General features: G+C 30.4%; 12 protein-coding genes, 1 long non-coding RNA gene and 1 pseudogene across 13 annotated transcripts; 5 read left to right on the top strand and 9 right to left on the bottom strand.

Annotated features, from left to right (window-relative positions):
* Window positions 1–2,347: 2,347 nt before the first annotated feature.
* Window positions 2,348–5,913, bottom strand: LOC114168611 (putative disease resistance protein At3g14460). Its single transcript, XM_028053496.1, has one exon. The coding sequence runs from the start codon at window positions 5,886–5,888 to the stop codon at window positions 2,439–2,441; it is 3,450 nt and encodes a 1,149-aa protein (XP_027909297.1). The 5' UTR covers window positions 5,889–5,913; the 3' UTR covers window positions 2,348–2,438.
* A 3,344-nt stretch (window positions 5,914–9,257) lies between these two features.
* LOC114170060 lies at window positions 9,258–12,396 on the bottom strand (annotated as a pseudogene).
* Window positions 12,397–18,549: 6,153 nt separating this feature from the next.
* On the bottom strand, window positions 18,550–20,395 carry LOC114168693 ((-)-isopiperitenol/(-)-carveol dehydrogenase, mitochondrial-like). Its single transcript, XM_028053601.1, has 2 exons — window positions 19,472–20,395; window positions 18,550–19,244 (listed from the first exon to the last, which is right to left on the bottom strand). Exon 1 carries the CDS (start codon window positions 20,285–20,287, stop codon window positions 19,481–19,483), a length of 807 nt encoding a protein of 268 aa, XP_027909402.1. The 5' UTR covers window positions 20,288–20,395; the 3' UTR covers window positions 18,550–19,244; window positions 19,472–19,480.
* A 3,539-nt stretch (window positions 20,396–23,934) lies between these two features.
* On the bottom strand, window positions 23,935–24,409 carry LOC114168343 (ethylene-responsive transcription factor RAP2-13-like). Its single transcript, XM_028053124.1, has one exon. The coding sequence runs from the start codon at window positions 24,380–24,382 to the stop codon at window positions 23,969–23,971; it is 414 nt and encodes a 137-aa protein (XP_027908925.1). The 5' UTR covers window positions 24,383–24,409; the 3' UTR covers window positions 23,935–23,968.
* A 7,165-nt stretch (window positions 24,410–31,574) lies between these two features.
* Window positions 31,575–32,596, bottom strand: LOC114170655 (protein ASYMMETRIC LEAVES 2). Its single transcript, XM_028056177.1, has one exon. The coding sequence runs from the start codon at window positions 32,487–32,489 to the stop codon at window positions 31,833–31,835; it is 657 nt and encodes a 218-aa protein (XP_027911978.1). The 5' UTR covers window positions 32,490–32,596; the 3' UTR covers window positions 31,575–31,832.
* A 4,637-nt stretch (window positions 32,597–37,233) lies between these two features.
* On the top strand, window positions 37,234–39,029 carry LOC114170553. The gene is made up of 4 exons (XM_028056058.1): window positions 37,234–37,409; window positions 37,491–37,575; window positions 37,687–37,792; window positions 38,265–39,029. The coding sequence occupies exons 1-4, from the start codon at window positions 37,241–37,243 to the stop codon at window positions 39,012–39,014; spliced, it is 1,110 nt and encodes a 369-aa protein (XP_027911859.1). The 5' UTR covers window positions 37,234–37,240; the 3' UTR covers window positions 39,015–39,029.
* A 1,021-nt stretch (window positions 39,030–40,050) lies between these two features.
* LOC114170549 (probable choline kinase 2) lies at window positions 40,051–43,832 on the bottom strand. Its single transcript, XM_028056053.1, has 9 exons — window positions 43,757–43,832; window positions 42,643–43,191; window positions 42,328–42,449; window positions 41,948–42,143; window positions 41,711–41,828; window positions 41,579–41,626; window positions 40,934–41,034; window positions 40,582–40,699; window positions 40,051–40,382 (listed from the first exon to the last, which is right to left on the bottom strand). Exons 2-9 carry the CDS (start codon window positions 43,126–43,128, stop codon window positions 40,273–40,275), a joined length of 1,299 nt encoding a protein of 432 aa, XP_027911854.1. The 5' UTR covers window positions 43,129–43,191; window positions 43,757–43,832; the 3' UTR covers window positions 40,051–40,272.
* Window positions 43,833–46,163: 2,331 nt separating this feature from the next.
* Window positions 46,164–47,326, bottom strand: LOC114169026 (probable carboxylesterase 15). Its single transcript, XM_028054037.1, has one exon. The coding sequence runs from the start codon at window positions 47,285–47,287 to the stop codon at window positions 46,289–46,291; it is 999 nt and encodes a 332-aa protein (XP_027909838.1). The 5' UTR covers window positions 47,288–47,326; the 3' UTR covers window positions 46,164–46,288.
* Window positions 47,327–76,862: 29,536 nt separating this feature from the next.
* On the top strand, window positions 76,863–79,594 carry LOC114168345 (WAT1-related protein At5g07050-like). The gene is made up of 7 exons (XM_028053126.1): window positions 76,863–77,153; window positions 77,607–77,669; window positions 77,789–77,905; window positions 78,099–78,345; window positions 78,453–78,614; window positions 78,807–78,958; window positions 79,120–79,594. The coding sequence occupies exons 1-7, from the start codon at window positions 76,945–76,947 to the stop codon at window positions 79,400–79,402; spliced, it is 1,233 nt and encodes a 410-aa protein (XP_027908927.1). The 5' UTR covers window positions 76,863–76,944; the 3' UTR covers window positions 79,403–79,594.
* A 984-nt stretch (window positions 79,595–80,578) lies between these two features.
* Window positions 80,579–82,646, top strand: LOC114168347. The gene is made up of 3 exons (XR_003600663.1): window positions 80,579–80,992; window positions 81,100–81,171; window positions 82,490–82,646. It is a non-coding gene; the product is annotated as an uncharacterized LOC114168347 (long non-coding RNA).
* A 2,200-nt stretch (window positions 82,647–84,846) lies between these two features.
* On the top strand, window positions 84,847–87,055 carry LOC114168346 (WAT1-related protein At5g07050-like). Its single transcript, XM_028053127.1, has 7 exons — window positions 84,847–85,055; window positions 85,495–85,557; window positions 85,673–85,789; window positions 85,863–86,097; window positions 86,206–86,367; window positions 86,445–86,596; window positions 86,794–87,055. The coding sequence occupies exons 1-7, from the start codon at window positions 84,847–84,849 to the stop codon at window positions 87,053–87,055; spliced, it is 1,200 nt and encodes a 399-aa protein (XP_027908928.1).
* A 313-nt stretch (window positions 87,056–87,368) lies between these two features.
* LOC114169012 (65-kDa microtubule-associated protein 5) lies at window positions 87,369–94,635 on the bottom strand. Its single transcript, XM_028054021.1, has 11 exons — window positions 94,370–94,635; window positions 93,584–93,787; window positions 92,835–93,080; window positions 92,522–92,737; window positions 90,973–91,128; window positions 90,726–90,885; window positions 90,368–90,519; window positions 88,815–88,902; window positions 88,247–88,320; window positions 88,089–88,163; window positions 87,369–87,885 (listed from the first exon to the last, which is right to left on the bottom strand). Exons 1-11 carry the CDS (start codon window positions 94,436–94,438, stop codon window positions 87,622–87,624), a joined length of 1,704 nt encoding a protein of 567 aa, XP_027909822.1. The 5' UTR covers window positions 94,439–94,635; the 3' UTR covers window positions 87,369–87,621.
* A 6,824-nt stretch (window positions 94,636–101,459) lies between these two features.
* LOC114169761 (cysteine proteinase inhibitor 6) lies at window positions 101,460–105,927 on the top strand. The gene is made up of 4 exons (XM_028055054.1): window positions 101,460–101,845; window positions 103,204–103,423; window positions 103,893–104,038; window positions 105,516–105,927. Exons 1-4 carry the CDS (start codon window positions 101,600–101,602, stop codon window positions 105,651–105,653), a joined length of 750 nt encoding a protein of 249 aa, XP_027910855.1. The 5' UTR covers window positions 101,460–101,599; the 3' UTR covers window positions 105,654–105,927.
* Window positions 105,928–107,383: 1,456 nt separating this feature from the next.
* On the bottom strand, window positions 107,384–112,240 carry LOC114169736 (dr1-associated corepressor-like). The gene is made up of 6 exons (XM_028055007.1): window positions 111,937–112,240; window positions 110,512–110,584; window positions 110,323–110,416; window positions 109,013–109,141; window positions 108,859–108,916; window positions 107,384–108,166 (listed from the first exon to the last, which is right to left on the bottom strand). Exons 1-6 carry the CDS (start codon window positions 111,967–111,969, stop codon window positions 107,687–107,689), a joined length of 867 nt encoding a protein of 288 aa, XP_027910808.1. The 5' UTR covers window positions 111,970–112,240; the 3' UTR covers window positions 107,384–107,686.
* Window positions 112,241–121,039: the final 8,799 nt, after the last annotated feature.

Raw genomic sequence — 121,039 nt, forward strand, 5'->3', positions numbered from 1 at the left:
TTAAGATTTCTTACAAATTTATCAACATGTCGCAATACCAAGAGCAGAAAGCAAAATGAATATGCATTCTCCAGTCTCTTTGTATAAATGTATGCAACTTTTTTTAATATCAATCAAACTTCCAAATCCATCAAAGATATATAAGGATCGCTTGCAAATGAAAAATGATAGACTATTTTGGATATACCTTGTGTATAGGTGTCAATTTTATCTATGGTCGGTCTCAATTCACTCTCTGAATAAATTTTTTTATTGGTCTACTAAATTAGTGTATAAGTTCAAGCTCCTAAAGTTACCTCAAAAAATTGATTTGGGTCACCACCAAAGTGGGTTTGACTTTATATTTTTATTTTTGTTTTATTATTGTGTAATGTTTTGTTTCAAAATGGATGATCGATAACACTTTTGTAATTTTGTATAAGAGTGATAAAACTGGTCAATCTGATTCGTTTTAGTTTGAAAAATGGGTCTTAGCTAGTGTTACAATAAAACTAACTAAAATTTGTGACATGTCTTACAAAACATATTTAATCACATAAATATTTTTTAAACTTTTAATTAATTAATTAATGTTTTTAATTAAATAAATTAAAATAATTATTATATCTACATATTAAATTATACTATTATAATTAAAAATTAAAACTTAATTAGAGTATGTCATCGATGAGTGGATGACCGGACACATTATCATATCATATGTCCCACGACAAGTATCTATTAACAATAAGCTTTTTTTTTTTAATGATCTTAAAAATATCATTAAATGCAAATATGAAGTAATGAATTTTAAACTTGAAGTGGTGTTCAAGTAAGAAAACAGTCAAACTTACAAAAATTTGGTGTTAGAGGTCATCCATACATTATTTTTAGTCGTCTTGTGGATCTTTTGAAAAATACCTCAACATGTTGGAGTGATATTCACCTTTCCTTTCTAAAATAGGAATAAACAAGTTAGTGACATTTGGAAATGGAATGAAAAGTAAAAGTAAATGATATCACATATTACTCTTTTAAAATGGTCTAATGCAAAGATTATCCATCATGTGTGTGGAATGTGTTGAACATATATAATCCTATTATTTGATCAATCTAACTATATATTCAACATGGTTACTTAAGATTTTGAAAGATCTCTTGAAGACTTGTAAGGATATGTGGAGAACACTTGAAGACTTGCCATGATTCATAAAGGAATAACTATTGTATTGTATGTGTTTAGTTGTTAGGATCATTTTGTACATTCTCTTTACCTTGATTTGATCAAGGGTTTCATTGTGAAAGATTCCTCATGTGACAAAGATATATTTAAACATTTTTCTACATTGATGTAATTGTCAATTACACTTTTTTATGTTAAACCATCAATGAAACCAAATGTTGGTTAATGTTCTTTATATAGAGTTATAATTTGTTATATTTTTTTCTTTTGTATTATGAAAACAAATTTAATTAAATTAAAAAATTATAGATGCAAATGGATAATTACAAATGATATAACATTTGAATTAAAAGAACTGGAATCCTTTTTATTGTTTGTGCTGTGGTGAATATTTTGGTAAACTCTTTCTATTTTTGTTTTTGTTGGAGTATTCTAGTGGTGTTTTGTTATTATTATTTTGCTAATTATGGTACTGTTCGGTTTGTAATAGTAGGTTGTTGTGTATAAGTTTTGATAATGAAACTAATTATTCTAAGATTGAATATTTGTTGAAGGTATAAATCCTATTCTGCTATATCGATCCTGCTAAATTGTCTTGACTATCATTCGTGATTCACAAATTAATTGCATTCTAATTTTCTAATTGAAATTGTTTAAAAAGAAACTTAAAGAAAAATAATCTTTTGTGAAAAAATTTGAAAACAAACACCCCATCCCAACTTGTTTAGCTATGTCATCTATTCTTTTCTAACAAAAACAACATAACAAAAAAAAAGTGAATTTGTAAGAGGAATCAAAATTTCATGGGAGAAAGAATGAATAAAATTGATAAATGTAAGGAAAAATTAGAATTTATAAAAAGGACAAGATGAAAACATGAAAACACAAGGAGAAATGAAAAAAAAAAGGTAGAAAAGATTATGGGTCTCAGGGTGTTATTAAGAAGAAACAAGCAACTAGATTATGTAGATCAATATGTTGATCGGTGAGCTTCTTCAAGAAAACGGAGAAAAAAGTTCAGCAAGTGGTGGAAGAAGAAAATTGATTCCAAAATGAAGAGTTAAGTGTATGAGGGTTAATAAAGACAAAAATAATAATGGAAGCAGGGGAGAGTAGTTGATACACATCATAAAGAAAAACAATTGGAGTAGTGAAGCAAATGCATGAGTATTCAAAACAAGCAACAACACTATAACATATCCATTCTCTGGAATCTCGGAATGTGAGCAATCTTTTCCCAGTCTGCACCTCCTTTCCTGCAACGAAAAACAACAATTTAAAACAAGATCTGATATTGATTTAGGAAGACCTCGTCTGGTAAGGGTAGAAGCTTGGGACAGTTCACAAGAGTTAGTATTTTAAGAGATGAGAGTTGATTGAGAAGCCTGAAGTCCAGTTTTTCTAGATTTGGAAAATTGTAGATGGTTAGATCAGTAAGAGAGAGTGGAAGCCAATCTTTACGAGGAAAACATTCGTCATCCAGACTATCAACACGTAATATTTTCAAAGAAGGATTGTCTCCCAAAGCTCCTTTCAATGAATCAACAAGTGTAGAGCATTTACTGAGTGTCATCTTTTTTAGATTTGATGGCAAACCTCCCTCAGTGAAAGGCTCAAGTCTTGGACAATCTTGTATTAATAAACTCTTGAGCATATCCCAGTTTTCAGAAATTGATTCAATTTTGGGGCAACAACAGATTGTCAGACCCTCCAAATGATTATGTATGTGATTTTGTGAAATCTTCTGTAAATTATTTAAACGCAGGAGAGTAAGCGTCCTTAGTGTAGGGAAGAAATGTAGAGGAAAGGTCCACAGAGAGACAAAGTCACTAACATTTGGACAAGGATGATGATCGAAGTCATTAATCTGTAAGTGTTGAATAGAATTGTGAGGTACGATATCCGTAACCATTTCCATGAATGATGCTTCTATGTTGTACCCAGCCAATTTGAGGCTTTTCACTGTAGCCCAATCAAACAACACCTTTTCACTGTATTCTAGTTTTAAATCTACAGCCCTAGGAGCGAAAGCCTCAAGTTCTTTGCAGTCTTCAATGTGTAGATTTTCTAAAGGAACAAGTAGCTCTGGCAACTGCCCTTTGAGCTTGGGACAATGATGTATATAAAGATGTTGTAGACGTGGAAAAGCATCTGTCACAGCTTTACATTCCCATTTTTCCCATTCTCCCATATCAGAGAAATGCAATGTCTCCAGGGATTTAAACGAAGAAGAATTGCTCCCATGAAAATCAGCATCAATACTCACTATCCCATAAAGACTTTTAATTTTCAAGTCCTTAAGAAATGGCAAAAGTCCAAGGGGAGGTAAACGTTTGCAAGAATAACATAACTCCAACACTAAGGACACCAGATTTGGTAATGAATTATTAAGTAACCAATTTGGAAATTGTTCACCCACATGGCTCCTTATTGACAACTTCTTCAAGTGTTTTGAAGGTTGTAGATTCTCAATTACAGAGGAGCTGTCACTTGAATCAGCAAAGGAGTTGTTACTCCAATTCCAATCTAACACTAGCTCCACAAGGTGTGGTTTGTTCTCCAGACATGCTTGTGATGCATGAGAGGGATTCTCAATATTTTGCAGCCCACTAATTGTTAAACTTCCATGAATATTGATTTGTCCAAGTTGCTGAATACTGAGTTCCTCATGTATGTCAACACAAAACAAGTTCATCAGTACTTGGAGATTCTTCAAATTTCCCAAAATATGCACATTTTTCACTTTAGTGTTTAATAGTTCTAGGAAACACAATTTGTTGAGTTGAAGCAAACATGAGGGAAGCTCCTTTAATCTTTCACAATTGTTTAGCTTCAGTATTTGCAACTTGTAGAGTAGACCCACAGAATCGGGTAGGTTTTCTATTCTAGTGTAAGAGAGATCTAATGAACGAAGATGCTTAAGATTTCCTATAGATTTAGGCACCTCGTTAAGGTTAAGAAAGTCATACAATGATAAGACGCGTATGTACTTAAATTTGGAAAAGAAGTCATCTATCGACATCTTGCAATACCAAGAGGACACAAAAGTGGGAGGATACTTTCTCCAACTTGTTTGTACAAATGTATGCAACTTTTGAGTATCAATCAAATTTTCAAACCCATCAAAATTTTGAAGAAGATCAGTTGTAAATGAAATGTGACGAGTTCTTTTGGGTAGTTCTTGTGGTTCATCGACTTCTAACCTGATGCAAATGTCTCCACAAACATATTTTGCCAAATCAATAAGAAGGTCATGCATGATAAAACAATTTTTTTCTTCCTTGTTTGATTGTTGAAAGAAAGACCACGATAATAGATCATTGAAATATTGTTCACCAACTTCTTTAGAACTCTTTGTCTGTGGAAGGCTTTCCAAAAAATTTTCAGCCATCCATAGTTGAATTAAACCCTCCTTGTCAAACACACAACCCTTGGGAAATAAGGCACAGGAAGCAAAACATTTCTTTAGATGAGAAGGAAGGTGAAGATAACTCAGTTTTAAAGCAGGGAGTATATTACTTTCATTTTCTGAAAAGTCCCATATCTCACTTTTCATAATGTTTTCCCATTCGCAAAGGGATGATTTATTGCGTAATAGACTTCCCATTGTTTTCAAGGCTACAGGAAGCCCTTCACATTTTTCAACTATCTTCTTACCGATCTCCATAAAATCTGGATCTGGTTGAACACTTTGGAATGCATGTTTTTCGAACAATTCCCAGCAATCATCTTCTTTTATTACTTGCAGGAGGTGCTTTTCTGATCGCATGGTAACAGCAACCTTCTCACTTCGTGTAGTGACAAGAAGCCTACTTCCTGTGGCCCCAAAACCAAGAGCTTTCTGCACTTGTTCCCATTTGGATTGGTTTTCGTTCCAATTGTCATCCAAAACAAGAAGAAATTTCTTCCCCGTCAAGTTTTCTTTCAATTTTCTGTGAACCATCTCCAGATTTGTACTATCATCAGTTAATGTTGCAACACCTCCAAGAATCGCTCTTGATACATTAAAAACATCAAATTCCTGTGGAACACTGACCCAAGCTTTAATATCAAAATTTTCTTCAATCCTTGGGTCATTGAATACATGTTGGGCAAGTGAAGTCTTTCCCAACCCACCCATGCCCACAATAGACAGTATAGATAGGCTCTTGTTAGTGTCAGATGTGAACCAGTTAAAGATAAATTCTCTGTCATCATCTCTGCCATAGATAACAGTTTCATTTGGCAAAGATGTATATGTTAATTTACTACCCGATCCTGATCCAACACCAACACCACTACCCTTTTTCAAACCTAGTAAATCGCTTTGGGTTGCGAGATGTTCTAGGTTCTCAATGACTTGTTCCATCCTTGAATCAATTTTATTTTCAAAGAAACCGACAAAAGATCTGACGGAATTCCATACCTTCTTAGCAGCACTCTGAGACTCAGCTTCCACTTGGCTTTTGGGGAGTTCACACTCTATTTCATCCAAGAGGTCCTCTGCATCAAGCACAGCATCTTTGGCCCTGAGAAGCCAATCTCTCACACGTGGATTTGTGAACTGCTTTTGTTCTGCATCAAAAGCCACAACATCAATGGCTAGAAGCTTCATCTTCAAGTCGCTGAGTTGCTTCTTATTGTGTTTTCTTCCACGGAATATGTCCACAAAACGGGAAGCCAAAGTATCAATAGTCCTCTCGACGAAAGCAGAAACAAGAGCACCGGTAACCATTTCTGTTGCCATGAAATGAAATTGAGTATTTTGAAGTGAAGCTTGATGCTAAGAAATGAGATATAAAAGATATAATACAGAAAATATTAATGTCTCTCTCACTATAAAAGTTTTAACGTCATTCTAATCTCTTCGGTTTTTTTTTTTTTCTTATTTTAATTAAACTTGATGTGACTTTTAATTGTGTGACTTTTTTCATCAGGTAAATATAAACTACTTAACTACATTCTATAATTAAGCAAATGTTAACTTCATTTATTGCTAATTTCTAAAAAAAGTACTTTTCCAAAGCGTGCCGAATTTTGACAATTGTTTCCAAAAATAAATAATAAATAACTTTTTTGTAGTTAAAATTAGTTTACGTATAAATTAATTTGTAAATTTTTTCATATAACTTCTGTGAGTTCTTATTCTTAACTTATAATAAAACTAAACTTTGTTTATAGTGAGACAGCAACATAGTTAATAAGTGATTTGTAATATGCAACACCATCATCTTCCTAAAGCCACAAGTTTCTAAAAACTATTACTTAAAAATATGGCAAGAACATTTTTTTCGACTACTTAAGGGAAGATTGTTTTCAATTGTTTAAACATTTTCTTCTTTTTCAACTCCGGAAATAACCATTAAATGTTATTGAACGAGATATCCTTCATTTCAATACGATTTTAAATTATAAGATGGTAAAATCCCATAATTTTCCAAGATTTCATAATATAAAATCAATAAGATTCTTGTAAAAAATTATATAATCTTTTTTTTTTTTACACCACCTCTTCTTTTCCGTTTAATTATTAAATAAATGAATTCAACTTAAATTAAACTTAAATTCAATTACAAATTAATGTAATTAAACTTCTTTCATCAAAAATTTAGGATACAAATAAAACATTTATTTTCAAGATCATTTCAAGAGTTTCAACTTGATGATATTTTGTCAATAATAGATGGATTATGGATAATAGTGAAAGAGGAATAGAAAATGAAAATATAAATTTAAATGATGCTCCCAAATTAATGGGAAAATGAACATTTGATTAAATGGAAGAGATGTTCTTACTATTATAGTATTGTATAAAAAGTAAAATCTATGATTTTTTTAGAATCTTACAATTTACAATCATATAATCTCTTACATCCTAAACGTAATCTATGATTCTTTGATTATAGTGCAATAGAAATATCAAGTAGGATTAAATATGTTTTTAGTCCTTCAACTTTTAATTGAAAAATAGAATTAGTCTCTCTCGAGAACCTTAAATTAATTTAGTCCCTTATCTTTAACCATGTGTAAACTTAGTCCTTTAAACCAAATCTTATTTATTTTATTTGACGTTTCAAACGTATTTCTCAATTAATATCAAAACGAACATGTGTCAAACTGTATAAACAAACTAAACTATTATAATAAAATGTGTTTGAAATGTTAAATAATTGTTTTTTTTATATATTTATAAATAAAATTTAATCAATTTTAATTGAAGCCAAATTATTTTTAGCAAATAACAAGATAATTATAGAAAAAAAAATGTTTTAAATAAAGAAAAACATAACATGTATTCGTTTCAGACTAATAAGTTAAATTGTTTGAATATTGCTACTCACAATTGACAGTTAACCCAGACAAATTCAAGTAAAACACCTTCAACAATCTCTGAGAACGGAACCACCTTCAACAATGTACAAAAAAATATATTGAATAATGATATTTTAAAACATCTTTTTTTATCCACTTTTAACTCATCACTTTTATTACTATTAGATTATTTATTTTAATTTTTTATAATGATGTGATGTGATAATCTAAAAATGATAAGAAGAATTGATTAAAAATAGATAAAAAAAATGGATTAAAGTATCATTATCCAAATATATGAGACAGAAATGGAATACAAACAATGAATTAGCTCTCCCATTCTCTTCGATAACAAAACCTAACATTTTTGTCACATATGTCGTCGAGGAATAACTAATGTAAAATGAAACGTGACTTTTATTTAACCGTAAATATCAATTTTATATTACAAAAGTTGATGTTTCTTTGACACAAGAAAACAAACACGATATCCAAGAACAACAAAATTAAACAAAAAAAATATCAATTAAAAATATTTAATTTTTTTAACATTTTCAATATAAAATAAAGTTAATAAAGAATCGATTGAAAATAATTAATTTATTAAATATTTGAAACTTAATCAAATTTTTTTAATTAAACTAAAATAAATTATATTTTTCATAGTATTCTAACAAGCGATATATTGATGACATAAATTTAAATATGAAAACGAAGATTTTATGAAAAACATACCTACTTTAAACTTTATAAATATATTTAATTCTTTTAGTAATAATATTAACTAAACCCATGAAATTAAATTATTTTTTTAACTAATCCTATTACATTATACTCTCAATTTAAAAGTATCAATACTCAACAAAAATGATTTACCGACTCCATAAAGTGATTTTCCTTGCATTTTATATTCCCCGATCGAGTAATTAAAATATAAAAATGATCACCAGATTTTTAAGATGTATCAGGGTTAATAAAGAAAAATTAAACCATGGAATGGGTGAATTGTCATAAGGAAAAAATTAATTGACATGAAAAACAACCATTTCATAACTCAGTCTCGCTGAAGTATATATCATTAAAAATTGTATTTTTTACCATTTTTTGTGTGGTTCATTGATAAATATTTTTCCCTCTAAATATTTGTTTGCATCGAGGTTATAGTTTCTCATCTTTTCACTATATTGTTTGATGTACGTTACTGGGGAACAATCATCGCTATACATGAATGATATTTTTGATTATCTTAAATGTGAGTTTTATAATTTTTATTTATATCAGATGTTTGACTAATTTTATATTTATTAAATTATGTACAGGAAAAGATTTTGACTACGGTTATTTTGATGATTTTATTTCAGTTTAAGAAAAATAAATAAAGGTAACATTTTTGTTTCAGTCGAATTGAGACATTAAATTAAGTCTTTCTGTCTTTATTGACTCCAAAATCGAGGCATAATAGTCTTTTAAAATATTCAAAAGGAGCGATCAGTCTCAGAAAATCTCCCCAAAACAACAAATCTCCAAAAGTCTGAAAATAAATAAGACATTTTGCCTGAAGTTTGGAAGAGTAAGCAATGATTCAAGGTATACTGTTTGATTAATTTCAAATATTTAGACTGTTGTAGAGAAATACACCTAAGAAAAATTCTTTCAACTGAATTTTCAAGTCATAATATTATACCATTATGTTGTGAAATTCAAGGCGTAAGAGATGGTTTTTTAAACATCAAGATAAGTTATTGAAAAGTTTGCAGAAAGTTCATCATGTTTTGAAATGACGAAAATGGCGAAGTTCATCATGTTGGAGGAGTGAAACATATTCATAAATAAGGTCTTCAAAACAATTTCATTACACAAAAAGATGCTAATGTTTCTATGAACATAACAACATAATATTTTATGGCCCTAAATTTAACCATCCACAATTTGACCATCTACAACTTCTTTCATTGGATCCAAAGCAGAAAAATCAATGGCAGGAAATAAGATTTTGGCCTGCTCAATTGCAGCATCAAACCCATCTCCAAAGGAACGAGCAATAGCATCTTTAGCTTCCTCCACGGTGGCACACAACTCGGCTTTTTCTTGAGCAAACTCGTTTTCTTTTTTCTCCCAAGAAAATTGATCTTCTCGTCTTTTTTCTCGGCATTTCTCATAGTCTTCGTTCACTCGGAGAAGCTTGGCGTAGTCTTCGTCTCTCTCTTTTTCTGTGTCCTCTAGTCTTTTCTTCAGTTGGGCGATTGTGTCCTTGGACTCCTTTAAATCTTTTTGACTTTGTTCAAGTGCTTTGCCCTGTTCATCATGTTGTTCTCTGGCAGTCTTAAAAAAAGTCTCTAGGTTCTCAAAGACATTACCATTACCAACCTTTGAAGGAAAGGTTGAATTTTCAACTGTAGTTTTCTTTGTCGGACCATGAAAGATCGACCCTTGGTTGGCGGTGGTTTCAGATGTTGTCTTTGCTGCAGTGTTACGCTCAGGATTACGGCGACATTTCTTCACATTACGACTTTCTGTTTGTTCCGAATCAGCGAGGTTAATTGCGAAATCCTGAGTTCCAACTTTCTCTTTCTCCTTTTTCTCTAGGTTCTTCAATCTGCGCACTATTCCTTGACGTGTTAAAGCAATAGTGTTTTCTGCAAAAACATGATCAAGAAGTTGTTAACATTTCTTGGTTACCTATCATAAACGAGAATGGAGAACATTTTTATTAGGAAATATCGACGATTGTGTCATGTTTGGTTAGCAGAATAAGTTAGTTCGACTTCATCCAAGTCTTTTTTTGGCGATCCTGTTGGGTATGAGGGGAGTTTGTCCAGGAGAAATCCCTCTAACATACTGGGGTAGTTCTCCGAGGAGGGAATCTTCAAAAACTTACCCTTAAAATATTTAAAATGAAGAGTGATATAGAGACAATATGTACTGAGTCAATATTTACAACTTGTATAGTAAACTTACTGAGTCAAGTAGTTTTTCTATGTCAGTAGAAGCAGTAGAAGAAAGATCTATTGAACGGAGATGCTTAAAATTTCCTACACACTTCTTTAATGTTACCAAACTAATACAAAGATAAGACACACATGTACTTAAAAGGAGAGACAAAAAGGAACACATGTTGTATGCAACGTTTGAGTATGAATCAAGTTCCCATCAAAAGATCCAACACTTTGACTTACAAATGAAAAATGACGGGTTCTGTTGGGTGTACCTTTTGGTTCATCAACTCCTAACCTGATGCAGATGTCCTCACAAACGAATTTTGCCAAATCATGCACCATGTCGTGCATGATAAAATACTTTTCCCCTTCATTGGTGGATTTTTGAAAGAAGGACCAAGATAACAAATCATTGAAATACTGTTCACCAACTTCTTTAGGATGCTTTTTCTGTAGAGGGCTTTCTAGAAAATTTTCAGCCATCCATAGTAGAATTAAAAACTCCTTGTCAAACTTAAAATCTTTGGGAAATAAAGCACAAAAGGCAAAACATTTCTTCAGATGAGAAGGAAGATGATGATAGCTTACTCTTAAAGCAGGTAGTATACGACTTTCATTTTCTGAAAAATACTCACTTTTCATAATGCTTTCCCATTCGCAAAGGGATGATTTATTATGTAACAGACTTCCCATTGTTTTCAAGGCCACAGGAAGTCCATTGCATTTTTCGACTATCTTCTTACCAATCTCCATAAAATCTGGATCTGGTTGAACACTTTCGAATGCATGTTTTGCGAACAATTTCCAACAATCATCTTTTTTAATACCTTCAGGTGGTGCCTTTCTGATCGCATGGTAACAGCAACCTTCTCACTTCGTGTAGTAACAAAAATCCTACTTCCTTGGCCTCCGAAAACTAGGGGCTTCTTCACATCTTCCCAATTAGATTGTCTTTCGAGCCAAACATCATCCAAAATGAGAAGAAATTTCTTCCCCATCAATTTTTCTTTCAATCTTCTGTGAATCATCTCCAGATCTCTACTATCATCGGTTAATGTTGTAACACCCTCAAGAATTGCTCTTGATACATTGAAAACATCAAATTCGCATGGGACACGGACCCAAGCTTTAATATCAAATTTACATTGAATCCTTGGGTCATTGAATACATGTTGGGCAAGTGAAGTCTTTCCGACCCCACCCCTGCCCACAATAGACAGTATAGATAGGCTCTTGTTAGTGTCAGATGTGAACCAGTTAAAGATAAATTCTCTGTCATCATCTCTGCCATAGATAACACTTTCATTTGGCAAATATGTATATGCTAATTTACTACCCGATCCTGATCCAACTCCAACACCACTACCCTTTTTCAAACCTAGTAAATCGCCTTGGGTTACGAGACGTTCCAGGTCCTCAATGAGTTGTTCCATCCTGGATTCAATTTCTATTTCAGAGAAATTGACAAAAGAAGATTTGAGGGAATTCCACACCTTGTTAGTAGCACTCTGAGACTCCTCTTCCACTTGGCTTTTTCGGAGTTGATAATCTATTTCACCCAAGAGATTCTCTGCATCAAACACAACATCTTTGGCCCTGAGAAGCCAATCTCTGACACGTGAATCTCTGAACTGCTTTTGTTCTGCATCATAAGCCACAACATCAATGGCTAGGAGCTTCGTCCTCAAGTCGTTGAGTCGCTTCTTATTGTGTTTTCTTGCGCGGAATATGTGCACAAAACGTGAAGCCAAAGTGTCGATAGTCCTCTCAACGAAAATAGAAACAAGAGCACCGGTAAACATTTCTGCTTTCATGGTAAGAATAGGAAAGTGAGTATTTTGAAGTGAAGCTTATGCCTTTGATTGGGTGCAGGACAATGGAAATAAAAGTTATAAACTAATTTTCGAATGATTTCTTTCCTTGATGGTTCGTCGTCAACTTGAGTCTTCCCACAGCTCTGTCATTCGCAAGCTGTATTCAACTAGCATGAACGAATGAGTGGTTATGATATAGTCAAGGTACAAACTTTCTTATATTTTTCCAGACTTGTCCATTATTTATTACGTACAACAATAGTAAAATGAATCACATCATCCTCCGCGTCTTCGCGGGTGAATTGGGTAGAAAGAACGAAAGGATATATGAAAAGACACATAATTGATGATTACAGAGAATATTGAGATGATGATAATAATAAAAAAGAATCCTAAGAAATGACACAGAAAAAAAAAATATATAATAGAGAAAATAGTTGCAAATTAATGAAAAATAACAAGCCAGTGATGTAATGATAAGGGATATCAGATTGAAAAAAAAAAAAACAAAAGATAGAGAAATAAAAAGTGATATATGTGGTGATAAGGGATGTAATGAGAAAAAGTAAAGAAAATAAAAATAAAGTAAAAATGGGATGAAAAAGTTTAACATGAAGTTGGTGTAGTACTCCAAGTTATACTATTTTTTTTTATAATAAAATCTTCGTGATAATAATGTCTAACGTATTAATCTCTCTGTTTTCTTTTTGTTTATTTTTATTAAAGTTGGATGCATTGTTTGACTTTTTTCATTAGGCAAATATAAACTACTTAAATACATTCTATAATTAAGAAAATGTTAACTTCATTTATTGCTAATTTCTAGAAAAACTAAAGCTTTTCGAATTTTGACAATTGTTGCTTGAGTGGTTGTTATAACTGCAGCTATGGAATTTGTTTAGACACAACTATCAAACACTCTAGAAGAAAATAATGAAAATAAACAATAAATAATTCTTTTCTAGTTAATTTGTAAATTTGTATATAACTTCCATGAATCAACAGAGGAGTTGCCCATTATATTTCTTCCTAACTTTAACTCTACAAGGTGTGGTTTCTTATTCAAATTTGTTTCTAATGATTCTCAATATTCTCTTCCCACCAATTGTTAAACTTCTACGAAGGTTGATTTTTCCCAATCGTTGAATAGTTAGTTTCCTCACGTCAACACAAGACGAACTCATCAATACATTTGGAGATTCTTCGGTTTTCCCAAAATACGTACATTTTCACATCATTATTCAATGGATAATGATATTTCAACAAAAGTTTTTAACAAGTATTTGACAAAGGTGACGTGGCGGCGATTTTTTTTTTAATTTTAATTACGAAATGGTTAGTTCACACGTGTAGCGAAACGAGAAACCAAAATGAAATTAAATGTCAGTTAGAGAGAGAAAGTGAAGAGAGAAAAGGGGGAAAGTGAGCCCGCCGGAGTTTGTAGTTCAGTGAAAGTGAGATTCCAGCAACCATTTCGCCGGGGAGGGGGGGTGGAGGATAGTTATCAGTGAAAGCGAGAAAGATAGAGAGCAAGAGGGATAAAGCGAGAACGAGAATGAGAGAGTGATCGGAGTTAAGCATTGCAGATTAGTGGTGGATAATTGCAGTCATTTACGCCGTTTGGGTGGGTTACCGGAGGCAGGTCGTAGAAGAAGTCATCGACGACAAGGAATTCGTCATCCCGAGCATACACAACTGTATAAACAGCTGACGCCAATGTGGGTAGTAAGGACGTTGTATGTGGGGAGTTGAAGCAAAGTTTTTTGAACAAAACTGCAGGACAAACCAATAAACCTAATTAAAATGTGGTAATTGTAAGCAATATATGTTTGACTGAATCGAATATTATTGATGTATTTACTAAATTTAAAATCATTGTATTGGGTTTTTTTTGCAGCTTTCTTAGTAAAGTTTGCCCAAACTCCCTAAACATATATGCATAACTCCCCACATCTGCGTGACATGTTTTACACATGATTGTGGAGTTTAAAAAGCACAAAATTCAGTGAAAGCAGTGTTAATTGGAGGTATGGACTTCGTCAATAATTTGCATAATTGTTTATGCTCCAATAAGGAGATTTAAATAAAGTTGTGTACAATATGCAAGCAGTACTGATTAAGTTGAACTCCACTCCCCAAGTAGTTGCACTTAACTCCCCACTTACCATTACAGGTTTGAATTTGGCCTCTAGTAAGTCTACACTCCCACCAAATTACTTGAATTGGGATTGGATAATGGAAAGGAATATTTGTTGGGCTAAATCAAACACAAATGATGTGTTTACACATTATATTAATTGTGTTCACTTTTTCTGCAGTTTTGTTAAAAAAGTTTGCCTTTACTCCCCACATATGTATGCATAAGTCCTCATATCTGCGTCAAATATTTTTTACCGGTTTGTGTAGTTGAAAAAGCACAAAATTTAGCGAATGCAATGTTAATTGGTGTACAGGACTTCGTGATTGACTTCGTCATTGAGTTACATCATGGCCATTACTCGAATAAGGCGATTTAAGAAGAGTTTTTATTCAACGTGGAAGCAGTATTGAAAAAGTCCGACTGTACTCCCCACATAGGGGCGAGTAACTCCCCTTTTTTGTAACAGGTTTTTACTTGGGGTCCTCTGAGGCTACACTTCCACTAAATTAATTGAATTGGAATTGGGTTATGCAAACGAATATGTTTCTTAACGAATGAAATACGAATAACGTATTTACCAAATTTTAAATAAGTTTATTGGTTTGTCTTGCAGCTTTGTTCAAAAAACTTCGGTGCAACTCCCCACAAACAGCGTCCTTACTACCCACATCTGCGTGAGCTGTTTATAAAATTGTGTGCACATATTAAATCCACATACTTCACTTAATTCAAATTTAATTGGTCCATTAGACTTCGTGATTGAGTTACTTGATGGTTAATGCTCGAAAAAGGCGACTTAAGAATAGTGTTAGTTCAATGTTGAAGCAGTATTGCAAAAGTTCATGTGTACTCCCCACATAGTTGCGAGTTACTCCCCGCTTTTCTATCACGTTTATAGTTGGGGTTCTGTGAGGGTACACTCCCACTAAATTAATTGAATTAGAATTGGGTTATGCATACGAATATTTTTCTTAAGTCATGAAATAAGAATAACGTATTTACACATTTTAATTAGGTTTATTGGTTTGTCCTGCAGTTTTGTTCAAAAAACTTTGCTTCAACTCCCCACATACAGCGTCCTTACTCCCCACATCGGCGTCAACTGTTTATACAGTTGTGTGCACATATTAAATCCACATACTTCCGTTAATTCAATTTTAATTGGTCCATTAGACCTCGTGATTGAGTTACTTGATGGTCAATGGTCGAAAAAGGCGACTTAAGAATAGTGTTTATTCAATGTTGAAGCAGTATTGCAAAAGTTCATGTGTACTCCCCACATAGTTGCGAGTTACTCCCCGCTTTTCTATCAGGTTTATACTTGGGGGCCTGTGAGGCTACTACTCCCACTTAATTATTTGATTTGGAATTGGGTTATGCATACAAATATTTTTCTTAAGTAATGAAATAAGAATAACGTATTTACCACATTTTAATTAGGTTTATTGGTTTGTCCTGCAGTTTTGTTAAAAAAACTTTGCTTCAACTCCCCACATACAGAGTCCTTACTACCCACATCGGCGTCAGCTGTTTATACAGTTGTGTACGCTCGGGATGATGAAATCCTTGTCGTCGACGACTTCTTCTACGACCTGCCTCCGGTAACCCACCCAAACGGCGTCAATGACTGCAATTATCCACCACTAATCTGCAATGCTTAACTCCGATCACTCTCTCATTCTCGTTCTCGCTTTATCCCTCTTGCTCTCTATCTTTCTCGCTTTCACTGATAACTATCCTCCACCCCCCCCCCCCCCCCCCGGCGAAATGGTTGCCGGAATCTCACTTTCACTAAACCACAAACTCCGGCGGGCTCACTTTCCCCCTTTTCTCTCTTCACTTTCTCACTTCGCAACCCCCTGCCTCACTTTCCCCCTTTTCTCTCTTCACTTTCTCTCTCTAACTTACATTTAATTTTCATTTTGGTTTCTCTTTCCGCTGCACGTGTAAACTAACCATTTCGTAATTAAAATTTAAAAAAAATCGCTGCCATGTCACCTTTGTCAAATACTTGTCAAAAACTTTTGTTGAAATATCATTATCCATTATTCAATAGTTCAATAGTTCCTTGGACCCCAAAACCAAGAGCTTTTTGTACTTGTTCCCACTTAGATTGGTTTTCGTTCCAATTATCATCCAAAACAAGAAGAAATTTCTTCCCCGACAATTTTTCTTTCAATCTCCTCTGAACCATCTCTAGATCTCTACTATCATCAATTGATCTAGTAACATGCTCAAGAATTGCTCTTGATACATTGAGAACATCAAATTCCTGCGAAACAAATACCCAAGCTTTAATATCAAATTTATCTTCAAGGCTTGGATCATTGAATACATGTTGGACAAGTGATGTCTTACCCAATCCACCCATACCCACTATAGAAAGTACAGATAGGTAGTTGCGAGTGTCAGATGTAAGCCAATCAAAGACAAATTGTTTGTCTTCATCTCTGCCATACATAATACTTTCGTTTGGCAAAGATGTATGTGTCAATTTACTACTCCATCCTGATCCAACCCCAACATCACAGGCCTTCTTCAAACCTAGAAAATTGCTTTGGGATGCAAGATCTTCTAGGTCCTCGATGACTTGTTCCATAATGGGTTCAATTTCATTTTCAAAGAAACTGAGGAAAGAAGAATTGAGGGAATTCCAAACCTTCTTAGTAGCATTCTGAGACTCAGATTCCTTTTGGCTTTTAGAGAGTTCATAATCTATTTCATCCAAGAGATCCTCTACATCAAACACAACATTTTTGGCCCTGAGAAGCCAATCACTCACGCGTGGATCTGTGAACTGCTTTTGTTCTGCATCAAAAGCCACAACATCAATGGCTAGGAGCTTCCTCTTCAAGTCACCCAATTGCTTCTTGTGTTTTCTTGCATGAAATATGTCGGCTAAACGAGAAGCTAAAATGTCAACAGTCCTCTCGAGGAAAATAGAAACAAGAGCACCGGTTACCATTTCTACTGCCATAGTAAGAATAAGAAAGGAAGTGGATGAACGGGACTGAGTAATTTGAAATGAAGTTTATGCCTTTGACTCGGTGCAGTGCAATGGAAATAATAGTTATGAGCTAATTTTTGAAAGATGGCCCTGAGTTAACGTTGGTGAACAGATTTTTCCTCGATGGCCGGCCAACAACCATAAGTGTTGAGTCTTCCCACGGCTCTCTCATTCACAAGCTGTACTCAACCACCATGAACGAATGAGTGGTTATGATACAAACTTCATATATTATTAATTTCTAAACAATACTTTTCCTAAGCGTGATTTTAACAATTGTTTCTTCAATGGTCCTTCATTTTTTTTTTTGGAATAGTTCAAGTGTAACTTAAAAAGTCTCACATTGTATAGAAAAGACAAAGTTAAGCATTATATAAGAATAAAGACCCATAACAATATTGTCTTAAGATTTTGGGATTAAAAGTGATGTCTAAGGTCTTATATATATATAACACTAATGTCTTATAACCATATAGAAGTACAATCTTGAATATATGTGAAATATATATATAAATCCAACAATTCTTGAATAACTGCAACTATATAAAGCAGATTTCAATGGAATTATTTGGATGGCCTTTTGTTTGTGTCCAAACCAGATTTAATGTGAAAATACACTTGAAAAGCAGTTGGAGTACTGCCTATACAAAAAGTTCAATGTAAAAAGACACTTATGGAATCATAAAAGGACACTTGATTCTCGAACCAGAAATGTTGGTTTATATTTCAATGTTCAATTCCAATGACTTGTTTGAGATGTGTGGTGATGATTTATAGTGATCAAAATATTTGTATGGCCTTTGGATTGTGTCCAAACCAGAAATTATGTAATAATACACTTGAAAAGCAGTTCCAGTACTGCCTGTACAAAAAGTTCAGTGTAAAATGACACTTATGGAATTACAGAAGGACACTTCATTCTCGAACCAGAAAAGAAGTTGGTTTTTAATTCAATCTTCAATTCCAATTAGTTCCAATTAAGTTCAGAAATGTTAGAAGTTCATTGTTCCTAGTAATGAGTATGGTAAAATTGGAATATCCTATTTTGCACTAACATCTTGTTCATAAACAACACACATTTGCAAGCCAATAACTTCAAAAAATGCACAATATGCCTTTCTGCACTAAGATGTTTTCTGTTCAAAAAATGTTGATGAACAACACAAATATTGAATCCAAGAAATGCAATTCCTGCACCAAATACATAATTCTGGTTTTTTGTTCATTGCAAAAAACATCAAATGTCATTGACAAACAACAACCACAAAGCTTAGAATGTGTTTTTCAATGTCATCGGACTTCAATGTGGAGAGTGTCTTATCCACCAAAAAATGTTATATCCATTAAACTTACAACCTGCAAAAAGAAATATATTTTGCAGAAGAAGAACACCAAAATTAGGGCTTCCAATTGTCCACGAAACTATGACAACGATCCACCTCTGTTATTCTTTCCCAAAAGAGCATTGTCGCTTTTCCCTAAACCGCACTCTCGCCTTTAGTTTAAACCGCAACGTTCAGTCTTTTTTTCTTACTTTTCCTCACATGCGCGTGTATCACAACCTCAACATTCACTCGAGCTTCTCTCACGCGTCAATGCTCCTCTTTCATTTAAAAATATTAAAATAATGGATGTCACGTAGGCAGGTAAGATTGGGGTCAAATAATTGAGGCATTGTATCATTATCCGTTGATATATTTATAATCTTTTCCTTGATCAAGGATTTGCATAAAATGTTTGTATTTGGTCTTTTGTTGTTACTGAAAACTGAAGTTACAAGTGCTTCGGGCCGTTGTGTTGTGTATCTTTCCAATTTGCTTTTGTTCATGTATAGAATACATAGACACTATCACCATAGTTGTAACAGTAGTGCTTTAGAAGGCTTGAAAAATATCTGTGAATGAATTAAAAAAAATGTCATAGTTGGAACATAGTGACGCCAGCTTCTTCTAATTAAAATCTTGAAAAAATTGAAAAAGATTCAAATATAAAAACACAAACACAAACAAGTCTATCCATATATAAAAAATCCACCATTAACAGAAAGTTAAAAATCCATATATAATCTTTTCATTTTCTTATTCCGATGGAATACATGCAAAATGAATAGATGATGCATACGTGGAATAATCAGTGGCCGTGAGAAAAGCCGCCGTCAACCCTAAGATCAAGGCCGGTGACAAAGGCGGAGGAGTCATCAGAGGCCAGAAAAAGCACCGCCTGCGCCACCTGTTTGGGCGTCAGCACCACTCCCTGCAGTCTCGCGTATTTCCGGTAAGCTTCTCGCGTCTCCTCCTCGCTCATCCCTCGCAGTTTACAGGTCAACGGCGTTGCCAACCCATTGGGTGAGACGCAGTTCACCCTTATCCCGTGCTCCGCAAGCTGCATGCTCGCCGAACGCATCAACCCCAACACTGCATGCTTCGACATGATGTAGTCAGTCCCCTTTAGAGCACCGTGGCTGCCACACACGCTCCCCGTGCACACTATGCTTCCCCTCACGCGCCCCTCCACCATCGCACGCGCCGCGTGCTTCACGCACGCCGCCATTCCGCGCACGTTCACCGTGAACAGCCTGTCGAGTTCGGACATGTGGAGCTCCGCCACCGTCTGTTTGGAGGGACTAATGATCCCGGCGTTGCTGAACATTATGTCCAGTTGACCGTACGCTTTGACCGTTGACTGTACCAGTCCTTGGACTTCAACTTCCTCCGCCACATCGCAGTGGAAGTAGCTGCACCTGTCCCCGCCAATGGACGCCGCCACTTCTTTGCCCAGCTCGTCTTGGATGTCAGCGATGACCACCATTCGGGCCCCTTCCTCCGCGAATAGCCTCGCCGTGGCTTCGCCGATGCCGCTGGCGCCTCCGGTGACTATTGCTATTTTGTTCTTTAACCTGAGAGCGGTGGTAATGGTGGTGGATGCAGATTCCGCCATTATATGATTGTGTAGTGGTGGTGCTCGCAAATTATTGAGTCACGCTCGCAAAATATCATTGTCCTATTTATAATGGACTTTGCTTTTCTGATTAAAATATGTCACTCGTGGAACATTTCTAGTATTATATTCGGTTTCAATAATAAATACAAATGGACAAAAATAGTGCTAAATGTTAATAATTGTGCTGTAGAGTAAAGTCACCACTTTACCCTCACTTTTTTTCTAATTTAAGAGATATTTCCTTTTTATTTGACGTTCAATTTATCTCTTTCTTTCCTATTGATTCATACCAGAGTAATATACCCACTAATGTTACCGAGGAGGATTAAGTTATTATTTACAGGATTAAGTAATTAATATTTTTAAAGCAACTTGCTTCTTCTTTAATTAACTTAACCACTTTATAGTTAATTAATATTATGTTAAGCGTGAGTTCCTTCTCATTTATACATCATTTAAGTAAACTAAAAAGGATAAATTAACATTGGAAGGTGGGTGGAAACGGAAAGTGACCACTCATAATAATGTTATTTATTTTATAGAAAATAATTTTTTATTATTAAATTTTGATAATTTTTTCTTATAATCTTAGGTAGTATATTTTAAGTAATTTTTTCTTTTTTTATTTTCTTATTTTTAATAATTTAAAATCATTGATGACATTTTATATAGAAAATTGTCAAAATTTAATAATCAAAATATTATTATCTTTATTTTTTGAGAAAGGAAATCGTGATGAAAGTCACTTCCTATACATAATATCCACATTAATAAAACATGTGTTAAGTGCTTTTAGGAATAGAATGTATTGGTGGGCATGTAATTTTTCGTAAGATACCTTGGGGTTGTGTTCCGAATTGGAAAATTCTGAATACATGTTTCAGAAGTGCAATGAGAGAAAGGTGAGGGTCGAGGTGCAAAGTATAAGAAAGAACGAGAGGTGCAAGATGATTTTATTAAAAATTTCACACGGATAAAATAAAATGGAGATATTTGAAAATTATTGGGGTGTAGGGAGAAAACAATGGGAGTGCATGAAGAAAGTTTTTTAGATCACAAAGAGTGTGTAATTTTTGCACAAGAGAGCAAAGAGAGAAAATTTCAACAAAATTACGAGTTTTATTTCGTCGCCAATGGATTGGGATGAAGACTTTAACACCAGGTTTGTAATAAATGGTTCTTTATTTTTATAGTTGTGATCGTCAATTTGTGATTAAAAAAAATAATCTTTTATTATTATTCTATTTTAAGTTATTTTTTAAATTTGAGAACATTATTAGTATTTTAGATGTATTGGTCGGTAATATACACTAATTTATATATATATATATATATATATATATATATATATATATATATATTTTTTTTTTTTTAAAGAAAAGGTGAGGTAGAGTGAAACCAAAATCGGGTGAATTGATTTCAAGTTAAAGATTTAATTTTTAATATCTTTTAGCCATTCAAAAATTAGTTTTAAAAAATCTTGAAATTTATTTTAAGCTTTGATTGCAAATATCATATTATTAAAATATTTTCATTTTTTTACTTATCTATTTTCCATTTATTAAAACATGTTTTGAAGCATGTTTTGCGAACAAGTCCCAGCAATAATCTTATTTTAATACCTGTAAGAGATACTTTTCTGATCGCATGATAACAGCAACCTTCTCACTCCGTGTAGTGACAAGAAGCCTACTTCCATTGAGCCCCAAAACCAAGAGCTTTCTATATATATGGATGGAGAAGAAGACATACAAAGGTATGTTAAATTTTTGAAAGGACCCATTTGGGTCTGACTTTTAAAGGTGGAGGACATCTTTGCCAGCAATTGGAGAGTTGTGAGATCATTGTCTTCTTTTTCATGAGCGAGGTAGTCATAGCGTTTCAGAAGCCATGAAGCAGTGCATGCATTGAAAAAGCCATAACCATGTTACCAACTTCATTCTATGTTAAAGCATTTTTAATTTAAATAAGTGTATATGAGGAAGCATTTATCCTGCAGATTTATAGGTATTAAATCATAGTTATAAAAATAAATGGGTTTTTAATTTTTTATTTAAATTGATGATTATTTACTTTTTGTTTTATGTTGCCGCAAAGTCACATAATTAAAGGTTGTAAAGTAGGAAATAAGGAACGCGGAGGATTATAGCTTTATCCCTTTCCTCACGAAATCAATTCTTACTATCTTTGAGTTGCAACTTCAGATCTCGTTCACATTCTTTTTCTACCATAATCAAAATCTTTATACAAACAATTACATCTAAAGTGAACAACAACAATCTCAAAAGTCAAAATTGAAGATCACAAAGACACACAAGTTATGCGCATCTTCTTCATTTCTCCACAGATTCTTAACTATCATTACTATTCGCTTCACACTATATTTGCTTTGTAAGCATTAGCACAACAATTTTCCCTGCATGCGACTAATATATTCAAAGAAAAAAAGTCCAATTCAAGAAAAAAAAGTAGTTCATTTATAACAGAGGTTAGAATTCTCTACCACGATTTAAAAATTTCGAAAGTATACTAAAATACACTTTTAAATTTAAATTAGTTTAATCATCGATTGTAAATTAGTGTATGAACATGAAGAGAAGTAGAAGCTCCCCTGGTCACGCAAGGAATAAAAAAACACCAGCAGACCAAGAAAACCATGGCCACTGTGACTCACCTATCTGCACTAAAGCAACTGCAACAGTTAAAAGTTTGATTGCAGTGGCTGCCCAAGACGCACAAAAAAACCAAACCTAAATACAAAAGTACGGAAAGCCTAAACCATAGACATGTCAAAGTGAGCCAATCCGGCTCACCCGGGTTGGCTCACCACGAGCCGGGTTCAAAATGAGTGAACCCAACCCGGCTCACTTTCTAGTGAGCCAGAAATTTTGTAACCCAGCTCAACCCACCACGGGTTGGTGGGTTAAGTGGGTTGGCTCACCAACCTACCTAAAAAAATTATTTATTATTATTTTTAGTATTCAAATATTTAAATAAATTTTTAAGTAACCCATGAGATGACAATCATAGTAAAATCAAGAACCAATGTTTTGATCATGCTCACCACTAATATATGAAAAATTATTTTCAAGAAAGTATCCATTAGTCTAAGAAAGCACCTCTAATATTACAAATTTTTTGTCATGCTATTCAACAAAATATAAATAAAAAAACTATACATTTTCTTCGTGCTAATTCATAAAAAAATGTTTATAAGATGGTTACTTGAGTAATTTACTATAAAGATTATAGTTAAAGATTAAAGTATCAACATATATATAACTTGACAATCAAATTAATTAAACATTCAAACTATTCAAATATAATTAAGCAACATTCTAGCATTTAAAAATATGAAATTATGAACAAATATAATAGGAGTAGTAAATAATTATTAAAAAAAATTAAAAAAATTAAAAGAAAATTTTAAAAAAAATTGTAAAAAAATGTTGGTGGGTTAAGTGGGCCAACCCACCTTCAACCCAGCTTGAACCCGTTTAACCCGTGGGTTAAGTGAGCCGGGTTGAATTCAACCCACTTTTGAAAAAGTTGAATTTTTCTCAACCCAACCCGGCTCGAACCCGTGGTGAGCCGGGTTGGCTCACGGGTTGAAACCCATTTTGACATCTCTACTAAACCAATATTCAACAGAGAGAACAGTGATAACTAATTAATCGTTCATGATGACTCAGATAAAGCTGCCCAATCAATCTCCACTGAGGGGTACTTCTCCAGGTCCAACCCAAGATTGTCCATTGCTTCATAAGAATCCAAGAAATCCAAGAAAGTGATATCGGATTCAGGTGAAGAGGAGCCTGCAGAAGAAGAAGAGGAGGAGGAGGAATATTCATCCGACAAGGGCGAGGATGTTGTCTGAATCCCCACCTTAACATCCTCAAACTCCGATGTTGTTGCTGCGTTGTCGTATGCCAAAGCTGCTTCTTCAGCGGTTTCGAATGTACCAAGCCAAAGACGAGTGCGATTCTTGGGGAGTCTGATCTCAGCCACCCACTTGCCCCAGTGCCTCTGCCTCACCCCACGGTAAAGCTTTGTGGGCCTGGAAACAACACGACCGCCACCCACCTGCTTCATGGGAACGGGCTTTGGGCTGAGGAACTAGGCTCGTACAACCTGGATTTGGGATTGAATCTGGAATGTTAATACTCACATGCATGCACAGAAAAGAAACAAAATATAATACTCACATGCATGCACAGAAAAGAGTCTAAAACGGATTTCACACTACGTTTCAATGAAAAATCAAAAAACACACCCAAAACGGATTCCAGGTTCCGTTTCAGCACTCTGGGAGACGACTTCCACAATCCGTTTCAGCTAAAATCGAAAAATAAAAACGAAACGGAATGTGAGTTCCGTTTCAGCTTCCTAGGAAACGGATTCCACAATCCGTTTCGTTAAAAAAAAAACGGAATTTGTATTCCATTTTACGCATGTTCGAAACGGATTTGGAAAATCGTTTCTGTGAAATATTCAAACGAAGACCGTTTCTGATGAAACGGATCTTCTAATTTATTGCTAAAATCAATTAAATCAATTAAAATACAATAGAATTACTTAACTGTGCAAATGGAGAGATGGGGCCTGTGGACTTGCGCAAAAAGAGAAAAAGAGGCTGCGCTGGGAACAAGAACGGTGTGTGGAGGAGAAAAGGAGGCTGCGGAGGTGGGGAGAAGAACGGCGTGTGGAGGCTGTGTGGGAGAAGAGGGAGAAGAAGGATGAAGGTTGTGTGGGAGAAGACCAGTGGGAGAAGAGGGAGGCTCCTTACGCGCACCTAGGTCAACATTGGTCAAGATTCTTGTGTTGGGGGTGCATGGAATCTGATTCTTTGCTTTATTGGGGTGTGTTTTGGGGTGCAGAGGGTGAGGGTGTATGGTTTTGGGGTGCAGAGGTGTGGTAAAAAGGAGAGACTCAGTTACTTTTAATTTTTACTATGGGTAAACATGGAAATAAATTTCCTTTTGGGGGTACAGGAGAGATTGTTGGAGGTGTAGGGAGAAGCCCCCTATGGTTTTGGGGTGCAGAGGTGTGGTAAAAAGAGAGACTCAGTTACTCTTAATTTTTATCATGGGTAAACATGGAAATAAATTTCCTTTTGGGGGTACAGGAGAGATTGTTGGAAGTGTAGGGAGAAGCCCCCCGTGCAGTGACAAGAAGCCTACTTCCTTGGGCCCCAAAACCAAGAGCTTTCTGCACTTGTTCCCATTTGAATTGGTTTTCGTTCCGATTGTCATCCAAAACAAGAAGAAATTTCATTCCCGTTAATTTTTCTTTCAATCTTCTTTGAACCATTTCTAGATCTCCATTATCATCGTTTAGCGTAATAACATCCTCAAGAATTGCTCATGACACATTGAAAACATCATAATTCTGTGAAACACTTATCCAAGCTTTAATATCAAAATTACCCTCAATCCTTGGATCGTTGAATACATATTGGGTAAGTGAGGTCTTTCCCAATCCACCCATGCCCACAATAGAAAGTATAGATAGATTGTTGTGAGGGGTTAAACATGTTTTTGGTTCCACAAGTTTCAGTAAAATTTGAAATTAGTTCATTTTTAAAAATTGTTATTAATTTAGTTCTTCATCTCTAGAAATGCGTGGATTTAATCCTTTTAACTAAATTTTGTTAAATTTATTTCACGTTTCAAGTGCATTTCATGATAGTATTTAAATTGTTTACATTATTTAACGCATTTTCGCTTCAATATTAACTCAAATACTATCATAAAATGCATTTACAATGTCAAATAAATTTAATAAAATTTTGTTTAAAAGACTAAATTGATGCATTTTTAAAGTTTAAGGACTAAATTAGGTTAAAATTTTAAAAAGAGACTCATTCCAATTTTTACTAAAAATGAAGGGACCAAAAACATATTTAAACTTTGTTAGTGTTAGATGTGAGCAAGTTAATCACAAAATCTTTGTCATCGTCTCTGCCATATATAACACTTTTATTTGGCAAAGATGTATATGTTAATTTACTCCCGAATCTTGATCCAACTCCAACACCACTATCCTTTTTCAAACCAAGAAAATCGATTTTTGGTTGCAAGATCTTCTAGGTCCTCAACGATCCACTTGGCTTTTGGAGAGTTCATAATCTATTTCAATGGCAAGGAGCTTAATCTTCGAGTCACTCAGCTGCTTCTTGTATTTTCTTGCATGAAGCATGTGCACAAGACAGTAAGGAATGTAATGAGAAAAAGTAAAGAAAATAGTAATAAAGTAAAAGTTTAACGCCATATTAATCTCTCTGTTATTTTTATTATTTTTATTAAACTTGGAGATTTTAAACTTGCATCCTCTAATTAACCAAGTATTAACTTCATTTATTACTAATTTCTAAAAAGTACTTAGCATGCCGAATTTTGACAATTGTTTCTTCTATGGTTGATGATCAAATAACTGTAGTTGCGGAATTTGTTTAGACATATTTATCTGCAGGCAATATCGAAGAAATAAAAATTAATAATTTTTTTCGTAAAATTTATTAATTTTTTTTTATAACTTCCATGAAGAATGATTTTTTCCTATTGCTGAATTTGGAGAGCAAGTCATCTATTGACATGTCGTAATACCAAATGCACAAAGAGAAAGGAATATGCATTCTTCAATCAATTTGTACAAAAATATCTAACTTTTGAGTATCCGTCAAACACTTAAAACCCATCAAAAGAGAGTCTTTTTTTTCTTCCACCTCCAAAATTTCTTCTACACCTCCAAAAAATGTTTAAATCCCAAAAATACCCTTTGACCATTTAATTAAAACCACACATATTACATCTCCAAAATTACTTCCGGACGTTGACTTCCAGTGAAGAATATTTCTGAAAGTCAAAAATATAACCGGAAGTCAACTTCTGAAAGTCAAAACATATAACGGAAAATCAACTTCCGGAAGTCAAAATATATCACTTACAAATGAAAAATGGGCTATTGCTGCGTGCACTCCACTTTTTTCTTCCCACACTCCATAAAAGCAGTACTTCCGAAATTACCCCTCATAAAAATTTATGATAAAAATCTCTATACCTTCTTATTTTTAATATTTTCAAGATTTCAGAGGTATTTTTAAATCTAAAAATATATTTCAAAACATCATGAAAATACAAAAAATATATTCTGAATTAAATATTTAAAAAAAAATTCAGATTCAATTTAACTCAAATCGAAATAGACTCAAACTAACTCAAATAAAAGTGGTCTTGTATTTATCGGAGCCAAAACCCTACTTGAGTCAAAACTCGATTTGAGATGGATCCGACCTTAAGTCCAAAATGAGCTGAGCGGATCCGTTGTAACCCAAAGGAGCATTATGTTGTATAATAATTGTAAAACTGAATTCAAACGTGGTAATTGAGATAACTCGGGCTGTATTAATATCATTACATTTTGAATACATGATAACAAATATCATTTTATTGGGCTTTTGATAAAAATAATACTGAATTTATGATATAAATAAAGAAAAAAAATTAAGTTCATATTTTGTAAATGGATGAGAGCACCTTAAATATTCTACATAATTATATCTACATAATTATATAATTATTTGCTGATTACTTTACATAAATAATATTGATGTTAATATCACTTTCACTCATAAAATTTATAATTATATATACATTTTTTATAAATATTAAATATATATCTTTTATGGATTTTAACTGAGTTAATATGAGTATTTTAATTATTCATTTATTGATTGATGGTGTAAAAACATCATGGTATCTAATCTTCCTATACTCACTTTCTACTTTCTGTAGTTAATCATTATTAAATCATCTTATCAAAATGATTGGAATAAATTTACTAGTAAGAAAAATATTAATAATGTAAAAATAGTTTAAAATTTGAATTTATATATGAATATATTTTTAAGACATACGAAGTTATTTTAAAAATATTCACTTTTTAACATTTATATTTTGATGTAATTTATTTAAACTTATTTTATAAAAATTACATTTATTTATATTAATATTTTAATATACAGTTTTATTTAAATTATACTTCCGAAATTAATTTTTTGATTAAATTACTTCTTTTTTTTCTTGTTTTGGTCAAGAAGTGTCAATTATAGTAAGAACATCAGCAAGATCTATACAAGAAAAAAATGGAGTCTCAAATTAACGAAGGAAAATATTGTTTCATTTTTTACAAAAATTGGAACTAAATTGAAACTAAAAACAAATATAGAGACCAAATTGAATCATTTTGACACGTAGCACAACTGTGAAATGACATGTGTAAAAAAATATAAAAAATTAAAAAAATATAGAAAAAAACATAAATTAACACGTGACGTTAATTAACTTTAACATCATTCGGTCAAACTTGAAGATAAAGACCAAAATGAATCTTTTCTAAAAAAGCATGACCAAATTGAGACAAAAAAAAATTAGAGAACCAATTTGACACTTCTTAAAAAAACAAGGATCAAAAGAGGAATTTAACATAACTTTTTTATCTGATTTTATATTTAAAAATTTATTTTCAAATTATTTTATTTAAAATTAAAAATATAAAAATAAAAAATATATGTGAACATATTCATGAATATTTACGGACATAATAAAAAGTCCACAATTATTTTTTCAGATATACTAAACATATAGCCAGCTGGTTGGAGAGATATGTAGAGGAGTGTCTGAATTTGACTTCAAGAACATCTTAAGTGATGAAAGAATACATAAGGCAATTAATGAAATTGTTATACTTTTATTTCTATATTTTACTTGTCATTTCAATTATGTTGTACTTTTTATTTGTTAGGTGTTCTATATTATTACAGAATGTAATGTGACTTCATTGTAATACCTTGTTAAGTATTCAAAGTTTTATTTAATTGTTCATTTTCTCACGTTTACCCCTACAATACTACATACATTGTGTTAATATATATATATATATATATATATATATATATATATATATATATAATTAATTAACTGAAAAATAGTAAAACAGTATCTCCATTTAAAAATTGAGTATACAACTACTAAGAAAAATAATAATAATAACAAAATCAGTGTACAGATTGAAAGATGTGGTGTCGCAATATTTAGTTTTTTAAATATTATTTTCGAAACAAAAATCTATTTGGTAAAAATGAGGTAACTTGTTTTTTTAAAAGGATTTTGTAAGGCATTTTGCCTTTCTCAGAAAAAAAAAAACGTTCATTATTAATTAACTTTTGAAGATGTAAGATATATGACTATTGAGTTTGGGGAAACTCTAGAAAAACCTTTTATACTCACATTATTATTTTTCTATAATAGGTTTATTTAATTAAAATGGTGTTGGTAACAAATCCTTAACAAAACTAGGACCAATTACTTGATTATGCTTTACTAATATTGATGTAAAAACAGGTTGTTTTATACTTTTTAAAAACAAACGGTGAATGTTAAATTGAGTTTCAAGAGAACCTCCAATATGTGTGTTGCCATTTACACATTTTAAAAATAATATGCACCTTAAATAAAAAATAAATAAAATGATTTTACATATATATATATATATATATATATATATATTATTTCTATAAGTAAAATATTTGAAAAAAGTAAATAAATTTTACTTTCTACAAGGGAATTGACAAGTACATAAAGTCATTAACTCGTTGTTCAACAATACATTACAGAAGAACAAGAGAAAATTGAAAAAAAAAAACTGTTAAAACTGAAAATCTAAATTAAATTAAATTAAAAATTAAAAACTGGTTTTGTATGTTAATTAAAAATCTGAAAATCTAAAAGTAAAAAGAAAATTATACTTTGACTCACATTTTTTGTCTCTCATATTTACTCTATCATATGATTTAGTGTGTCATTGATTTGTTAAAAAAAATAGTGATACATTAATAAATAATTCACATTAAATTACGTCATGAAATAAAAAATTTAAATTAAAAGATAGAAATCTTAGTATCATTATTCACCGGATTAAAAAATCACCCGAGATAGAGTATCTTAGACTTAAAATACATTTGATTACGTTGACGTTTTGTCACATCTGATGTTAATTTGGTTTGTTGGTTGTTCCTTCGATGGTGAGAAAGAGAGAAAGAGGATTGGGAGGGGACAAAGAGCATGTAATTAAGGAAGTAATAAAGAAGAAAGATGAAAGAAATGCAGTAGTAGGTGGTTGTTTTCTCATACATACATATTCTTTTATTCTTTTCTTCGAGAGTTTGAAGATGCAAGGGTGAACACATATGTGGAAAAGCGTGCAGTGGCAAAGTTCAAGAAAAAGTAGTGTTGATAGAAACAAGGAATAGTCAAGGGCATAGCAGAGTGATAATGCAGAAGAGAAAAGGTAAGAGAATTGGTCAAGTCACGCTCATTCAATTCATTTCATACCCAATGGAATTAACAAAGGCGTTCAGATACAAGACACAGCTCCATAGTGTTGGCACTGTCTAATAAATGCCAATGACATTCACAATTAAACGTAGTAGTGTGACTCATTATTGTGTTGAGTGGTTTTACTCAGAACAAGCAACTGCTATAAATGCTCTTCTTTTACACCCTCGTCTAATAATCTTTTTCTCCCATCTAATCTTATGCAGATACAATCGATTCAACCATTGTTCTAGACACCAGTAAACAGATATGTTTATGATGAACTGTAACACCAGGTCAAGTTATATTTGAAACCATAAATTTTGTAAGATTTGACCAGAGTGTGTGTTTTCATTACTAGAACAAACTTTTCTGCAATTAATAATCATAATCATTATCTTTCAGTGCCAAAAATTAACTTAATTTTGTTAAATTAGATAAGTGAAATATGTACTGGAGGAGAAAATATCTTTTTTTATTCTTGGTAAGAACAGTAAAATAATAATAATGATTAAATATGGTCAGCTACTTTATGTTGACGTCATATTTAAGTTTCTACCTAGAAGTTCTGCAATGATGTAAAGGAAATATTAAAATGCAACTTGAACTTTGAGGTATCATGATCTTCAGAAGTGTTGTGAAGTTTGCAGTAAAACTCTTAAATATCCTTAACAATAATAAAAAAAAAAAAAACAGTAAATGTAATCATACAACCATGCATTAAAATTTTGACCATATATCTGTTATGAGCCTTTTCTCACAAACTATCTCTCACCAACATGATTTCTTTCTGTCTATGTGAATATATTATGTGAATGTTAGAACAGTCTTTGTGCTGAAATTATGCAGAAGATGAATAACAATGGCAAATAATAGTGAGCTTGACATTACGGAAACTTAGACAGCACAATGTAGAGTAATAGTATTTCCAAATTGACTTGACTTAGGCAAGCACATGAGGAATTGCTTACATTATATGTATATAGAATTGAAGAATATGACAGCGTTGTGAGTCCAAATTTATACATTGTGAGAGTGACAAAATATGCAGGTGGTGGAGATAATCGAAGATGATGGTAATCAAGAAATGAACCATATTAAATGAAAACTTTAACTAAAGTAATTAATTAATTAATTACCTATTGCATGACTAAATATGTGGTGAAACCCTAGGAGCGGTTGGCGGTGTGGCGGTCATCGCCGCCGCCAGCGGCGCTCTGATGCTGAAGCTGGTTCAGTTGCCCTAAGCTGGCAGATATGTTCATGGCCAAGAGGCTTGCGTCGTAGTTGTTGCCTCCGTCGAAGGTTCTCGCCACTTGTTGGTGTTGGTGGTCTCTGGGGAAAAACTGGTGGTGGTGGAAGTGGTAGTGGTGGTCACGGCCGAAGGTATTGGTGGTGGTGGTGGTGTTGTTGTTCTGGTGGTGGTGGTGGTGGAAGGCGGCGGCGGATTCAGACGCCATGAGGGTGTGGTTGGTGGTGATGGTGCTTAGGTTTTGGTACCTGGAGAGTTCAGATTTGGCGCAGTAGAGATCCATTTGAAGCTGGCGAAGTTGGTGCTGTAACAGTGATATGACTCCGACACAGCCATAGACAGGATCACGGAGTCTCATCTCAGCTTCATAAGCAAGGGAATTCACGGCATCTTCACGTTGGTGAGGGTGCAAATCGTTGAGAAGCTTGGTGACATTGCTGGCTCCGAAAATTCTATGAACATTTGCGAACTTCTGAGGTTGGTCGGGAGGGAAATAGGGTGCAAAAGCACACTCGGGTTGGCATTTGCGACGCAAGAACTTGCATGCTGCACATGGTGAATTTGAAGAGGCCATGGTGGATCACACTCACTTTCTTCAACAATTTTTCTTCCTAGTAGCTATAGATAGCTGCTATCTATCTACTACTATCTCTTTCTTTTTCTTTCTCTTTCTCTCTCACACCACCACCATTAATTTCTGTGACGCATTCACCATGTTTGTTATCACTATATTGTAAAATAATGATAAATAGTAATAAATGTTATCAAGAAAAAAGAGAAGTGATCAATTAATGTGTGTGTTAGATGGCCAAATCCATTATTTTAGGCATCTTTTTGGTACTCTCCATTATTTTAAGCTACACACTCTTTCCCCTCCCCAATTCTCTTCTCTTTCATTAAATTTTACAAAGCCAAGTTATTATGAATAATTTATATCCTTATTCTCTTCAAAATTTGGTTATTTTAGTAAGGGAAGAGGGAAACAAATATCTAGGTTAAAAAAATAAGGGTGTGTCAACTGGGTTTGGTTAATGGAATAAAAAAATTTGGGAGATCCAAGAGGGAGAAGATGAAAAGGGCAATGGGATTGAGGAAAATACAAAAGTGACAAAAACAAGGAATAAAAAATGGATATATAACTAGATTCAAAGATTGATTTACCAGTCCAATTTCATATCCTGAGACAAAATCCTTGATCCTTGTGCTTCTGACAGAGGAATTGAAGACAAAACCAAGAGCCAGAGTTTGTACATGAAGAAGGAGGTGCTGCCTGTGGAAAAAAATAATGTTGAATGTTTGAAGGCAGAAGACACTCCCTAGTGTAAGTAACAATGAGAAATTCATTGTTTAACTTTGTGCCATGGAAGGGTATAAATATAGGGAGAAGAACTTAATTAATGTAAATTGTTATGGTTCTACAACTCTTTTTGAGTTGGATCAATGCATAAATTTTCAATTTTCTCCGCTCATAGTTTTTTAAATTGATTGACATGTCCGTTTTTCGCTTCTTAGTTCGTGTGAGTTTTTGTGGGTGATGAAGCGATGAGGAACGAGAACCAGAAGATACCTTGGAAAATTGATAAAGATATGAAAAGAAAAACATATTTGTATTGTTAGTATTGAATTGGTGGATATTCCAACGGAGGAAAGAAGTTTTATATGATGTAGAACAAATGAAAGAAGAAATAATCAAAGTTGTAGAGTAACAAGTTTTAATAAGTTTTAAGGGGTTGGATTAACTATGGTGTTATGTTATACATTTAGGAAAGTAATTCAAAAGAAATCAAGATAAGCTTGGGAATTTTATTGAAGGAGATAACTGAAATTAGCAATAATAAAAAGGCATTTACAAACTTAATATCTTAAAGATTTTGAGGTTTATTAGATGAAATCTCTTATGTAAGTTGAGTTTTGATTTAAGACTCATTATAAAGTTAAAATAAAGACTGCAGTTATGCATGTCTATATATAGTTTGTATAAAAAAAAAAAAATAGTTGTTCTTATATAATGTATATACATTGTTATCTTGAGTTGAAAAAAATAAGGGGAAAAACATGTTTTTGTTTTTGTTCCCCGGAGTTTTACGTAAAATTAAAACAATACCTAGTCAAAACTTGTACCGTTTGATACCTGTATTATTTTAAAAGTATCGATTTGGTTCCTACTTTTTTTTAATGGTATCAAAATTTATCCTATATAACAAATGTGTTACATGTTATTTAATTTTTTTATATAATAAACTAAGAAAAAAATTTGTTTTGGTATCTTTTACGTAAAATTGGAAACAATTCCTAGTTAAAACTTGTAAACCCTTTAGTTTCTATATTTTTAGAAGTATTGGTTTTGGTTTTTTTTAACGGCATCAAAATTTATCCTACATAATAAATGGTACGTAAAATGTTATTTAATTTTTTATAAAATATAATACTAAGATCACCCTAACCCACACTTCTAACAATTAATTTAAAATCAAAAATAAAATAAAAAAAGTTAAGAAACTCAACATATGGAAGTACAAATAGTAAATATGAAGTTTAACCGTAATCTTCAAGTTTCATGGGTGTGTCGCCTTTGGATTAGATGATTTTGTTATGAAGATAGTTCTTGTCACCATCAAGACTTTCTTTTGGATTCCTTTCTTGCTTGGCTTTCAAAACTAAAAATGAACATTTGTTGTTTAAGGATACAACAAAACTCTTCTTTTATATCTTGACAACCATAGATTCATTTGGTGAGTTAGAAACTAAGAAAGACCTATTACAAATGGGATTTTTCCTTTGTGGAGAAGTGACCAAGTAAAAATCTTAACATGTATTAGATTATCACGTGTTTATATTAGGGATAGCAATGCTAGCCGGTCCGGCCCATTTAGACCTGGCTCGCATAAGGCCCGCACATCACGGGTTGGCCCGCCCCGCCCCGCATAATTTATGCGGATTGTAATCATTGACCTGCCCTGCCCCGCCCTGCACTTGGCCTGCGGGTTGGCCCGCAAATTTTTTTAATTTTTTTTTTTAAATTTTATGATAAACTTTCAATGCTTAAAAATTGGAAAACTTTAAAAAGTTCACAAAATTAAGTAAAGACTTTGGAGAGTTTGATGATAAATTGATAATTCAACATTTTCATCATATTCATATTCATACCATGACATACACAATGTATTCTTTAAATTTTAGCACATTAAAAAATACATAATACTTGTCATTTTCAGTTATACAAGAATTTGAAACGTTAATGCAAGAGTCCATAAAAAAAGTAATTAATATACACAAGTGCAATTTTTTTTATGTGGGCTTGTGGGCCAGCCTGCACGGGCTGCGGGCTCATACAGGCCTATAGATTCACTATTCTGACCCGTCCCGTTTTTTTTTCACAGGTCTGCGGGCCGACCTGACGGACCAAACCCATATTGCATCCCTAGTTTATATGCAATAGACTATCTTAATAGACTATATGAGTAGAATGTCTCATTATAACGTCTACTTAGTCTTGGACAACTTGGTAGGATAGTTTATTAAGATCGTCTAATGTCTATTCAATTCTATTTTGAGAAACATTGTTCACGCGTTTCCTCATGAATATAGACATGTTTCGTGTGTGTCATATAATAGAATTTTTTTTCTGTAAATAAAGTTTCCAAATTTATTAGAGACTCAAAACATAGTTAAGACGTCAAAATATATTGACAACTTTTATAAATATGCTAAATCTCTTTATTGATGTTTAAATATAGTACAATGTGATTGTTATAAACTTTTAAAGGTATATAAAGATAAATTATATGCAATGTAAAAAATATTAGGAGATGCTATTCTAATTTACTGAAAAAAACTTATTAACACATAGCTGGTGAAGAAAAGAATTCTATCTAGGGATGTCAAAAATATCCGTACCCGCAGGTATCCGTGGATAAAACCCGCAATGGGTAGGAAACGGATATTAAAAATGGATACCCGCTACCCGTGGGTACGGGTATTTTTGATACCCGCATGTTAATGGGGCGGGTACATGTATCATAGTATCTGTACCCGTGGATACCCGTACCCGCTAAATTTTAATTCACACAACTACCCTTATATATATATATATATATATATATATATATATATATATATAATAGTAAAAAATATTCTTACCTAATTTTTTCTCAGGAATCAATTGGAGAAAGTGGACTTGTTGATTAAAGCACTAATTAAAGAATTTTCATTGTGTTGAACGTTATTTTATATTTATATTTTTATGATTATTTGGACTTGTATGAACTTAAGTTTGTTTGAACTTTATTTAAAATTTATGACAGTGATGTATTTTATTTTATTTGAATTTATGATTAAATATTTATTTTTTAAATAATTTTGTTAATACCCACGGGTATCCGTGGATATCCGCAGATATGAAAAAATAGACGGGTACCCGCATAACGGATATCCGACGGATATGGATACGGGTACGGGTGAAAATTTATCGAGCGGGTAGGGTACGGGGGAGCTACTACTGGTACTCTACCCCCTCGTTGACATCCCTAATTCTATCAATAAAAATACATAAGGGATCTTACTCTGTGTCTAATTAATCAATAAAAAATTATTTTTTATTAATAAATTTTAAATTTTGACAACTTTCTCTTACAACTTTAAATAAAATTATGAAAATTTAATAATCAAAATATCATTCTTTTTAATCAATTAATCAAATTTATGGTAAGAAACAAAAGAAGAGTATTTGTGTATGTAATAATAAGTATATAATTGCAAATTTATTTACAGTCTAAATTGAATTCATTAAGATTTTTTTTTTTTGTTTCATTGTCACTTTTAAAAAACTTTAACAAGCATTTATTTACACACCCACAACACTAAGATATTCCCTTAAATATTTTCACATGTAAGATTCGAACGCATAAAACTTGTACAAAATGAATTGGTTGTAATAATAAATTAATTTGCTGAACATTTTGCAGTCCAATGCTCCACAAAAAGAAAACATTTTATAATCAAGATCAATTAATTACCATAATCTAATGTGTTCCATCATATAAACACTAGATGAATTCAAACAAAAGTTAATTAGCCGGCTAGAGCTCCACGTGGCACCAATATCTTTTTTCGTCATAAATTAATCATCATCGATCATTATCATAGTCATGATCACAATCATTAAATAATTAAATTCCTTTTTGTCGTTTGCAACACTAAGCATCGTTGGAACACAAGAGATAGAATCTACGATAGTGTGAGGGAATTAGAGGAGAATACTATAAGGGTATAACAACATAACACATCATAATTAATTATAATTAGAAGCATTGATTAGAGAAGAATATGGCGATTAGTGGTGTGATGAAGACGAAGATGAAATCGCGCATGGAACGAGACGAAGAGTTAACACTTTTCAGGGAATTGAGAAAGCGCCAGAATGAACACGTCTCAAGCCTCTTGCATTGTGTTAATTCTGAAGAGTTTGAATGTGGAACTAACAATGACACTCCTGGTAGGTACTCATCATCATGAATCATATTGTAATTTTTCTCAATGCTGGTGCTAAGAAAAAGAAAACAACACATCATTTCAGGTAATTTTTCACTGTACAGAATTGCATCAGGGAAGAAAGAATATGGTTTAGAGTTTCTGGAAACAAACAAAAATGATTATGATTGGTAAGTTTGGTCTGTGAAAATGTATAAACATATGAATGTGCATGATTATTTGATATGTGAAATAAAGAAAATAACTTGGTCACTGCATGCTGCATTTGTGAAAAAAAAAAGGTTGAAAACACCACCAGCTACTCCTCTGTTTCCATCCCTTGAAATGGAACCAGGTCCTCAACTTGTTGTTCAAAAGGAGATACCAATTTCTCAGGCCATCACAAGAGTAAGTTACTTAAATTTTTATGTTTACAGCGGTGAAACAATATATCGAACAAATAATAAATTTTTTTAAGATAAACTCTGATGGATAATTATACTTTAATTCTTATGTTTTGAGTTTCATCTTTTATTTTCTTATATGATTTAGTATGAGTTATTGATTCTTTCGAAAGAAAAGATAGAGGTACATTAATTAATGACTCATACTAAATCACATAAGTAAAATATGGGAGTCATAATATCATTGTCCAACTCCAATTCATAATTTTAATACTATATTAAGAATAAACTTTAAACCTAATTCAATCCTACAAAATTAGTATGTAAGATCAGATTTGTACTCATTTATATATTATAAATTGGTTTTATACCGGTTTGGAATTTCAAATATTGGTAAACGACTATGTTAAACTGTTCTAATTTATATGTTCATCTGAAGTTCAAATTGACAGCATAAGGTTGGTTTTGCCACACAGTTTGCATGGAAAGAAATGGAAGCACCAAAACCCAAATCAAATGATGGAAAAACAACTCACACCAACTCAACCAAACCAAAACTTTCAACAAGATCAATGACCCCAAGTCACACTAGGCAAAGACCAAGCACCATCAAGAACACACATGAACAACAAACAAACACTTCCCTAACCATTCCCAGCAAGAGCAGCAATGTCAAAAGTGACCATGAAGCAGCCAACAGCACAAAATCCACGCCCCAAAAGCAAACCAACAATGCCGATTTCCTTGCTTTGAATGTCAAGAAAAGCACAGAAACAAACGAGTCACAGAGAAAGCCAAGAACTAGAGGCGTTTCTCCATCCGTGAAATCAAGGGTTGCACTTGCGAGTAATATCATGGAACTCTCCAATGAGGCACCGCCAAATCTAAGGACAGATCAGAGGCCAAGTTCCACCACACGAGGAAGAAGCACAACTCGATCTTCTACGGTTTCAGGGTTTCAAAATCGGGACCCTATTCCAAGAACTTATAGACCATCAAGGTCACCATCACCAAGCATGGCTAATGGTAGTTGGAATCAGTTAGACAGAACCCAGAAGAACTTGAGGGCAAATAAAGAAACATTCACTCTAGCAGCAAGCCCTAATGAAGGAAGAACACATTTTAAGGGAAGTAAGATGGTAGAGAAAGTGGTGAATGCTAGAAAGTTAGGTATGAATCAAGTGGATAGAGAAACCAAAGCAAAAGCTTTCAAAACTAGGGTATGATTCTTAATTCTTCTTCTCTTAGGTTAATCATCTGCATAACTTTCTGCTAGAGGTATAATGAACAGAACATTACCAGTAATACATTATATTATCAACATATTATTTTCATGAATGGAAGCTACTTATTTACTAGCTATAAAAGGTTATAATCGAAAAACTTGAATTCTTATATATCATTTGATGATATGACACAGGAAAAATGAAACAACAAAGCATAACACAAGGGCTGCTCAAGCAATGATCAAGTTGAAGATTGTGTAGGAAATGTAAGTTTTTTAAGAAAAGGACGAGACATTGTGAAAACTTTTATGTAGAGATCACTGGAACACTTGGTTCGGTCCACCTAGAGTAGCTTATATAGCGTGTTAATGTCTACCTATTATTTTTCAACTCTCAGACATTACAAGGAACTAAAAAAGATGACATAATAATATCGGTTTTAGTATGATAGCTTCATAAATGTGTTATTGTTTACTTTATAATATGATAAAATTATTAAGTTTTTGATTTAAAATATGGTGTTGCATCACCAAGAGAGTTATATTCTGTTTTGTGTTTTCGGCAAGAAGATGAGGATAGGTTTTGAAACCGTGATAGTAAATAAGATTATTTTTAACTTAAAGTTATAAAATGAGTTTTGTAAATTAAGAATTATAATATGTGTGTTCCGAAATTTATCTTGAATTGATGTGAAACACATTTTATCACCTTGAGGACATTTAATATGAGAATTGAAGAGTTTCATAGGTTCAAATTTTAACTTAGATAAACTCTGATAATATCATATTAGAGTACTAAAATTTAAACATAATTCCATTTTGTTTGTACTTGCTGGTTAGTTTCTGATGTTGGCACTATCAGTGCATACAAGTTATATCTTAGTGAGTTATGTGTTTGAGACTCACCACAGTGCCAATAATTTTTTTACACTGAAAATAAAATGATTGTAAATACTAATTTCGTCGTAATTAGATAGAATGACGGTTCTTTTAGCGTCGTCATGGAGAAGTTAAATTATTTGAAAAATACTACCACAGTTTTTTATAACAGTATCAAAATAAGCATCAGTGGAAGAGATTGATAATTACACAGTGTTTCTAAGGTTATTTATGAATTTTCCCAGATAGAGTTACAAAGAATGAAGAAAGTAAACAAAAGTTAATAACGCATATGCGCATTACATTGATATACTTTCTCACTACTATTCCCATTTAACTCATCAAGGTGAATCGAAGAACAAATTCTGTCAAACCTTGCTCTAGTGTTTCGATCTGAAAAAACCAAGATTAAACAATCTCTTCAATCTCCTAGGGATACCAATGAGCCTACCTGCTCTATGGTGAGTGGTCGATGCTGCTGCTTGCAGGCCTGCAAGCAAATAACTAGTTAGAATGTCACATATAAACAAAATTCAAAGCGAAATTATGTGTAGACAATGTTTAAGACTTTCAAATTTATAGGAGCTAAGGCTGAAAGAAAATAAATGGTTAACTAGATTCAAAATTTCATGTTTACAAATACAAAACAGTGTTTTATTGGAAGCGATGTAATGATTTTGTACTATTACCATTATCATGATCAGAAGAGTCATTAGAGCTCACAACAGGAGTTTTCCTTGACCAATACTGTTGGAACCTCTGTTCTGCATATTCCCTGTACTTAAACTCAATTTTATTTACATGCAACTGCACAAGGAGGAATTCAGAAGATAGTTAGATACCATTTATACCAAAATATTTTACACTCATTTGGGAAATCTACTGTTCAGAATAGTCCTTTTAGAAATTTAATTTACAATATTGTAGACTGTTTATTTCAATAATCATACTACAATTTGGTCATTCATTAGTGTAATTGGGCAGATACTAAGAACCTTAAATGTAGAATAACCAATGCTAAAGTGAGAAAGTGATGATTACCGAAATTACTCCCCAAATGCCCCACAATAGATGGCTTGCAAGTGCATACTTCTCAACTTCATCAACCAATTGCTGTACTTCAGTGTCACTAGGTTGCTCACCTGAGTCATCATGAAAACATCAATAACTCACTGGTTCATGGAGTGAGATGACATATATCTAACTAATATTTCTCATTATGAGAAGTGATAGGTAACTAATAACTAATATTTCTCAATATAAAAAGGTTTTCTCCAAATCAATAATACTAGAATCTATTGGGATTTTTAGATCAGTAGTACTAGAATCTATTTATTGGGATTTTAGGAAAGATTCGTTAGGAAAAGATTTTATAAATATGATACAAGGCCAACCAAAGGATTGATTCTACATTGGTAGATAGTGAAAGCATGTAAGGAATTGAAATCACTTTCAACAAAAAAAAAAAAAAAAAAAAAAAAAAAAAAAACTTAAGGTAATAAGTTCATGAATTTTCTCAACTTTCTCATTTTTACTCAATATGGGATTTAGACTCATACTTGGATTTCCAACAAAATTTGTATAAAATTTTATATAAGAGAAAATTGTGATGAGAAAATGTCACTGAAATATAGTTTAGAATAATAAGAGAGTTATGTTAAATAAAACTAAGTCCACAGATGTCACCTGAGGAACTCAAATATGCTTGGACAAATCGTCGACGCTCTTCCAAATCTAACAGAAAAAAGAACTAAATTTTGTTAATTGTTCGGTGGAAAAAAGAATGAGAAGAAATTGCACAGTTCATTATTCACAGACCAGGGTATTTAGTGAAGTCAAGAACATGTGGAGTATCTGTGTGATAATTGGCAGCCATCTCATTGAAGTGGTTTGCTATATCATAGGCCACAGGATTGTAACTTGCATATTCATAATCCTGTTATAAGCACAATTTAGTATTTGTTATAATACAAAACTTCACATTCTCTAACCAGTTTGAACTAACAGTAAATAATTATTAGATAGTAACACTCAATAGTATAAAGAGGAACTCACGATAAGGGTGACAGAACAGGACTCTTCATCAAGCATTATGTTACCATATTGCAAATCGTTGTGGCAAAATCCTATGCATTGCTTAGAGCCTGATAATTCTTTTTCCAAAGTAGATATTTCATTGTCCAAACTGTTCAATTTAAATGCTTCAACATCTTCAGGAGAACTCAAGCGTTTGGCTTCCTTAAGCCAATCTCTGAAGCGTTAAAAAATAAATTTAAGTTAGAAATGATCAAATTTTTCTGATAACCATTCATATTATGTCACAAACAAATTCTTCTTCTAGATGATATGTTACTGAAATGAATGAAATTTGTCTGGGATGTTAATCTCAATTTGAATAGATCAAGAATGTGTGGTTTTTCATAAGAACAACATACCTTAACCTATCCCAAAGGTTCACAGTCTTTTGACCAGGCATATCAATATCATGAAACTCCTTCATTTTGGCTGCTATGAGGGCAGAAGTAGATGGCTCTCGCAGATCAGATGCTGATAATGTCTGTTAAATCAACCACAATGTATCAGCTTGATCAAATTCATATATGAATGAAACCACAAATGACTAAACTTTACAAGTACGATTTGCAATGTTGGACCAAAAGTGAATATGTATCAGCTGTGTAACACATTGATTCAAGAATTTGCATTCATCAACTTGTTTATAATAGCAACTTGCAGAAACATTGCATTACCCTTGCATGGATGAATTCCTCAATGCGACCATTATCAAACCTTCCAAGCAAACGAGGCCCTTGTCCACTCTTTGACATAAATTCAAATGTCTTGACCTCAACTCCCCTATCAAAGAAAAAAGCAGTGCCCTCGCCATAGATTCTTGTCAGAACCTTTCTTGAGGATTCTCCTTCTGTTGTCTTCCATTTTATCTGGTAAACCTCATTTGTCATTGCCCCTTTAAGAGGGATTATTTTCAATGCATTGGCATCGATTACATTCTCCCATTTAGCTGCCAATGATTTCAGTATCTCAGTTGCTTCACTAGGAATGGAATATTCTCCTTCTTTGGCAGAGGTTTCTTTAGGAACTTCTGTGCCCTTTATTTCACTACTACCTGGAATCTCTGCATGATCACTACTAACTACATTTTCTGCATCAACAGCTTTGTTATTCACAGGATTTGGTGTGGCCTCTTCTGCCGCCCCCAGAACAAAAGTCACCATTGTTACTTGAAGAAGAAGCAAGAATAAAATAATCTACTTCCTTTTTGTTTGATTCTTTTCAACCTGGGAAAACAAGGTAATACCCAAAAACAAAAACACTTAATATATATATTATACACATCTAAGCCATGCAAATCAAAATACATATATGTGTGTGTAGATTTTTCGATTTCAACATTAAAAATGGTAAACAACATTGGCTTCTCTTCATTTTTGTGTTTGGTAAAAATGGGTAGATTGCTTCACCAGTAAGCGAAGATAAACCATGAACAGATTAATATAGATAAAAATAGGTAAATCATTTTAGGCCTCTTAATTTCCAGTTAAAATTAGTATTAAATTTTAATTTAAAAAATGGTGCATTTGATTATCTCACGTTTCTTTGTGATTGTTAGACATTGTAGATCTACTTGTCATGATAATGATTTATTTAACAAAAAAAAATATTCACCGTTTAAAAAACTCTTCGAATCACGCATTTAGTGTATGATTAATTTAAGCAATTCTTCAGCAACATTTTAACAAACATGTTAACACGCATAGAGAGAAACCCTGTTTTTTCCCCTCAAAATGACCATAAAAAGAAGTGAAATTGTTGCAACACAACAACAAAGCCAAAGAAACCAACCTCAAAAGGAACGACAACACGTACGGTGGCTGGTGAGCTCACCACCGGTGAAGAAGAGTCAGGACTCACAAAGATCCTGTGATTTTAAAAGGATGAAGAAAAGAGGTTTATATAGGAATTTTCCACCTCTAACAACCAAAAACTTGGGTGGAGATGAAGGAGGGAACAAGAGTGGTTAAAAATGGAGGGTACTAAATGGTTGTATTTTATTTTTTTTAGCAACGGTATAAATAGATTTTGGTACAATTTCACTGCCATTTTTCTTCAAAATCATTCAATTTTTAAGAAACTCAGATGTGCAAGAGAGGACCACATTTCCTCAAAAACAGAGAATTGAAGAGTTACACCGTGTGTGTATATATATATATCATTTACATAATTATTATAAGTGGAAAGATGAAAAAATAACAAGTACGGGAGTAAAATTTAAATCATTTTTTTTCCTAAATAATAGGAAACTAAAAAACATATCGAGTAAAAATAATAATAACAATAGATAAAATAATAGAATACAATAAATATTATTAAGCACCAAAACTTTTGATGACAAATTTTTTTAATAAAACTCATGGGATTTAGTCCAAGGAATAACATAAAACGGATATTTAACTCAAAAATATAGAAAAGTCAAATACATGGGATAATTGGTATAAAAGGTTTTTTTTGACATCAAGTTAGTCAAAATTTAAATTTGGTAAAGTAAAATTTTAACCGAAGACATTTTGATCACATGTGAAGATATCTTTTCAAAATCAATTTATTTCCTCAAACTAAAGCTTTTAACAATCAACCTTACATTACATCTCTAATTATTTTCCTTGAGGCAACTTAATCGATTCAAACATAATTAAGGTTCATATACAAGGATTTCAATTCCTTTTGCATGACTTTGTACCACTTCTACTTCTCTTAATACAACATATTTTCATTATAACTTGCAACCTCTTCCCCATCATTCAATAAAACAAACCCATGAAGGAAATCTTTTTATGAAAGAAGAATCTCTCTGGTAGATCTTCTCAACTAAGGTTCCATATGTAGTTCAAAAGAAACCAGTTTAATTGGTTCATTGACTTAAATCTCGTTATGAATCCAAGTGTGATTCTAAGTCCTACATTGGTTAGAAATGAGAAAGTAGAGCACTATATAAGGATAAAGACCCATAAATCTATTGTCTTAAGGTTTTGAATTGAGAGTTGTGTCAGTACCTTATGTAATTAGGCTCAGGTCTCATTGGAGATGGTCAACAACAATGATGGGAGGTTTTGACTCAAAATCAATTTACTTGTAAATAACCTGTTTTGACTTTTCTTTCTTGTCAATACCATAAAGAAATTGTTCCTGAAGAAGAAAAATAACATCTCGATTTATAACAATCTTCTTATCAATGGAATCCCAATATTTGTAACTAAATCATCACATCCATAATTTAGAAAGATACACTATTTAAACTTCCTATCAAGTTTAGATCTTTCATCTAGGCAAACACTCCCATAAATGACTATGGGAAATATTTTTCCCTTTCCACACATCACCGTCAAGAGGAATATAATGAAAAAGGATAATCAAGTTTGTTGCCTCACCCGGAGAAAGCTTTGGGCAATTTTTTAAGAAAGCATACATATAATTTCATCATTAGTTGTGCGGTTCATTCTCTTTATAGTTGTATATTGAAACTACCTTCTCAAGCCTGATTTCATGTTCCTTGCAATGGTGCCAAAAAGGATTTGTGTATTTATGACCATTATATGCTCTAAATCATTTTAATAACCTACTTGTTTCTCTTCAATACTACTTACCAATAAACAATCAAAACTGTTAGGTTTTTAAGGGGGGTTTCAATAGGGAGATACAATACCAATGAGACATGAGCCCATGAGTCTTTATTTTTATATAGTGCTCTACTTTCTCATTTCTAGTCAATGTAGGACTTAGACTCACACTTGGATTCCCCTTTTCTGTACCGCCGTTCTTCTTAACGGAACACGCTTACCTGATACCCTTTCCAGTAAGACTTTCGATACTAGGACCATACTGCACTCGTCTGAGCCGGTTTTAACCATCGACTCTGATACCACTTGTTAGGTTTATAGAGGGGGATATAACTCAATATTGAGGATATCCCACACTCTTCCAACCATTTAGGATAATCAATTCATAATTAATTTATTTCTCAAATAATTTATTTGTTAATAAGACTTATTTACACACACAAAAAAACGTAGTTAAATTTTTCAGAATTACAAGAGTATGTACTAGCTGTTTGAAAACAAAGAAAAGTGGATTGGAAGGAGGATTGAAATTACCAGCAGTTTTCACTTCTCAAACCATTCTAACAGAAGTGCTAAATCAAGGGGCATTTCCATGCACCAGCACATTCAACTTCACACACAGAACCCAACGCAGATTTCATAAAACATGATTAATTTCTCTCAAAAGTTCACACAAACAACATATTATTGCTCATTTCATAGAACCTTTTGTGCTTGCACACAATGTTCCTCACAAAGATAACAGCACATTGTTACTGATTTAATGCTCTTCAACGAACCGTTTGATTCTAGCAATAAGAGCATGCGTTTGAGCACCAGTATTTGGATCCATATCCACAGCAATTTTGTTGAGATAGAAACTATGAGTCACTCCTTCGTTAACAAACAACTCCACATCCTTGTTGGCCTTCCGCATGGCTTCGTAGTACTCCATCTCTGTGTCAAAGATCAAGTCCATCTCCGCCAGGCACAGCAGAAACGGCGGCAGTTTCAGCCCGCTCAGCGGCGGAGCGCCGTCACCCATGGGGCACGCAATGGGGTGGTCCTTGGTTGAACCCAATGGCAATGCCAAGCTCATGAACTTGTCCACCATCTCCAAAGTCAAAAATGGAGATTGCGGTTTCTCCAACTCTGACCTGCTCCGCGTCGACCTCATCACCCCCGGATGAATTGGGATCCCTCCGGCTACGCTTATCTGTTTCAGTTGAGTCTTCCCAGCTCGTGCAGCCACTTCATGCACAATATTCGCACCGGAGCTATCTCCGATCAGAAAAACACGACGAAAATCACCGTGTTTTTCAAGCCACGGCTCTTCCGTTTCTCTTCCGGCTACATCATGTACCCAGAGAAGAGCAGAAAAACCGTCGTCGATTGCTGCAGGAAGACGATTTTCTGGAGCATGACGAAGGAAACAAGACACAACGATGACTCGAGCTAACCGAGCGAGTTCTGAGTAAAACTGATAGTACATGAACCAATCCGGTTCACTTATGCAGAACCCGCCACCGTGAAAGTGAAGAAAGATGGGAAGTTTCTCCTCGTTGGAGACTTTCTCCGGCAAGTAAAGTCGTACACGGACATTGTTGTTCGTTACAGTATCACGAACAGCAACTCCATTGAGGAATTCGTCATGGGCAGGAACCGGTTCGACCATGAATTTGACCTCTGGTGGACCGGTCCATGTCCGGTCTACCGAACCGTCATCGTAGAGTCTAAGCCAACCGGACACTTCATCCACGAGCTTCTTCTGGTGGACCATGATTGTGGTTATGGTTTTGTGATGAGTGAGAGTGAGTTATTGTAATTGTGTAGAAGTGAGTGGGGTGGATATATGCTTATATAACGTATTGAAGTTGGCTTTGAATGTTCAAGGAAGAAGGAAAAAACAAAAAGGAAAAGTGATGCATGAAACATGTGTTCACTAACGTTAAACTTATCTAGGAAAGTTTCCAAGAATCTAGCGTGTGAAAAGGTTTGAAGATCATGACATGTTTTACTTGTTTTTTTTTTATTGTAATTTTTTTTTTTGTATATTTGTGTGAAAAAAAAAAAAAAACTTTTATTGGGTCTTCGAAGGAGGTTGTAGTAAAAAATAATGTGAGAAAAGTTGCTTTCATCAACTTGTGAAAGATGTTTTATGGAAAATGTGAAGAAATCAATAAAATAAATTGATGTAAAGATGGCACTTTATGTAAATTGTTTTAGAAAAAGGCATAACGAAACAAAAAGTTTGGGACATAATCAGACATTAAGGCCCTACATATATTTATCTGGTTTTTGTCAAGATGAACAGATTATTGGAAAAGAAAGCCCTTACATACCAACCAATAATTTAACATGGGTTATGCACTGATTTTAATAAACAAAAATATTGTTCAGGAAAAAATGTATTATCATTCTTTGCTTAAGAACTTATATTTTTTAAATCTGGAAAAAGACATATGAATAAAGATTCATAAAATTTAAATATATATATATATATATATATATATATATATATATATATATATATGTGTGTGTGTGTGTGTGTGTGTGTGTGTGTTTTTTGGTACTTAACTTTAAGTGAAAATTAAAATTAGTCCATTTTCAAAATTTTGAATCAATTTAGTCCCTTAAAGATGCCTAGATTTTGTCTTTTTAACCAAATTTTATTAAGTTTATTTGACGTTTCAAACGTGTTTCTCAGCTAACATTGAAGCGGAAATGTGTCAAACGGTATAAACAACTCAAATGTTATCATAATACACATTTGAAACCTCAATTAAACTTACCAAATTATATATATATATATATATATATATATATATATATATATATATATATATATATATATATTGTTGGAGGTGGCATCAATTGTCACATGACAGAGGCCAAAGTGACTCGGGTCACAATCAAATTATAGTGCTTTGGCTATTACACTCTTAAGTAAAAGAGTCACCTTGAATAAGCTTTTGATCTAGTGATAAGCGTTTGATCCTAACAATTGATATCAGAGCCTAATGGCCTAGTGGTAAGTGTTCGAATGTTACAATCTTAAGTAAATAGAATTGTGTCATGACTAATGGCTATAGTTTTTTGCCTAATGGTAAGTGTTCAATCCTAAGATATATGAAACATTAAATTCTATTAAAAGCATATATAACTATTAAATAGTTGGTGATGAATTCTCCACATTAACCAAGCTACCTAAAAGTATCCTTTCTTTTACGTCATAATTTAACAATAGCTTATGTGACAAGATTGTTTGTACCTTAATTTCGTCGAGATTGCATCGGTAGAATTAATTGTTATAACTGATACATTGTTTGTTTTGAAGTTGTGGTTTGTCATAGTTTTGTGCTTAAAAGGCATCTTGAATGGTTAATGGATGAAGGTGTGTTTAAATTATCATTAACATGGACTTTAGATAGATGTGAGACTATCGAAACTTTAGCACGATTTTGTCTTTAAAAATCTCGAGGGTCGAAAGAAAAATATGCATTTAAATTGTTTTTAATATCGACTTAGTTGACCATGTGAGACTATTGGACTTGTTGAAATACATGTAATATAATAGACTTTTATTTATAATGAAATAATAAAAAAAGGGAGAAAGACTTGTTATCTATCTATCAACATAATTAAAAAAAATCTTATAAAAGATAGATTTAGTAGTCCATTTGATATTAACTTCTATCACAATGGTCTCTCAATCTTTTTTTATCTCAACGCAGAACTCATTTTTGGTAAAAAAATGTAATGTGATCTCTTTTATTGAATTAATATTAATATCAGTTAGAAGATGACTGACTATATGATACCAAGGAGATTGAGTTTATCCAATACAATATCTATAAACGTTTAACTTTAATTAACGAAAGATACCGTTTTGAATCTTAAAAGAAAACGAGAAATATATTAAATGAAGAAAAAAAAACTACATTAAAGAATTTTGACAAAATTTGAAAAAAAAATGCTATTAAGCCCAAAAGAATAATAAAAGCATGCTTTATGAGTGAAAAAAAGTAAGAAAGAACAAAAAACAAAATCTAATACTATATACAATTGAGAACTAACGAAAGGCAAATTTTTCAATTGAATAATATATCTGACCTACTTCTCAATTCAATCTTTTATCTATAAAAGGTAAAAACACTGATGTGTCAATCTTTCAGCATTTTGAAGTATGACAAAAAAAAATGGAAAAGAAATTGAAAACTGAAACTTTTAATTAAAACTTCTTTCTCTCTCTTCCTCATTCTTCTCACCTTCCTCCTTCTCAATTCTTTCTCTCTCTTTCTCATTCTCTCTGCGACCGCCTTCTTTCTTCTTTCTCTCTCTTTCTCATTCTCTCTGGCACCGCCTTCTCACTTCTTTCTCTCTCTTTCTCTGTCTTTGTTTCTCCGCGTTCATCATGGTTTCTCTGCCTTTCTTAGCTTTTTCTTTAACATCTTCTTCTGTTCATCTTCTTCTTTTCATCGAGTTGTTTTTAAATCGCAAAAAAACGACTACGGAGATGGTTTATATTTTCTTCTTATATTTTGTGAGATCTAACTTTTTCATGCGTTTTTTTACAGGTTTTAACCCAAAAGTCGAATTTATTTTGAGTTTTATCAACCGAACAACTCATCTTCTTCTTATATTTTCTGATATCTAACTTTTTGATGCGTTTTTTTACAGGTTTAAAACCAGAAGTCGATTTTATTTAGAGTTTTCTCAACCAAACAACTCATTTCTTCTTATTTTTTGTCAGATCTATCTTTTTCATTCGTTTTTTCAGAGGTTTAAACCCAGAAGTCGTATTTATTTTGATTTTTCTCAAGCAAGCATCTCATTTTCTTCTTATATTTTGTCAGATCTAACTTTTTCATGCATTTTTTTACAGGTAAGAACCCAGAAGTCGATTTTATTTTGAGTTTCTCAAGCGAACAACTCATTTTCTTCTTATATTTTGTCAGATCTAACTTTTCATGCGCTTTTTTACAAGTAAGAACACAGAAGTCGATTTTATTTTGAGTTTTCTAAAGCGAACAACTCATTTTCTTCTTATTTTTTGTCAGATCTATCTTTTCATGCGTTTTTTTACAGGTTTAAACCCAGAAGTCGTTTTTATTTTGAGTTTTCTCAAGCGAACATCTATTTTTCTTCTTATATTTTGTCAGATCTAACTTTTTCATGCGTTTTTTTACAGGTTTAAACCCAGAAGTCGATTTTATTTTGAGTTTTCTCAACCGAACAACTCATTTTCTTCTTATATTTTGTCAGATCTAACTATTTGTTTCGTTTTTGTACAGGACTAATATGGTTCACTGCAACATATGGTTTTATTACGCAGATTTCGTTTTCATTTTGACCTTTCTCAAGCGAACAACTCATATTCTTCTTTTATTTTCTCAGATCTAACTATTTTTTTCCGATGATGGTATTTTCTAGGGTTGCTACATGTCTAATATGGTTCACTGCGACAGATTTAACATCAGGTTTATAAAAACTTTTTATCTAACTATTTTTGGCGTTTATGTACTTTGATCTAACTGTTTCTTATATTTTTCTTCTGTTTACAGGCTTCAAATCAAGATTTCAAACTGATTCAAGAGTCTTTCTCGCTGTACAACTTAACTGGTAAGTAATTTGTATCAAAATGTACCTTTTTATTTACCAATTTATCTGTATTTTTCCACCTTTTACAAGCAACCCGTTCATCTTCTTCATTTTTCTACCTTCAACTCTCTTGGTGTCATTTTTTTTTTCGTTCATGGTATTTTTTTAATAATGCATTCTATTAGCAGATCTCTTTATTGTTACCCGATTTACGTTTTTATTTGGACATTTTTCAAAGAGTTCATCATACACTATATTTTTTCAAAGTTCTACACCAAAAAGAGTTCTTCTGGATACATGCTTCAAATCAAGATTTCAAAGTCAAGCACGACTCTTTTTCGCTGTACAACTTAACTGGTAAGTAATTTGTATCAAAATACCTTTTTATTTACCAATTTATCTGTATTTTTCCACCTTTTACAAGCAAACTCTTCATCTTCTTCATTTTTCTACCTTAAACTCTGTTTGTGTCATTTTTTTCGTTAATGGTATTTTTTTAATAATGCATTGTATCACCAAATCTCTTTATTTTTACCCAATTTTTGTTTTTATTTAGACATTTTTCAAAGAGTTCTTCACATTTTTCCAATCACCGTTTACTCCATCAAAACCATTTCGTTTACAAAACATTTTGTATTCCAACCCCTTCAAATACTGCTTCAAATTTTTTTCCAAATCAACATGTCAATCAGTATTCAAACGCATTAAATTTCGCACTGCTCGAGATAATGATGAATAAACTGCTCCATCATCTACCACTGCTCCATCATCTGCCATACGTTATAATTATTAAACTTTATTCTATTCCAATATTAAATACCCCTTCCTGGAAAAAATCAACATTAGTAAATTACATTAAATAATTCTTCTTATACTTTTACGACGCTTCATAATTCTTTTTTTTTAACGTATTATTTTTTAATTCGTATTTATTAACCTGTACTTTTACCAGTTCAGACTGTCCAGTATGTACGGATACTTCCAACAGCTATGACTTCTCCTATTCTTTTTATATATATATTCCCTATGTTTACCAATTCAAAGTCAGACATCTGATTTTTCTATTGTTACCCATTTTCTTCTTTTACAATTTTACTTCATCACCAACCTATTCTCCTGCAATGGAATTCATGCCCACACCACAATCCATACTTTCTTCAGAAATGGTTGGCAGATTCATTTCTATGTTTTTGAAAGACCATGTATATTTTTTGATTCAAACTCATTTATTTTTGTTATTTATATTTATTTATTTCTTTATTCTTAACTTGCTAATATTTTAAGGACTTTGGACACGTTGACCGAGTGTTCATAATACGCTATTGGAAGAACCTTGCTGCTAAATGGATTGTTGTTGATTACCAAAGTAATATTCACCGTGTTACTTACAACATGGATATTCACACTCCAATGATTACCCAAGGCTAGAACCAACTAAGATCTTTCTATGGATGGAGATCATCAACTCTTTGCAGAGGATCACCCTGAATTATTTTTTAAAGTCGAAAGTGAAAGAACAAGCAGAGATATCAAAGTTCTTTATCTATTTTTTTGGTATTAAAGTTAAAAATTTTGTATGTAATTTTGTTTGAACTTCTTCTACATATATATATATATATATATATATATATATATATATATATATATATATATATATATATATATATATATATATAAGAGAAGATTTCAATTGGACTCTTATTTTGTATGCAGTTATTATATATTTCAATATAAAAGTTATATTTTATTCTCTTTTATTATATGTATTTTCCTTTTTTTGTATTATATTTTGTTCGACTTCATTTTAGTCAATATAAATTATTTTTAATTAGAAATTGAATTAATTAACATTAATTACCATTCCATATAAATTAGAAATTTAAACGTCAGTGAAATACAATAATTATTACTTATTAATTATTATTATTAAAATAATATAAGTTATAAAATAATTAAAATATTTTTCACCATTTTCATACTCAGAAGAATTTAAGATCAATTTTTATGGAAAAATAAATTTAAAATGACCGTTTAAAAAACTTTTTGTATTCCAACGCCTTCAAAAAGTGGTTCAAATGATCTCCAAATTAGCGTGTCAATCAGTATTCAAATGCATTAAATTTTGCATTGCAACTCGAGATAATGATGACAACGTGTCAATCAGTATTCAAATGCATTAAATTTTGCACTGCTCGAGATAATGATGACTAAACTGCTATATCATCTGCTACACGTTTTAATTATTAAATGTTTTCATAATCCAATATTAAATACTAAATCGCCAACCAAGGAGCGTTTCATTTTTTTAAATTTCTCTTCATTATGGTTTTCACTTCTCAAGATAAAATTAATTGCACTGTCCAGAGTTATCAACACCTTTCAAGACGATAATCATGATTGCTCTACGTAATATTATTATCACTAACACGCTTTGATTACCGGTACCTCTCTTCACACCACTCAAAGAACGCTGCTACGTCTACAATTTACAACTTATCTTCTTTCAAATATACTCATATGGGTTCATATGTGTAGATCAGATTTCCAGACATGTATTGAAATATACAACATTCATTTATTATAGTAAGAGAGTGTCATGTCCCAAAAAAACATAATTGGTGGTCTTCATAATTAATGTTTTGGAGCAGTAAGTATCATAAGATGACATTTTAGGAACCTTTACAAAATTTTTTAGAGAAAGTAACTATTGTTTTTAAAATAAATTAAACTAAAAATGGTAATACAATAAATTCATTAGGATTTGGTGTGGAATTTACAAAATATTACACGATATTTACTGAAATGTTTCGTAGTTTTGAGAGTGAATACTTTCAAATATAATTTTCATGTTATTTGATACAATAATATTTACTGTTTAAGAATTATAATAGTGAAGTAAATAGAAATCATAAGTTACAATTTATTTTTAAAATAAATGCAAATCGAGGTAAAATCTAAATTTTCTAAATTTTTCAACAAACAAAATTGAAATAAAGTTCATGCTTCAATAAATATTTATTAAAGTTTAATAAGTTAAATTCATGAATGAAATATATTTGTTTGCTTCCTCATTCCAGTCCCACGTCTTAAAAATTTCAGAGTACAAAAAATATTTATAATTTAAAATTAAAAGAATACATAATGATAACTACCAAATATTTTTATATAAATATTAATAGTTTCTCCTTTTTTATATAGACAAAATTAGTTTTTTTTTTTATTTTTGTTTTAAAAATAATATTACATATTACACTTTTTTGAATGTGATTAATTAATAATTTCTTATTAATAAAAAATGAAAATAAAATTATTTACTTTAAATACATTTATTTACCAAATTAAAAATTAAAACTTTTTTTTACTTGGCTTGCTAGATATGCTTTTAATACTTTTCAAAAAATACTTTTCATCTTCCAGAAATTAAAAGATGTTTAGGAGAATAAAAACAACTTTTCAGTTTCTTTCAACACTACTTTCAAGATAAAAATTTGTCTCTTCCAACACATTTTTATAATCAATTAGCATTAATTATGAAGAAACCAACAACTTTTTTAGTGTCTCAATACAATGTTATATTTGAATTTATTGTATTATAATTTTAAATGGAAAATATTTTAAAAAATCTACATACCTTCTTGAAAAACTTTTATACGGGGTCCAAAAATCTTCTCACATTCCCACAGAGTAAAAGTCATTTTGAATGACCAAAATCTCTAATAGTATATAATCTAATATATAATTATATACAATTGCAAAGCTAGCAATACTATTTTGAGTTCTAATGTGCATTATCCCAAAATATACATCATTGGTGGTCTTCATAATTAATATTTTGAAGTAAATATGATAAAATAACAACTTTAGAAACTTTTACAAAGTTTCTTGGAGAAGGTAGCTAATTTTTATAAAATAAATCTAATTAAAGAACGTAATATAATAAATTAATTAGGATTTTGTGTGGAATTTACGGATATTACATGAGTGAAATGTTTTGTAGAATCAATAGTGAATACTTTAAAATATAATATTAAATCTTATTTGATAAGATAATATTTACTATTTCAGAATTTTTATAGTGAAGTAAATGCAAATCATAAACTACATTTTATTTTTATAATAAATACAAATTATAAAGGCATAATCCAAGTTTTTAAATTTTTGAACAAACAAAATTAAAATAAAGTTCTGACTCCATGAATTTGTCTCATTAATGATAACATAGACTTTTAAAAAGTTCAAAGTAGAAGAAAGATTTATAACTAACAAATATTTTTTATATAAGTATTAATATTTTCTCCTCTTCTACAGAAAAATTATGTATTTTATTAATTTATTTTAAAAATAGTCATTACATATTACACTTTTCTTAAAATCTGATCAGTTAATAGTTTCTTAAAATTACTTACCTTAAATATATTTAATTACCAAATTAAAAATTAAGACTTTGTTTTTTTTACCTAGCTTACTGAAAAATATATTTATATTTTTCAAAATCTACTTTTCATCTTCCAAAAATATAAAGATATTAAGAATTAAAACAATTTTCCAGTTTTTTCCAACACTACTTCCAAGCTATATTTTTTCAACCTCTTAAAGAACTTTTCAGTTTCTTCCAACCTACTTCCAAGATATATTTTTACGACTTCTCAAAGATGAATGTCTTTGTCATTAAATAACATTAAATATTAGAAACCAACAACTTTTTGTGTTTCTCATTGCAATTTTATATATGAATTTATTGTATTAAAATTTTAAATGGAAAATATTTTAAAAATCTACCTACCTTTTTAAGAGAGCTTTATACAGTTTTCAAAAATCTTCTTAAATTTTAACGTAGCTTATTGAATAAACTTTATAAATCAACACTTACGTCTTTCAATATAAATGTCAAAAATATACGGAATAAATGGAAAACTTTTTGTCTTCCAAGAAATTTTCATTTTGAATTATGACTATTTATTATGAACAACAACATATCATGATTTGTGGGACTCAATGAATCATGGAGTATCAATCAAACACATAATTAGAGTTTAAGACATTCACCAAAAATATTATTTATCAATTTTAAGTATATAAAAAATATAAAAATTTTATATCATCATGTTTGTTTTTTGAGATGTTATATGCTTCTTTATTTATCGCTAATGATTAATACAAAATACAAAATCTTCTTCTATTACTGTGCTTGAAAATCGATTGATCTAATATTACTTATTATGGTTGTATTCTTAACTTTATATCAATTATGGTTTTAAAATATTGCATTGGAAACCAAAATCTTCTTCTATTAACATGTTTGAAAACTGATTGATCTAATAATACTGATTATGGTTGTATTCTTAACTTTATATCAATTTATGATTAAATTTAAATATTAATTTAAGAATAAATTTATATTTATGTAGGATTAATGTAATATTATCATTTTATATTTTTATATAATATTACATTACATTGAATTTGCATTGGAAACTATTTTTTTTCATTTAATGTCCTTCGAAACTGAACTTTTCTTATAGTTGATTTTTGTAAACATCAAGCAGTAGATAATATTAGGTAATATATTCCTTCCGTGTGTTTTTAGAATAAATTTCAAAATTAATTCATTGAAAATAATATCGTTTTTAAGTTGTGAAAAATTAATCATAATACATATAATAATATTAATAAATTTTGGATTCAAATTTGAAATCGTAACGGACAGTAAAAGAAATAGAATGTGATAAAAAAAATTAAATTTAACATTTAAAATGAAAAATATATACAAAAAATTAATTTTTGTAATAAATACTTTAATATTTCTGATAAAAATATATAAATTCAAATATTCAAAAAATTTGATGACCCATAATGATATAATAATATATTATAAAATATAATAATATGTAACAATGTAAATATAAAATATAATAATATTAATATAATTAAAATATAATGTAAAAATTAAAAATTAATTTTTTTTTAAACTTTTAAATATATGGAAATAATTAAATATTTCAATTTCAATATTATTACAAGATTAAAATTCATATATTGTGAAAATTGGAATTCGAAGTATATACAGTAACATTTTCTCTAAAAGCAATTACCAAACTGAAACTTTAGAATGAAAATGGTACTATTTGACTAATTAAACAAAAAATATACCAATAAAATTTAAATTTTAACATTAAAAAAAATTGTAAAATAGTGTAGGTTTTTCAATAGATTCTTATAATGTCTCTAAACAACTTTCAAATATTTTTAACTTATAAGAAAGGTTCGTATTTTATATATTATTAAAATCTGAAAAATGATAAATTAAAAAAATTTAATGGAAATACATTAATATTCACAATAAAAAACAATAAAAGTTAAAAATATGATATAGAAAATAAACAAGTAATATAATATTTAGGAACAAAAGATCTATGGTTCTTAATAATATAATAATATATTAACATATTAGTCCTAATATAATAATAATAGTAAAAATAATTAAAATATAGTGTAAAATAATAAATAAATAATTGTAAAATTTAAATATGAATTTTTAAATATTTTTCACATATTTTTTCACAATAATTTAAAAAATAAATTTTATAACATAGACATTGGTATATCATTACAAGTTAAAATTATACATTCTTAAAATTTTTAAAGATATAAAAATCACTAATAATGTCGATTTCAATATTTTTTTTCTAAATTAGGATATATATTGTCAAATTTCAAATTCAAAATATATAGTAATAAAGTTTGAATTTAAATTCTAAATTTTAAAAGCTATGAAATATGGGAGCAAAGTTAAAATTTGAAATTCAAAATCCAAAAAAATTGTAAATAAAGGACTCCAATAGAAGAGTCTATCGACGTCTAACCTTTGTATTTTTGCATAGTGTACTATTTATATTTGTCTACATAGTTTACATTTTGTAAGTTTTGATTGTTTACTATTTATATTTTGTTTGCAGTCTAACATTTGTATCTTTAAAGAATCTACTATTTATATTTAGGTGTAATTAGTCGGATAATACTCACTTTTGTTTGGATATGTCAGTTTCATACCCACTTTTACAAAGGTGTCAATTGGGTCCTAACTTTGGAAAATATGTCTCAATCAAGTCCCTTTGAGAAAAAAATATTAACGCCATTAATGGTATCGATATTTAAAATGACTTACAAGAGTGGAAGGAATCTAATTGAGACATTTTTTCAAAAGTTGGGATTCGATTGGCACATTTTTAAAAGTGAGTATCAAACTGACACATCTGAAGAGAGTGAGTACTATCTGACTAATTAAACATTACATTTATATGCACGATCTATCATTTGTAGCTTTATATAGCTCACTCTTCACATTTTTTGTATCGTCTAATGTTTGTATCTTTATTAAGTCTACTCAACAATTTCTATATTGTCCATCATTTTTATTATTAGAGAAACAACTATTATATTTTTCTACATTTTTTACTCAATATTTCGTTCAAAATTAAATTTGATTTCTTAATTTTAATTATCTAAATCTTAATATATTATTTAAAATAATTATATATAATACATTTTATTAAAAATATATATAAATAACTTAAATACATTTTTATTATAAAATCAATTAAAATATTATTATTGAATTTTATAAAATAATATTTATATTAAATTTAATTATATTTTTATAATTTCAAATTAATTTAATAAATACACTGTAATTTTTAATTTTAAAATTCGATATCCCCGTGCGTTGCACGGGTAAAAATACTAGTATATATATATAATAAGATCTTATCTTCTGTAAAAAGTAAAAAATAATAATAAAGAGTTTCAGATAAAAGTGGTTAAGAATTTTAAAAAATGTTGAGTCTCGTAGCATTTAAAAAAACCATTATAAACTAATAATAGAATATTTCAAAGCATTTGTGCACTACTTTGTTAATTAAGAAAAACAAAGAAATATAATAAGAAATTTCATAAAACAAAATGACATTCTACATGGAAGAATTTGTGATTATCAATTTAGATAGTGTTGTCTATATATTAACTACATACCTTCTTAGTTGCATATATATAAAAAATGAAAATAATTTTTTGACTATTAAATTTTGACAATTTTTTTTTATAATTTTAAGTATTATTTTTTAAATATTTTTTTATTTTTTTATTCTTAATTTTTAAAAATTATTTAAAAAAATAATCTTATATTATAAAATAAAAAATTATTAAAATTTAGTAGGCGAAATATAATTTCATATAAAATTATTTAAAAAAAAGGTACGGCATTGAACTAAGCTTTTCAAATTTGTGTCTTTCTGTTAACCTAGTTTTCTCATTCATTAAATCGCCGCAATGTTAACGTTACTTCTCTGAAACACGTGTAGATAATGGTTTCATTTCATACATTAAGAGTGACTATATTTGCAACGTCACGTGATGTCAGCTAAATCTTTAGATTTTTATAGTGATTTTATTAATGTAATTTTAAGGGAAAAAGGAAAATTTATGTTTTTGGTTACTGAAGTGTTTGAATGATTTTACTAATAGATTTTGAAATTACAGGAACTAAATAAATAGTAATCAAATTTTGTGTTCCGGCAAAAGATTATTTCCAAATTAAAATCATATTTTAGTTAATAAAACATAGTTTTTTCTTATTTTTAATATTTTCTAACTTGTGATTTAGAAAAGAATCAAGCAAAGTATGTTTGTAGTTCCTGAATTTTTATCTAAAATTGGTATTTATTCACGAATTTTCAATATATTTTGGTCCCTAAATTTTAAAAATAAATGAATATAATCCTTTAAATCCACTTACGTTAATTTTTTTTAGGTGTTGAATGGATTTTTCGGTAGATATTGAACCGGGAATGTGTCAAACGATGTAAACAACTTCAATACTGACATATGTTTGACACGTCATAAAAAATTAACATAATTGGGTTAAAATGACTATATTCATTTATTTTTAAAGTTTAGGGACCAAAATCTATCGAAAATTTTTTAAGAACGAATTCCAATTTAGATCAAAATTGAGGGACTAAAAACATATTTAATCCTTTGAAATACTACTAAAAGTAATATTTGTAACCGCACAATTATTTTTATTCTTTTTCTGGAAAATATATATTACTTTTTATAGAATGTAATTTGATTATTTTATTTTATTTTTTAACCCATAAGCACGAATATATAATTTTAACATTTTTTACTTTTATTTCTATATTTTACTCAGAACATGTAAATCATATACTTTTATAACATGTAATTTATTTTAACTATACTATACTATTTATATATTAAATTTTACGATTTCTGAATTATATTCCAATACCTATAAGTAGTTTCTTTAAATGATTTTTCGAATTATAGATTATCGTATTTTTAATCTATTTTAAATACTTTTCTATCTATTTAAAAATACTTTATTTTAAATTTGAATAGAAATAATGTATGGTACAATATAAAACAGAACGAAAATGAGGTATCTATAGATAATGAATTATAATAAGAGTTCAAAACTAATTAAAAATTAAAATTAGAAATATCTTCAAAATATATTTATGAATAAACACATAAATTTATATAAAAATTTATAAAGATATATTCTATAATTTACATCTATATGTAATTTTTTTAACTAATAATTTCATCAAACATTTAATAAGCTAGCTTAATCATTTTTCAAATTTCGCGTATGAGCTATTAATTTTCATGTACCAACAAATTTTCACCAATCCGTTAATCTTCTATTTGTTATGAGATTAGATCAATATTTCAATTAAAACAGTTGCTTCAAATTTTGTTAAAATGTCTAAAGAATCATCAAACAAAATTTCAATTTATAAAGAATTGACCAAACAAAAATCGAATCTCCAAAACTTAAAAATATAAAAATTTTGATTGAATAATGGAAAAAAACAATGAGAGGGTAGTTGGTACATCAAATAGAGAGATTTAAGGAAAAGGGTGCAACTTGTGAAATAACAACCACAACCATTCTCTCCACAAATCACCAGAAAATGAAGAAATTTTAGTTTTTGACGAACAACAAACACCACAAAAAGAAAACAATAATAGAAGTGCGAGGGTATTGCAAATTCTTCCCACACAATCTTCCAATGATATTATGTTTGGTAAAAGTAGTTAAAAGTTAATCGAAAAAGATACAAAAGTTAGTTAAAGTTGGAAAAATAAATATATGGTAGATAAAAGCTATTCAGTTAATTATTAAAGAGTTAAATATGTTTGTTGCCTTTTAATTTTAATTAAAAATTAAAATTTGTTGGTCTTTAAATTTTTTATTCAATTTAGTCATCCGACTTATAAATACGTGAATATAGTCCTTTGAACTAAATTTTGTTAAGTTTTTTTTTTTTATGTTTAAGATGAGTTTTATGATAACTTGTGAGCAGTTTACCACGTTTGACACATTTTCGCTGTCATGTTAACTAAGAAATTATCTCGAAACGTGTTTGAAACGTTAATTAAATTTAACAATATTTGATGAAAATGACTAAATACACATATTTTTTAAGTTAAGAGACTAAATTTGGTCAAAATTTTAAAAAGAGACTAATTTTAGTTTTCACTTAAATTTAAGAAATAAAAACATATTTAACCATTTATTTAATATAAAGTGTGTGTAGAAGTCATTTATGTGTATTAAATCTTAAAATAAATAAAATGCTATTAAAATATGTAGCAATGCATGATAAAAATAAATGTAATATCGTCTATCATTATGAATATTAATTTTCTTTTTAGAAAAGATAAACAAAGTACTACACTATCCTACGTGCTTTAAAAAGCATTGAAATAGGTATAGAAAATTAAAACATATTCATGTAAATAAATAAAAAAAGTGTATGAAGACTTAATATACACTTAGAAAGAGAGTAAAAATAATAGATTTATAAATTACATTATATAATCAGAATTGAAAAATATAAAGAAAAAACAAATATATAATAGTTGTAGATAAATTAAAGATATATATGTAATATTATTTTAAAAAATTATTGAGATAAACTTAGAGAAACACAATATTATATTGCGGCTCAAGAATTTGAGAAACATAAAGCAAACTTTTGAACGATGTCTTCTATTTAAAATTTAATTTTTGAGTTATTTTTTATGCAAAATTATTTATTAAATTGTCAAATTTAATTAATATCTTCTTTTTATGATGCAGTTAAAATCTCAACTTTTCTCTTCTTCTGAAATTTTGAATAGTCTGATTCAAAATTTATAGTTGGCATATTTATATATTTTTATATGAAATAAAGAATTATAATATATAAATACTACTAAAAATAAGTATATTAAATAAATGGGTTAAAACAATAAAACCTAGTTCTGGTTATCAAGTAAGTAAACTCAATCCTAGACTTGTAGTATCTTGAAGTCTTAAGTCTTTTTCTCCCTCTCAAGTCTCAACCTTTTCATAAACTTACAAAATTTATTTTGAAATTAATCATTAACATTAAAAAAAATAACTAAAAAAAATATGTTTCTTCTTAGAACCATACACTCTAATCCCTAAACAAAATCAGGCAAAAGAAACACATTTTTAATCACAATACAAATTCAATAAATAAAATAAAAACAACATCAACACAAATAAAAAAAAACCAACTAACCAGAATGAGAATAGAAATATTCACACGAGTAACATGAGATTCAATAAATGGAATACCTTCAAACTCTCCAAAAAAGAAATCTATGATAGAAAAAAAACAAGGAGAGACAATAAGTAGAAACATTATATAAGAAGTCACAAAGAGATAAAAAAATAAAATAAAAATTGAAGTCACAAAGATATAAAAGAAGAAAATAGAATTAAAATTGAAATTACATAGAAAAAAAAGAAGAAAATAAAATCAAAATTAAAGTCACATAGAGATAAAAGAAAAAAATAAAATCAAAATGAAAGTCATGCAGAGATAAAAGAAGAAAATATAATCAAAATTAAATAACATATTTAACTTATTAAATATCATTTTTATTAACAATAAAAATTAACAAACTCTAATAATGATTTACCGGTAGAGGAGGAAGAAGAAGACAGAAATAAATGGATTTCAAGTATGCATGCAAGTTGAAATGTATGGAGGTGCAAGGAGAAACTTCGTACTATTTTGGTATTTAGGCCCAAAACTTCTTCTGGAGCCTAACTACCCTGTCTAGCCCAATTACAATTGGATGTCCATTGAATAGCTTTCGACTCGGCCCACTCAACCTTTTTTCTCTTTAGCTTCTTTGCACTCATGTTGCTCTGTTTCCAATTCATCAATTCATTATAATCTTCAATTTGATTTAGTGAATACTAATTATATCCTATTTCCAAAATTGTCCATAGTTCATTTCACTTTCTCTTGAGAACAAAAGAAAAGCAGCTCTTGTACATGTCCCTTGTTTCCAACATAAAAATAAACATGTATTTTATTCTCGTTAAAATTGTATTTCTATTACGATTTTTTTCAATACAATTGCATTTTTATTATATAAGAATTTTGTCACATTTTCTATTTCTCGTACTAGAAGAATGAACATATGATGTAATTAAATAATATTACCAAACCAATATAATATTATAATCAATTAATTTTGGACGTATAAACTTTGAAATAATGTAATTTATTTTATTAAATTAATAAAGCAACATTAAGTTAAAAAAAATATTTTTCTATTCCTTCTGTTATATTTATTTATACAAAAAATTATACATTTTTTTTTCTTTCACTATCTTCTAAATCAAATCGGGAAAGAGTTTTTTTTTTCTTTTTTTATCTTCCCATCTTATATTTTTCTTTCATATTTTTAATAAGTAATAGATCATCTAATTTTCTAATATTTTTCATTCATTCTACTTTATTTTCTTTTCACTTTCTTATAATATCCAAACATAGTATTTAAGTTCCAACTGTCCCTACACTTAACCCTTTTGTAGAAAGGGAATTAGATTAACATGATAATCATCTCAAATGGAAAGGGACTCATCGTTGTGGTGATGAAAACTATGATATATAAGGGGATCTAATTGTCATGATTGATATATACTATTTTTTTTTTTTCATTTTCCACTTATAGCTTCTTTTAAAATATCATTATTAACGTAAAGTTTTTGAATAATAAATTTATATATTTTTTATTTATGTATTATTTATCTTAATCATTTTAACTTAATTGAATGTATAATTTTCATTGCAATTCACATTTTCAACTATCTCAATTACAAAATTTTGTAACACCCATCTCTTGGGAGTTGCATTTCACGCGCCTTATCTACAATTAGGTAGAAAATATCTTTAGGAATATCAAAATACTCTCCATTTATTTTAGAAATATACTTATATGTCAAATGCCTAACACACACCTTATCTACAATATTAGGTAAAAAATATATCTCTCAGAAATCTCAAAGTACTCTTCATTTATTTTAGAACATATACGTATATTTCAAATGATGATCGTTTTGGGTATAGAGATCAAGCACCTATCTAAAACACAGTTAATCTTCACTCAATCTCCTTTCTACAATTATTTACTTCAATTTAATCACATGATAACTTAAATTAATTATTATAAATACCTAATGTAATTTAATAACAGTATGCATCGTTTCTTAAAATATATTTTTACTACGAATTTTATATAAAAAATATCATTTATCTTAATATACAAGCTAAAGAAAAAAGAAAATGCCAAAATACATGTAATAGTTTAAATATGATATCAACAAATGTTGTTAATGATTTGATGATAGTGAAGGAGTTATTTGAGTGAAAATTTTTATATATATATCATATACAAGAAAGTTTAGAATGACAAGTTGACAAATAGTGTATTTATTTTTAGGTCAAGGTCCCATTTGAAGTCCACTACCCTATTCATGTTTGCCTAATCCAAAAAAATCTTACACTTGCACACACACTCCCACAACTTGAGGTTCAAAAACATTCAATCATTAAAAGAAACACTTGTTATTATTTAAGATTTCTTTATAGTTGAACATGCTATGACCCAAGTGCTACAAATAAAGCTCTCTAGTCTTATTAGGTATACTCTCTTTTCTTATATTATCACTTCTACTTTGTTCATGCATATATGTTAACCTAAAACGTTAAAGTATCTTTAAGGGTGTTCATAGAATCTCCTTCAAGATCCTACACCTTGCTCACTCATCACCAACATCAACATTCAGAATCTAGAGAGACACAAGAATCCTTAGACTTGACTCCATCACTTTGATGAACTAGACTATGAATAAAATATAGTACTATGTATCTCTAAGAGTTTGATTTCCTTTTTGTTAATATTAACAAAGTTTTTTTTATTAATGTTAATAGGAGTTATGTTTTATTTAAATTGTTAAGATTTTGTGTAGACTACTCTTATTTCTCCCTTTCTCACTTGATATTAGTAAGGATTTTTCTTGATCAATGTCTCAAGAATAATAATTTTTAGTGTGAACTATGTTTTTCAATCGACTTTTGTTGGTTTTTCTTTTGTTAATATCTACAATGATTTTCTTATCAATGACATCAATATCATTCTTCGTTAATAATTTGTTAGAATTTTTTGTTTCAAAATACTCTTAGGAAAACTTTAGCCAATATAAATTGTTGTCACTTGGGAGAATTTTCAATTTACATTAATCAAAATGTCAACAAAGAATCTTTTAACTAACAACATTATAAAAATAACCTCGATCCATGTCGATCTAAATATTGTAGTTGTCATCAATTGAAATAATTTTGATCAACGTGAATAAAATGAACTTTATCCGTATTCGTTAAAAAATATTGATGAATATTTAAAAAAAATAACATTAGCATAGATAAATAAAAAAAACACCAATATTTTTTAATTATTAGCAATTATTCAAATGAAAAAACTAAAATTTAATAAATTTGAATAATATCCTAAAAAAGTATTTAAAAATGAAAATAATTTAAAGTTAAATCAATTTAAACACTACATATTTAAATGAGTTAAAAACTGTGAAATAAATCTAATATTAAAGGTTTATCTAGAAACAACAACTAATGCAAAATTTAAATATTAGAACTCCAACTAAGGAGAGTTTTATATCGTCAAAAATAAATGTAGAGATAGTTTTGAAAATAAATCAAAATTTTAAGGAAGTAAATATTTGTCCACATGTTACATTAGTTTTAATGTTTATTACAATGTTCATTATCATGCTATTAAAGTTTTAAATGTAATATATCTAATTCGAGTCCAAAGTCAAAGTCACATGATATTCACTTAATCATAATTGATGAAGACATCTAAAATCAAAATTTAAGATATCTAAAGATGTGAATGTTAAAAGTAGTATATACCATGTAAATGAATATAACAATTTGACGAAGATATATATGGAAAGGTCATGTTTAAAGTACTAATTGTTCATCCAAATCTTCATCATAATAAAGATGCACTTGACCAATAATACTACAAAAAAATCATTAATTAATAATTAATTTTAGTGACAAAAAATAATTAGTCACTGACCAAGTTAGATATCAATTTATAAATTAAAAATTATTAGTAACTAAAATAGTTTCAAAAACTTATAGTTGGTTTCTAAATTGATAACTAAAATAGTTTTTATTATAAATTAGTTTCTAAATCAGTTACTAGCTACCAAAGTTTTAGCTACCAAAGTTTTAGCTGTGAAAAGAATTTATCTCTAATTTAATCTTTAATTAAGGAATTAATTCCTAAATGAGTTTCTAAACATACCTTTTGACCATAAAATTGGATAGTTTTCTTGTAGTATATACTAAAGACGGTCGATCATCACATTTTTTGAGTGATCATTTTCATTCTGTCTTCTTTCGATTTCTCTCTCATTGTTATGCTACCATCGATGGTTGATTTTTGTTGCCTGTGCAATAAATGTCATAGACATAAATTGTTTGATTAACACAGGTAAGAAAAAAACATTCTTTTTCAATTGGGATAGAACAACTATTCTAATTATAGCTCTAGTCTTCTTTAGACTTATACTAATGGTTCTCGCTAACAATCGTTGTTATATATAGTAAAAAAGTTATTTTTAATGATGACTCAATCATTGACGGATTAGAAACCATAAATCATCATTAAAAATGTCTTTTACTATATTAAAATTTCCCTTCTCTTATAAAATATAGTTGTATTTAATCTGTTCTCATCCATAATATTTGACGTATTAAACAGAAGGTGTTGCTAGAAAATTACTCACAATGGAAAATGATTTTACAGTGTCATTTGATAAAAACTTAGTGAGCTGTAAGTTTATATAAGTTATGCAAAATGAATTTAATTAGAAATCATACCAATGATTATGTGTGATTATAAAAGATAGCATTGACCGTTCAACTATAAAAAAATATAGATAATAATGTATCTTTTAGCAATCTTCTTCCTAGTAGTATTTTATTAAAAAAAAAATTATAAGATACATTCAAGACCTAACATAAAAAAAGTAGAAAGATGATTTTAAGAGGATATTATAAAGGAAATGGAAAAATTTTAAAAATTATTTGTCACATTCTAAGTACTGCTAAAAGCCAAAATGCAGGCAAAAAGATGTAATAAAAGCATGAAAAGCTATTGAGTTGTGATAGGTTATGTCCCAGACGTGGAGGAATGAATCTTTGACCACACTTTTGAAGTTGATGAAACGTAGAGTGAGAGTGTGATTAATGGAAAAGAAAAAAAAAAACTTTCTTTAGTGTCTTTTTGAGAAGATGATGAAGAAGAAGAAAAGCTTAATGGCACCAAGCACCAAGCACCAATGGCATATTATAATCATATCTTCCCTCACAAAAATCAAATTGCTCAAAAGATAAGTTGGAAAATATGCACTGTAAAGGAACTTTATCTTCTTTGGAGCCATGGAAGCCAACAAATTACTGGTCTTCCATATGAATAATTAACTAACCACTAACATATTATTCATTATATGCAAGATTAATTATGAAAAATCACAATTCCATTCAAACGATCCATTAGTGTTTCGGATATAGGAATCAAATGTTCATTCGTCCAAATCGATCGGTAAGTCCAAATCGATCAGTAATACCTACTAAAGATATCCTGACACTCAAATTAGTTTAGTATGAAATGGTCAAGCAGATTAAAAAAATCTTAAATAATTATTAAATGAATCAATAATCATACATTTGACCTAGTAATATTTGAATAGGAATAACATAATAACGACCCAATTTCTCATAATCATGTTTACTGTCTTGCTTAATATAACTAATTACTTAATTGATTAGTTTAGATTCGGCCAACCTCACATTCACTTATCATGGTAATGGAATTAATAGTCATGTTTGAGCCCACTACACTATGTGGTTACTATGGTGGTGATATTAACGGATAATTGTTTCAATCCACTAAACAGTGTAGTTACCATAGTGGTGGTCTTAATGAAAAAAGTTTTGATCACTAAACTATACAATTACCATGATAATGGTCTTAATATATGATGCACTAATACTTTAACTTGGATTACGTATCCGTGTCCGACACGTATTCGTATCCGATACTTTAGGATATTTTATCAATACATATCAGTGGAGTATTTAATTTACAAAGTCATAGTACATTACAAGAAAATATATAAATAATGATCAATTTTAGTAACAAAAATAATTAGTCACTATATAGTGATCAATTTAAGTATCAATTTAAAAACTAAAAATTATTGGCAACTAAAATAGTTCCAAAAAATTATAATTAGTCTCTAAATTGATATTTAAAATAATTTTTATTATGAATTGATTTTTAAATTGGTCACTAACACTAGTTACCAAGATTTTAAATATCAAAATAATTTGTCACTAACATTAGCTACCAAATCTTGACTACCAAAATAATTAGTCTATAAATTGATCTCTAATTAGGAAATTGGTCTCTAACATATTTTTTGTTACTAAAATTAATTATTATTTAAGAGTTTTCCTATCGTGGTACTTTTATGATCACAACAATTTATATTTTTTAAGTTGATAACTTTAGTACATATAGTTTTAATTTGGATTAACATAATAACAATCATATATTTATTATGTTTTTTTAAGAATTATTGTATCTTATTATTTTCAAAATAAATATATCAACATATCGAATACGTTTCATATACGATATTATATCCGTTTATCATAGATCTTAATGAATTAATGATAATGAAACAATTGTTGATCCACTAAACCGTACGGTTAATTTTCCAACTATCGTTCCCGTTCGTCTACTTGGTACATGTATGAAACAAAAATTGAATTTGGTTATATAGTATAATTTAATCATATAATAAAATTCACTTAATATTTTTTGTTAAAACCTTGTTAATGAAGTATATATATATATATATATATATATATATATATATATATATATATATATATATATATATATATATATATATATATACACACGTATATGTAAGCATTGTGAGCCTTTGAAACATGATTTTAGTGAAGTCCTATATTGTAAATAAAAAAATAAATTGTATATATTTGTCAAATATGGAAAGAAGGAGACAAATTGGGAAAACGCATTTAATCATGTTTTACTTTTCTTATCAGTGACAATGTTCCCTTTATTAATGTGCATTTACTTTTTCACTGGCTCAGTTCTAATTTACACTATACACTTTCATTATCTCATGACAACGATGGTTCGTATTTAGCTTTACTTCCACATTATTTATCTCCATTGTTCTTCAATCTAGGTGTAAATTTTGATATTAGAGTGGTAAAAAATATCAATAAAAAATTGAAAATTTTCCTAGTGAAATTATGCTTAAATTGATGCATAATATTATTAATTACAAATCACCTTTTTTTTTACATTTTTCTTTTAGTTTTACATGAATCCACACCCATTTTAGATAGATTTTTTTTGCTGATTATAGATTTTCATCACTATTTATATTTGCATGACCCTTTTACATGAGATTATCCACGTTTTATTCGTTCGAGAAATGTGTGGTCATTTCACTCCTTCACACTTTTTTCACTCTTAATGGATTATATATATATATATATATATATATATATATATATATTATTTAACATATTTTTTCTTTGTACAAAACACAACGAAACTTACTCTTACTTTTTTTGGCAAGAAAAATAAATTCATAATGTATTTATTAAGACAGTAATTTTTTTAAAGTTTTTTTATGGTGTTTTTTTCAGGTTTAAAACCTAGAAAAAAATAATAGTTTTAGCAATCATGTAAAACCAAAAGTTAAATGGGACAGCAAAAAGAATCTACACATATTTTTTCTAGGTTGATTGGTGAACAGGTAGTGCGGTGGAAAATATCAAATATCATGCGTGAGTTAAAGTTTCACTTTCGTCAATTGGAAATCTCATTCTGATTTTTGCATTGTTGTTGATTGATATGCATGTGTATTGTATACTATTTTAATCTTCTTTTTCGTAATTAATATGAAATACAACAAACAAATTAGGAAATATAATGATATTCACTTCCACTAAAACTATTTTTATCTTTTTAATACGACTTTCACTCTTATGTTTTCTCATTAAAAATAATAAAAAAGTAAAGATATAATTTAAAAAAAAATAAATAGATAGATAAAAATAAATAAAAAATTATATAAATTTTAGTAATGAAATCAATTAGGATATGTCTCAAACATTTTTTTAATGGAATATGCATACATTTTAAAGAATAACTAATTACCAACAATATTTATTAATTTGGAATATATTCATCACGTGAAAAAAATGTTGTGTAAATGTCTATTTTTCTTTTAAGAACCACTTGATTTAATGAAGCCAAGTGACACTTTATGAAAGTTCATTTAATAAGATAGATAAAGATAAGTGTATTGCTTATTCAATGACACTTTATAAGATGTGTAGTGGATAAGTACCACTAATAATATGATATATTTTCTTTGTGACAAATTACGTAAATGTGAATATATTTTATTAGATAATTTTAATTATATAATTTATTTTTAAGAATTGAACTATGTTTTTGTTTTCTCAAATGACTTTATTTTGAGGAAAATTTTATTTACCCGAAACATGTCTTTGTTTTAATGCTTATAAGTTTTAAACAATAAATAGGATGATTATCATAACTTTATGATGATATGACCTATGTTCACAACGTGTTTGAAAGTTGTGTTTTGGAGGAAAAGAAAAAAGATGACAACTTTTTAATTTCTGATAAATATCCTATGATTTAACATTTTGTTAAAACGAAACAAATAATTTTTAATCTTATGTTTATCTTTGTCTACATTACATAGTTAGTCTTTTAATTTTAATTTGTTTTTTCTATAATTTTACTCTAAAATATGCCCTTAGTAATATCAAGTATTAATTTAACTTTTAAGAATTTATGAATATTATATTGTTGGTTATTGAGTAATCGGATAATATATCATCATATCTACTCAAGTAGGTACACAAACTTTATAAGTTTGGATTTTGTAAATGAGATTTGCTTTGTTGTGTTAAGTGATCCTAAGATACATAATTTAAATATTTATCATAATGTGGAAGTGAAGTATAGTCTTTTGAACCACTTTTTTATATGAACATATTAAGTTGATGTTTCAATATCAAATTTATTGACATAACATTCAATATATTATCTACTTTGTAACTTAAACTCTCGTAGTTTTACCATTAAAATATATTTTGGAGGCTAAAGGATGAATGAATATTTAAATTGTCTTTCGCTTTGATTTGTTAGTAATATGAGGTTATTGGTGGTATTGGGTTAAATTATATTTAAGTCTTACAAACAGATAAATATAATCAGAAAATTCTAGCCAGTAAAAGGGATTGGAGGAGTTCTCTAAAAGAAATTAATTAGTATTATTAGAAAAAATTGCATATGAATTAACAAAAGGATAAGTAAAGGAGATTTTGATATAATTAAAAAGAAGATGTTTAGAATAAAATTGCATATGAATGAATCTAAAGGTATATTTCATCGAAATCACTTTATTAGGGTAGAGTTGAAGTGTTTTAGGGACTTGAACGATTGGACATACACCACTTTTTCCTATTGGGGTGACTCAGATGCCTCAATAGTTATCACACTGCATCCCCACACGGAAACCACTGTTTTTTTTTTTTTTTTTCTTTTTCACTGTCTTTCATGATCGCTATAATAACGATATAAAGCTATGAAGATTAAAATTAATATTTTTTAAATATATAGAAAATAAAATTGCGTACTTAAAAGTGTAGAAACCAAAATTGAAGAATTATATATGTAGTCAAACTACAAAAATTATCATAAAGTGTTTAATGCTGGCATACACACAAATGCTCATTAAATTGCAGTTTGCAATTTCAAGTTTAAAAGGAATGTTTTGGCATGCAATTAATGCATTCAATGGAGAAATGAATCACTCTATAAGTTTTCGAAATGATTTTGTATTCCTTAATAAACTAGATTTTGTTACGTCACACTACAAAACATTACTCCAAGTTTAGTGAGGCAATAATCTTAAATGTGGATCTTATCTACAATGTTATATAAGTTTAAATATTTTGTTTTAAAAAAAATTGTTTTAATAATACAGCTGCTTTTTAGAGTTTAGTTTGATTTTATGTAAATGTCATAATTAATTCCATTCTATTACTTAAAATATCCAAAATTTTACTTATCCAAAACACCTTTTTTGTTAAGCAATTAATGTCACATATGCATATTTTTGTTAGGCAACATCACTTTGCTTTAAATAACTTTTTATAAGCAATTGGAGATTATCATAGTCATAATTAATTCCATAGTATTACTTAAAATATCCTCAATTTTACTTATCCAAAACACCTTTTTTGTTAAACAATTAATGCCACACATGTATATTTTTGTTAGGCAACGTCACTTTGCTTTATATTACTTTTTATAAGCAATTGGAGATTATCATAGTCATGCGAAGTTGTTGATGATGACTTTACGAATTCCACTTATAATCAATAGAAGATGATCTTAGTTATGCTGAACTTGTTGATAATGACTTTTGGAATTCCTCATTGATTACAATTTTCATTTAATAATTTGTGGTTATATAATACTTAACAATTGTTAGACAATGAAAATAAAAGGAATTATAAGGGTGTAGAAAATAAATGAAATATACTAATGAAAAAAGTCAATTTAAGGAATACAAATTAAAATTACACTAAAAATTTGGAGTTTTGCAAGGACTTGCAAAGAAAGAACTTAATGGTTAACTAATTTTACGAGGAAATATAATATTGTAACAAGCAATTAGTGAGGGATTATGAACGAATTATTATCTCATAGTTAGGCTGGGATATTTTTTCTCACTATTCTTATAGTTCACTTGTCATTTTTATCAAAACATGTAAGTTTGAAGTGATTTTTTTGTAAAGGTTGTTTGTAGTTATTCTAGTTATAGACTAAGTCAAGTGAGCCTTCTAATATTTATATTACAAAAAAGATTATACATATATTTTTATTAATGTCAATATCACTAATACCCTTCGATATAGAAAAGAAAAGATATTTTTTAACAATTAAATTTTAACAACTTTCTCTTATAATATAATATAAGGTAACATTTTCTAAGTGACTTTCTATTTTTTTTTTCATTTTTTTATATTTTAAAATCACTTAAAAGATGTTATATCAAGTTGTAAGAGAAAATTGTCAAAATATCATTAAAAAAAAGACTTCAAAGAGCACATATATCTTTCTATTCATATTTATGTCCTAAAGAAAAATAAGGTTGTACATTACATATACAAATAAATTGGCACTTGAGAACTTTTATGTGATTAGTAAATTTAAGAAAAAAAATTCTTCAAATACTTTTTCAAGAAGATAGAGAAAAAGAAAATATATAATGATAATCAAAATAAAGAAAAAAGGAAATAACTTAAGAAAAATGGTGTAAATAATTTCTTTTTATTGACTTGATTCTATTTGACTCCGGCTAGTTTGTTAAAAAAAATAATTGTACTAAAAGTGAGTCCAACTCTACATAGTCTTTTGTGAATCCAATTCAATTAGATCCGACAAGGGTCCAACTCAATTTGATTATGCTTGACCGGACCTTACTTAACTTGTTTGAACCAAAGATGTAGTCAACTCTACTTGATCCCATGTAGGTTCAACTTGACTCAACCTTTTGTGAGCCCAATTTGACTTGGTCACACATGATCCAATTCAACTATGTCCAATGTGGCTCAATTTAACAAATGTTATATCTATAAATCTTGACTTGACCAACAATGGCGGATTATACGAGGAGCAGGCGGGGGCCATCCCCCCCCCCCCCCTAATTTTTTTGGAATTTTTTTAGCTATGTATTTTATTTTAAAATATTTTAAACTATGTATTTTATTTTTAAATTATATATTATATATTGGAAATATTAAGAATTCATAAAAAATTAATTGAATATATTTTTATTTATTTTCTAAAATATAATATTTAATATTAATAAATAATTAAATATAATAAAGATTAAAAAATTAAGATATTTTTTATTTTTGTCCCATTATTTTTTTATTTCTTATATATTGTAGTGACTTCTCATACTCACTTGTATGTTTTTTTTATAAAAAAACATAAAATTAAACACAAACTAATTATTTTTGCTCTCATCTATCTCCTTACTCGTATTTCTTTCTTTTGTTTATGAGAAAAAAATGAAATTAGACACAAACTCATTACTTTTGCTCTCATCTCTCTCATTTGTTCTCTTTCATTCTCGAATAAAAAAGGTAAGTATATTGTCTCACTTGAAGAAATATAAACATTTGGTATATTCATTATTCATAATATAAAAGAAAAAAGTAATGTATTATGTATTTTTTCATAACCGATTTTTAATTCTGACTTGATTATCATATATTTTATTTTTAGTAATTATGTCTTTCAATTTTTTATTAGATTATGATAAATTATTTTTCACTCTTAAATTTATATGTATGTGTATATATATATATATATATATATATATATATATATATATATATATAGCAAAATAAAATGAAAGATGAATTTCTTCTACACAATTTTAGCTCTGATTCAATTACTTTTACTTTTGTTTTAATTATTGATGAAAGATTTTAAGGAACTTAATTATCGATGAAGGATCTTAAAGAACTAAGGACAATCATTTTTATCCTTATTATTTTATATATGTTTGTGAATTATTTTATAATTACAATTATACTCATGTTTTTATTGTATTAATAATACAAATTTTGAATGTATTATTTTAGTTCCTCCAAAGATATAAGTCAAGAACCATCATTGTTGACTAAGATGCAGGTTGACATGAACTCTCAACTTAACTATCTACTTGACTTGGGTCCAATTCAACCCTCTCTAGTGAACCAGCTCATGGATTAGTCTTGGTGCAATAAACCTTTATTATTATTTTAACCATGTAAAATTCTTTTTAAGTAGATGTTTTTTTTTTCATTGAACCTTTTTAACCTTAATATAAACCAAACTCTATGAACTAAACCAAATTGACATATCTAACAAATTCACAAGTTTTGAAGAAAGATTCATTCATTACAACAAGATACAAACTTAAATATTAACCTCGCCTAAAATTGAAGCAAATAATTTATTGATGGTCCACATTCATTTTTAGCTACAGCACAACTCCACTGTATTTATAATATCCACATAACTATTTTATTGTTAATTATTTATGATAAATTTGTAATTATTTTTTCATTTAATTTCCTAATTAGCGCAATCATTTTAATTGAGTTGAAAAATAAATTTCATAATACTGATTTAATTTATTTTTAAATATTTTCCCATCGTCATTTCTTTCATCACTTAAAAAATAACAATCGATGTTACTTATTTTTCTAGGTACAGAGATGACTAAACATTAAACATTAACGATTAAAATTTTAAAATAATTGACAGGTAAAATTATAAAAAAAAATCATTAAGAGAAAAATTTATGAAAAAAAAAGTAACATAAATTAAAAGCCACGTTCACAAAAGTTTACAGTTGATACTGCTCATGTTTGGCACTTCTTTCATACAGTGTCGGTTGATTCTTATCAAGACACGATTCAATTAAGGAAAAATGTTGTTTGACGATAATCATTACCAACTTTTGATCATCACAATTAAAAAAAATGCTAGATGGAATGTGGAACCAATAATCATCATTATATATAATAACACTCTATTAAGTAAAGCATTATGGAAAAAATGAGTATATATAAACTTTTAATTCATTTGTTAGTTATCGACACATATGTATTGATTAGATTTAAAAAGAACCAACATGCATATATATATATATATATATATATATATAATGTTACAAATTTTCTTGGTATTTTATAAAAGTTAAACCAATTATTGATTGGTTTGTTTATTAATCCTGCTAGAATAGTGGGATATATATATGAATTAAGAACCAAATAAGTGAGATTTCATTAAGAAAAAAAGAAAAGAAAAGAAAAAGAGATAGTACAAATTAGGTAGAGAAAGAAAAATAATAAAGTGAAAGTTTGATACAAGACGTTAACATACTGAAAGCCTACTTTATAGAATCACTTTTGATTCCATTATCATATTACTTGTTCATGTTTGTTTGAATATCCATGCCCACCTAGTCATATATACATGCATTGTCGTGCTGCCCCCCATTGCAATATCTCTGAGCCCCACAACAAAAAAGAGACTCATTTTGCAAATAAAAACATTTACGTGTACATGCATATGACGAAACCCTTTGGTTCCTTGGTATAAATAGTTGGGCACTACCCTTCGTATTCCTTAGGAAGTAACACAATAACCTTCTTCTAGTGTTCTTCCTCTCTAACTTCTGAAGGAGAAAAAATGGCTACCGAAAAGCTTGGAGGTTGTGCAAAGTTCTTTGCAAGCTCCAAACCCTACTTGGCTATGATCTCTCTGCAGTTTGGCTATGCTGGCATGAACATCATCACAAAGGTTTCTCTCAACCAAGGCATGAGCCACTATGTTCTTGTGGTTTATCGTCACGCTTTCGCAACTGCTGTTATAGCTCCTTTTGCATTTATCTTTGAAAGGTTAGTACGATAATCATAATGTATATAAACACTTTAACTTTTAAATATGTAGTTTACAGAATGTTAAGAATGTCACTTAAGTAAATTTTTATAAATTGTAGTAATATAAGTTATCATTAATACAACAGAAGTCTCATAAAAGACAATAATACAAAAATTTCATGAACTGTTAAAATTCACTAACTATTAAAATATTATTAAAAAATATTTTAGATGACGATCTAAACCGTCATCTATAATATTTTTTCATAAATCATTGTCTAAACTGTTATCTATGATATTTCTTCATAGATGAGTTTTGGTAAAACTGTTATCTATTTACAACGTATTTAGTATAATATCAATTTTATAAGTTTTTTATCCTAAAATAGTAATATTTCTTTGAGTCATAACTATGGCATTTGATTTATTTTGTTAATCTAACTAATGGTTATTCATTGTTTTATTTTTCAGGAAAGGTCAACCGAAGATAACATTTCCAGTTTTCATGCAAATTTTTATCCTAGCTCTTCTTGGGTTAGTGTCCAAATTCAATACCAAGTTTTATATTATTATTATTATTAGCATGGTTAATACATAGAATTGGAATTTGCATGTATTAATATGAATATTTGTGTTGTATTATAATAACACAGGCCAGTGATTGATCAAAATTTCTACTATGCTGGGTTGAAGCTCACATCCCCAACCTTCTCATGTGCAATGAGCAACATGCTTCCAGCTATGACTTTTGTGATGGCTGTGTTTTGCAGGTAAATTAATCAAACCCTAATTTTTTTTTCAATGGTCTCTAACTTGAAATTTAGTAAAACATATTTTACAGAAGATATTCTTTTTTCTGAATTTAAAAAATGAGAAAAGGAAAAGGTAGTTAAAGTTTCATTTTTTTTTTATTGTAATAGTAAAGCATGCTAAAATTGTTTCTTTGATTATATATGTGAAAAGAATGGAGAAGATAAACATGAAGCAAGTGAGATGCATAGCAAAGGTAGTGGGAACATTAGTGACAGTTGCAGGGGCTATGCTAATGACCTTATACAGAGGTCCTATAGTGGAGATGTTTTGGGCCAAACATCCCCACAATAAGGCCAATGGAGCAACCAGCACAGGATCATTGGACAAAGATTGGTTCTTAGGATGCATCTTTCTTATCATTGCCACCCTTGCATGGGCTTCACTCTTTGTTTTACAAGTAAGCAATAACAAGAGATAAAAAGGAAAAAGAATGTGCCAACTTTTTTGTGTCCTTTTGGTGATATCACACAAATAATTGACATTCATTTTTGTGGCATTGGACAGGCCAAAGCTATACAAACCTACAAGAATCATCAACTCAGCCTCACTTCACTTGTGTGCTTTATAGGCACTGTTCAAGCTATTGCTGTTACTTTTGTTGTTGAACACAACCCTTCTGTTTGGAGAATTGGCTGGGATATGAACTTACTTGCTGCTGCATATGCTGTAAGAATTCATCCAACAACTTTATCTTTCATTAACAAATTTTAAATTTTAAATAGACTTTAAACCTAACCTAATCTTATAAAATCGGCTTATAAAATTGGATTGTAAGGTAAACTTTATATCTATTTATATATTATAAACTCGTTTTATTTTTAGTTAACGTGAGATAAAGAGATTACATTCTTTTATCAGGGGATTGTGACATCAAGTATATCATATTATGTACAAGGACTGGTGATTAAGAAGAAAGGACCTGTCTTTGCAACTGCTTTTAGTCCTTTAATGATGATCATTGTTGCCATCATGGGTTCCTTTATCCTTGCTGAACAAATTTATCTTGGAGGGTAAATTTCTACTTCCTCTTCTATATATATAGATAAAAACTTGTATCAAGTTCTTTTCTGTATGTATAACTGAAAATAGCAGTTTATGCAGTTCATGCAGTTTCTGCAGATTATGCAGTTCAGACTAACTGAAGTTTTCTTCTTTTTTCTGGTGGTTGCAGAGTGATTGGTGCCATCTTAATTGTGATAGGTTTATACTCAGTTCTATGGGGAAAGCACAAAGAACAAATAGAGAGTAAAGTGGCAGATGAAATTCCATTGCCAGTAAAAGATGGTCAAAGTTCTGTAATTTCAGGGCTAAATATGATGGATGTGACAAATGATTTTAGTGAAGAAAAATATGTTCAGAAAGAAGATTTCAAGAATAACAAGGCCTCCTCAGTTGTAATAAGCATGCCTATTGCAGAGCCTCTAACCAAAGATAACAAAGAGGGAAAGGCTTAAGCAATTTGGAATGTGAATAGGAATGTTTTCATGAACTCCCACGTTACCCTTTTTAGCAATTTTTTCTTTTTTCTTTTTTTCTTTTTTGTTGCTACGAGAAGGGTCTTGTTGTTTGTGACATATTTAACCAATAATATATGATATATAGATTCCTAGATTTTATTATATATGAAGAGGGTCTTGTTTGTTGCATATTTGTGACTTATTAATGCCAACTTCGTTGTAAAATCAGAAAAGAGAAACCTAAAGCTTCTCTCTGCTCATGCCTCTCTGTTATAGATTCCATTCACTCTTTTTTTTTTTCTTCTTTTAAGATAGAAACATTATTGCCTATATTTTAGGGGTGGCAATGCGGGCCGGCTCGCCCCGTTTAGGCCCGCCCCGCATAAGGCCCGCACACCGCGGGCCGGCCCGCCCCGCCCCGCACATTTTATGCGGGCCGCATACTCTGGCCCGCCCCGCATAAAGGTTGGCCCGCGGGCCCGCGGGCCGGCCCGCTTTTTTTTTTTTAAAATTTATTTATTTATTTTTTTTTTTATCATAAAACTTTCAATGTTTAAAAATTGGGAAACTTTAAGAAGTTCACAAAATTAAGTAAAGACTTTGGGGAATTAGATGATAAATTGATAATTCAACATTTTCATCATATTCATACTATGACATACACAATGTATTCTTTAAATTTTAGCACATTAAGAATTACATAATACTTGTCTTTTCCAGTTATACAAGAATTTGAAATGTTAATGCAAGAGTCCATAAAAGAAGTAATTAATATACACAAGTGCAAGTTTTTTTTCTTTTTTTTAATTTTATGCGGGCTTGCGGGCCGGCCCGCGCGGGCCGCGGGCTAGCTCGTGCGGGCCGCGGGCCTATGCGGGCCGAGCCCGCGCGGGCCTGCGGGCTCACTATCCTGGCCCGCCCCGCGTTTTTTATGCGGGCCCGCGGACCGGGCCCTAATTGCCATCCCTACTATATTTTAAATTTACCTGCACTAGTGAAAAGATATACTTTTACATCATATATTAATTAATCACAAATAAAAAAAAAACTATATCAATATAACAAATATTCTTGCATCAATTATTTTATCAAGTGCCCTAAAAAACTTCATATCATCTAAATATTTTTTTGTTTCCCTTCTTTTATTCTCAAATTTCTTCTCCATATCAAATTTTGTTATCAGAGGTTAAATAGTTTATTTCCTGAATCACCTGATAAAATTGTGTTGAACAATCTGAATTATATTTTAAATAAGCTAATGTTTTATTTTTGTTCAGTAGAATGTTATGTTGGACTAACAAATCATTTTGGTTTGCTTTAATAATTAAGAATAACGATTTTTCAAAATTTAAGTTGCAAGGCCCACTTTATTTTCTGTCCTAATTTTTAAATGCCTACCCTAATCAGTTGGGTCTAAGGTTGGTTCATAGAGTGTCAAAGACCCTAAACTATCCTAACCATCTCATTCTCTACACTTTTCAGAAAATATCAGTTTCCCTCACTCTCTCTTAGAACGACAGTTGTGCTCTGCTAGGGTTTGGGGTCTCATCCGTCTTCGAGTTAGCTCAACTCCATTTTCCAGTCCACGTAAGTTGATTCTCCACCGTACCTTCTTTATTTCCAGCCTCGTTGTCGTGATTCTAACTAGGGTTCACCATGGTAACCCATTTCGAATCTGTTCCGCTGTTTTTTAGCTCGCGAATCTACTTCAGGAGTTGTCGTGCTCATTTACTTAAGTGTCGAAATGTTCTGCTAGCTTTTTCCAGGTAAGGGAAGCTAGGTTTGCCTGTTCTTTCGATTTTCTACTTGTTGTGGTTCTATTTCTGTGACTGTATGGCTTGATTGCTATTTTATTCGATTGGAAATCTGCTAAAATATCTTTTGGTTCGAATGGTTGGTTGTTGCATGCGTGAACAATGGAGGAACCTGGTATTTTTGCCCAGACGAGTGAGTCTCGCCCAAGCGAGAGTACCAAAAGTGCCCTTGGACTTGTGTGAGCTGTCGCTCAAGCGACTAGCTCCTGTTTTGAGCGAGAGTCTATCTCGCTCAGGCGAGGAGGTCTTGCCTAAGTGAGAGAACGTGAAGGCCTTATTCCTACTTTTCGAGCTCTCGCCTAGGCGAAAGGAGCTCGCCTGATCGGGAGAACCCTCTCGCCTGAGCGAGGCCTTTTAGCCTGAGCGAGAACTGGGCAAGAATGTGCTCATGTGCTGTTTTCTCCCCTGTTTTTGGATGATTGTCACATGTTTGGTTGGATTACTATGTTAAAACATGAATTGAGTGATTTTGCATGTATTGAATGGTCTATGGGTTGAAGATGATGAGTTTGGTATGATCTTGGTATGGAACATGAATGGATGGTTGGTTATAAATGTTGGTATGGAATTGGTATGCATGATAATTTTATGCTAATTGGTGCGACATGATTTTGGTGTGGTTTAGGACGTAATTTCATGAATCTCTAAGTGAGATCTCATGGTGGTGCCTCATTGATCAGGACGTAATTCCATAATGGTTTCGTGGTGGTGCCTCATGGTCAGGACGTAATTCCATGACCCCTGTTAGTGGGAGCTCATGGTGGTGCCTCATGGTTAGGATGTAATTTCACGAAGGTTCATGGTGGTGCCTCATTATATAATTTAGTAAGGATTCAAGTAAGGATTGCATTTTGACGCTCTAAAGAGTCAGTTAGTCTCACGTAGAACGTACTGACTTGAGTGGTGAGAGTAGCAGGAGGCCCTAGTCTTTGGCAGGATAATGGCCTTAGATGTTTGAAGGCTAACCTTGTGAGTGGTAGGGTGAAACCCATTGGCAATTGGTTCTGCAGAGCAATAGAGGTCACCACAAGCGCAAACCTCCAGTGAATCCGAATGATTATATGTATCCGGATAATCGTGTCTTGAGTCTTAGTGTATTGCTTGTCGGTCATTATATGCTTGGTGGATTTATGTACACTTGACTTTTAAATTGTATGTTCAATTGCATGATAAAAACATTTTTACTCTAGCTTACCCTTTCTGCTTGTTTGTATGTTCTATGTGTGGTTTTCTCCTTTTGTGATGATCAATAATTTATTGATATGAACAGATGCGAGAACTCTCCCGTCGTCATCAGGGTGATGGAGATTTTGCTGCTTAGTCCGTCTTGAGTCAGATCCCGCTTATTTTCGAGTTTTCTTTTAAAGCGATAACCCTTGTATTATCTTGTTCTTTTTTTTGAAAATTTATTTTGAATACTGTTCGAGAAATATGTTTTACTTATTGTTCAAGTTTGTGGTGTTCTACTTCAAAATTTTAATAGTCATTTCATTCTAATTAAATTGGTGATAAAAACTCAATTAAGAAACGTTGAAATTTGAAATATGAGTCTAAAACTCGTATCGAATTAAAAGTGGTATTTTAATCTTTTATTTGAATTGAAATAAAGTTTTATTGGTGTTTTCTCTTTTTAGTAAACTTTCTCTCTTATGACTATCAATAAATATAAAATTTTTGGCACTCGATAAAATAATTTTTTTAATAAAGACTTAATTAAAAATATTTAAATTTATTACAAACATAAAACTTAATTAAGTTTTTTTCTTTTAATTTTATTTACTATACAAAGACATGTAAGTAATAAAATGAAAAGTTACAATTATATCAACCAAATTATATCAACCAGTTGACAGAGAGAAAAATTAAGTGACTAAGACTATATTGAAAAATAAACAAATTTAGGATACTGAATAGAAATTTTTTTTAATAAAAATTTAATTAAAAATACTCAAATTTATTAAGATGTTAAAAACTTAATTAAACAGTTATGATTTGTATGTAATTTAATTTGATTCAGAAATCAATTTATTTTATAATTTTTTATTTATTTAAAATAGAAATTTTCTAAAACAAGGGGAGAAATTAGTTAAATAAAGAGGAAAAGTTAGTTAAAACATAATTAATTTGAGGTAAAAAATATTTATTTACTTAAAGAAAATAATTGAGTGATTTCTCTTCTAAAAAAGAATGCGTGGTTTTTTTTTTTGTTGTATACAAAAGTTTATCTTCTAAAAAAGGAATGTGTGGCTTTTTTTGTATATAAAAGGAAATATAGTTCTAAATATCATATTTGTTTCACATTGTAGACAATAAAATAAATTGAATAACCAATAAACAAATATTAACATCAACCAAATTGTAATCAAATATATGAGTGTTTCATATCAAACTTAAATAGTAATTGTAATGAATTATTAGATTGGTAATCAAGAGTGTGTCGTATTAAATTTAAATGGTAATTGTAATAAATTATCAGATGGGTGAGAATGTCCTACATATTAATTGAAATGGTGCCTATATTGATTAAAAGCTTCTTATTAACTTAAAACATGTTTAATATTAATTGAATTTGTGCTTCGTATTGATTGAAGACGTGAGACTACTATAATATTCAAAAAATTGTTCTTGAAAAATGAAATGAAAAACAATTTTATGTTTAATATTTAAAAAAAATAGAAAGAGTCACCTGAAACACTATTTCAATTTAAGCTAAAAAACATCTACTAAAATTGTGATTTTTTTTCATATATTTCCTTTTTTGAAAAATAATATATCTGAAATATAGCAGCAAATTTCAGTGGTAATATACTTTGATCTAGTTTTGTATGAAGAATTTATGTTACTTAATTAAATTCAGTGGAAATCCAGTTTAAGAACATATATTACTTTGAGAAAAATAAACCCAAAATGAAAATTACTCAATGGTATATATAATAGAAATTTATTTAAATAAATTCCCTAAAAATTTGGTGAAATAACTTTATGTTTAATCTTATATGGACTGAAACAGTTTATCAAATAAAATAAAAAAATATGTAGCTCAATGTATATATTAATTGAGATCGTGCTTCATATTTATTAAAGGCATGAAGCAACATTTAATATTAAAAAAACATATTTGTGAGAAACACAATTAATACAAAATTGAAAAACCATTGCAAGTATTTAATATTTTTAAATAATTTGAAATAGCCACCTCAAACACTAATTCAATTTAAGCTACAAAAAAAAAAAAAAAAACTCTGCTAAAACTGTTTTTCTTCATCTTTTCATTTTCATTTTACAAAAATTAACTACTTAAAATAGTATTTTCAAATATAATTTCACTTTGATATAGAAAAAAAATTATATATATATATATATATATATATATATATATATATATATATATATATATATATATATATAATTTGATCATATTAAAAAAGAAAAAAAAATACACCCTTTCATGAAAAAAGAAAACCTGCATATGATATGAAATCATTTATTCTTGGTTGGTATAAATTAGTGGTTTGATTTCTCCAAAACCATTCCTTAGGAAGTAACACAATAACCTTCTTCAAGTGTTCTTCCTCTTTAACTTCTCCGTAGAATACTCCTTACTCAGAAAGTTGTGAAGGAGAAAAAATGGGCACAAAAAAGCTTGGAGGTTGTGCAAAGTTTTTTGAATGCTCAAAACCCTACTTGGCTATGATTTCTTTACAGTTTGGTTATGCTGGCATGACCATTATCACTAAGATTTCACTCAACCATGGCATGAGTCATTATGTTCTTGTGGTTTTTCGTCATGCTTTTGCTACCATCGCCATAGCTCCTTTTGCATTTATTTTTGAAAGGTTCGTGTCATAATCATATATTTTAGTTATCAAAGAGAGCTAATTTACAATTTGGACACCGGTATTTTGACACCACACTTCTTTTTTAATACCGTTTGACGCTATCTTTTGTTATTATTCACTTTCTCACTTTTTTATAAATATAAAAGTTAACTTTTATTAAGATTATTTTATTTTTGTAAGAGTTATCGTGAAATGGTATCAAAAAGAACCTTTTCATATAACAAATTTACAGAATATAAGTAAATCTTATATCTTATATGCTGATTTTTGTAAAATTAAATTAGTTTATTTCTTAATAATATATGAATCGATTTACTAAAGCTACACCATACCTTCATATCTGTAACTCAAAATGTTGGCTAATAATTTCACTTTTATCATATTTTTGTTGATCTAACTTTGAGAGATAATGTTTATTCATTGTTTTGTTTTTCAGGAAAGGTCAACCGAAGATAACATTCTCAATTTTCATGCAAATTTTTATCCTAGCTCTTCTGGGGTTAGTGTCCAAATGCACTAACAATTAGTTGTATATTTATACAGCATATGGTTAATATATAGAATTTGAATTTGCATGTATTAATATAAAAATTTGTGTTGGATTAATAAAACAGGCCAGTGATTGATCAAAATTTCTTTTATGCTGGGTTGAAACTCACATCCCCAACTTTCGCATGTGCAATGAGCAACATGCTTCCAGCTATGACTTTTGTAATAGCAGTGTTTTGCAGGTAATATTCAAAAACCCTAAATTGTTTAAGGATCTTTAGTTTGAAAATGATAAATGGATATATATGTGAAAAGGATGGAGAAGATAAACATAAAGCAAGTGAGAAGCATAGCAAAGATAGTGGGAACTTTAGTGACAGTTGCAGGGGCTATGCTAATGACCTTATACAGAGGTCCTATTGTAGAGATGGTTTGGTTCAAACAAGCTCACTATAAAACCAATGGAGGATCATTGGACAGAGATTGGTTATTAGGCTGCATTTTTCTCATCATTTCCACCATTGCTTGGGCTTCACTCTTCGTTTTACAAGTAAGTATTAACACTATCAAAAGGAGAAAATTGGTAAAAAAAAGTGTTAACTTTTTCTTTTGTGATGACACAGAAATAATTGACATTTATTTTTATGCTATTGGACAGGCAAAAGCTATACAGACATACAAGAATCATCAACTAACCCTAACTTCACTTGTGTGCTTTATAGGCACAGTTCAAGCTATTGTTGTTACTTATGTTGTTGAACACAAACCTTCAGTTTGGAAAATTGGATGGGATATAAACTTGCTTACTGCTGCATATTCAGTAAGAATTAATATAAGAACTTTTTCTTCCATCAATTATAACTAGCCTTTATTCTTTTTGTTTTGTACTTTAATCAGGGGATTGTTTCATCAAGCATATCATACTATGTACAAGGATTGGTAATTGAGAAGAAAGGACCTGTGTTTGCAACTTCCTTTAGCCCTTTAATGATGATCATTTCTGCTGTCATGGGTTACTTTATCCTTGCAGAAAAAACTTATCTTGGAGGGTAAATTTCTAATTCCTTACTAACATATATTCCCAATATATATGGATAAAATCATTGATATGGTGTGGTAAAGTTATCAACAGTTTATTATAGCCTACAAAACAGATTTCACAGTAAAATAGATATCAGTTTTTGTTTTATATAAATAAAAACAACAGAGTATCTATCGATTTTGATTTTTTTTCTGGTGGTTGCAGTGTGATTGGTGCCATCTTAATTGTGATAGGTTTATACTCAGTTCTATGGGGAAAGCACAAAGAACAATTAGAGAGTCAAGTGGAAGCTGGAATTCCCTTGCCTGTAAATGATGCTGAAAGTTCAGCATCAGAAGAGGAAAATATGGTTGATGCTAGAGATAATTTCACTGAAGAAAAACATGATCAGAAAGTAGAACCTATCAGTATCAAATTCTCTTCAATTGTAATTACGTTGTCTATTCAAGAGTCTCCTACTAGATAATTAAAAAAGAAAGGCTTAAACAATTTGAGATGTGAACAGGAATGTTTTCTTCTTTTCTTGCTTTTTTTTACTGTAAAAGAGACCTTTTTTGTTGCATTTAAGTACATAACAAATAATATGTAATATATAACGTAACATAGTATGGATGACACAATGTGATATTAGTAAAAATAGAAATTTTCTTCCACAACATTCAGTTCAGAGAACCTTTTGAGCGTCAATTGATTTTCTGATCAATTGTTATAAGTATATTTTATTCTGAAACCTGCACTGAATAATCAAATCACACAAATACACCGATGAAAGAGCAAAGGAAGATTTCTTGTATATTTGTAATCTCGTTAGCCCATGGGCTTGTACAATCATTTTTAATCAAACCTAGAATAGGTCAGTTCTTCTTGGTCATGTACCAATTTACAGTTGATAAAACATGTAAGATCAACCTCTAGTGTTGGATGTAAAGCTTTTTTATAATATTTCAGAATGAAACATGGAGCTTGTATAATAAGCACATTTACAAAGTTGAATTAGTTTACTGATATACAAGAGTCAAATAGAGGGCAACATCAATTACCCCTAGAAACAGAATCATCTTTTGGAAGAGCAACATAGTTCACTGGAATTATGGTGTTCACTCTGCCACTTTCTCTGCGTTCCTTTCCTCCAGAGGTTCCATGGCGTCCGGAGGGAGTAAGCAGTCTACGGCCGGTTGGTGTCCCTGTTATGGTGTTGGCGTTGTTGCTCTGACTCAGAGGCTTCTTTGTTGCAGACCTGGAACCAAAAAGTGTTTCTTGCTCTACAGCTGCTTGTTCTTGTAGCCGTTTCTGCTCCTGTTATGTGTGCCAAATAAGATTATGTGCATCAAAAGGTTCAAAGTTGATGAAAACAATCACTAGTCATTTAAATTAGGGATGAGTAAGTAACAGGTATACAATAAAATTAGGTTAACTGAACTTTTTAATACAATATATCAATTTTAAAATAATATATAATCTTGAAATAAAAAAGTATAAAACTTAATGTCAAGATGTACCCGATATTTGCGTTTCTCTTCTTCTCTGAGTTGTCGTTGTACAATATATTCATCCAAGCTATGTAACAATGGTATCTGAAAACAAAAGCATTTAAAGATGGAACTGGAATACTTTATGCGCGTATCACAATAACAAAATGTAAAATATAAACCACTACCTTTTCATACAAGAAAGGTATTCCTTTTTCCATTTCCCACGCTCTCACTTTTGTAGTCAAATTCTCAACAATAGCTGCTCAAATTCTCGATATATAGTGTTAATCAACGTGGAAATTAGCACGAAGAATACTTCAATCATTTATTGATAATCACCTAATTACGCTAATCAGCGAGCTTGTAAGCTTAAAACTTATGTTTTTATTAATTAACTGAAATTTCATTCTTTTTCCAAATTAGACAAGTATATATCTCAAAGAAAACTATAACGTCAGTTCGGTAGCGTCTTTTATATAAAAAAATAAAATCCTTTATCTTGTGAATTTTGATCTGTGTTATGTTGTTACATTTTGGTTTGCCGTCAAAAAGCATTGCATTTCTAGTGCAGATATAATCTGATGTTGGTGACTTCTTTCACTTAGTAAAACAAGACAAAATGTAAACATAAAATCGAACTATATTAATTAATACTCAGTTATTCATGGAGTTCCTATAAATTGTGAGTTGAATTAATATATACGTGTGTGTGTATATATATATATATATAATAAAAAATGTATGACAACTTACATGGAATCCTGCTGACAAGAATCCGAGCTTTCTCAGCACGTTTCAAATTTTTGTGTGCTCCTCTTACAGCAGTATATCGATTTTCATCCTGAAAAGTGTATATGAAAAAGATAAATAATATATATGAATATTCATACATATCAAGGGAGAATGATGCGTAATAGATTCGCAAAATGTTATTTTAGGGGCAATTTTAAGTTTTAGGAATTTTATCTAATAGGAAGTAATGTATTCTTGTGTTTAATTAGAATTAGGAGTTACTAGTATAAATAAAACTGCTAGGTAGCATTTTGTAATCACACAATCTGAAAATGACTTGTTATTCTAATTCTAAGTCTCGATATGCAAGTTGCAAATGACCAATTTATCTTTAATGTATAATATTTCAAATAGATCTAAACACATGGCAGATAAAATAAAACATTCAAGGTATAAAACATCTGTAATTGCTATGCTTCATCACCCTAAAAATGGGCAACTTTTACATAGTTCCACATCTTAAATTCAAGGGAGAAAATTGGAAACAATACTACAAAAGTTTCATGCTTCCTGCGACAAGATATTTTATGTTCATTAGATATCTCCAAATGCATTCACACTGTTTTAGATTTTGTTTATTCAATCCAAAGATGAGTCACTTTACCAGTTAGACTAGATGTATAAACTTCTGTTATCAAAGTCAACATAATAAAATGAACAGCTAAGTACAGAATACTTAAAGTCAAACAATAATACAATATAGAGATTCAAGCATCATATAGAATAGGGGATATCATTACAATATATACACTAACTAGTCAATCAATATTAGGAAGCAAAGTGAATAACAAACAGTTCAAAATCTAGAAATTCCTCAGAGAACCAATATGGTATGAATCTTATACTGCCCAGGCTTGCATATATTACATGTAATGCCAATGATTAACACTGTTTGGAACAACTGTGGTAATAAAAAATCAATTAACTTTTCGTCGCAAAGGTAAAGCAACAAATAGTTGCTTCTAATTTTTCACGGTACCCCCATGATTTTGTGGGGTTGGGATAGAAGCCATTCCCTGTTAATCAAAACAAACTATAACTCTTCTAATAGCTTTAGTTGTATTCTCCCATTAACTCATGAATGATTTTGGTTATCCAACTATCCCAAGCAAAAAAAACTTCTGGTCTTGAAGAATGGATTAAACCATGTCCTACCCATGTCATAGATGACCAAAAATCTTAAGTCGCTAAACGAGGACTCGACAACAGATATATGTTTCCAAAACTCAATCAAATTGCCACGTAACCAACCATTAAAGTTTAGTGACCTACATGCATATGACAGACAATAGATTGACTTTATACCTTTTTTAAATAAAATTACCAAAAGACACAGTCATCATTCAGCCTAATCAACTGGCATGTATCTAACACTAAGCTATAGATATAGTTCAGAAACACTAAAAAGCATTTGAACATATTAAATAGCATCAACCTTTCTTAATGTAATAAATTCAACCTCATTAAGTTATTGCTTATTTATAAATCATAAACTTTTAAAATAAGCCATCTACCCTTTCGTATTCATCTAACCACTTTTCCTCCTCAGCTGCAAATTTCCATTTCTCTGTCCTATCTAAGATATCTCTTCTGCTTAGAGCTTGCTCTTTGGCTTGTCTTATTTGACCATCCATGTTTTGAAGCAAATCAGACAGATCAACATTACCTGCAAAGCCATCAAAAGTGTTCAAGGAAAAATTAGAGCCAACACCAAATACTATGAACAAACACAACAATAATTTTCGAAAGTACATAAGAGGAAAATATTAGAAAAATAAGTGAAATCTTTATAGGCATCCACAAATAGTTTTGAAAAAAGAAAGAAAGAGTTATAAATACTATATAAAGGAGATAATAGGACAGTTTTTGTACCAGATTCAATGAGGCTAGTCAAAATCTGTCTTGCAGATTCACTATCGACATGCATGTGAACTCCTCTGTAAATATTTTCAAGCTCATTCTGCCTCTTAAACACCAAATCCTTTATCTTACTAGCTTTGACAACATTTAACCGCTGGACTTCACCTTCAACCTGCAAATATATAAATTATCAAACCATGAATACTCAAGTATTGAAGTGAACATATGTATGCTAAGTTCAAGTCAACAAAAGTTTCACCTGCTCAATGACTTCTGAAGAAAGACAACCACGAGTTGACACTTCATCCGCTGATGCTGAAATTAATCGAGTAACATGGCTAAACTCCTTTTTCTCTTCAGTTGGTGTCTCCATGAGATCCCAAAGCTCTACCAGCAATTTAGCAAGCTCTTGCATCTGCGGCAAAGAGAAATAAAATGAAAGAATGTTCAAAAACCTGTTGGAAATAAAGTGGTTGACCAATAACAATAATACCCTTGAATGGATTCAAACAAGCATACCCATCCAACCACATAATTTGATACTCATGCAATAGAAGAGGAAGCAAACCTAATCCGTTATACAAAATTACTAACGTCAATGGTAAAGGAAAGGAAAATAGTTTAATTTATTGGTCTATATAACATTTTTGTAAATCAAAATTTCGATTTCATTTTCATTTCCGTTTTATAAACATGTAGATTTACTGTGTGATACAACATATTCCAAGTTACATTTGCATCCAAAGCAAAGCATGATTTGAGAAAATAAAAATAATTATGCAATCTTCCTAACTTTAATTACTTCAAGAAAATTAGAGACAGACAAAAACTACAGCAGTCAAGTGTCAACTCCTTAATTTAGACAAAATCAGTTAAAAAATTAAAAAGCTGAATTGGTTCTTGTCATTCTTATGATCAGTTAGAGAATTTGTTCTAGCAAGTAGTGAGAAAAGCATTTCTTATCATGAATATAATGCTGGATACTGGCATATGATGATGCAAGTTCAATAATATTGTAAATAAAATCACTTAGAAACTGCTACTAGTGAATTTAACCCTGGAAATAGATGCACTTTTTATCATAGAAAAGGAAAATCCAGCACGAATGGATTTCTTGGAACTGAAATGACTCAACCTATGTAATTTTTATAATTTAAAGTTCGCGCAAACAACAAACAAACATGTGTGATTTTACATACCAAACTCGGATCAGACAATATGACAACTAAAAATAAACTACAACTCACCCCATTTAACTAGCTGACATGGATAATTGGTAGTGACTTGTAATTCAAGCTTACATAAAACACATTTGTAGGAGATTAAAGCACACTAGCTTGTCCATACAAATCCGTAATTTCAACTAAATTCAAAAGTTAACTTGGGTATCACTCGTAATGGTGTTCAGTAAAGAAGAAGAATTTGACCTTCAATAGTGAGAATATATTGCAACTATAATTCAAAACATAGTCAACTACTCATGATTAGAAGTTCAGTTTTATAATATTCTATTCAATCACTTGACAACCTTCGCAAAACATTGACACATAACTTTCAGGCTGCTGGAAAAATATTTCGTGTGCAAAATATTTCAATTCAAGAAACGTAGAACCTAACTGAGATACGATAACTACTTGAACTACACAGAGATTACTGATAACTACTGCAGTGATCATTTGAGGTATATCAACCAAAATGAGATGATACACCTTCACTACAACCAACTTGCAACACTGAGGCACATATGCAATGATGCAGAGAAAAGAACAGGTTCATTTCCACATTTCATCTAGATCAGAACAAGTCACCTTTTGTAGCCTTTGTTGCTTCTCCCTCTTTAATGAATGAATAACCCCGGTTAATCTTGCAAGCGTGTCATTGCTGATGCTCTGTAGTGTACCTTTTAATGAATCATCCAGACTTGGGTGAATTTCATTTAATGTCTTCCTAAAATCAATTGACATTACTTCTGTAAGCTCACTAATAGTACTGATATGACTCTTCACTTTCTGCTGACGTAATATCTGGTTGAAAAGAAAAAAGAAGCAATGTTGAGCAAATAGGAAATAAAATATCTGGAACTATCAACACTATTTATCTGTATTATGAGTTTGGTAAAACCTTTTCATTCTGAAGCTCCTGTAGATGCGACTTGAGTTCCCCCAATTTCTTTGATGTCAGATCACTTTGATTAACATCTGAGTCTGTGACACTCGTGTACTGTCCACAACCTGCTATTTCATCACATATCTGAGAAATTTGGGACTTTATCTTTAAAAATTCCTTGATTCTTTCATCCTTCTTTGACCTCAAATCCTCTAAGACAGGTTTAATGGTAGCTATTTGCTGCTTCAAGGATCCCTTTCCCTATCGAATGCAGAAAATTAGTTGAACAAGTACTTCAATTCAATAGTGTGACGCTAACTCTAAAGAGGGAAACACAAGATCTTGTAAACAACAATCAGAAATGGCAGTAAAAAGTCAAAAAATGAGAAGAAATAATCAACTATTGAATATTTAATGACTCCAGTAAACATAGCGTTCAAAATTTAATGAAACTTAATTTTAGAAAAATAGAACATATTTGTGGAAATTCACTTCGAAAAATTAATTTACGAACAGGAACACCAATCCTCCTCTAGTAATAGCCATTATTAAGAGTTAAGACCGCATACTCTTCCTATCTCAACAACATGGGAGAGCCAAATATTTTCAATTTATGCCAAGGTTACATTTTCAATTACCAGTGTTCATAAAAGATAACAGAGGACATCATATAGCACATTCTGGTTCTTGTTCACAACATCACAACTGATACAAATTACAAGTTACAACGGCAGAAAATGAACTAGCAACGTAACCAAACCTACCCGTGGGAGCACCGTAGATTCCCCAAGGGAAGAAACAATATTAGTTGCTTGAGCTTCAGCATCTGCCAACCACTGATACATGTCAGCCTTGTGCTTCCTCGTCTCCTCAACTCTCCGGTGATAAATGTCCAGGCATTCTTGCTCCAGTTGAAGAAGCATGTTGTCTCTATCATTGTCACTGTCCCCAATCTCATCCCATATTATCTACGAAAACAATTCAAATCATCAATTCACACACTTTATTCAACACTATATCATTCAAAATTGATACTTTATTTTCAATTTGTTTCCCATACTTAAGACTTGAAGAAAAAAAAAAGTGTTTTTCAACTTTTTTCCATACAAATGTTTGAAAACATTAATCAAATTGAAAACAGTATGCCAATTTTTTAATTGAACTAAAAATATTTAATGAAAACATATATCTTTTCCTCAAAGTAAACAGTCTCTAAACAAGATACCAAGTATATATTCAATGGTAAAAAATAGCAAGAAAAAAGAGAAATCCTTTTTACACAAACCTACGGATTCTAAAAACATACCAACTTTATAATTGAAGGTACAAATTCAAAATGGAAACAGATTAGTCCAAGGCAAAGCGGTGGCAAAGAATCAACAGAGGAACAATCTTTAGTCAAATTTTATTTGAATCAGATTAGTCAGAGACGCTATATCTATGAAAAAACTAAAATAAAGGTAAACAACAAAACGTGACACTTTTCAATAACTGATCAAAAAATAAAATAAATGATTAAAAAACAGTGAACCCTGAAGTGGGCGAAGAACCTGCAATTCGCGGAGGAGAGAGGCGCAGGTGGTGCGAGAGGGGGAAAAGGAAGGAGGCGTGGCGGCCATTGTTGGAAAGAAGAGAAAGCAAAGAGTGAAAACCCTAACTGAGAGAGAGTGTGATGATGAAGCAATGAGAAGAATTTGAGAAGAAATTACGAACGTTGAAGAAATTAGAGGAAATTGAAGATCCCATGATTTGAGTGTTTTTTGACAGAACAGATCATTCCTCTGTTCAAAATTACTCTCTCCGGTTTATGGCGCCAACCCAGTGTTCTTCAAAATTTGCAGTCAAGTCAGCGGTAATTAAATTGTTCACTGATAATAATTAAATTTTTAATTAATATTCAAACATTAACTGTTCGATTTTCTTTTATTCTCTTTAATTCCCTTAAAAATACTACATATAATATATATTTTTTCTTCTGCAATAACATTTAAATATTTGGAGATTTAATATTCCAATAAATCTATTTAAAGAATTTGAAAAAGAAAATATTGTTTTGATAAAAACTATATATCTTTCTTATTTATTTAATTTGGTCAAATATTCTTTGTTTTAGCATACTAGTCGGTTGTATTTCTTTTTTTATTTATAGAAATATTTTCAGTACTAATCTATATACAAAATATAACATTTAATAAATAAAAACATTTAAAATGCATTTTATGCTTTTACATTAAACATGACGATAGACCAAAATGGGTGTAAAATATTTATTAAATAATTATTCAAAAAATAAACATCATAATAAATAGAATATGATATTGTTAAGATTTTGGTGATAAAAGAAAATACATTTTTTTCATTTTAATACAAAATAATAAAATTATATAATTATATAAATTTTAAAATAAAATGCAAAATAAATTTTTATGTTCTAATAGTTTAACATAAGAACAGAAATATTATATATATATATATATATATATATATGTATATTATATATATATATATACTTATTTTTTAACTTAACTTAAAAATTCAAATATTATATATATCATAATTCATCCATTTCCTTTCAAAATATCACATTACAAACAGGTTTTTTTGAAAAAATCTATCTTGATTAATAAAAGCAATTCAATCATTTCCAAAAAAGTCATAAAGTTCATTTAAAAGATAATAATGTTAGAGAGAATACTATCATGTCTCACATTATTATTAATTGCAATAATTAATTTAATTACTTTTCCTTTAATTTTGAAGTTTCTATATAATTTTGCTGTTAAAAGGAGATTATATTATATACACCAACCATTAACTTTTTTGGCAAATTTGTACAAATGTAAGTTGCTTAAAGATTATGAAAACAAGTTACTCTTAAAATTGTTTACCAAATAAAAATATTACAATAAATCCAGTGAAACTTTTTTTATTGAAATATTTGGGACTAGGTTGTGTGCAAAGCTCAGTTCATAATTTGGGAAAAAAACTATGGGAAGTGCATAGGAATAAACAAAGCTTTTGGATGAATCGACATAACTATTACTATTTTTTTTAGTAATCCTCTCGGTTACGGTTAAAATACTTTTGCGTTTTTTTAGCGAATTTTTTTCTATGAAAAAATAAAACATCTTATAGAAGTATCTATTAAGAATTATTCATATATTTTCTTCTTTTTTAAGAATACTTTCATCCATTATATTAGATATCAAGAAAAATTAATTTTGTTTTCAAAAAATTACTCCTTTTTGATAAATAAATAAAAATACTATTTTATATATTTATGACAATGTCATTTTGATATTTGAGCTGAACTAGAAACGATCTATATAAACGAATTATTTTGGTATTCATTTCAGACTATTTTTTAAGTATTCTTTCTTTAAATTCCTTGTACTTCCCATTTTCATTAATGAGTAATTGGGAGCCAAAAAGGTGAGACTCCACTTTTGTCTTGGATATTGGGTAAAGCAATTTTTTTACCCTAAGTGTGAAAGCTCTAGAATTAGAATTCCCAAAAAAAGTATATGTAAGAGAAAAGTTATTGAATAAAAGGTTAAATATGTTTTTAGTCCCTTAACTTTCAGTGAATTTTGGAATTAGTCCATTTTGAAACTTTGGACCAATTTAGTCATTCATCTTTCGAAATATGTGGATTTAGTCCTTTTAATTCAATTTTGTTAGGTTTATTCGACGTTTCGTATGCATTTTAAGATTGTATCTGAGTTGTTTATACGGTTTGACACATTTTTACTTTAATGTTAAGTCAAATATTATTATGAAATGCGTTTGAAATGTCAAATAAACTTAACAAAATTTGATTAAAAGGACTAAATTCACGTATATTTCGAAAGATAAAAGACTAAATTGGTTCAAAGTTTCAAAATAAACTAATTCCAAAATTTACTTAAAAATAAAGGACCAGAACATATTTAACCCTTGAATAAAGCATATTAAAACTATTAATCATCTCATAATAACAAAAATAATATGCAATGGTTTAGGTAGAGAATAGTGTCCACAATTCTTTTTTCTTTTCCAAACTTTTAACCTATACATCGGTCGTTATCATGAGCTTTTGGGTAAGTCAACAAAACTATCAATCTTTACAAGTTTAAAAAAATTCTGAATTGTAATTTTGTTTTAGGCCGTTTAATAATTTTTTTCATGTTCACTTAATGTTTTTAATAGTACATAAAGTGATATAAGTTTTCTTAATTATTAATATGTAATGGATATTTATAGATTTTGGTTGTGGATAATTATCAGTAAATGTATATCTAAATACTTATACATATTTACTAACCTTGGGATTTTAGTCATGATAATTACTTACAGATAATTATTAAGATAATTATTATGGATTCTTTGTCGTCAGTGATTACTGTTAGATTTGTTTGTCCATTAATAAAATTAATTGATAAATATTTTACTGACAATTTTTTATTGTTAATAAATCATCGAAAATTTTAATTTATCGATGGATATTTTATATCTGTCGATGAATTTTTCTCATTGATAAATCTAATTTTTTTTATATACCATAACTTGCAATATTATATCCTAAAAAAAATAACACGGATAAATATATAAGGATGAAAAGGAACTTATTATAAAAGATAAACATTTCAATAAAAAAATAGGAACTATAAGTTGACATTATTATTAATAATTATTTTTTAATATATATATATATTGCCAAAGTTTTTGATATATTTTCTAATATAATTTATTTTGTTCATAATTTTTAGTTCAGATGAGAATCTTTAAACAAACCAAATGCAATGAATTTCATTTAATACAATGTTTAACAATAAAATTATATGTTATTGTCAAAAAATTGTTATGGTAATAACTTTCTAACTTTTATGCCTAAATAGACGCATTTTAGGTGTAATGAAAAGCTTAAAAATATATTAATTATAAAGAGTATGTTGAAATATTATCAAATTATGTTTGGACTCAAGGTAATTTTTCACAAAGCTAAGATTGCAAGAATAAGAATTAAGGACCACATATTACAATGCTTTGCGAAAGTTTTTCATTGTTGTATTATAAGAGTATCTTTTGTATATTTTGGCATATTTATGAGGAAAATCTAAGGAAGTTAAGCCTTTGGATAATATGGTGAATAATATTAAGAAAAAAACTAGTTAGGTGGAAGGGTGGGTTCTTATATTTTATATTTGGTTGATAGAACATGTCTAATTAGATATGTTTTAAACAACCATTCTCTTGTATTAGTGTTCCTTCAAAGTGTTGTTTAGGGTATGCAATATTATTATAAAGTTACAAAGAGATATTATAGGGGTTGGGAAGCATCAGGTAGGAAGATAACATGGATAAAGGGTGAAAATATATCCAAACCTATGGAACAAGAAGGGTGGGGTATTGAGGACATTATCGTTGATAATGTAGTACTAACGGAAAGGATATGATTGTATTAAAATTTTCAAAATGGAGACCAAAATGAGACGCATAAAAAAATGGATCAAATTGATATTTTTCAACAAAAATAGGGACCAAAGGCATAAATCTTCTTTTAAAAGTTTGTTGTAATCTAAGTCATAAGTAGTGTACTATATTTAGAGGTTTGGGTTTAAGAGTATACTTACTAGTATTGAATATTGAGCTGCAACTTTGAATATGGATTATGACGCCTTAAATTTTTTACTTTATTTATTTTATTCCTTTTTTCACCTAGAAAAGAAAATATAGACATGTACATTTCCCGAGTTTTGTCATTATTCTTTTAATAGTTGAAAAATTACATGCTTTTATATTTAGATGAAAGCTTTCATTGGACCCAATTTCTTATGGGTCAATTGATGGGTAAACTTAAGTTGAGATTTTGTAACCCAATATTTAAGTCTCAACATCACACAATATCAAGTTTTAAAATAGTTATCTAGTTGTGTGACCTATTGGCAAGTGCACCAAGTTAGTTGTAGTACAACCGAATGGGTTATCGTATTCCCAAAGATTTAACAAGTATATTGGTAGTTAGTTTTTGGATTTTTTTATTTTGAAAGCATTGATGGTAATATATATTATATAGATCGACTAGAGTAGATACTATGATTTATTTCATCTCATATTCGTCTACTGCACCATTATTATCTTGTTTACTCAATATGCAAAACATTCAATGTCATGAGAGTACTATAAGGTAAATTTTGATCCATTGCTACAGTTTACAACCTAAGGACTTCAAACTTAGTGCGATTCCTCCACTCTTGGTTGAATGAATTTTTGCCTTAAGTGTATGACTCTTTTATCTAGCCCACCCTCTAGATCATGTGGAAACCTCTAACATTAGTAAGATGATTTGATTGGACTACAATTTAAGAGCACTCTTAAACTCAATCCAAACTACTAAAATAAGATGGGTGATCAAGTCATCCAAGTAATAAACACAAATCAAATCGCAAACTATTGAATGAAAACATATATAAATGTCCAAGAAGTAGAAGTATAGAGAATTACAATTGATTACATCCAACTTGGACACGAGAGAGTTCAATCACTCATAAAATATTACAATACAATTCTAGCAGGATACATAGTATTTACAATAATAGCATGCCTATCTATCCTCATAGACCCATTCCTACTATACTACTAAATATTTGATCCTCCACTCAATGCCTAAAATAAGGACTAAATGTATTTATTTATAAAAATTTATGGCCAGTGCTCAGCTCAACTTTTGGTACTTAGATACAAAGGTTTCCTTCTTTGAAGGGTTTTCTTTTGCCTTTGTCGCCTTTGTGACTACCACCTTTTTGTGGTTGAGCCATGCACCACCTTAAGTAAATACTCATTTGTTGTGGCTTAACAATGCACCACCTAAGTGTTGAACACCGTTTTCTTGTAGTTTAGCTAAAAAAGTCACATTCTAAATATTTCCTTGACTGCCTTAAAGGAGCTCAACCAGAAAAATTTGGCTTAGATGCATCATCTTTACTTCTTTGAGAAATTACTGCAAAATCATCAAAATTTCATCAAATTCTTATTTTTCATCTTCTTAGTACCTCATTATGTAATTATAAGCTAAAATATTTATTTACTTACAAAATATGATCAATTAAAGCATGATAAATGTCAAATTTATATAAAAAATTTATATATTCTAAGCACTTATCATCAATACATTGAACATATTTAACAATATAACTAAATACTCATTGTCAAAATTGTCTCATGGTAATTATCTTTTAACTATGTTATCAATTTAGTAAATAAATAAATTTATATTACATATCGATATACTTTTAATACTATGTATTATATATAATTCAAATAGATTGTATATTCAATAAGTGTAACAATCTACCGTGTAAATAACAGTTATCATAAAATATCATCCACCAATAACCATCAACATGAAGTTATACCAAAGTCCACTCAAGCTTCTTAACTTTTTTGTTATTTGATAATCATATTTTATCTCAACAATTAAATAACTACTTAGACATGTCTTTGATTCAATTAGGAATATTTTGTTTTTCATTTTCACATGCCGTAAACTATTCTATTTTCTTAAAAGAAAAAAAAAATGAATTCACCATTGTTAATATCTTTATATTATGTGATGTTTTTTTTTTCAAGTTTGAAAGTCATGATATAATGACTTGTTACCTTTCGAACTTCAAGTTTTATGCGATACAAACTTTAAATAATTCTTTTGGTTCCAATTTTTGTAGATAAATATCAATTTGATTTTTTTAATGTTTCAATTTGATCCGTATTTTAGAAAATTGTATGCAATCAAGTAATTTTCATTAGTACTATACTAACAACTTTAAATACGTGTCACGTGTCAGCTCATGATTTTTTTAATTTTTTTTTAATTTTGTTTGATTTTTTTAAAATTAAAAAATTGCCACGTATCAAGTTGACATCGTACCACGTGACACTAACAATGTGATGTGGTAATGGTAATACCACATGTCATTAGCATACTATGTGTCATTGATACATGACATTATTACTACCATATCACATAGTTACGGTCATGTAACGTCAATTTGCCACATGACAAATTTTTAATGTAAAAAAAATCATGAACCAACATGTGACACATCTTTAACGACATATATGTAAGGACACATCTTTAACGTTGTTAGTACAATATTAATCGGAAAGAACCTGATTACATCAAATTTTCCAAAATAATGACCAAATTGAGATAAAAAAAAGTGACCAATTGATTTTTCTCAACGAAAATAAAATCAAAAACATAATTTACCCTTTATTATAATATTGAAGAAGGTATTTCAATTGGCTTTCTAGTATATTTGCTATAATTTTTGAAATATATTAGCTTTTTTGTTGTTCTTTTATATATAAATTTCTTAATTTTTATCTTCTCTATTCAATTTAACTTGAGTATTGTAGTGTTTGAAAAGAAACAAATGCAGTTACCGCTTCAAAAACACATGTAATCTCAAACACTAGTTCAAATCACAAATGAGTACGAAACATAAATGATCTCAAATGCGGACACGTGTAGTGATAAATGTTGTCCTATTATGCATTTTAAGTAAGGTGTAGAAATACAATGTAGACACGTGTCAACATCTCAACACCGTTTCGTTCAAGTCGCTTAAGAATTAAGAAAAGAATTAAATACAGCACCTAGAGTGAGAGAGAAGCAACGATGCCGCGTCCAAACAAAGCCTACTAATAAACGCAACGCAGTTATTACGCTCTGTTTGGCCCAACAAACAAAAAACAAAGAAACCGAAAAACTCTTTATTTCAAAGCAAGAACGAAACCGAATGAGAGCATCAACCTCTTCAATTCCCATTCCGTCGTCGTCGTCGTCGTCGCGTTTCTCCGTCTTCTTCTTCTTCCTTCTATTCGCACTCTTCGCCCTTCGATCTTCTTCCGGCGACTGCTCCCACTTCCATCGCCAGGCGCCGATGGCCACTGTCGGAGGCGTGCGCGACTCCCAAGGGTCTCAGAACAGTCTCGAGACTGAATCTCTCGCGCGATTCGCGGTTGACGAGCACAACAAGAAGCAGGTTTATCTATTGTTTTATTTATGTTGTGTTTGGAGTATAATTTCTAAAGCACTTTTGCAAATTTTAATGCACTGTGTTGAATTCCAATCCAACAACTGATGAAGGATAAAAATTACGGTGTTCCTGGCAAGTTCGTTATCAACAAAACTATTATTTTAATTACACTTTGCTTAAAATTAAATATAAAAAAGCTTCTTATTCAATTCTAAAGTGATTATAAACTTGTTCAATTTTTGAGTTCCTTTAAATTAAAGGTTGACAAGAGTATTCATTCATTTTTAAAGATATTATTGAAAATTAAAATACTCAAACTGGAGATGCTTTTATAACACTGGTTAAGGAACTGAAAATAATTTTATTTTATTAGAGAAATCATGAAACTTGATACAAGGGTTAGAAATAGTAGAATGGGGAGATTGTATTATTACCACGATACACTAGAAATCATGAAAAAACGTAACATTTTTTTCGTTTTATGTCCTTTTTGGTTCAGACGGGAAGGATGAGGAAGCAGAGAGTTGTTAAGCTTTCTTTGAGTGGAAGAAAAGAAAGAATAAATAATTTTAAAGAACAGTGAAATGCAGTGTAATATTTATACTCTATCTCTCTTAATTTCTATATCTTTCCTATTTTTTTTTTTTTGTTTCTCTTCAACCAAATACCTTCTCATAACTTGGTTTAGTCGCCCTGTTTCTTTCCTTTTAGCCAAACCAGCAATTAAAAAAAAGAAGTTGATCATATGTACTGATATATATGTTTTGATGTTTTAATATAGCAGGGGCATGAACTATTCGAGAATTTTTAATTAGGTTCCTAAACTAAAAAGAAAAGAAGTTGATCATTTGTGGATACGACGATGCAGGTTTTTTTTTACAATAAACTTAGTTAATTCTTAGTCAAATAGTTTTTTTTTTCTCCCTGAAACAAAAATCCGTATCAGTGAGGAAATGTTTCAAAAAAATTCTGTGGTATAAAACAATATTATGATAAGAACTAAATAATCGAATCAAAACTAGCTGAATTTTAATTTAAGTATGTTAAATCTTGTTCACTGGTCAAAACAACAACGGTAATAGCCTTGTCTATTTTTTTTTCATCAGCAGTCTTGTCCTATTAGCTACGTCAGTTAACAAATTCTCAAGAATGTCATTCACAATATGCAAAACTACATCTCATGCATCTGTGTGTGTATTTGTGGTGATGATTATAGCACAGGTTATTTGGACTGCTGAACTTTCTTGTTATTGTGATCAGTGATCTCAGTAGTTCTTTCTTTTTCGTTATCCCGTTTTATGTTCAATGTGATGAGCTATGTTTGGTAAGCTAAAACTGTTGTCTTGTGTTGGTTGGTGTTGAAGAATTCGCTTCTGGAGTTTGCTAGGGTTGTGAAGGCACAGGAACAGGTTGTTGCTGGTACCCTGCATCACCTTACTCTCGAGGCTATTGAGGGTGGTGAGAAGAAGCTCTATGAAGCCAAGGTATGGGTGAAACCATGGATGAACTTCAAAGAACTTCAAGAGTTCAAGCCTGCCGGTGTTGCATCACCATTTACCTCTGCTGACCTTGGTGTCAAAAGGGGTATGGCATTTTCTAAATCAATCATTTGTAAACTTTATAGGACTAAGCAATTCTATTTAGGATATTTATTAATTATTTTTATATTCTCCTAAAATTGATGCTTTATTTACAGGAAAAGTGTCATAATTATATTGGTAATTTATATCTTGTTGGAATTTAGATCCTCATATTTAGTGCAACATTAGGATGTGAATATGTTGAGTTCTCTTTTAAGGTGGTGTAAATAGTCATAAACTGATAACTTATGTAAATATTGAAAGAGACTTTTAGGAGTGTAAATCTGATTAAATCTAGATAAACCCATATGTTGGATTAGCAACGGCAATGAACTGATAATTAATGTATGAAGTTTGTACCATTTGCCATGCACATGTTTGCTGCTGCCTTTCTCACGTATCTTCTGAGTCAGTTTGAACCTGAAGTGGTTATTAATAAATAAAATCTACTGTGGTTCTGTCTTTGTTACCAGAGGGCCACAAATCAGGATGGCAATCTGTGCCAACACATGACCCTCAAGTTCAAGATGCAGCAAATCATGCAATCAAGACAATCCAGCAAAGGTCTAATTCATTAGTACCCTATGTGCTTCATGAGGTTGCTGATGCAAAGGCTGAGGTCAGTGCCTAGTTCTTTATTCTTTAAAGTTTTCTTGATCTAGTTTGTTTGCTCAACTGTTTCTAGAATCACATGGTTGAATTGGATAGCTTTGTTGGTTGTATTTTGTTGATTGTCTGGGCCGAGTTATGGTAGGATTTCTGATTTTTCTGGTTTCTTTGATATAATTATGTTACCTGAACTTGTCTTGTATTTGTTTACGACAAGCTTTTTTGTAAATATTTATCTAAAATACTTGTCTTTTTGTAAATATTTATCTAAAATACTTGTCCGTTGTTGTTTAAAACATGTCTAGCAATATGCTATTATCCGCTTATTATGTACATTGGAAGTTGTTTTTTGTCTTACTCATAAGTCATGGGACCAGCGGAGTGTTGATTAGTAGTAAGTTGTAAACCTGGTTAATATTTTGAAATGATTATCTACTGAATGTATTAAGTAATGATATTTTATCAATTCATTCAACTCTAAAACAGCAAACAAATGTTTTTCCCAGTAGGGTGTCTCGTTTTAAATGCAAAGGTAGACAGTTTACTATCTATATCTCTTTACAGTTTGACCTATAGTTTTCTCTGGTCTCCTTCTAACTATTGGACTATTTTTCATCTGGTTGGTCTTCATTTGTATTCTTTTATAATAAAAAACTGTACAAGTGTGTACACATTTTCACATAGACACATCAAATTAGTAAAGAAAGTGGCAGATTAGAGGTCTTTATGTATTGTTTAATCTACCGCTGATCAAATAGAATTGTAGATAGAAATGGTAAAATGAAATGACAGTTTAACATAGTTGTCTAAAATATTAAGTATTGAAGTTGAAGGTAAGAAGCCAACTTCTGCACTTGATATCCTTGTTTATCTGCCCCAAGGAAGGAAAGAGTCATAAAACAGCATTGTGTTTATTTACTCTAAAACCTATCTTAAGCATTTTGAGTTCTAAAGAGAGAGAGAGACTATCATGTTTATTAAATAAAGAGGGATGCATGTAGCATACCTTTAAGACACTCCTTTCAACATTAAACTTAGTAGGTTAAATCTGATACTAGCTTGCACTTAATGACCTGAGCCTCACTATTAGTGGAGATGACATGTGATTTCACCTAATCAGGTGTGAAATCTGCTTCTGGCTACAGTAAATTACTTGAGCTCCTCTCTATTGGTGGAGTTAACATGATATTTTTCCTAGCATATAGTATTGAAAAGATTGTTATTCCCTTCCGAAGTTCTCACTAATATAATATGTATGAATTAACCATTACAATATCTGTGAGCGGTCACTTGCAACATGTTCTTACCATCACTTTATTGCTCCCAATGATATGGAATTTAGTGATTACAACCTTTGTTAAGGAATAGCTGCATTTGGGGATAGCTTACAAGCTTCTGTTGCGACTGTGGAGGTGTAATCAATCCAGGGCATAGTTACTGGTTTATTATTTATCATGGCTGATGGATGTGTGTAAATTTCTATGCAGGTGATTGATGATTTTGCCAAGTTTAATCTGCTTCTCAAAGTCAAGCGGGGAGACAAGGAAGAGAAGTTCAAGGTAGAAGTACACCAGAACAATGAAGGGGCACTACATCTAAATCAGATGGAACAAGATCATTCTTAATTCTGATCTGAAGGGTGGCTCCTAAACTATACTTTTTCTTTTCTTCAGTGTGGGGTGTGTGACTCTTATTATCTATGTTACGCATAAATTATACACTTTTCGGGTATTGCTCTTATCTCTCAAAACAACTATAATTAGTGCTTACTCCTTTCTCTCTCTGATGTTTGTATTGGCTTTATTTGATAGGGAAGGTACCATGGTTTTATATCTATACTATAGTAATATATATACATACAATGTATTCTAATATAAAAAATGATATTATTATTTATAATTGTTTGCCTTACACAATTTTCTCATGATTTACTTGTAGTTTTGTTCGATATGGTAGTTCTTTCTGATGATTCTATTCTTTTAATTGTTTTCTGTAAAAATATTTCGATAATTTTTTTAATTGTGAGCTGATTTTTTTTTTGTGGTAACGGTTATCGTAATTGTTTTTTTCCATTTTTTTTTATTAGTGTAAAAAAGGTTGACACTTTCCACTAGTTACTTTTTATCGTAAATGTTTCTTCAATAACATTAAGACTTGATGTTGATCAGTTGTATTTAACACATGGCTAAATAATGAGAATAATTTTTTACCTTAAAAATGGTTTTCGTCAAATATTAATGTTTAGGTTTAATTGTAGTTTCCTTCTGTATTTCAAACCGTTTTCGCCAAACTTTTAACATTTAGGTTCAATCGTAGTTTTATTTCTTCGTGTACAACTTTGATTATGCTTTATATGTTTAAAAATAGGCAAGTTCGGTTTTCCTAATTTTAACTTAATTACTTTTGGTTCACATGTTTTAAGGAAAGAGTATTCTTGTTTTTCATTTACAACAGCTAATTATTTTAAATTGGATGACGTATTTTTATATTATCTTGTTTAATGTACTTATAACTTATATAACAAATTGCTAATATTTTTATTAAACGATTTAACTTGTAAAAGGTTAAATAATGAATGTTTTATATAGATCTATTATATCATCAATATGAATTAGATGATATATTAATTCTTTTTCTTTCAGAAGAATACCTAGTCTAGAATGATATAAATCATGTTTATATTTATATAATTTTAAAACGTGCATTTGAAAACGACATTTAGCGCGTATAGTACATTTAGCAATATATATCAGAAAGGTTGATTCAGAATTAGTCTCGAAAGTATATAGTATCCGTTGCAAAATAATCCTTTTGATTCGGATAGAGCTTTTCGAAATCAATATAAAATTTTAACACTGGTTGAAGAGAAAGAGGAAACCTATTAGTGGCAAAGGAGCCAGAAAACACCAGGAACTTCTTTCTACTTTTGTGAAGTGACACAAGAAAACAAACACTCCATTTATATGTGGAAAAAGACGAAGGCCACACTTGATTGTGGAAAAAGATGTAACACTTTTATTATCACTTCCAAAAACGTTTACAAATGGAACAAAGGGTATCAGATTGTGCTTTTTCTACCGATGCTTTTGTGAGAAATTTTAAAACATAAAAAACCTTTTATTTGAAAAAATGGTAAGAAATACTCAAACTCAACTAATTTTTATAACAAAGACTTAGTGTTTGATTTTTGTAAAACATCACCAGAACAACTATTCATCTAATTCTGAAGCAATGCAGATGACACAAACTACTTTGGCCAACCTTTACTTCTATAGATATGCCAATCCATCATTTGCCAAAAAGGGTTAGACATTAGCTGAGAGACTGGCAAACAGTCAAAGTTTCTGCAGCAATATTAAATAAGGTTGCATGCATAAATTTCACTCCATCTAGAATTGTGATATACATACATTGTAGACCTAAAAGTACAAAGCTAACATTACTTGTCAATGGAAAGATACATCAGCTACACATACAAACCAGATTAATAAAAAGGGGGATCTGAAGGTACATTCAGACCCTTTTTTCAGCCAGCCGCCAACAACATGGGACATGTTTTGACAGCTAGTGGGTACTCATAATCATAACACTAGTATGTACTTATTCTACAGTTATCATGAGCTTTTTCACTAATCTAATCACCCAAAGACTATAATATTTACCCCTCCTCCTCGTCATAATCTTCCTCCTCCTCTTCTAGTGGCCTACCCAGCTGTGCAAGCTGTGTTGAATCAATGGCCATCTTGTCCACATCAGGAAGGGGCCACCCCAGAATCTCTTCATGCTTGCCCTCTGTTGAAGGAGGTTCCGGCAATGAGGTATCAGCTGCCACACTAGCTTTTTTGTCATCATTTTCATTCGTAATGGCATTCAGGTCAATGTTCCGGAGTGAATCAGTGCTTACAACAGGAATTGCAACATTCTCCTCCTTTGGTATATCTTTTGACTCAGAACCACTGTCCACTGCAACAATTGGGTTTGTACTTTGATGGTTGCTCGGCTGAACAGAGGTGCAAGGCTCAGATTCGGCATCCTGGTGATATGTGTCTCTTACTAAAGGTGGTCGCCCTCGGCCGCGGCCTCTTCCTCTGCCCCGGCCTCTTCCCCTGCCAGTAGTGCCAGTGTGGCTCAACTCTTGCTGGAATAGAAGAAAAACATTATTGAGCAAAACATGGTGTACATCAAGGGACTGCTAGGGATATATACCAACATCATTTCCAAGACTCTCATGATTTTCTTTTGTTCTACAGATGACAAACTATGCTAGTAAAAGCTTTAGTTTGAGAAAATATTTTCTTGTCATTTAGTATTTCCACATAGAATTAATGAAAACATAAAACAGAAAATAGCAATTATCACAATTTCCAGTACAAAGTTTTAAAAGTAGCAAATAAAATGTAAACAAGGTGACATTTTTGTAATTACAAATGAACATATAAAACTTCTCATAAACCAAATAGCCCTTTTATAGGGTGCAAGATATGGTAACATTTGAAAGAAAGTCGTAGACATGCAGATGTGTAAGTACTGATTTTTTGTCAGAACTAAAACTGAAAATGATAATATTAATACCTTGTGAAGAAAGTATATTTTTATACAATCATTTAGGGGACTTATTTTTTCCATAAAGTTAAACAATTTGGATTCTATGTTACTGATAAGATATGAGTCCTTTTGTGGAAAAGGCTTAATCATGAATGCGTCATTGGTACCAAATGAGAAATTAAAACAAATTCTTAAGTAAACAAAAGGGTTGCCACAAGCATTAATGAAGATAGAATAGCACGTTATTAAGGGTTTTTGTGCAAATACATAGAAAAATGAAATTACCATCTTGCTCCTCTTAGCCTCTTCATCACTATCATTACAGTCATCACCGACAGCTTTCCTGGAAAAGTACACAACATTGTTAAATGTTAAGTACATAATATGCATATCAGAGGGGTAAAACAACAAAACAAAACAAAGATATTGGACTTCAAACCTTCTTTTTGAAATGGCCCGATCATCAGCACCAGCCTCAGCATGGCCATGACCATGACCGTAATCAGGAACTCTGCTAACAACGTCCCTCAGAAAGTCAAAGACATTATAGCTTTGTACACAATGTTTCCTGCAATTTACAGTCACAATTTGTTGGACTTGATTTCATAGCTCATATTCCTTATCATAAATGGAGTTTGGAAGGCAGATAAGAGAAACAATATAATATCATAACCAAACGGGATCTGGATATCATAGTAAAATTAATTAAAAGATGTCTGAGAACACAAGAAATGCTAGGGTTGTTAAGGCATTTCCTCGGTGCCATCAATTCCTTAAATTTTAGAATCGACAAGGTGAATACCCTCCAAAATATTTAGCACACAATTCAGAAGAATGCACGGTAGCATATTTGAACATTTCCATGAGCTACTAATATTTGAAATCACAAATGAAGTATCCTATTTAGAAGGCAACCAGATAAATTGTTTAGCTCGTAAAACTAAAATTATTTATGTTAGACTTCGGAGTTAAACAAATGGCAAGACAAACAAAGAATAAAATGAGACCGTGGCTAATAAAATGGTGAGAAAAAGGTGAATCATACGTGCAATTAATCAGTTATTTTATGCAATTGTCAGTGCAGAGAAAAGCCACAGCTAAAATGTAGTTTCAGAAAACAAAAATAGATTTAATTTCACTTAAGTCAGACCTGTTTTGATCTTATTTTTTAACAACTTGGAGTCCAAGTGAATGAGACTTTTGGAAGATCAAAAATTGTTGTCATCCCTTATCCACTCACCATCCCTTATTTGCATTTGTATGGCACCTGCCAAGCTGTGGTGCCCATGGTGGAACTCAACCCCCTCCCCTTTTTTTCTTTTAGAAAACCTTTTTAAGAGTTAATCCATACTTAAAACATTTTGAGCATCGGCAAGCTTAGACAATGTAGCAAGCAGTTTTCAGTGTTGAAACAAGGGCCCTGGTGCCCTTTATTTTTCTTTCCAGTCCTATCATAGATTCCTTCAGTGCATTAACTTTTAAGTTTAAACATAAATGCTTCTAATAAAATTTTATCATTCATACTTAAGATTACATGATTATGAATTTTTATAGCTTAAGAACTGACTACTTTCCTGTCTCACACTTAGCCTCCATTTTTAACTTAGATATATGAAAAAGGGAATTGCAAATTGAAATTAAATCTAAAAAGATAAAAGAAGTCTTCTATAAAGGCATTATTGTAAGAAAGTTCTTGAGTTAGTTCTCAATCACTAAAATGGGAGATTGAAGCAAAAGAATCAGACTTACAAATGCAATGAATTCATGGTCTTTGCTCCTCTTTGAAGAGTTATTTCATAAGTACGGTCACAAAGATCTTGCAAAAATAGTTCTAGAGCTTTAGCTGAAATCCATCAAGAGCAATGTCAACAACATATATAAGAGAAACAAACGAGAAGCGGTCTGAAGTTAACAACACAGTAAACCATAACAACTTACAAACTAAAACAGGAACAGCCAGTGCTATCTTTCCAACATCCTCATCTGCTTGCATTATCTTCTTTATCCGAGCCTGCAATTTGAAGATTCATCACTCAAAAGAAATTGTTCTTTTGCAAGAGCTCACTCCTCATGATACTTAAAAGACAACTAGAAGAATTAACACAGGCCAAATTACAAATTAGTCCTTATGAACATAATATAATTACAACTTAAAACTTGATTTGAAGTTTCTAGAATACAAGCAGTGGCTTGCCCTGTCTCCCAAAAGTTTTATCCTTCTATATGCTAGAAAGGTATAATGGGATAAAAGTCATAGAAACAAGGTATTTTATCAGAGAGAAATAGGTATAAACTCCAATTACACAGAACAAAGTGCCTCACAAAACAAGAAACACTTCAAGTGTCCGCATCTCTTCCACCAGTACCCAAAAGGCCTAAAACACTCCCTCATTGGCTTCCCTCCCTTTTTCGTTGCTTATAATTGTTTTCCATTCCTTCCTACCCTCCTTGCAACCCAAATTCCTTCTTTACTCCTTACTTGTATATCCCACCCGATTTAGCAAAGCTATGCCTAACAGTAACACCCCGCTGAAAATTACCATAGATTCGAAAATGCCACTATCATCAAATAGTCTTTCTAATTGATGTCATCATAATCAGTCCTTAAAGGAATAACTGTATTCTATTATAAATCCCTGACACCTTACATTAAAGACTGATATTAACTCAGCTCGCAACTAGTTAGCCCACCATATTCTGAAGAATAATTAACATTTGACAAGCAATGCGAGAAATTTACTCAGGCTTTAAAATATTAAAAATGTGAAGTAGACACACGTTTTAAACAGAAATCAGGTTAACATGCAAAACGGATTTGAAATTTCAGAGAAGATGTAATTTCACAATGGGATACTGAATTCTTGAATTTAAAAATGGCCGGTTCTATCCCAAGTCCACAACAAATGAGGACTGTGGGAGAACCAAATTATCAGAAACACAGAAAACATAAACCCATCAGTACCCTCTTCAGCAGTCTCCACTAACACGTCAATCAAGTATTCTTAAACCACAGTTCCCAAACAACAAACCCAAAAAGTTTTTTCCTTTTGAATGACCTAAGCTAAGTCAATAACCTAAAAGTAACACACATCTCCAGAATACCCACATCAACATAAAATCACCCACTTCAATTACTAAGACCATAAACCCAAACACATGAACCCCATAAATCCTAACAAAGTATAAACATTTACCATAAACCAGAACCTTTTTTTCTCAAGAAAAAAAAAAGGAAAAGACAAACAAAAGCACAGTCGAGATCAGCTCAATTGCTGTCACTTCCACGCACTTTTCCTTGCATCCAAACAACAGAAACCCACGACAAGATACAATCTTTACAAAGAGAAAGTGGAGAACACTTACAGCAGGGAAACGGGTATCGAGCTTCTTCCTCATAGCAACAGATTAGGGTTTGAACACTGAAGAATTGGGGGAATCAAATGGAGCAGAAGAGAGAGACTAAAAAAGCAAAATCGAAAGCTTTGAACAAAAAGAGTGACCCCAACATCAACACGATGAAATCGAAGAAACCCATTTCAGATCCAAAGGCCACTCTCTCTCTCAAGGATTCATTCAACGAGATATGCCTCAGCAAGGGCTTTGTTACAGTGACACGTCAGTGACGGAAATCGTGTCACCGCCCAATAGATGCAGCGCATGTAGGCAGAAGAAGGTGAGAGTGGGTTGAAAGGAAGGAGTCAAAACGGTGACGTGTTGAGAGATAATTGTTGGGATATTTTATTTGCTTCTTTTTAAAGCACAAAAGAGAGAAAGAAAAGAAAACCAACCACATTGAACAAATAAAGCAACACTCACCAATTGAACTAAATTTACTTCACAAGTACTAACACTCTCTATGTCATGTATATGTTTTGTAAAAATGTATATAATTCTTTTTACAAAGATCATTTTTATAAAATTGTAGTTAAAATGAAATTTCAAATTCCATAAGTTTTTCATTTATTTTAATTAAAAAACTTAAAATAGTTTTAGCTTTTACAAATATTTCAGCATTTACGACTTTTTCAAAAATAAAAATAAGAAAAAGTAAAGTAATAAGAAAAACTTAAATGATATATTTACATTACTTTTGAACATGTAATATAATTAAGGGACATATTAGTGTATGCACATAATGTTTCGGCAAAGTGATTTTCTTTTATTTTTGTTTATCTGACACTCCAATATTAAAAATGGTTTTATAACTAAAATGTTTGGAAAATAAAACATTAAACTTTTTAGCAGTTGTATTTGGAAAATAATATGAAATTTGAAATAGATTGTGAACTTTTAAAACAAGTTAAATAGAGTTTACAATTTTTTGTAAATAATTTCAAAAATAAATATCAATAAATAGATAATCTATCTAAGGGACAATTATTTATTTGTTTAAGATGTGAGAACCTATAAATGACTTTAGAGCAACGCTGGTTGTTATAAAAATGAAATACTATAATATTTTAATACTATTAACATTAACTTGAATTAAATATCATAAATTGTATTTAAGTTCTTGTTCTTAACTTAGTACATGGTAAAAACCCAAATGGTGATGAACCAACAACTTTGCATTAATATTTGTTATTATTGTGTTGTGTTTATTGGGATTGTTTAACATTTTTACTCATTATGAAGAATTAGAGTGTTGGTGATTTTTGTTATTGTGAATATAAATTGTAAAAGAGAATTTATTGGAAGTAAAATCTTAAATTGTTCTTGCATTATTCATTAAGTGCAACCTTGAATGTGACACATGTAATGTGAAATGACTAATATTTATCCTTGTTACAATTGACGTAGAAATTGTAAGGCCCATAAAAAATTCACTTTGCTATTTCTGCCCTAAACTAACGGGGCTGCCCTTGTAAGTGGGTCTAAAGGGCTGGCCCAGTAGATAAAGTCCTTTCCATTTGCCCTAAGTCTCATTTCCACTCCATTTCAGAGGACTTGAGCTGCAGTCGTCACCCCCTCCGCTAGGGTTTTGTTCCACTGTCACGTAAGCTAAAGGAACTTCTACTCCATTTTTGCGAGCTATCCTTGAGTTGTTGCACCCCGAGGTCCCGTGTCGAAGCTCCGTTAGCCCTCTTCCAGGTACGGGAAGTTAGGATTTTAGTTTCGAGTCATTCTTCTGAACCGTGTATGAGTTGGTTGTTGATTTTATGGTGTGATATTTCGTTTTGATGCGTGAGAGTATATTGCATGAATTGTTTGGATGGAGAACATGGCTGCTACAGGTGACACAGTGGCGAGACCTGTTAATCCGCTCAGGCGGGCCAGTCTCGCCTAGGCGAGACAAACAGGGGCTCGCCTAGACCAGTTTACGCGAGTGGTCGCCCAGGCGACCCGCTCCTTATTTTGAGCGAGTGAGCATCTCGCCCAGGCGAGAGGGGTCTCGCCTAAGCGAGATCCCGCGTTGCTCCCTGCTTCCCCTTTCGAGCCCTCGCCTAGGCGAAGGGGGGGCTCGCCTGAGCGAGCACGTCTCGCCTGAGCGAGACCCCTCAGCCTGAGCGAGGGATTGGGCGAGGCAGTGTGCTGTTTGGGTGTTCGTTTATTCTTGGATGATTGATATTGGTTTGGGTGTGAATTGTATGATGAGAAACATGTATATAATGGAGTATTATGCATGCTTGGCATGAGTCACGAATTGTGGATGACGGGTCTAGTATGAAAGTTGGCATGTGAACCAAGTGAGTTGGTTATTGTTAAAGGGGCATGAAAATGAGATGAGTTGAGATCCTATGAGCACGAATGGTTATGATGAATTGTAATGGGTTGAGCCTGGAACATGAAAGGCGTTGGCTTTAAAGGTTGGTACAATTAATGTACACGTGCATGGTGAATATTGTTTTGGCTGCGTGATTATGTTCTGTATGTGTCAGTGCATAATTCCTTGGGGGTCTCTAGGTGAGGCTTTCAGGGTCGCACTTCAGTGGTCGGGACGTAATTCCATGGCCCCTGTTAGTGGGTGTCCATGGTGGTGCCCCATCTGTATAACTAGGTAAGGATTCAAGTTAAGGTTGCATCTTGACACTCTAAGGAGCCAGTTAGTCTCACTTAGAGCGGACTGACTCCTGTGGTGAGAGTAGCAGGAGGCCTGAAATTCATTAAGGGCTAACCTTGTGGTGGGGGAAAATTGATCCATCGTAACACTTGTAACACATAGCTCGAAGATGAGCAGCTCAGGGTCGAGCAGAGGTATCCACCACAAGTGCAAGCATCCGCTGAATCCGACTAAGTTATACGTATCCGAATGAGTCGAGTCGTGTCGTAGTGTATTGCTTGGAAGGTCGTAACATGCTTGGTTGTGGTATGAATATTGGATGATGAAAATATGATTGACTGTATGATGATTATGTTATTGGCTCTAGCTTACCCGTTTTGCTGTATGTTTGTATTGTATGTGGTTGTTCTTTCTTGCGATGATCATCAATTTGATTGATGGGAGCAGATGGGCGAAGTTCTCGTGGTCAACAAGGAAATGGTGATTCCGCTGCTTAGCCATCTGGGCTGGAGTTTTCTTCAAGATTTCTTTAGGGCTATGGCCCATGTATCGCTTTATGCATTTCTACTATATTCTCTTATGTTAGATTTGTATCTAGTTTCTGTTGGCATCGTGGTGTGCCAGGTTGTAAGGGTTGCGTTAATGACCCCAAGACTACGCTAATATACTTTTATCGCGTGACGTTTCCTTTAATTTCGTTTAATAATTAAATGGGACGTTACAGAAATCAATTTTTATACTAGTTATTAATACAATCGTCATATAAAATTACATTTTCTATGTCAATTGTGGTAATAATCGACATATAAAGTGATTTTCCATCACAACCATGACATTTTTTTTATGAAGTGGACTTTCTATGGCATGTCCAGAATCGATATAGAATATGAACTTTTTATGGTGGATCTAAAATCAGCATAAAAAATGAAAACTTTCTATGTTGGTTATATTTATGTCAATTCTAGAACTGACATAAAAAGCTTTTCAGTTTTAGAACTGCATAAAAAGCTTTCTATAATTGACATAAAAAGATTTTGTTGTACTAGTTTGTAGGCCACTTGACATCACTAAGGTACCTTAATGTCACTTTATTGGAAAGATAAATATTACACGATTTTAAACAAAATTGAGACTCAATTAAATAACAAAAATATTGAAAAAAAAATTGTCTTCAATAAGAATAATATATATATATATATATATATATATATATATATATATATATATATATAAACTAGTTCATTGGTAATTCTAGATATATTTATAGATATAGTTATGTGGAGTTAATATGAAATTTTCATATAGTTATGTGTTGGTTAATATGAAACTTTCATATATTCTTTCTTAAAGATCCGAATAGTTAAAATAAAAATGTCAAATTAAAACTCTACCAAATCGAATACAATTTATTTTCTTTTCCTTTGAAATTTTAAGCTAAAGTTAAGAAAAAATATATCAATATTCATTAAATCATATATTTCTTATCTCTATCGCTATATTTTATTTTCTTTTCCTACAACTTATTATCACGTCATAAACAAAAAGTAAGGTAGTTGAAAGTGTAAACAAGTTTGTATAACAACTAAAAAATAATATAATATTTATAATGCTCACAACCAAGTAGTTTAATGTTTATGAAACACCTAATAATCTTAAGAAACTATTTATTCGGAAGTCAAATTTGCATTTTGAGTGCCTAAAATATATCAATATTCATTAAGTCATATATTCCTAATCCCTATCGTTATATTTTATTTTCTTTTCCTATAACTTTTTACAATGTCATAAACAAAAAGTAAACAAGGTAATTAAGAGTGTAAGCAAGTTCTTACACCAACTAAAAAATAATATAATATTTACTTAGCTCACAAATCGAATAGTTTAATGTTTATGAAACACCTAATAATCTTAACAAACTAGTTATTTGGAAGTCAAATTTGCAATTTGAGTGCCTAAAATATATCAATATTTATTAAGTCATATATTCCTTATCTCTATCTCTATTTTTACTTTCTTTTCCTATAAAAATAAGCAAGATAGTTAAAAGTGTAAACAAGTTTGTACAACAAATAAAAAATAATATGATATTTATTTAGCTCACAAATTGAGTGGTTTAATTTTTATGGAACACCTAATAATCTTAACAAACTATTTATTTGAAAGTCAAATTTGCAATTTGAATGCCTAAAATATGTCAATATTCTTTAAGTCATATATTTCTTATCTCTATCTCTATATTTTACTTTCTTTTCCTATAACTTGTCATAAATAAAATGTATGCAAGGTAGCTAAAAGTTTAAATAGGTTTGTACAAGAACTAAAGGTAATATAATATTTACTTAGCTCACAAATCAAGTAATTTAATGTTTATGAAACACCTATAATCTTGATGAATTGTTTATTTGGAAGTCAAATTTGCAATTTGAGTGCCTAAAATATATCAATATTCATTGTCATATATTGTTATCACTATTGTTATATTTTACTTTCTTTTCCTATAACTTCTTACAACGTCATAAACAAAAATTAAACAAGATAGTTAAAAGTGTAAACAAATTTATACAACTAAAAATTAATATAATATTTACTTAGCTCTTAAACATGTTAATGTTATTGAAATACCTAATAATATTATTGAACTATTTATTTGGAAAGCAAGTAATATGAGTGTCTAAAATTTCACATGAAATCGATGAAATATATATAAAAAAACTTCATTTTCTTTTTAAAAATGCAAAAAAAAAAAATAATGATCCAAATTTGGATTATATTAAAAAAATTCCAGTGTTTAAAATGTGCATCACTTGAGATTTGCTTAACATCTAATTTCTCATATTTTATAAACTTCTACATTATTTAAAAAAAAGTAACGAGTAAAAGGTAAATGCAAAATATTAGAGGTAAATAAGGTAAAATGAATACATAAGTTTATTTACATTTACCATAAGTCATACTCATTGATCATACAAAGTATAACACAATCTCAAAATTTCAAACATAAATAATACTCTAATTTGAAGCCAAAAATCAAAACACTATATTTTCTCTATTATTTATCCAATTTCTTTTTCATTCAGTTGCCATGGTTGTTACTGTCTCATCTTCATTATATATACCACACTTTTAGTCAACAGATTCAATCTTTCACACTTGGGTGAAGTACAAATGAGATTCATTATAGTTTAGAAGCAAAAAAATAATTTAATGATATAATAAAATGGATGCAAATTTTCACATATATTTTTCTCCTATATTCCATACTTAATTAGTAGGACTATTTAATAGAAAAGGACGTTAAGAGTATATATATCTTTAGTTAGATAATATTCTAAAATAGATAATATATAGTATTTGCCATCAAATTTTACTAATTCATTAAATTTTTAATGGAATGATGACATGAATAATTAAAATAATATTGTTTTGACATCAAATTTTTATCAACATCTTACTTAAGTTATTTATTTTTATCATCAAATTGTTATAAAAATTTAATGAATAGAATACATAGAATAAAATACATTGGCGAAACGAGAAAATTCTAATAATTTATAACTAAAAAGTTATAAAAAAAATTGTTTGTCTATATTTATTTCATATATAAAATACATGCAAAAAAATTACTAAAAAAATAACAAAATAACAATTAATTTAGAGATAGAAAATAATTAATCATTATATATTAATTAATTTTAGTATTATTTTATAAACTAAAAATTATCAGTCTGAAATAATTTCTATTACCAATGAAAATTTATAATTAGTAGTTATAACTTTTGTAGTTAATGGCAGAGACAATTTAAATTCGGATTCAAAAATTAATTATAAATTTTTATTAATTATATAGATTGTTTTAGATATTAGTAATTGTTATTTAATAATTTTTTTTGTAATGATTTGATTGACCTATTAGGAAAAAGATTAAGAATTATATCATTATATGACATATATGTAAATAAAATAATTATACTCAAAAGGTAATTTTGGAAAAAAATTATATACTAAATAAAAATCTCATATATATATATATATAATAATAATAATAATAATAATAATAATAATAAATACATTCTCTTTTCGGCGTACACAATTTTTTTCTTCAATTTTATCATTTGAATTAAATAACTATTCATAATACAAAAAAACATCCGCATCATAAAATTGTTATCTATAATAAAATGATAAGACTGATTTATCTTTAAAATTATATTTTTCACAATGATATTTTATAATTTAATATTTTTCTTTACTTTAATAACTTTTATAATAATAAATATTTTAGCTAAGAAAAAAGTGACATACACCTCACATGTTTCCTTGTTATTGTAAATTATAAAAAGAAAAACTGTCTGTTATGTAATATATCCCTTTGCGGGACTCAGTGTGACTACTTTCTTAGTGGCACGGTTGCATAAGTAAGAGACGTGACACACACTATTGCATGCACTATAAATCATACAACTGTTATTTGTTGTTGACCTTAATCGATTCTCACTCCGTGTTAATAGCCAATTGGCAAAGGTATTGTGTTTTTTTTTTAATTTAATTTAATTTTACTGGGTGATATAAGTTCTTGATTTTTCAAGATTTTTCTGGGTGATAATTACTTTTGAGGCTTATTTTGGATTGGTCTCTTGTGTTGTGATCATAGAATAGGGTATTCTGGTGTGGTTGTAAGTTAGGTTTTAAATTGCAGTTACACTTTCTTTGTAATGGTTGACATTCTGAGAAATTTTTGTGGATAAATGTGATTGATGCAGTAGCAGTTTCCGTCACAAAGCCTTTTGTTTCGGCCGAAATATCGGTATGAACAGTATTTTATAAACCCATGCTTAGAGGGGTTAAGAATTGAAGCGTGGTTGTGAAATTTCAGTGGGGTGTTTGCACTAGTGAAATGTGACCCAGAAGTTTTTATCTGGTGTTTGTATGTGAGTGTTGGGTTGGATTGGCTTAGCCATCCAAATACCATGTTGCATTTTGATGAATGCTGATGCCCTGAGCAATTGCGTAAATAAGACTGTTGTAGAAAAAAACTGGAGATTTCACATCATAAATGTTCTTCCAATTGTTGTTTTCTAATGCATTTTATTTTATGGCTTTTCAGGCATATAGAGTACCTTTTGCCTGTGTGATGGACACCAAAAAAATGAAACCTGCTGAACAACATACCGACATGAAAACTCTCAGGTGGAAAATGCCAGGGTTTCGTAAAAGTTTTTTTAAACAATGGTAAGATGCATACCAATACCAGAATATTATTGTAATTGCTCGTGTTCCATTCAATTGTTTTAGCCCTGTCTTGTGTGTCACGTTAACTGAATATCAAGTTGACATTTTTGTGTAAGGATTGTGAGCATATACCATTTTTTTATGGTGTATCTCTGATTACTGAAAATAAAAAGCAGAGATGAAATATTATTCTTCACACTTTGCTTGCTTGTAACTTGTATATTTGTAACTTCTATTTAGTTCTTCGATCTGGTTTGATGTAAATGTAGTTAATTGTTGTAGCTTGGAAGGTGTAAATCAAAGTGGTTTACCTTTGACATGTTTATCTGGGCTTGTTCGACAACTGGAAAGATATGAGCTGAGACTGAATGGCGCTGCAGACAATGAGGTATCTATTTTGGGATTGTGTGAACAAAGTTACAATTTGTTTATTGTGAAAAGCTTTAGCTCTCTTGTAGACTTTAAGCTTGTTTATTGTAATTACGTATTACAAGAATTTACTTTCAGATTGATAATTTCTTCATACTGACTTAAAGATGGCATTTCTTTGCTTCATTTGAACTTTCAAACGACCTTACTTCGGTTTATTTTTCTGTTTCCTTCATCATTTCACTTTTTAACAGTAAAACCAATAGCCTTATCCCACTAGGAGGGGGACTGAGGTCAACACGATGCCATTGACTATGTTGTAGTTTTTATTCTGAGCTTTAGGTTTTGATATCATTGCATCTCATTCCAGCAAATTTATGTATTCTAATTCCATGGGAAGAATTCGTTTTTAAAACAATAATAGTCTTATCTAACATGATCTGCATCTATTTACAGGCTGAGTACTGTCATTGCTTATCTAAAAAGACAAAGGAACTATTTTCACAACTAAGGAATGCTGAATCCCAACCTTGTCTCTCAAACTCTAATGCCTCAGGGGAAGTCTTCTCTGCTCAAGGTATTGAAATGTGCTAAGCTTGTTCCCTTTGATGCTCCCATGGAAACTTTTCAAACTTTCAACATCATGCATGCATACTTCATTAGTTTAAACTATGCTTTTGAGATTCATATAAAGTATTTCCCTTGGTCATTCAATGGAGTTATTAGGTACTGAAACTGGGAGGTCAATAATATCGTAATGTTTTGTAGACCAACCATTTGTTTTTTTTCCCTTGTGGCTGTATTGTTAGTTTCATCGTTTTGTTCCCGCCGATTTATTAACTGTTTTCATGTAACTTTTTTAATCCC

This window comes from Vigna unguiculata, chromosome 11, assembly GCF_004118075.2.
Source record: "Vigna unguiculata cultivar IT97K-499-35 chromosome 11, ASM411807v1, whole genome shotgun sequence".
Lineage (NCBI taxonomy): Eukaryota > Viridiplantae > Streptophyta > Magnoliopsida > Fabales > Fabaceae > Vigna > Vigna unguiculata.

Bases quoted from the DNA above. Each gene is read 5' to 3' on its own strand.
- LOC114168611 (XM_028053496.1), bottom strand. From the start codon at position 5,888: ATGGCAACAGAAATGGTTACCGGTGCTCTTGTTTCTGCTTTCGTCGAG.
- LOC114168693 (XM_028053601.1), bottom strand. From the start codon at position 20,287: ATGGCGGAATCTGCATCCACCACCATTACCACCGCTCTCAGGTTAAAG.
- LOC114168343 (XM_028053124.1), bottom strand. From the start codon at position 24,382: ATGAAGCAGGTGGGTGGCGGTCGTGTTGTTTCCAGGCCCACAAAGCTT.
- LOC114170655 (XM_028056177.1), bottom strand. From the start codon at position 32,489: ATGGCCTCTTCAAATTCACCATGTGCAGCATGCAAGTTCTTGCGTCGC.
- LOC114170553 (XM_028056058.1), top strand. From the start codon at position 37,241: ATGGCGATTAGTGGTGTGATGAAGACGAAGATGAAATCGCGCATGGAA. The intron at 37,576-37,686 runs GTAAGTTTGGTC...GAAAAAAAAAAG, and splicing joins AACAAAAATGATTATGATTG to GTTGAAAACACCACCAGCTA. The intron at 37,793-38,264 runs GTAAGTTACTTA...TTTGCCACACAG, and splicing joins TTTCTCAGGCCATCACAAGA to TTTGCATGGAAAGAAATGGA.
- LOC114170549 (XM_028056053.1), bottom strand. From the start codon at position 43,128: ATGGTGACTTTTGTTCTGGGGGCGGCAGAAGAGGCCACACCAAATCCT. The intron at 42,450-42,642 runs GTAATGCAATGT...TTGATTTAACAG, and splicing joins AGGAATTCATCCATGCAAGG to ACATTATCAGCATCTGATCT. The intron at 41,829-41,947 runs GTGAGTTCCTCT...TGCTTATAACAG, and splicing joins CCTGTTCTGTCACCCTTATC to GATTATGAATATGCAAGTTA.
- LOC114169026 (XM_028054037.1), bottom strand. From the start codon at position 47,287: ATGGTCCACCAGAAGAAGCTCGTGGATGAAGTGTCCGGTTGGCTTAGA.
- LOC114168345 (XM_028053126.1), top strand. From the start codon at position 76,945: ATGGCTACCGAAAAGCTTGGAGGTTGTGCAAAGTTCTTTGCAAGCTCC. The intron at 78,346-78,452 runs GTAAGCAATAAC...GGCATTGGACAG, and splicing joins CTTCACTCTTTGTTTTACAA to GCCAAAGCTATACAAACCTA. The intron at 78,959-79,119 runs GTAAATTTCTAC...TGGTGGTTGCAG, and splicing joins GAACAAATTTATCTTGGAGG to AGTGATTGGTGCCATCTTAA.
- LOC114168346 (XM_028053127.1), top strand. From the start codon at position 84,847: ATGGGCACAAAAAAGCTTGGAGGTTGTGCAAAGTTTTTTGAATGCTCA. The intron at 85,790-85,862 runs GTAATATTCAAA...ATATGTGAAAAG, and splicing joins GTAATAGCAGTGTTTTGCAG to GATGGAGAAGATAAACATAA. The intron at 86,368-86,444 runs GTAAGAATTAAT...TACTTTAATCAG, and splicing joins TGCTTACTGCTGCATATTCA to GGGATTGTTTCATCAAGCAT.
- LOC114169012 (XM_028054021.1), bottom strand. From the start codon at position 94,438: ATGGCCGCCACGCCTCCTTCCTTTTCCCCCTCTCGCACCACCTGCGCC. The intron at 93,081-93,583 runs GTAGGTTTGGTT...TGCATTCGATAG, and splicing joins AATCTACGGTGCTCCCACGG to GGAAAGGGATCCTTGAAGCA. The intron at 92,738-92,834 runs GTTTTACCAAAC...CTTTTCAACCAG, and splicing joins AGGAGCTTCAGAATGAAAAG to ATATTACGTCAGCAGAAAGT.
- LOC114169761 (XM_028055054.1), top strand. From the start codon at position 101,600: ATGAGAGCATCAACCTCTTCAATTCCCATTCCGTCGTCGTCGTCGTCG. The intron at 101,846-103,203 runs GTTTATCTATTG...TTGGTGTTGAAG, and splicing joins ACGAGCACAACAAGAAGCAG to AATTCGCTTCTGGAGTTTGC. The intron at 103,424-103,892 runs GTATGGCATTTT...CTTTGTTACCAG, and splicing joins TGACCTTGGTGTCAAAAGGG to AGGGCCACAAATCAGGATGG.
- LOC114169736 (XM_028055007.1), bottom strand. From the start codon at position 111,969: ATGAGGAAGAAGCTCGATACCCGTTTCCCTGCT. The intron at 110,585-111,936 runs GTAAGTGTTCTC...TTCAAATTGCAG, and splicing joins TCGATACCCGTTTCCCTGCT to GCTCGGATAAAGAAGATAAT. The intron at 109,142-110,322 runs GTAAGTCTGATT...TGTAAATTGCAG, and splicing joins ACCATGAATTCATTGCATTT to GAAACATTGTGTACAAAGCT.